The sequence below is a fragment of the Protopterus annectens genome, chromosome 13.part0 (assembly GCF_019279795.1).
Source record: "Protopterus annectens isolate FY-2018-M chromosome 13.part0, PAN1.0, whole genome shotgun sequence".
NCBI lineage: Eukaryota > Metazoa > Chordata > Ceratodontiformes > Protopteridae > Protopterus > Protopterus annectens.
In genome coordinates this window covers 1244107267-1244251445 of record NC_056747.1, presented here as the reverse complement: position 1 = coordinate 1244251445, position 144179 = coordinate 1244107267, and positions in this window count along the sequence as shown.

Here is a 144179-nt window from a genome sequence, read left to right as displayed (position 1 = left end):
CCATAATTGCCTTACTGCAGAAAACTAGAAGTTGTGGATCTAGAAATTCAGTCTGATTATGGGAGAAGTGTCCAAGAAGCCTGAAAAGGTATGATGTACCACATTTCTGCATATTACTGCGCAGGACATTTGGAAAGCATTTACTACTAGTGTTATTGAAGACTGCTTACATTTGTTAATTCTTGTAAGCCTATAAGGACTTTGCTGTTTTGTTTACTCTAAAAGGTCCTACAAAGCCTGTAAATGCTTGTTAAGCTAAAAACAGAGCAAAAGATGGTGAATTCAGCAGCTTGCATTTTTGAATAATGAAAGAATAGTTTGTGGTACAAGAAATTACTAAACAAGGGGCAGGTTTGTAAGAGGAACCAACCTGACCTTGGTAGAAGCTGGAGCTGTGTGCAGTGAAGCTACAAGTTCACCGTTAAAATAATTTCATTATAATTAACCAAGGAAGTGGACTTGTTCAAGATGAAATAAGTCTGATAAAAAAAGGCAAACACGAGAAAGACAGAATTTTGTCAGTAATGAAAACATGAGTTGCAATAACTAATGGAGACAAAAAAGAGCAATGAGGTACACAATATATTGAAAAGCTGAAATTCAAGCCTCTGGCACTGTGATTTGTAAGCATTTGAGAAAATACTGCCTTAGGTTTAATCAATTTTGTACAGTATGTACTAGAAGAATAGATGAACCTTTCCTCAAAGATACGCAAAAGGAGAAAAGGTATTTTCAAAAGTTGTTTCATTGAACTGAAATGTGCAAATCTGTTTTTTATGCTTTTGGAAGTGAGAAGAGTTGATAATGGTTAAGTGTGAAAATACATTTGATGCATATGAACCAAGAGTACAAGTTGGATTACTCATAATAAATACTGAGAATTAATAAGCAGAGTGTTGAAATATGCAGAGTGTATAGCTGAGCTATAAAAACCTTGGGTGTGGTATTCATAGTCGTCATATGAACACATTAAGCCAAATATTTGGTTCATATAGGCCGTTTATGCTAACATGCAATGGCTGCAAATAAGCTTAAGCAAATGAACAATGAGATGTAAATGAAAAATTAAGTAAATTGTCCAATGCTAGTAAATCCTAATCCCACCTGTTTACAATGCATATTCATTTGACACATTTCTGTCTGGTGTGCAGTTTTGATATAAAAGGCATAATTATGCCTTTTCTGTCCACTTTGCAATCAGAAAATATGCTTTCCCTTGCTTCCAGCCTTGCTGTTTCACAGTAGGAAGTATAGAGGACACTTGCATGTGCAACCTTGTTCAAGTAACTGTGTGCAGAAGTGGAGGATTCACCTCTTGATTGTTACCTGTAATAATTCAATTTCAGCATTCATTTTCTCAAATGTTACTGTTGTCAGAAGACCTTCTTGAGCAAATGTTTGTTAATGCTGCAGGTGTGGGAAATGACCAGTGTCCACACCACCTCTGATTTATGCTAGTACCATCATCGTCTGTGTCAGTCATTCCCATGAATGAAAAAGGAGATATTCCTTTAAGACAGTTGGATTCTGCCTTGCCTTTGCTCTGGCCCTCTTCTTACACATTGTTAATGTGCAGCTCCTTCAACTAACAGCATTTATATCCATAACCACTTGTTTCCTGGCATTTCCTCTGTCTGCTTGTTTGGGTTTCCTATTCCAAACAAAACATTTACCATATGTACTACGGATTGTCATGGGCTGCGGTGGTGGTGGTGTGGTAGCGTTGTCGCCTCACAGTTAGACGTTGCACGTTCGATTCTCAGAGCGTCTTTTGTGTGGCGACATGCGTGAATGGGTGTTCCTTCGGTGAAGGTTGTGCATTAGGCCCGGCAAGCAAGCACGTAAAAATCTACTGCCAATCATTAGCGGCCCGGAGTTCCGCTGTGGTGACCCCTAACCGGGAAAAGCTGAAAGACACAAACAAACTACGGATTTATCATGGGAATGTGGATCTCTACATGGTTACAATTGTCTGTCAGAATCCTCGCTGCTGCATCATTCATGTACATAAAACAACATGCCAGTTTCGTACACTGAAACTTTTGATCCACTCATCAGGCAAACAGCACCTCAATGAAAGTGTGCTTGTTTTCATCACAAATAAATCAAGATCTGAGTACAAAGCCAGTTTTGGTGGCACAACACTCATATACACGTGCAAAGTCCCAATCCAGCAAGTTGATGTTGCACAGATTACTACAACTTTAACACACTTATAGTACTATTGCAAGCACTCTGCTAACAGACTTGTTTGCTTCCCCTAACACTTTCTTGTAGTCATGCTTTCATTTTTCATTCCGGAGTGGCAGTCAGAAATCCCCCAGTAAAGCAGCATTTATACTGACACAATGCATTGTTGAGAATGCCGTACATATGTATGTAATGGGATCCTATCTCGCCTACATTCATGACAGATGGGTTCGGAGCCGATCCATCGGCTCCGACTCGGCAACTTATATACTAGCACGAAGTCTCTCATTGGCTGGGCTATACCCTCTCCCAGGATGCACTACACCTGCTTCCCCAGATCTCGTTTGCCGCTTTACTAGCTGGACGTGGTCTCGACTTGGCTGGAGCTAAGTGATTTATCTTTACCTTTATTGGTCTTTGACCTTGGGGTTTCTTGTCAGATATTAACCAAACAGCTGTTTTAACAGCTTCTTTATCCTATTTTTGAAAGTTTGAGTGCTAAGTGTTGTCTGGTACTTGTTCTTTTTGTTGTCGGGCAAGGCCCGTTTAAGTTAGAGGGCCCTTGCCCTATCCTAGTGTACTTTAGTTAAAAGGCTTTTTCTACTAGTAATTTAATTCCTTTGTGTTTTTTTTTTTTTGTACCTACGGGCCAAGCCCGTTTAAATTAGAGGGCTTTGGCCTTGGTATATTTGTCAGTTGTTTGTGAGAAATTCTACTGTGTCTCGCGCTTTTCAGTTGGCGCTATTTTTCTTATAGTGATTATTTTGTGGTGAACTCTATTTCTTTAGCTACCTGAATTATGTCTAAAGAACAGAAGTCAGGGTTTAAAAAATGCACTCGGTGCAGTTATAAAATGTCCATAACAGATAGCCATTCTATTTGTGTTTATTGTTTGGGGCCGAAACATTTACAAGAGACTTGTAGAGTATGTCATGCCTTTTTTGCTAGAGTTCTTCAAGAGCGTAAGAACAAGCTCATTTTAAAAGGGCTTATTAAACCCTCCTTTGAGGAAGCTTTGAATCCTCCTGTTGCTTCCAAAAAGAAAAGATCGTCGGCTCCGACAAGTCTGTCGGAGCCGACTTCTAAAAAGAAAAAGTTGACCTCTTCTTCCTCGGTCCACTGACTTCGGGGCCGAGTGTCGAAGAGTCTGCCTCGATACCTCCTACTTCGGTTCCATTGTCTTTGGGGCCGCAAGTTGGAGTATCGAGAGGTGAATCACCTCCATCGGCTCCAATGGCTTCGGAGCCGGTGGAAGTGTGCAGCTCAGACTCTTCCCCCTCGGCTCCGAAGAAAAAGGCTTCGCCGATAGTGATCCATGAGTTGGTGGGTCGCCGACAGTATTGAGCCGTTTGAGCCGGTCCCTTCTCCCTCGGAGCCGAGAGGAAAGTCTTCTCAGTGTCTACCTCCTCTAAATCCTCGACTATCGGATTCGGACCTGGATAGGGTTTTACAGAGGCTCTTCCAATCTCCAGTATTTGCTAAAATGGTCTCGGCTCCAGCACAGTTTGCTTCGGAGCCGATCCCCCCTCCTACACTCTTGATTCCTCCTCCAACCTCTTCTGACTTCTTGGAGCGGTGGTGGTGGAGCAATGTGGAGCCATACGGTCGGAGCAGAGACCCCTATCAGGCCTTTCGGCTCCGACTATGCTTCCTACCCTGTCCTCGGTTCAGGGTTTGGCACTTCGACCTCTACAGCCGGGCCCGAGGGAATACTTTGGGATTAGGTGCTTCGGTGCCTAGTCTTCCCCTCGGAGCATCGGCTGCTGGAATTCCCAGTGCCATCGTGGCCTCTAGACCAGTGACTTCCTTGGATTCTGGAGGTCCGGCCTTTGAGGCCATGAGGAGCGCGCTGGCCATGCCCTTGCCGGTTCAACTAGACTCTACCTCACCGTCCCTAGATTTGGAGACTGGTGCCTCTGTTGCGTTGCAGCCCCGGCAGCGGGCTCCAGGGCCTGAGGATACCCCAATTGGGGGTTCCTTCTTCCGGTGGTCCGTCCAAACCGCGGACGAACCTCCACGGAAGAAATTGTGCAAGAGGAAGCACGTAGACTCCCAAGATGAGTCTATCACATCGGATACTGACCTCGATGGCTGAAGGGTCCCCAAATCATCTTCGGATGATATCTCCTTCTCAGATATCTTGGAGATTCTGAGACAGAGAGGTGACTGGCAAGCCAAAACCCGTCAACTGAGGAGTCAGTCTTCCTCAAGGCCTTTGGAGCCCAGCCTCCGCCTCCTGGGTGTCTCCACCCTTTGATGAACTCCTTGATGTGGTTTCCGAAGGGTGTGGGAACACCCTGATTCCGTGGAACCGGTGCCTGCGAGGCCTAACAAATTCTTGTCAGCTCCCCCCCAGAAAGAATTTCTCACTAAGGGAGTACCGGTAGATGCTTTGGTGGTGGCTTCTGCCACACAGCAGGACGTGGCAGAGGCTTCGACGTCTATTCATCCTCCTAATAAGGATTCTAGGAGTATGGATAGGTGCGGAAGCGTACCCTGTCCTCAGCGGCCTTTACCTTATGGTCGCTGAATTATTTATGTCATTTTACGAGGCTCAAAGGGATCTTCTCAAAGAGCTAAATGACTCCCTTGTTGGTAATCTACCTGAAGCGCTGGCCTCGACTGTTGGCGCACAGATGATTACTCTTTCTTCTATTGTTAACTCGTCCATGAGGCTCATCTACATTATGCGGCCGAGGGCGAGTAGAGCAGCCGGAACAGGCGTTGCCCTTAGGAGACAAGCCTGGTTACGCTTGTGTTCGTTACGGAGGCCTTCAAGTCTTCCTTCGCCGACGCCCCCTTTGATGGGTCATCTTTGTTTGGACCCAAGGTGAAGGACACGCTAACTCGGTGCGAGCAGGAGGGCAAGACTTTGACTGTCGTTGGGGCCCGTTATTCCGCTCCTTCCAGGCCTTATCCCAAGGCTGGGAGAGGAGGGAAAATGTGGTTCAAAAAATCCCAAAAGTCTTTCTCTACTCCACCCAGTGATTCCCCCTCCAGAGGCAGGGAGGGGGGGGAATTTTGGAAGACGCCGCCCCAGAGGTGGCAGAGGCCCCCGTAACTCTGGAGACCGCGATTCCTTTCGTGGTTCTTCATACAACCAGCGTTCCTGAGTGGTTGCCCGACTGTGCAACTCCGAGCCAGTCGGGGGTCGCTTTGCGGCGCATCCACAAGCTTGGGAATCCATTACAAGCGATCAGTGGGTGCTTCGCATTATCACTGGAGGATATGTCATCCCTTTCAGCAAACCCCCCCTTTCTTTAAGGAAAATCCCGGACGTGCCACCCAGTCAGCGGGATCAGGCAGCATTAGAAATTTCAAAGCTGCTAGAAAAAAGAGCCATCCAGCCTGTCCCCACCGACCAGATCGGATCAGGAACTTACTCAAAATTATTTTGGTGCCAAAAACAGGGGACTTGAGGCCCATTTTGGACCTCAGTGCATTGAATCGTTTCGTCAAGAAGTCCAAATTCCGAATGGTCACTCTTCAATCTATTCTTCCCTTGCTGGAAAAAGATGCATGGATGTGCTCAGTAGATCTCCAGGACGCTTACTATCATATTCCCATAGCTCAAGAGTCCAGGAGACATTCGCTTCGCCTCGGAGCCAGTCATTTCAATTCGAGCACTGCCCTTTGGTCTCACCACAGCCCCCAGGGTGTTCACCAAGTGTCTGGCAGTGGTAACTGCTCACCTGAGAAGTCTGGGATTCCAGGTGTTTCCTTATTTAGACGACTGGCTCCTTACAGCCACCTCCGAGCATCTACTTCTTCAAGCGCTCAGAGCCACATTCACCTTGGGCCGTTTTTTGGGGATCACATTCAATTTGCAAAAATCTGTACTACAGCCTTCTCAGCATATTACTTTCATAGGCGCAGACTTAGACACAAAAGAATCGTGCCTTTTGCCGGCAGCAAGAATTCAGATCTTACAAGATCAAATCAAATCCTGCCTTCACTTACAAAGAGCCCCGGCCCATCGGATTCTACAACTGTTGGGTTCGATGGCGTCGACTATACTTCTAGTTCCCTTAGCCAGACTCCACATGCGAATTCTACAATGGCTACTGTCGGTTCAATGGTCTTATCAGGAACTGCCCTTGAACCACTTAATCATAATAACGGAAAGTTGCCGTCGAGATCTGCGTTGGTGGCTTCTACAGTCAAATCTCGACCAAGGGCGATCATTTATTCCTCAACGTTCCGTTGCCACTGTGACCACGGACGCCTCCCAGGTAGGGTGGGGGGGTCATTACCTGGACAGGTCGGTCCAAGGCACATGGCAGATCCAGGAAACACATTTGCATATCAATGTCCTGGAGATGAGAGCGGTACTATTGGTACTACAAGCTCTCCATCACGCTCTCCGGCAAGGACAAATTGCGATCGTATCCGACAACATGTGGGTAGTATGGTACATAAACAAGCAGGGGTACCAGGTCTTACCCACTATGCAGAGAAGCCATGAGACTTTGGCACTGGTAGCTACCAACCGCTTTCTAATGGCAACGCACATACCGGGGAAGTCGAATGTGATTGCGGACAGATTAAGCAGGACCATTCTCTTGCCTCACGAGTGGTCCTCAATCAGAGTATAGCTGCGAAAATCTTCGACAGATGGGGTCTTCCTTGCTGCGATCTGTTTGCCAGCCCCCACAATGCGAAATGCACAGAGTTCTTCACACTGTTCCTTCCCAGGGACAGATTCCCAGGGGCGCTCTGACCCACAGTTGGCCCTCGGTCTTCTCTCGCCTTCCCTCCGTTCCCCTCCTACTGAGGGTGATACAGAAGGCCATTTACATGGAGAGCGAGATGATTCTGATTGCCCCGCACTGGCCTCGTCAAGTTTGGTTCCCTTTCCTACAGAGGCATGCGATAGAAGGTCCACGGTTTCCGGATCGGTGCCAGACCTGTTGACTCATCAGTCAGGACGGCTTCATCCGTCTCTCAGGTCCCTGAAGTTGGCAGCATGGTTACTCCACTTCCATCCTTAGTCCGAGATAATGCTCTCGCCGGATGTGGTCCACATTCTGTCTTCTTCCCATAAACCTTCCACCATCAAACTTTATTCCAGTAAATGGAAAAGGTTTGCCTTCTGGGCTCAAGAACGAGGTATTGATCCTCTCACTGCTCCAGTATCGGAGGTTCTGAATTTTCTGGCCTTCCTGTTTCAGTCGGGGTCTTCAGTTTCTACCATTAAGGTTCAACTAGCGGCAATCTCTAATTTTCATGCTTCATTTGAACCTTCATTGATGTCGCACAAACTTTGTAAGGCGTTCCTTAAAGGGGCTTGGCTCCTTAGGCCCCCTTTATCTCATCCTGTTCCTCCTTGGGATTTGAATATGGTTCTTGCTGCCCTAACTGCCCGTCCTTTCGAGGCCAGCTGCTACTTCTGATTTAAAATTTCTGTCTTGGAAAACAGCCTTTTAGTAGCCATAACATCTGCTAGGCGAGTTTCAGAACTTCAAGCTCTCTGTTCTGATCCTCCCTATTTGATTTTTCACAAACATAGAGTTTCATTGAAATTGAACCCTGCATTTATTCCAAGGTGGCCTCTTCTTTCTGTCTGCAACAAACCATAGAACTCCCTGTGTTTTCCCAGAATTTTCTAATAGCAGAATATACTTTGCATCAATTGGACGTACATAGACAGTTACGTTTTATTTGGATAGAACCGCTCAAACGAAAATCAAATCAATTGTTTGTCTCTTTGCAGTGAACAAATTGGGTCAACCAGTATCAAAAGCCTCCATATCAAAATGGATTAAAGATTGTATCACTTTTGTTTATTCACAGGCCAAAAAGATCTCCCTTTCCAGTCAAGGCTCATTCTACCAGGGCAATGGCTACTTCGTAGCTTTTTACTCCAAGTTATCCTTTGATGATATTTGTGCTGCGGCAACCTGGACTTCTCCGCACACTTTTATTTCTCATTACAAATTGGATGTGGTTTCTCGAGGCAGAGCTTCCTTTGGTTCCACGGTTCTCAGGAGTGTGTTCCAATGAGCCACCCGGGATGTAGGTGCTAGGGACGCTGTCCCATCTGTCATGAATGTAGGCGAGATAGGATCCCATTACATCTTTTAGTTATGTACTTACCATAACTTTGGATGTATGGGATCCATCTCGCCTACATTCATAAGTACCCACCCTCCTTCCCCCTGCCTTTTGGATTTAGAGGAGCTGTAGTCACTTTTTTCTTGGCGTTCTTTCTTGAGGTGTATGAAAGCGAACAAACAAGATCTGGGGAAGCAGGTGTAGTGCATCCTGGGAGAGGGTATAGCCCAGCCACTGAGAGACTTCGTGCTAGTATATAAGTTGCCGAGTCGGAGCCGATGGATCGGCTCCGAACCCATCTGTCATGAATGTAGGCGAGATGGATCCCATACATCCAAAGTTATGGTAAGTACATAACTAAAAGATTTGTATTCTGTGCAACATAATCACTAAATATCTCTCAAATTGCCATTATGGCTACTTCCATGTGCATTCAGAGTTCTGCTGTCAGGAATTCCTATCAATAATGCTGCTCGTTTCATCAGTATTTACAGGAGTCATCTGTATCTAACTGTCAGATCACTAAAAGACAGTTCTCCTAGTAAACACTGTTTAACATCAATATGAACTGGTTCGTAATAATTTCTAACATTTTAACTGTTTGTTTTTATGCAAGTTTGCAGTTTCCTAAATCATTACCTGTCTCAAGTGATCACAAATAAATTCAAGGTCGTTTACACATGCTGTATGCAGATTGGTCTTAATTATGCTTCTCTCTATGAATCACAGTAATACGTGAGCATCTAAGTCACAACATCTGTGTAAACAGGCCTCTGGAGTTATGAATATGCTGCAGTGAGCTAGAGACTTCAACTGTGTGAACATCAGGAATTTTGTAGTGTCCCTAGGATTAGAAAATGGAGTCAGATACAGTGGAGTCTGCATAGTCATGAAGCATAATCCATGCCCATCCTGCATACTATGACAATGTTCAGGCTGGATTCACTAACTGCTACATTATAGCACTGTTTGGTGCTCATTAAATAGCTCTACACAACATGTAGACCCCCCCAAAGGGAAATGGCTGAATATGCTAATGAAGAGCAGAATTCCATGCTAAATAACCAATCCAGTATGGCAAAGTTATTCAGGAAGCTATAAAACAGCCCTGTATATTCAGTGTAGCCTTTTGCCCTGTACACCAAACAGCATGATTACACTGAGAGGAAAAAAAAAAAACATGTTGGGGATCACTGCTGCTATTATGACAGAAATTGCTAAGAGATGCAGGGAAACGCTGTAGGAACTATGCAATCTCTGCTTAACTTATTATAACTTGTTTCTGATGCTCTTTCAATGTGACTGATACAATGTCACATTTCCTCTTTATCATTTGCACACTGTTTGGTATTGTGCTCTGTTGACTGGCAGTGGTTAGTAGTAGTGAATGGTGGTTCACTAACCAATGTAAAAATGACAAATTTTATTTGGATTGACATTAATAGTGCAATTAATACTTGCATTACTGCACTTTCCTCAGCAGTCTGGCCAGCACTAATTAAAGAAATTCAAGCTGTCACACACTATCTCAGAAGAATAATGCATAAATGCATTGAGCTTAGAGAATCAGTGCAGGTGATCCAGGGTTCGAAACTGGTTCCCAGATAATTTTACTGATCATTTTATCATAATAAATCCTGACTTGTGTTGATGTGGCAAACTCAAATAAGGTCAATATTCCTTGAAAGTGACAAACATTTAAGTCATTTGAAATGATGTCAATATTAATTGTGTATGCTGAGTGAAAAATGAAAGCATTGTTAGTCTTTTCTCTGTGCCCTTCTCCATTCCCATGACATTAACTAAAGTCCTGATATTGAGACATACATGGTAGTACTGATGTGGTAAGGAGATGTGAGAAGACTATATAGTATAATACAGTAATAGCTCTGCTTATTGCTAGATATACACTTTGATTCATTTCATGTTCCTTTAAATTATCCCCCCAAATTTTTTTTTGTGCATGATTTTTGATAAATATTGCCTTCAGCACTTACTCACCACTTGGCAGCACAAAATACACTTTCGTGGCTTAAGGAAACAAGTGAAAAAAGTTTTGGCTGCCTTATGTAGTGCAAACCAGGTTGGAGGCATTGCACTCTGGGTGGTAGTGGAGAAAAAGAGCCACTTTTTAGGTAACTTTCTCTATGACACAAGGTGTAACTGCATAGAGCTTAGAGAAAAAGGACAGCTGATACATGGTTTGAATCCACTTAAATGATAATTTTACAGAGGCTGGTCTGAATATACATTCAATCACATTTTGTGATACCATTGTGTTTAAAATCAAGTATTGTCAATATTGCTAACGTGAGCTGTTGTGTGCCCACTTTCCCATCATTTTATCATAATAAATCCTGACTTGTGTTGATGTGGCAAACTCAAATAAGGTCAATATTCCTTGAAAGTGACAAACATTTAAGTCATTTGAAATGATGTCAATATTAATTGTGTATGCTGAGTGAAAAATGAAAGCATTGTTAGTCTTTTCTCTGTGCCCTTCTCCATTCCCATGACATTAACTAAAGTCCTGATATTGAGACATACATGGTAGTACTGATGTGGTAAGGAGATGTGAGAAGACTGAATATATCAGTATAATGCAGTAATAGCTCTGCTTATTGCTAGATATACACTTTGATTCATTTCATGTTCCTTTAAATTATCCCCCCAAATTTTTTTTTGTGCATGATTTTTGATAAATATTGCCTTCAGCACTTACTCACCACTTGGCAGCACAAAATACACTTTCATGGCTTAAGGAAACAAGTGAAAAAAGTTTTGGCTGCCTTATGTAGTGCAAACCAGGTTGGAGGCATTGCACTCTGGGTGGTAGTGGAGAAAAAGAGCCACTTTTTAGGTAACTTTCTCTATGACACAAGGTGTAACTGCATAGAGCTTAGAGAAAAAGGACAGCTGATACATGGTTTGAATCCACTTAAATGATAATTTTACAGAGGCTGGTCTGAATACACATTCAATCACATTTTGTGATACCATTGCGTTTAAAAATCAAGTATTGTCAATATTGCTAACGTGAGCTGTTGTGTGCCCACTTTCCCATCATTTGTCATTACCTACAAGTCTGATGATGTGTTCCACAAAGTACATTTCTGATGATGCAATCAGAAGTGAGAATGACAAACATGTCACTTGAATGCACTCCTTGGTCTGGTCATTGCTACATGTACCAATGTATTGCATTTATTTTACTGTCATCTTTTTTCTCTCATCTATTTTTTAATGCCTTTTCCATTTGCTATCTGCTCAGCAGTGCACAAACATGGTTCACTCCCTAAAAAAAAAAAATGAAAACTTTAGTTTAGGCTGCCTTATCAGACTCAAATATGCATAGCATTGATGTGCAGCTCTTAGCACCATGGATGTAATTACTGCAGAGAATGCACCGGACAGATATCCAAATCTGTGGCACAAGATGTAAATTAAATGGAGTGAAATAGTGTATATGATGCATTGCTCAAATTCTGTTTAGAGACTGCATGCAATTATTCACAATATGTATTTCTTTTTAATTTGCATTTGCAAACATGATTTACTACCTAAGGAAAAAAGTAAAAAAATAGTTTAGGATGTCATTCATATGTATTGCAAACACCTGCTGGTATTGCATGGTCAGCAGCATTCTGGATAGTAGCCAGTGAAGAAAATACACCTGTCATGTAACTTTCTGTGTCACAAGGTGTAAATGAAATTAAATTGAAGAAATAAGGCACATGATGCATTGTTCGAATCCTGTTTAGAGATCACATTTCAATTATTCACAATGCCATTTTTAAATTTTTTTAATATGCATTTGCTCTCCACTTGGCAGCGATCAAACGCAGTTCACTATCCAAGGAAAAAAGTGAAAAATTTAGGCTGCCTTATATAATGCAACCATGCTTAGCAATAGTGTTCTTTTCTCAGCACTCTGGACAGTACTGAGTGGAGAAATTCCACCTGTCCCAAACCTGTCTCTGTGGCACAAGGTGTAAGTGCAGTGAATTTAGATAAAAAAAACCCCAGCTGATTAAGGGTCTGAAACCAGCTAAAAGATACTTTTACAAAGGGTATAAGAATCCCATTTCTCACAACATTTTGATTAGGACTATAAAAGTAAAGAAAAATTATAGGTATGTGACAGGTTAAGCATGTTCATTGCAAGCAATGTATCAGTAATGTTTGCATAAGTAAACCTTTCTATTTAGCGGGTCTATATTGATCAATGAAACGGCATTACAACGAATGCTGTTTCACCGGCACATATAGATCGAAATCCCTAAACAGCGAAGGCTTATGTCAGTAATTTTTTTCCCAGGGAAAAAAATCGCTTGACCTGAGCCATGACATTGCTCTTTACCCCACTGTAGTGTGATCTCGGAGTTGGCATATATAGTTGGGGGGGGGCTGTGGGAGGCACAGCCCCCCACTTTGAAGTGATGTGTTTGTGTTTTGAGGGCAAGCGACTTCTTTCCCAGGGAAAGAAATTGCTGTTTTGACTGTTCATGATTTATTGAGGTCAATGATTCTGTGTCACTGAAGAGGCATCCAATGAACATCTCTTCGAACATTTAATATAGACTCCTATTTAGTATATGTCATTAATGATTCACATATAACCTCAAGCTAATGTATGTGTCCAATTTCTTAAACATGTCAAGGATTTTTATTTTAAAATTCATTTGCGTATTGCTCACTAGGCAGAAAAGGAATACATTTATTCCAGTAATCAGGGAATGTCGAGAAGCAGGCATGAGATTCAAGCTGCTGTATTCAGCTATTTTCAGAATATTCTTTCCTGGAGGGTCAAAATAAATTTTTGATGCAGAACATGCTAAGGAGTAAACACAAAAGTTTGTCCAACAAAATTTGAGCTATCAAACAGAAGGATATTCTGCTTCTTGTTCTGGTAATAAAGCCCATAGAGAGACCGTGGCAGTGAAACCTTTTCCAATGTTTGAATAGAAAATGCTTGAGAGACAATAAAAAGCACAAATGTTCACTAGAAGAATCATAAGTGTGTTAGAAATGAGGCAAAGACTGGATTTGGGCAATGGAGATCAACAGGAAGAAAACCAGCAACTTGGAAATTGACAAATGTGGAATTACAAATTATTAATTATATTTATGAAACAACAAGAAAACCTGGAAATGTTGGACTCTTTGACTTTGTTAAACTTGTAGGGGACTCCAAAGCATACACCCCACTTCATGTTATTAATGTTTGGAAGAACATTTAGAAGAGGGGAAGAGGAAAGAAAGAGTTAACTGTAAGTAAAACAAAATTTGTTCTTAACAGTAGTATTTTTATAATGCATGACATAACCTGCATGCTATAAAGTAAAATATTTTCAGTTATTTTTGTGTGTAATGGAGATACTAAAGTAAACAGGTGCCCTTTTTTTTTCCTTCTTCTTTCTCCTTGTTCAGTTTTAAGAAATGTAGGCACTGCAATGTAAAAAAGAGAAGTATGGACAAAAGAGCATGATACAAGAAAAATTATCTGTTTTTTTTCTTACTCTTGCAGAGGGGAATGACTGAATTAAGGCCCTTGGCTTGATCTAGTAACAAGTTTTAAGGAGAAGGAAATAAAAAAGAACGATGAATATAATAAAAGATTTCCTCTAGCAAATAAGTGAATTCTTATAGCAGAAGAAACTGTGCATCTGGTTATCATGTATCCATGGAAACAATCTGATAAGGGGTAATAAAAAAACAGAATACTGCTTTCTTTCAATGGGCTAAGAGATAATGTTTTCTGAAAGCATTCAATTGTTTTTTTTTATAATCTGGGAGAGGAATAAAGATAAGACAAAAATGGACAATACTTAGTGGACGTACAAGCACAGGCTGTACCACTCATCTTAGCATGGATAACCTTCCTTCTAGATTAATCCAAGTCTGTAAATGTGGTTGTCAATCTGGGACAATCTTCCTATGGGGGTGGGGGGGGAGTTAAACCTCAGTATGTGAAGATGTACATTGTTTTGTGTGTTAGTATTAAGTTGATAGGTTTTACAGGTGTTTTGGGGGGGGTGTTTTTCTTTTTGTTTGAAGGTTTTCAATAAAACAAAGTTTTGTAAGATGTTACATAGGCTCAAATGGATATGACAAGAAACAACTGTATAAAAGATTAAACTGTCAAACAGTAGTGTACACATGTAACACAAAAGCTGAAACTAGACATTTAAAAAAAAAAGGCTGTCACACATAAGCAGGAATAATAACTTCTTAACATAATGAAAACCCAAAATGTACCAGCATTGAACCAAAGCTAATAAAACAAAAAAATTGCCACTGGCCAATATGTTAAAACCTTGATTTAATACATAAAACAAAAAAGGACAACAGATTAAGCACTTTCATCTAAACTCATCAGTACTTCAGAAGAGCAACTCCTGTCCCAGCTACATCTGACCCACTCCATTCTCATCCAACCCAACTACCCTAATATCTCTCTATACTCCAAATTGTACTCTCCGTAGTTTTGACTAACCTCCGTGAAACTTAACAAGCCCAATAAAAACATTTGTAAACTTCTCTATAATGACTTTGTTGCCTAAACATGGAATAAATTGCCCCTACACATAGAATGATCACTAATACTGTTTCAAATACACTATTAAGCTCATAGACCTGCCCTTGCCATGATCCTACCTAATCTTCCTCCCCACTCTACTACTAACCCCTCCTTTTACTCCTTTTTCTCTTCCCCCTCTCAGATATCTAATAATTGATCAACAATTACAAAATCATACAGTCTCTCTTCTCTGAAATGATGTACTTTATGCCAAACTTACTTCACACCAATACATAAGTAACTGAACAATTGTACATCAAAGATGCATTGGATATTATCTGTGATGATTCCTATACCACCTTATCTCTTCCTACATATAATTATTTTTGTAAATATGTAATTATCATAAAAATATGTGTTTTGGTTTTGATTATAGTATGTAACTGCATGTTTGTGATCCAAATACTAAAATTCCTGTGTGATTTTACATCAATTATTATATCTTTTGGAGCTTTTCTCCTCAGGTCTCTGCTGAAAAAGGGCAACTGCCCAGTCAGACTAACCTGGTCAACAAATCTCAAAATAATAACAAAAAAAAAAAAGAAAAGAAAGAATGAAATACGCCAATGTTAGAGGTAGATAAGGCACGATTACTAACTGTTAGGACAGGAGGAGATTAGGTAAAAATGGTGATGTATAACTAATCTACAGGAAAGTCTCCAGGAATAGAAAGTATTCCTATGGAAGTTTGGAAGCTAGGAGAGAAGAAACTGGTAAGGATCTGGAAGGTTTTTGTTTAAAAGTATTTTAAACTGAGGAGAAGTACCAACATCCTGGAAGAAAGTGGTGGTGGCTGCAATACCTAAAGATGGTAAAGACCCATCAGATCCAGCTTCATATGGGGCCATTTCAATTCTAAACCATGATTATAAAGTGCTTATGTCTATAATGACTAAAAGAATGAAATAGGTGAAACAAAAATTGATATATGTGGATCAATGTGGTTTTGTGGAGGGAAGGCAAATATTTCACAACATTAATAAAACAATGATTATTCAGAGGGAAGCAGAATGTAAAAAAATACCAGTGGGTCTTGATTCTTGATGCAGTGAAAACATTCAACAGAGTAAGCTGTGATTTTATGAGTAGGGTAATGGAAATATTTGCATTCTCTGAGATGTCATGAGTAGGGCAATGGAAACATTTGCATTCTCTAGTAAAATCAAAGTAGATTTGGAGAATACTTGATGGATCGGAAGCAAATATTAAAGTGGATGGGTTCCTCTCTGGTAAGTTCTGTTTGAGAATAGAAACCAGGCAGGGGTGTTCTCTTTCCTCTTTTTTATTTGCATTATATTTAGGACTATTGGCAAAGAAAATAAGGGATTCAGAAATTCAAGGATATAATTGATATGGTAGTCAAGAAAAGATAGCTTTATTTGCAGATGCTATGATTTTATACCTGATAAAACCAGAAAATAATGTTTCAGTGTTGTGGAACATTTTGAGACAGTTTCAAGTCATTCTGGGATACAAAATTAATGAAGATAAAACAAAGGCAATAGCTATAAACTATATACCCAAACACAAATTGGTTCAGCAGCACCCATGTGATGTCCAGCCAATGTCTCACTGAACTGCCACCAATTAAATGTGATGTCCCTTACTATTCTGGGTCAGTAACTAACGATCTTCAATTCTCACTACTGACTCCACTGTGAGATTGTCACTTAAACAGGAGTAATATTTCACAATTTTCCCATAAGAGCACAACAGATTTCTAAAGTCCTAGAGAAATGCATCCACCTTCAACTCCTTTCCCATCTCTTGGACAACAACTTATTAACCCCTACCCAACACGGATTCAGACCCCATCATAGTACCATGACTGCCCTGTTATCCTTCCTCGAAACTGTGAATAAAGCTAGAGACTCTGGCTACACTGTATCTACCATTCTTCTCGATCTCTCTCAGGCCTTTGACACCATCTCTCATCACCTACTTCTTACTAAGCTATCTAACCTAAACCTCTCTCCCTTTTTCCTCAACTGGTTTTCCAGCTATCTCTCCAATAGGCAGCAAGCAGTCAAGTGGAAAAACGCCACCTCCTCCTTCCTCAACACCCCAACAGGTGTCCCACAAGGTTCAATATTGGGCCCCCTTCTCTTTAATATTTTCATTAATGACTTTTACCACTCTATCCCTCTTGCTAACATTATTCAATATGCAGATGATTCCACAATCATCTGTTCTGCCTCTTCCATCCCAACTCTTTTAAAACTGACTCAAGATGCCTTCTCCACCACTGAAAGGTGGATGAAAGACAACCATCTGGCACTCAATGCTGCTAAAACCAAACTTATGATATGTACCCCCTCTAAAACTAGTAACATCGATCATCATTTATTCTCCATCAACAGCCAAAATAACATACCTCTTGAGCTGGTAACAGAAACCAAACTACTAGGAGTCCAAATTGATGACAAGCTTAAATTCAACTCCCACCTACTACTAAACATAAAAAAAAACACCAAAAACTTGGCATGCTATACTGACACAATCAGTTCCTTACCCCAACTACTAAGCTTACTCTCTCTACTACATATCTCTTACCCTCCCTTCTCTATGGAGCACCTCTACTTACAAACCTACAATCTACTATCAAAACCAAGCTATCCTCTTGTTACAATAAAATTGCCAGATTCGCCACTAGTAATAAATCATCTACCCACCACTGTGAACCCCTCCACAAACTCAACTGGTTAGAACTACCCAACTACCTCTCCTACACTCAGCTCACCTATGCTCACAAACTGATTTTCCAGCCTTCCCTCTGTCCCGCACTCTCTACTACTTTTAAAATGCACCACACTCAAAGACATTTAAGATCAAACAGTCAAAACCTCATAGAAATTCACAGACCTCTCCACACTCCAGGACAAAACCTCCTATCCTTCTCACTAGCACGAATATGGAACTCCCTTCCTCCCTGCATCCGTACCATTACTAGCCTCCCATCCTTTAAAAAATCACTCCATTCTCATCTAACCTCCTCATGGGAATGCTCCTGCTCACACCCCTCATAAGCTACTCACCACTTTAACACTTTCTGTCTTCCTTCTGTCAAATCCCAGATAGCAAGCTCATGCTTGCTTCCAATATACAACACCCAGCAATCTGTTATCCTACTACAACTAACTACCTCTCCTCAATCCCACAAAAAAAAAGAATTTTATACATTATATTATTGTCATTATCAAGACAAAAAAGCGAAGGAATACAAGTCAAGCAAGGAAGAAAACCAGCTGCAGTTAGCTCGTTGACCAAACACGAGTTCAATATAATTTGAAACAACGCTGTTTGCAGATTAATAACGTTAGAACTTTAATTATATCCAAGCACTTTCGGAGGGAATTGTATCTCTCCTTCTTCAGACAAAACGCAAAATTCAAAACAGTCACGTTATAACCATTTCACCCTTAAATAGGGAACTAATTAATCAATTATTCAATAAATCGCCATTTTCTTTAAATTTGATACTGTGTTAAAACCATTTAAAAACATTTAAAAGCCAACTTCTAAATCAATTCCTGTACTTATAGTTGCAAGTAAACTATTGAAAACAAGTTTACATGTGGGCTATAACTTTCCCATTTAGTTATGATTATACATCTGTTTAAAAGGCAAAAAAATACTTCAAAAGCATACCCATACAGCAATAAATCATCATAAACAATGCATAGTCGCCAAATACTGTACTACAACAGATCGTGTGTGCTGTTATCCCACTCGTCCACTTTCAGTTAACATTTTGTTAGCCAAATCATATTTAATGCGTATATCTTTATTTTTATACTGCATTTCTATTTATGATTTGGTCTAACCTGTTTAAGCAATTCCTAAGAATTCTTTTTTATTTGCATAAATAAGCTAATTTCAGTTGCCATATGTATGCTCTTAACCATATTATGTTTACAGCCATATGGCTTATGTTTTATTATGTTTAGCCAATGCACTCGTTTTAATAAAATTATCCATGTTAAAAATAATATTAAAAGTAATATTTTACGTTAATCCTTCTTAACATTCTAAATAGAAAGCCTAAAAAGTGCTTCCATAAACACTTTACTGACCCCTAATAAATTTAAAGAGTCAGTCAGTAAAGAAGTCAGAAAATCAATAAAGAAGTCAGAAATTTACCAAAGCTAATTCACCCATCCCAAAGAACATTATTTTAAAAATAGTTAATCTGAAGACAAAAAGCACACTAAATGTACTACTACCTTAAGTATGTCTTCCATATGTAAAAGACCCAACTAGGAAATAAAAAGTTCCTACAAAAAATGTATATATATCTTTTTGTTATTAAAAAGCTACTTTAAGGTGTGTAAGATGTATTGTGAACAGCTTTTTGTTTCTTTAAAATACACACTCCAGGACAAAACCTCCTATCCTTCTCACTAGCACGAATATGGAACTCCCTTCCTCCCTGCATCCGTACCATTACTAGCCTCCCATCCTTTAAAAAATCACTCCATTCTCATCTAACCTCCTCATGGGAATGCTCCTGCTCACACCCCTCATAAGCTACTCACCACTTTAACACTTTCTCTCTTCCTTCTGTCAAATCCCAGATAGCAAGCTCATGCTTGCTTCCAATATACAACACCCAGCAATCTGTTATCCTACTACAACTAACTACCTCTCCTCAATCCCACAAAAAAAAAGAATTTTATACATTATATTATTGTCATTATCACCTTTGATTGTATCACTCTTGATCTGTCTAATTACAACAATTGTACAATGTTAACCTTACTAATTCTCATGTAATCTACATGTATATTGCAATTGATGTGTATATCCTAAACTTGTGTAATCTGTATGTGGAGCTTTTCTCCCCAGGACTCCATTGAAAATGGGTTCTTCTGGCCCAATGGACTATCCTGGTTAAACAAATGCAAATAAATAAATAAATAAATTAAAAAAATATAGCTGTTTGAAAAAGTTATTTTTCCTGTCAATCAGCTGTTCAAATAATCACCTAGCAACCAGGAATATTCTAATGATATCACCTACTGTTCAGCTGATTCTGCACAGTACTTTAGAAACTCCCTTTCAAATTGTGCAATTAGAAATGTATCAAGACACTGACAGATTCTTTAAACATTCTGTTTAAACAGGGAAATACTCAACATTTAAAAAAATATATTTGCATTTCACAATTAGACATGCTGGCATACAGTGCAAGTTAATCTGAAAATATACCCACATCTCCAGCCATACATGCTAACACAGATAGCAGAGTTTTCATTTTCTTAACAACCCATATTTATGGGTATATGATAAAATGAAGTGTTTAGGAGTATGGATTAAAAATATTCTATCATGGCAGCTAAGAATATATGGAAAGAGACTAAACAACACAAAAACTGAGAAATTGGAAGCTCTGTTTTATGGATAGAGATAACAAGATACAAGCAGTCAATATGTTTTTAATCCCCTTAGTCTTACACACGTCAGGCATATTTTTATTGACCAGAGGAGAAGTTGTGGATAGCAATTAATAAAGCATTGAAGGATTTTATCCTGAAGGGGAAGATGGCAAGAATTAAGTGAGATTAGCTGATCCTCCCAACATAACAAGGTGGTTTGGGATTACTTGATTAGAAGGGGTAATTCAGAGCAACACAGTTAAGGCTCCTACATATAGCACAAGTAGAAATATAGAATTTAAAGTGGAAAGGGATTATGATGAAACAGGGGGACACTCAAGAAACAAGTAGAGACTGAGATGTTGGATGCTGATCCTTGAGGAGAATACCAATAACTACACATAATACTATATTCATAAAGCAGCAGAAAGTATTCTAAGAACTAAGCCAACACGGGAATGGAGAAAGGAGATTCTGCTGATAGGGATGACTGCATTAGGGTTATAGACAATAGGCAAGAGGGGACTGGAATTTACTGGATAAAACTGGCAAATGAACCAAATTATTGGGAGCAAATAATTAGAGAGAGAAAGGTAATAGAATGGAAAAAGTCTAAGAATGTATTTGAACTGCAGGCTAGAGATTACCTTCACTATCAAAAATTGCTATGAGAGTATAGGCAAAGAGAAAGAAATAGGGGATCCTAAGCAAAAGGTCAGTACTGGTAGTTTTAGTAGAATCTAAAACAGAAGCTGATGTTAAAAAGGGGGTAATTAGTACAGCATATAAAATATTGTATGATAACTGTAAGAATCAATCAGAGGAGGTCATAAAGGATAGGGAAGAGAGATTGGATAAGCAATTCACAAAAAACAAAGAGAGACTGGATAAGCAATTCACAAAAAACAATGGGGGATATATTTATGACTCCCAGATATGCAACTAAGTCTAGAAGATTTAGGATCTTTGCTTGGAAGTGTTTACATAGGTATTTTTATACCCTAAGTAGACTCCAAAGAGTTTAACCTCAGGTAGATAGCAAATGTTAGAAGTGTAATGGAGAAGAAAGACATAATTGGCAACATATCATTTGAGAGTTTAATGATTTGACAGACTTTAAAAATTCTCTGAAGACTACTCAGCCAGAAATACTGGGTGAGCAAACTAGTATAACTAAGAAAATTATTTTTTGAGCTATGATATAGAATTGGAATTGCCTAAACATAGTAAGGTCTTGCTGAATGTATTTATGGTGAATGCCAAAAAAAGCAATTACTAGTAAATGGAAAACAATGTCTAAATCAATTGCACTAGAAGTAGTGAATATAGTAACATAGATAAAATAACTGGAAATGGGATCTTTAGAAAAGGGTAGGAGCAAATTACATAGAAAAAAAGAGAATTATGGGAGCAACATATGCAAAATAATGTTTTAGAGGAGGAATAAGGTTGAAAAGAAAGCAGGATTTGAATGACCTATGTAATGCTTGACTAACAATGACTGGATAGACTATAAGTGATGTATAATGTTTGCAGTGGAAAATATGTCAGTATGGTTTGTTTTCTTTTATATAAACATATGATTGCCTACTTTATAAGTGATAATTTAATAAAGATGTTTCTTGTTTAAAGAAAAATCACTTACATATGTATGATGGGAACAATACTTTTGTTGTAATCATCATGACTCATCACATATCCTATATGTTTAGGACAGTTATGGCTTGTGAAGTATGTATGTAACATATCCCAGACTATATTACTCAGTTAATTCAACTGCACCCTTCTGAAACAGATTTTCAGAAATACTGACTCTTACATAGGAATGATTTCCCAGTACTAATTAAAATCACACACACACACACATTGCTGAAGTGTATCTCCATTTATTCTGAAATTAGTATATTTCTAGTTACTGTGCTTAAAAGGTAGTTCTTCTGAGGCAGTCAATTAATAAGCTAAATCTCACTTTTTGCATGCTTTGTCTCATGAGTTGACTTCCCAGTGGGTACAACAATATTTTAACATTGTGTAAGCCCCACATCATAACAGATCACCATTCATCCTCTTTCTCCTTCCAAATTGCAAGGATTAAAAGCCATGCCATTAAACATTCCGTTGTTGAATATTGATACATGTCAATAGGTTGAGCATCACACATGGCAGAGCTCAATGCCATGTTTCACACCTTTACTTCTGTGTGATGTAAGTAGTGACAATGTATCTGACAAGGAATCCATCTGCTTTCGCTTGTGCAAATGCAGTTGGTAAGGCCATGTGTCTTTGTATACAACCAGTTACATGCAAGATCTAAACTAAGTGCCAATTCAGACATATTTTGTTAGCTTGACTTTTGTAGACATGACTGATGAGGGAGAGAATGGAGGTAAATTTAGACCACAAAGGTGGAGTTTTGAAGAGTCCAGGATATTTGTGGCACTCCTGATGAAGTGCTACAGCTGTAGGCTGCTGTGGGGGGTTATACTAGGTCTCTGTATAAGGCTGAGGCTTGGAATAGCTTAGGCAAAGCTGTCTCCAGTACAACTGGCATTCCACAGACTAGGAAGCGATGTTGTTACCACTACAATGACCTTAAGAAGCACAAGTAGGACCTCCTAAGCCAGTGGGATGACATGACAAATTAATGATTTAATAAGTAAGAGTAACACACCATACAGATGCTACTACGTCTCATGAAATATATTGTTGCCTACTCCTCTCCACATCTGACTCACTGTCTCTCTTCACTCCTTCTCCTTCAGTAAGATGTCACTGTGCTTCAGTTGTGTTATTTAAATGTTGTAAAGTAGTAATTCTTTAGTGTGGTGATGAGCTAATGCTTACATGTATATATAGATGTTTAACTAATTTCAGGAGTTTTAATCCAGCCATTAGCTAAGTGTTACTGCCTCTTTTTGGTATGGGTTCAGGTGCCTAGGCAGTGAAACAATTCCCTGTGATACATTTGATTGGAGACACATGGCTGAACACTTAGCTGCAGAAAAACATGGCTGTTGCAAATTCCCTGTGCAAAAACAGAAAAATGCAGTGCAATGCCCACAAATTTAATAACCAAATGCACAGGTGGAAAATAATGTCCATGGCCCCCAAAGCAAAATGAGACAACAGTCAATGTGGCAGGCATCAGCAGCAGGCTGGCTAGTGGGCATGTCAGTGGCAGTTAAAATGCAGTGCTTTATAATTGGTGTGTGTGTGGACCCCCACCCCCTTCACAGTGTCTAGGGAATGTTACCTAAAATGAATAGCATATAAGATTTCCTCCATGCTGCAGCACACTTCTACATGTTGTAGTTACATATGTAAGTAATGTACACCGAGTACAAAACTCATTACTTCATATGTCCCCATGCACTTGGTTATTAAATTTGTGGGCATGGGAGTGTGTGCTTATCTTTGTCCACAGGGAATTTTCAAACAGCCATATTTCTCTGCAACTGCGTGTCACTTCAGCCATGTGTCCCCAACCAAATGTATATCAGGGAAATGTTTTGCTGCCTAGGTGCCTGAACCCTTTTGGTACACTGTTTAATGTGTACTGGTTGGCTACACATTGTTATGAGCCACCATTATCTTTCCTCTGTTATAACCTACTTCCTCTCTGCCTCCATCTCACTCTGGATCTTCTCCCTTCTGTATCATTATTCTTCCATGCCTGCATTTGCGCAATATCTGGCACCAGGCAACAAATGCAACTAAGGCTAAAGGGAAGGACACAGCTTATGGTAATATGTTGTGACTGTATTGCCTTTGGCTGCATTACTGTGTTGCCCTTCACTCCACTGTGCTTAGCTATGATTTTTCAGTTTAATGTATTTTTCTTTTTTTTTTTTTTTACTCAATTGACTTTTATTTTGATGAAATAACACAATAATTTAATACATTCATAACATTCAATAACTATTTACAGTATTTACATTCAGCCTGACAAAAATAATTTAGATAAAAACATTTCTAGTTTAATAAGTTAATATATAAACTATGATAGTTAGGAAGAGTTTGGTTCCATCTGTAGGGTATCAGTCCAATTCAAAACTTTCCTCCACGGACAATTAATCAATGGCTTAGGAAAAGTTCTTAACTCTTTAGTTCTTTTCTCCATTAGTATGCATTTCTTCAGTGATGATAGGAATTCCTCTATTGTGGGTGCTACATTAGAGTTCCATCTTCTAGTTATACATTTTCTGGCTATTGCTAACATTGTCCACAACAAATATAGGTCATCTGTCTTCATATTATTACTATTAACAACATTCAATAAAATTAAAGACTGTCAAAACAAATATATCAGTATAGATAGCTTGAAGAAATTTGTTAATCTCATTCCAATATGGTTTAATATTAGTAGTCATAAAAAATATGAGACCAGTCAGCATTAGTGGACAGATGACATCTCCAACATAACTTGCTGTTTGAAGGGTTCATTTTTGAAAGTTTCTCAGGTGTCAAAAAGGATCTGTGTAGAAATTTCCAATGAAAAATCCTCCAGAATTGTAAGAAGTTAGTTTAACTGAAAATAAAATGTTTGTTTTATCTTCAATTTATAATGATACTTGAAACCCTTTAGTTAGGTATTGCCAGTAAGAATCTTTAGGATCTGTCTTATAGACAAAGTGTTCTATAGATATGATAATTCATTCTTAACACTGATATTATTATATAGAATTCCAAAAATCCAGTTTATAATTTTTGGTACGGTTTTGAAGAATGTGTTATGTATTATTCTACACAGATCCTTAGTGTATGCTGTGACACACTGAAGAACCAGCCAGTCATTAGAGGATAGGCCATAGGTTGACAATATACTTTGTATGCTCAAAGCGTGTTGGTTTTCAATACATTGCAACCAACAAAATAGGTTATTATTTTCCCATAAACCAAAACTGTGTGTGTTTTATCAGGGAAATCCCTTGTAGTAGTAAATGGTATTAAAAATCTATGCCACAGTTTTATATCTAAATTTGTGTTAATGAATTTTCTAAACACATTAGAAATATTGTGCTGCTACATTTTTATTTGTTAATTGATAGCTAATTGATTTCTGCTGATCATATATATATATGAGCACTATGGATCCAACCAAGGTACATCTTGTTAACATTAGAAATATTGTTTATTAGTGTTAGTTTAGTTAATTTTGTTGTACTATACTGTAAATTTAAACTTAAATAGTGCCATATCTTATCTTTGTCAGTTACCAAAGCATTCTTTGATAAATCATTTTCATTCATTAGTATAATGGAGTGTAACTGTTTCCAGTTGGAAGAGTATCTAGGATTTATCCAATTCATCACTATTTTAATTATAGATGCCTTTATATAAGTTTCAATCTCTGGGAATTTTAACCCCCCTTGTTCCCATTTTCTGATATGATGTGAATATGCCACTCTATTTTTTTTTTGGGGTACCACAGGAATTTCATCAGAGTTGAAGTGATTTATTTAAGGATTTTCTTTCCTGGTGGAAGTATAAGGGCTTGTGCTATATATAATGTTTTAGGTAGCAAGTTGTAACCTATCATCACATGTTATAAACAAAGTATTCCATTTGCTTATTAATGTCTTAAGTCTATGGCTTTAGCATAGTTAAGCTGTAAAGTTTCCTCTATATTCTTGCCTAGGACTATTCCTAAATAGTCTAGAGTTGAAATTTGGTTTCCAATAATATGATTAACTGGAACCTGTATGTTCTTTTTTATTTAATAATAAATATTTTGATTTAGATTTGTTGAAGGAGAGTCCTGAGATTTTTTGGAAATTTGTTGTTACTATATCCACCTAACACTTCCTTAGAGTTGGGTAAGGTAAGTAAGACATCATCAGCAAACATCATTTTATAAATACATTGTTTATATATATATATATATATATATATATATATATATATATATATATATATATATATATATAGTTTAATGTACCTTTCAATGAGCTGAAGAGTTGAATGCACAGATTACAGTGGTAAATACGGTAATGAAGATGAATACATACATGCACATTTGCTGAAATCTGCTGTCAAATGTTAACTATCAGAAGTATGACTCCTATGTAGTTTGTTTAGATAATACTCAGGTAAAAATGTTTTTCTTTGGAATGCTCTAAAAGTTCAAATCCACATGGATGCATCATTTTTCAGAATGTTTTGTCTGTCTCCTGTGTCTGTAAATGTTGGCTACATGTCTCCTTAACACATCGTACCCTGCAGCTGTATAAATGTGTCTGCTCTCTATAGTGAAGCCTATCTTCTACTGATCTTTGCGCAAAAGTTGGCACAGAGCAATATAAGAGTACTGTTAATTCCTATTTAAGTTCAACATATCAAGGTATGATTATGCATACACTAAGAGTTTGCAACAGCAATGCAGTTCAGCTTGGCAGAGCTGTGCTCAAATAAGAAAATAAAAAAAAAGAAAATTAAATTATTATTATTGTTTTAGTTTGCACAATGTTTGTTTTTCTGAATTAATTTTATCAACACTTATCTTAATTTCAGACTGATGTTGACTCAATGAATACAATGTATGTCTGCTCTACAATGTTTACAATTAAAACTGTTACAAATGTTGTTAACAAATTCTCACAAAATCCACCTGTTATTCTGCAGTGCACTCTCCAATGTATGACATGCACATATGTCTTGCCAATTCACATTGTACAAGTATGAGACAATAAGCGTAGGTTAAGAGATAGGGTATACAACCATCTCTACGATATTAGAAAGGGCAATGAACAGAACACTTATTAGAATATACAACACATAGATTCAGTTTTAAAGCCCTAGAATTGGTCACCATTAACCTAAGGGGAGGTGATAACATTAATCAATTGGCTTGTATTGAACTTAAATGGATATTCACTTTAAAAGCCCATATTAGTCCAGGTATTAATCAGTTTGTCTCTATAAAACCCATATTAAACCATAGGAAACTTTGAAGTTATTGTATAGGTTGTTTAGCATATTCTTTCTGTTTTTTGGTTACTGATGTCCCAACAGATTTAGAATAGGTGTTAGTCTGTTTAATTAGTACTTATCGTTTAGATGGCATGAAATACAGTTGACAGTTACTGCTATTCACAACACTTTGTATATTGTGATAGTTGTATGTCAACTTTACACTCATCATTATAATAATTTATTTATTACTTTTCATCTTAAATTCATTGTATTAAATTGTTTATTATTTATTATTTTCTCTACATATATATATTTATAATAAGTAATATCTCAGTTAACACTCATTTATATTACCACATTTAATAACATTTAACAAGAAAAAATTTTTTATTCTTTAATATTTTTAATATTTTTTTATTTCCTATTTTTAAGTACATTAAGAAAAGCAATTATGAATTTTTGCCATATATATTTTTTAACAAACCACATTGATTATATCTTTCCCATTAAGGGACACGATGGTACATATCTCTTATTTTCTTCCACCACTTTTTGCTGCTATTACAGAAACAGCTTGACTTCTATTTCCTTCCACCACTATTTGCTGCTTTTACAGAAACAGCTTGACTGTTATTCTGATAGTGACCCCTTTAATTGGTCATTCATATTAACCTACTAGGTTTTTTTGATTTTTTGATTTTTACACATCAGAACTTTTTCACTTGCTCGCACTATGGATTTCTTCATAAAACCCTCTTCATCATAATTTTAGCACACGTGTATTGTGATTCTAGTTGCACAATGCGTATTAACTGCACACCTTAATTAAATATTTAGAATGCTGATAAATAGAATGTTTCTTATATAAACCTCTTTATAGGCATTCTTTCGTTTTTAAACTGGTTTTAATGACATTAATCTTTTACAATAAATAGTAGCGCACGATACATTGTCCTCTCAGTTGTATGCGATGTTTTGTTATTGTACACTGCTATTAATTAACTATTAATACGCCACGGAAAGTTTCTACATATATATTTTTAACTTTTTATGGTTTACCTTTCAACTTTATTTCAACTTGAATCAACATGATTTTTAAAATTTAATTGTTTAACACAATATTTTACATTTCCATAATTCGTGCTTCACATGATGATATAGAAATTAAGATGCATTACTTAGTAATAAAGGGTTCAAACATCTTTAAATAATAATTTTTTTGCATAAAACAAACAAGTGCAGCAGTTGATGATTTGATCAGCAACATACCAAGCGGCAACATTGCATTTTGAGTAAACAAACTGGCATAACAAACTAACATTTATTTAATAGTAACCATTTTGCCAACAGAAGGTTATTGACATTTGTTAAAATAATGCGATATTATATGGACATGTTTTTATCGAACTTGGAATTTGATTTGTCTATGAAACATGTCTAAGAATTTGTAAGTTATTGGACAGGTGACACGTCCGGTGAACCTTTATAGGCTCCTACTTCTGCATTGTTATACCGTAGTCACTTTAAGAGCTTGGTTTTTGTATTAATTGATTTATTGTTCTGCTATTGTTACAAAAATTCATTTAAATAGATGTTATACTTTCTGTTGTAAATTGCATCTGATGAAGTGTAGTCAACCTCATTCCTTGTTTCTAATATAGAAGTTTTTGTACCTGAAGACAGAGTTTTTTCCTATGGCGATTCCTTCTTCTCTTTATGCAAAGTATGAGACAATACAAGTGTGCAATCATCCTGGCATGAAGTGGCAGGAAAGTTTCATTGATAACCCACTGGTTTACAATAGCGAATATCTATGGCATCTGATCATGTGAAATATGTCAGTGCCCTTCTCAGTAATGTAATGTACATGAAGAACAGTATCTAAATGTTAGTAGAGTAGTATGTAACTACATGGGACAATCAGAGTGATGTTACATTATCATATGCACACATATGCATTTCTTGCACAACCTGTGATTCATAGAACTATCTGTTCTAAACAGTGTTTTTTCAAGAAGTACAAATGTGCTTTCCACATCCTTAAAGTTAGTCTTCCCCTGTGGCTTTTGTAAATAAAACTGTGCTCTCTAAAGTGCATTGCTAGATAAGTAGGAGGTTTGATGCCCAACATAGTAAACTTGTCTGTTTGGTGTTATATCCACTTCCCATGAGGTGACTGCATTTAAATTTGCACACAGCACCCTTATCCCATGTTTTACAGAAACATCCTCTCTGAAACACAGTGATCCTGACAAAGGTGCACTCTCTCTCCCCTCAAGAGTCAGACTTCTCTTGTGGCGTTTGTAACTGATACTGTGCTTACTTATAGGTAGGAAGTTCAATGCATAGTGTGGGAAACTTGAGTCTGTGGGTGTAACTCTTGGTGCTATATCCACTTTCTGTGAGGAAAATACATTTAACTCTTCATAAAGCTCTCCTATCCCACTTTTTACAAAAAAAATATCCTCTCTGCAGTGCACTGATGAGGTCATCCTGACAAAACTGCACTCTCTGCTGTTAAAAATCAGCCTTTCCTGTGGTGCTTGCAACTAATACTGTGTTCTCTATATTGTGTAATTAAATAGGCAGGAGGCTTGATGCTCAACATGGGAGATATGTCTGTGTATGTGTGTATTTGTATGCTTGTTGTTCTATCCACTTTCCATGAGGTAAAGGCATTTAACTGTGACCACAGCTCTCTTATTCCACTTTTTACAGATACAGCCTCTCTGAAAAACACTGATGAGGTCATCCTGACAAAAGTGCATTCTTTCCTCTTAAAAGTCAGACTTCTCATATGGTACTTGCAACTAATACTGTGCTCTCTATATTTTTAACTAGATAGGTAGGAGGTTCAAAGCTGACTATGGGGAACCTGTGTGAGGAGGTGTTTACATTTAGTTGTGCATGTTCTTCAACACAGCTGTGCTTAGTCAACTTCTGCTCTGGAGAAACATTTTACACTGCTAGATGACTCCACCATCCCCTTATCGCACCTTTCACAACCACAACTTCTTTGCAACACAAGGGTCTAGCTAGGCATACTCTTTGTACTTTACTGAGTACAATTTTATATAAATACTTAGAAAAATCATGGCTTTTTAATTCATACTATGTCCACAACTGTCTAAATTAATGCCTCCAATAATAGTTTCATATTTTGAAAAAATATCTTTTGTTTTTAGAGGGAAAGTGATGCAAATATTTGTTAAGTGCTGGGGGTGAAATGTTTCAATTTTTTTTAAATTACATCTGGCTTGTGTCAGCAATAAGAAAACATGATTACACAATTATATTCTCTGGCTACACCCCTGGTGCAACACACTGATGAGGCCATTCTTTTTAATGTGAGTTGTTGCACTTTAATTGTCAGTCTTCTGTCTGTGACACTTGCATAGTTTACACTATTCTCTAGAATGTGTAAATAGGCAAGCATGAGGTTTGAATAAAACAATGCTTAACTTCTACAAGTGTGTGTGTGACTGCAAATGAATTCATGATTTGTTTACACACATTTTCAGTGTAAACTTTTACAACCCCGGATGGCTGTAAAAGTCATTTTACCAGACACCTCCTTGGCAGTTCACTGCTGATGCCATCCCTTCAAAGATGTTAGCCTCAGTTCTACTCAGAATTCTCTTGTGGTGCTGGCTGCCGATAATGTGCTATATAAATGGTGTAACTACATAAGTAGGTGGTTTAAGTCCATCCCTGCTTAAATAATGCAGCTGTGATTACTGTCATATACTGTTGACCACCTTTAAGTACACTTCCATTTATTAGATGGATTTACAGTGGCACACTGTTACACTAGGAAATCCTAGCATCCCAAGGGAAAATAACTTTTTGGCCACACAGAAGTTACATAATGCTACCATAACTGTAGTATCTCACAATTGTAGTGCAAATTCTCCTGTGTTGCATGACTTCGACACTGTGCTTTGTATATTGTGTAACTACATATGTAGGATGTTTGAGAACAGTTGTGAGTTTGTCTTTCACCCTCATGCTGTGTATACTACTCTTCTAATAGATACATGATGTGTAGCTGCACAGTGTTTTTGTGCTTTTCAACCACTTTTTAGCATAAACATCAGGCTAATAAACAGAGTATGTCATACATTGAAATATGCATTGTCACATGTATACCGCAACATGTTGTCTGGCACTTGAGATTCAAGTACTAATATGCACTTTATGATCTTAGGTACCTAGTTTAAATCCAGCATTACTGCTCAGACAATGTTGTGTCTGTCTTATTGTGATGATACATGTTGTTAACACTGTTGTCAAATACATGTGCTGTGTACACTTATAGGTGCAAATTCCTGTTACAAAAAAGTTATGACAATGTCTCGCACAGCAATGATTTTATTCAGAGTAATGATGACACAGGAGTACGTTTTCCTTACATAACATGGTAGAAAATGTTATCCTCTGGCAGGAGGGAATGAGAGGACATTCTATATGTTGTTGCCGTGAGAGGACATTGTATATGTTGTTGCTTTAGTACAGCAATTAGAGGCACACATATCCCTTATGTTATAACATGATGTAATGCCGTAACATAACCACATATGTCACAACTGCAGTGACATGTCTGCCATAGCACATTCATTCTGTATACTATCATGTATTTTCTGTATTCAAATGCTCAGATGTTTAACATCCACATTCACTGAGTCTTAGCATTGTTTAGCTGTATACTGTTGTGAAGACTGGTAGAGATGGGTGGAGGCTGCCAGCCTAGCCAGATAGAATTGTACAGATAATTCAATCATTTGTAAATATGAATGTTGAACTTAAAACAATGTGGCAACATTACCATCTGCTGTAAAGAAAGCTAAGTCAAGCATTTCTTGTTGGTCCTTTGAAATTAAAATTATTTCATCACTGCCTTTGATGTTTTACAAGTCGACTCCAATCCAGTTAGATGAAGGCGTCCTGCCTATTGTTTTAAGGCTAAAGTTAATGACCAGAATTTATATGTGGAATGCCCTTTATTGCTCTAAGTGTAAAAGAATGTAAATGCAGTTTCTGTCAGCCTGGGAACACCAGGAAAGTGTGAACTGATGTAATGTTTTATCAGAACTGCAGTTTCAATTTAAACAGTGAGAACCAGAAATTATTAAGCATTTTTGTCTGAACATCCAACTCACAGCACTGCCTTATGCTCTCTTTATGTTAGTAGTATGTTAGAACTGTGTTTTCTTCTAGAAGTAGCTTGGAATTAGAAAAGATTAGACTGTGTTTTTCTGTTGTCAAAACTGTACTACCAAATTATTTTAAGCATTTCTGTGTGATCTCTGAACTCTCTTGACTAGCACTAACTGTGTAGTAGAAAGTACTGTCTTGTGGTTTTAATTATTTATTATTAAATATTTTAAAACCTTTTAACTGTGGCTGATTTGTGTGGAGATAGTTTAAGCTCTAGAGTACATTGCATATTTATAGAGTTTACTGTCCAGGTCACTCCAAATAAGCTTTGACTGTTTAGTTACATCTACCAATTGGATAATAATATTGCACAGTAATAATTGAAAACCCTTTTAAGGGCCTTTGGGTAGCTGATAATATTAACTGGATAGTGGCAGTAATTGCTACCATATAATCTGAGTAAAAGGGGCACAGCTGAAGAACCTGTGCCAGCCTTCCCCAGAAGTGTCTGTGTGGTTGTATAAACTCTTATCTCAAAGTGTGTGCGTGTCAGCTACTTGGGCACTGGTTGGACAGAGAGGGTGCTGGAGATTTTAGCTTGCCCAGCTAGGCTGAGATCAGGACCCTATAGCTGTGCCAGTGGGGAGTCTTATTGGGGACCTGGGGAGCAAGGCAGCGACCAGCCCGTGACTGACTGATCTCTGTGTGCTCTTAAGGGAAATTGCACTTTACTGTGTGTATTTGTTATCCTTTCCTCAAATATGAGATGCCCTCTCTGGTGTTGGTAGTGAGGATTGAGGCTCCTTAATTGCTGGGCCAGGGCACGGGTGTCACAACTGTAATACATGAATGTCATCCACCACAGTTATAATGTATGAGTACATTTACAATATGAGAGGCTTCCACCCCTCCACCATACTTTTAATCTCAAAGAGATTGTTTACAATGCATACATATGATGTAATAGGTTAGCACAGGTGGACTTTCACACTTGTGTTAAGACTTCCACTGTAGTGCTTGAGGTTCATCCAGATTTCATTAGTCACGAGAGTCACATAGTTGCTGTTCAATTCCTGAAAGGGCAACATTATATGAATGTACTGATGTTACACAAACACCATTGTATATAGTTATTCTTATAAATGTTTATGTTGTACAGTGATATATCATCACAGTTCATGATTGCTTGGCAGTGAAATGGTTATTTGGGGCATATCATGTTATAAGTGCTCCAGTGGCATGTGCATTGCATACTGGCTGTATAGTATGCCTAAACAGACATACTGAGGTTCAGTTCTGTGACAGTGTTTGTACTACAAGATGGAAACATCTTCCTTGTCAAAGAAGCAACTGTACTGCTCACTGTTGTGTGGACAGTAACATGTAGCTCCTTTCCAGCATTCTGACTAAATCATATTGCTCTTATTATGTTTATAACTCCATTTGTACTGCACACATTAATTTCAGTTATTTGTGACAGCATCCATTGCTATCTCCTATGGCACATGTGGTCAATACAGAGGTCTGTAGAGGGACTAGTATATCAGGCAGGAGTTTGATTCTGGTAATATCTGTCTGCCAGGCAACTGTATCAGGCCAGGCAATAGGTATGGCACAGTTGCAGGGACACCTTTCCAGGCTACTGTCCTACAAGGTAGGGCATCCATACCCCTTGTGATAGGAAAGTGCTGTAAGCCCTTCAAGGGTGTTCTTCATGACAAAACTGATAGAGTATTTCTGTGGCTTCCATGATTGGCATGCATCTCTTTGATATCTGTCCTGGCATGTGTTCAAAAATGGCATAATGTAAATGTTTATTATGTCATTCTTTGCTCACAGGCATTGCCTATTTCCAAAATAATTATGCTCTATATTGCATGTTTTCATCCAGACATTTCTTTATTATTGCAATTGTTTTCATCACACTGTGCAGCTTAATGGTAGATGAGGGCTTCCATAAATGTTTCTTGCTGGACTATTAGAAACTGTGATTGGCCCTCTCTTACAACACTTTCTTGTGTGCTGGCACTGTTGAATTGCTATTGTGTTACTGTTCCCTATAATTCCATATAAGCATGCCCAATATAATATTATCTGAGATGCTTGCAAATTAACAAGCCATAGTCGAGTCCCCAAATGATGTGGACATCCTACAGAAAGGTCTCACTGAGACAGATGCCTGGTGTCAGATGTATGGCTTCAAGCTCAGTGCCAAAAAGTGCATTGTCATCCCCTTTGGTAAAAACTCTGTACCCATTAATTACCACATAAACGTCAGTCTACTTAAGGCAAAATGTGTGATAAGAGACCTAGGGACCCAGGTGGACAGAAGTCTCTCCTTTGATAATCACATCGCCACAGTAGTCAGGAAATCCTTCTGTGTGGCATACCTTATCACAAAATGGTTCTCATCCAGGAAAAAAGAGGTCATTGTTCCCCTCTATGTGGCACTCAGACCCATTATAGATTACAACCCCCCTTTTGGAATGTACCTCACAAGACATCTGCAACAGCTGGAAAGGCCACAGAAGTACCTCATAAAGAGGATTACTGGCCTCAAACAGATGCCCTACACTGACCATCTCAAAAAACTCCAGCCTTACTCTGTAGCATATCGCCTACTCCGAGGAGATCTCTGCCTAACATATAAAGCTATGTTAAACTCAGAGCTATTGGACATGCTACACCTAAAGAAATCCCAATCCCTCCAAGCTACACCCTCTAGGGACCTAAACCTTGCCACCACAATAAACACAACATGCTGGAGGAATAGATTCCTGTCCAAGGGACTTTCTATACTCTGGAACAAGCTACCCATCTATGTCAAGCAAAGTTCCTCATTAGCACTCTTCAAGAAAAATCTTGATGAGTGGATGGGAAATAGGAAATACACCCAGGGGATCACTTCTGTGGCACTGCTCAACAGGGGCACAGGAAATTAATTTTCTTGGGTGGCGTAAGCCAGGGAACCTTGTTGGCTAGGCTTACGTAGGCCCTTGGGCCAATAGCCTAGTACCAACCTATGAACAATGGAAAACTTGAAATCATAATATGTTATCTGATCTATGTTGTCAGTTATGTATGTTGAGTGTTATTATATTACATTTAGCATTTATATGACTGTACAACATTTGCTTATCTACTACTTGTTTATAGTTGATAAACCCCTTTCTTATGGGTACCATTAACATTTATTTGTAAAAGCATGTCCATTTGTGATATACATGACATTAAAGCGATAAGGTCACATGTCCTTGTGTATACATGCATGCTAAGGTGGAGAATACAGCAGTGGTGTTAGCTTGCATGCATAAATTTCTGTATATACATCTCATATGCAATAACTATGCTTTCATCCCATAACATATCTTCTGTCCTTGCAACTCAGAATTTTGTTAACATGTATATCACATTTTAACTCCCCTTTGTTACAGTGCAGCTTTATATCCCTATCGCATCCTTTGTTAGCATGTCTGTTTTTATTTATGTGCATAACTCTGGTATTGTTATTGACACAAAGTATTATTACATCAATATCTCATGATTTATGTTAGAAATGTTTCTTTGACACTTTTTGCCTGCAGTATATGGGTACACTTTACCCATTTCCCATTCCCTATTAATTAATTATGCAGTACAAACCATTATTATTTGTGTACAATTCCTCCACTTCACTTCCCCTCCTTCAGAATCCTTTCACATTACTTGCCCTTAATATTTCAGGGCTGCATGCTCATATCTTAGCTTTGCATAGCCAAGCCATTTTGTTTACATTCTGTGCTTGTGCTTCCAAATACCTTTCCATGGCTGTGAACACTATTGCTGGCCATAAAAAGGTGCTTGCAAACGTGTAGGCATGATGGGCAGCATGAATATTCGATTAGCGCTGCTGTTCATTGTATTGACATGCTTAAATCGTGTAGGCTTAGAGAGAAGCATTCACAGTTGTTAATGAATCCTAGGGTCATCACCTCAACTCATTCAATAGGTAATATGAGCTCATAATTACATGCAAGAATATTTATGTATACAGAAAAAAAATATTAAAAAAATCTCTACTGATGCAGTACTGCAAAAGATATGCTTAAAGAAATAATTAATGTATGACATTTATGTTTATTGTCCAAATAAATATAGCAGTAAAACACAAAAGCAAAAAAAGATCTAAGCAACTAGAAAAGTAAAGATTTCATAACTGCAGTTTATTCACCATGTAAATGAAATGTGAATGTATTCCTTCAAAAAAAATCATACGTGACAAAGCAGTTTGGTAAATCCAAACTTGCCAATAATAGCAGTTCCTTGCCTAATGCCCCTTCATGGCTGCTGAGTTTGCTTATGGTGATGTCACACTCCAGAGGGTGTGGTTCAAACCATGTGAACTACAGCCCTACACATATTCTTTATTTGATACTGGCACTTCTACCCTCTCACATTAAAAAAATAATAATTTGAAAAAGGGTGTCTATCCTCCACCAAAAACATTGTGCATTCCTTTCCCACCTCATCCAGTACAACCCTCGTGTATTCCTTGTATGTTGTCCTCTGTTATGTCTCCCCTTTATCAATCTTTCCTATCTTCCCCTTGCAACTCTTTCAAAAAAAAAAACAGAATGTTCACATAAGAATGCCCCTATATAAAACATATAAACCCTGTTTATATTTTTTTAAAGTTAATAATAAAAGTTGCACTGCATGCCGCTTGCCTTAAATAATTCAATCATGCTTGCTCATAATGGCATTTGTTCACAAAATCTGAAAACATATTAAATGATATAAGCAATTACACTTCCACATAGTACTTTGCATACACTTAAGGATCAGCTTCAACTACTTTACATTTTTGCTGCAAGTGGGCATTTTTTTTAAAACATCTTTTGTGAATAACCATTACACAAGTACAGACCTCAGGACTATGAATACAATCCATTGTGTGAAAACTGAAGAGAGGTCCAAGAACATTTTATGAAAATTATCATATTCAGGTTACAGGTTTGAGCCATTTGTCAGTATTAATACAGGAAAACAAACATCAAAGGTAAATAAGCCTTTTTAACAACATGGAGATCAAGTAAATTGCCGTAATGTTTTGGGTCATACTCTGGCATTGTATAGAATCCCAGTGCAGAGCGTCATAGCAGTTGTGTGGATTCCAGAGCCAGAAGACAAATGCACATGATACATGTTTCTGAGAATGCAGCAGTATGGTTTTCAAAGACTGTACCCAACATGTCTGAAGTCACTGTACATCCCAGAAAACAATTATCTATACCTTGGGAATGGAGACAAGAACAGCAAGTTTTGAGATGTTTGAAGGACATGTCCATCTTCTCGTACAGTTTAATTCAACCTTTAGAATGCTGTTCTCCCTACACTGTGGTTCCATTATTGTTTAGAAACTAGAAATCTGCTTTTACTTCATGAAACTTTCATTTCCTTGCCATGGAATCAAAGGAAGGGAAAGCTCACCCACTTTTTTTTTTTTTTTGCTTAACTTGTCTTATACTTTGGCAGTGGAATTTGTCTCTGTCCACATGACATGGTATAGACACAGGGAAATATGTAATTCTTCCTATCAGGTACTGCCCACAATCTTGCTAGGCAATTAGTCCCACTGATGTCATGAATTAAAAAAGGTGTTATGAAATGGTTTTCCATTGCCTTTATTGCAGAGAGGAAGCGAAACAGTATCAGCACATTTAGTTGATAGAGTTACCATTTGTCTTTTTTTCTGCAGAGCAATAATGATTTATTGTGGTGACAAGGTTTAGGTCCCTAGAGCATGTAGCTCGGAGGGATTGGGATTTCTTTAAGAGGAGCATGTCCAACAGCTCTGGGTTTGACATAGCTTTGTATATTAGGCAGAGATTGCCCCTGAGTAGGCGATATGCAATGGAGTAAAGCTGAGTTTTTTGAGACGGTCTGCATAGGGCATCTGTTTGAGGCCAGTTATCCTCTTTGTGAGGTATTTCTGTGGTCTTTCCAGTTGTTGTAGATGTCTTGTGAGGTACATACCAAAAGGGGCATTGTACTCTATAATGGGTCTAATGAGTGATGAGTAGAGGGATAGTTAGGAGGGTGTGAGGGGCACAGCCCCCCACATTGGGGGTGTGGGGGTGAAGCCCCTCATCTACTTTCGATTAAAATCTGTACTTTTTGTGTTATTTTCTTCTTTTAAAGGAAACTAGGTGGGGGGATTCGCCCCCCCCACATCCCCACCCCCCCCTAACTATATATATACCAACTCCAGGGTCGTACAACTTTGGGGTGGGGGACAAATCCCTGTTATTTGCTTTGAATACTGATTTTTGATCAAATGAAATTTCGATCAAATGAGTTTGGGTCAAATGAAATTTCGATCAAATGAAGTATACCCATATATATATATATATATATATATATATATATATATATATATATATATATATATATATGTAAAACAGATTTAGTCATCCAAGAAAAGAAGACAAAAGTAGCATTGATCATTGAAATCACCACAGCCAGTGACTACAGTGTCCTGCATACAGACAGACATAAAGTTATAAAATAGGATTTGCAAGCAGAAATGAGAGCAATGTGGAAGAAAGATACCCAAATAGTTCCAATAGTAGTAGGAGCAACATGTCTTATAAAAAAAAAGAGTCTACAATCATATTTAGATATGCTACCAATACATGTAACTCCATATGAATTGCAGAAGGAGTCATTACTGGGCACATTGCGGGCGCTGGGAAGAGCACTTTTGGTTGACATCAGAGTAAAACAATGGGCCAGATTCACGAAGGCTTGCACGGAGTCTAAGAGTAAAGTAAGACTCCATGCAGCCAACATGTCCACCAAGCGATCCAGGAACAGCTGGTAGGGGCGTGCAACAGAGCTCTCAAAACTAGTCTTACACGGACAGGACTTGGATATGCAAATTACCTCCATTGCAGGTGAAAGCTATGCAAAAGAGGTAAATTTGCGATCCAGGAAACCCGAACCTGTCCGAGTAGGAGTAGTGTTATTTGCAGAAATGTACTCAGTTGACAACTGAGTACGGTTCCGCAAATAGCAAAACGGAGCCGTGACAGCTCCAAAAAAAGGATGTATTTATAGGAGAAAGCATGCCAATGGCCAAAAATATGGCCATTAGCAATGTGAAGTGATGCAAAATAAAAATAAAATAACTTTTTTTTTTCATTCCGATCTCCGGGGTTTAAGCGTAGCGCAGCGCCACGCAAATGCGCTGCACCCTAAAAACCAGAAAATCAATAATTAAGATCCACAAATGTGGATTTTATTGCTGATATGAATTTACAATGCAAGTGAATGGCAGGCTGAAGACAACATGGCCACCGAGTAGAGGTTGCTAAGGGGGGAAGCTCAGTCTAAGAGATGTAACCAAGCATTAGTAGGCAATCCTATGCAAATGAGGGTTAGGATAGTGAATTGCAAGTTTACATAGCAAATGAGCACAGTCAGTGGAGTGTAGGAGTAGGATAAGGGGAGTAACAGAGTAGAAGATAGGTGACATCATGAGGGGGGCATGTATGAAAGAAGTGAAGCTCATTAGAGCAGAGTGGCATGTATCAGGTGACATTTACATATCATTGAAAAAGGTGTGTCAACAGGTAGGCCAGGTAAAGTAAAGAAATTGAAGGTGTATGCCATGGATAACACCAAAGTTTCTTGCTGAGCATGTATTCGCGCATGTGCGCGCCAGTAAACCTGAGTAAGACAGTGTGCACACGTGTTAGCATGTGTGCGCGCGTGGAAGCCAGAGTAAGCATATGTAAGGCTGTGTAAACAGTTGTAAGCGCGTTTGTGCTGGTGTGCATGCATTTTAACAAGAATAAGCAAGTTTTAGGCCGTGTAAGCATGTATGCGCGTGTGTTAGCTGCTGTGCGCATGTTTGCGCTTGTGTGTGCGGCACTGCCCCCTGAGGAAACAGAAAGGGAAAAGGAAGCATTTTTACAGTGAGCTGATCGAAGGAAGGACACTCAGCAAACTCGGAGCTACAATATATAACATTAAGTATCCTGTTTTTTGTTTATTTTGTTCTTTATTTCTTTGTTGTTTATAGCACTTTGTGTACTGTGTATTTTTTCTAGCTAGTTTCACTGTGTGTGAGGTATTAACTGGAAATTGTCCACTCTTATTAAGCATCTGTTGGGTTGTTTGTTTATGATAACTTGTTGCAGTTAAACTCTTTTTCTAGTGGCTCCTTTAGCTGTTTAAAACTTTCATTTAAAGGCTCACTGCTGCTTTTCAGCTGTGAGTAACATTTCTGCAGTTTGTTCTAAGTAGTGGGGATATTTGTAGCATTTCCATATTCAGGCTTGTATTTGGGCCTAGTGTTTGTGGAGGCTGTGTGTCTGAGCACATAATTCAGGGACATCTTGTTTTAGCCAAAGCCATCAGGCATTTCAGTGAGAGAGAATTGTTTGAGGTCATTGGCTGACTGAGGTCTCCTGGACTACAGCTTAGACTAAGCACCTCATTGGTTCTTTTGAGATTTCTTTCTTAAAAGCTGTCTCAGGTTTCAACTTTCTGTTACCTAAGAAGCTCAGTTGTGAGTGTTCAGCCATTTTACAGTGAGCTGATCGAAGGAAGGACACTCAGCAAACTCGGAGCTACAATATATAACATTAAGTATCCTGTTTTTGTTTATTTTGTTCTTTATTTCTTTGTTGTTTATAGCACTTTGTGTACTGTGTATTTTTCTAGCTAGTTTCACTGTGTGTGAGGTATTAACTGGAAATTGTCCACTCTTATTAAGCATCTGTTGGGTTGTTTGTTTATGATAACTTGTTGCAGTTAAACTCTTTTTTCTAGTGGCTCCTTTAGCTGTTTAAAACTTTCATTTAAAGGCTCACTGCTGCTTTTCAGCTGTGAGTAACATTTCTGCTGTTTGTTTCCCACCATCCCTACCTGTTGGTATAGTGTTTTTATAGTTGGTGGCTTTGCAGTTGCCCGCCCCTAGTGTAAATTTGATCTGGGACCCTCCTCCCAGTCTAGTGTCATTACCTCATTCTACCCAGTACAGGGAGAGCATTTGAGAAGGCCAATCAGATTAGTTTCTGCTACTCCTTTCTCTCTTTCCTTTCTCTTTCCAAAAAAAAAAATATATATATATTTATCTGCTTTTACTGTATTTGTGTTTTTTCCTACTTTATTTTGCTTTTGCGTCATCTTAAAAGTACTCAATTGTATTTATTACTGCTTGGTGTAACTCATTGTAAGCCTTTTAGTTTAAGCACCTGGGCTTCAGACCAGTTTTACATTAGGAAGGTTTGTGGTCTGCACTGTAGTGGCAGAACAGGTAGCTTACATCCTTCTAAGTTGGGAACTGCTGATTGAGGGCACAGTGTCTGTTATTCTAAAAGTGTATTAATTCTGGTTTAAGCACTTGGGCTTGAGGCCAGTTATTTTACATTAAGAGGGTTCGTGTTCTGCACTCTTGTGGGAGGAGAGGCTGGACTCTGTCCTTCTGAGCTGGGAATTTCTGGTTAAAGCTTATAGTGCCTGCATATTTGAACTGCTTCTTACTGAAATTGGTACACCTCGTTTGCTGTAGCATAGACTAGATCCAGGCCTGCTGAATCTTGCTTTGTTTGTATAACTTGAGCACTAATCCAGGCATTCTTTAAAGTATTCAGTTGTATTTATTACTGCTGGTAGTAACTTGATTAAAGTGTAGCTATCATTTCTAAGTCTTTTGGATTAAGCACTTGGGCTTCAGACCAGTTGTTTTACATTAGGAAGGTTTGTGGCCTGCACTGTGGTGGCAGGACAGGTAGCTTACATCCTTCTAAGTTGGGAACTGCTGATTGAGAGCTCAGTGTCTGTTATTCTAAAAGTGTATTAGTTCTGGTTTAAGCACTTGGGCTTCAGGCCAGTTATTTTACATTAAGAAGGATTGCGGTCTGCACTCTTGTGGGAGGAGAGGATGGACTCTGCCCTTCTGAGCAGGGAATTTCTGGTTAGAGGCTTATAGTGCCTGCATATTCTAACTGTTTCTTACTGAAATTGGTACACCTTGTTTGCTGTAGCATAGACTAGATCCAGACCTGCTGAATCTAGCTTTATTTGTATGCTTGTTGTTTGTTTATTTCCCTGAAATGCTAATTCCACCTAAAACGTGGCCTTTTAGCACTTCTGTGGATCCCTAGTGATATCTGCATTGCTTACTGTACTTATTTCCTTGTTTCACTTGAAAGAAAGTTACTGTTTGTCGTTTTTGCATTTAAGTTACCTGTAACACATTGCATTTAAGTTACCTGGCACTTGCTCACTAAAGCAATTATATAAGTCGGCACTAAAAAATTAAAAGCACTACACCCTCACAAACTCCCCTTGAGTACCTTGTTCCCCATTGGCCCTTTTTTTTCAATTATAAAGGAATTCCCAATACTATTCTAGCATGTCCAAAGGTCAGTTGTCAATCTCCTCTCGGTCCAGCTGGTGAATCTGGGAATCTTGAGGCAATGTTACAACTGCTTCATGTACACAGACAACCTTCTCCTCCTCCCAACAAATTCCAACACATGTGAGAGATGCAACCATATAGCCAAACTGGAGGCTAAGCTCTCTCAACTCAGTACTGGCATAACCAGTCAGGAGGAGAAGGAAACCACACTCACTACAATTCCAGTCTCACATAGACCTACCACGACAACAAACCAAACACATAAACACACAAATACATACTCGGAGGCTCTAAATAAAAATCTGCCTAAGCAGCAGAGACCTCCAAAGCAGATACCCAAGCAACCGCTACCCCAAAACAAAACACGTGCAACACATAGCTCACAAAGCCAGTGTGCCAGTCACAGCCCTTAAGGCTAAGCAACACACCTGATACACTTGTAATAGGTGACTCTATCGTCAGGCACACTGATGTCCCGCTCACCAGACTGAACAAGGAGAAGGTCACGGTGAGCTGCCTGTCAGGCGCTAGGATCCGCCACATAACACAAGCACTCAGGTCACTCCAAGGCAAGTACAAATATGACTCAGTCATTGTCCATGCTGGTGTGAATGACCTGAGGCACCTCCCTGGACTACATGAAAAGAGACATAGAGGAGCTCTCTGAGCATGTAGCCCAGGCCGGTATGACCCTGACCTTGAGTAGCATCTTACCCTCACCAAGAATGATGCCACAATATGAAGACAAGATGATCAATTTCAACAATTGGCTTAAGTGTTGGTGTCATTCAAAGGGGATCCAATGCCTGTCAGCCTGGGATGACATGCTCGACAAGCCACGATGCTTTGCTAGGGACGGATTGCACCTGTCACCCCTGGGCTTTTGGATATTGGCAAAGGCTCTTGCTACCCCATAGTGCCTTTTTTAGGCAAGGCTCAAAAGACAAACCCACCTCCATAGGTATCACAAGGGATAAGAAACTAAGAGTAATGCTACTCAACGCCAGAAGTCTAAACCTCAAGATGCACGCACTCGAAACTCTCCTTAGCATGGAGAACATCGATATCTGTGCAGTAACAGAAACCTGGTTCAAGGCTCCCGAGAGCACCCCAGCACTACCAGGTTATACCTCATACCATGCTTTTCGGCCCCAAAACTTGGACCGAACCACAAAAGGAGGGAGTATCAATATTCGTCAAAGATACTCACACCTCCAGGTTGGTGGCACAGCACGAAGCATCAGAGACTATCCATGTGCAACTAACTGTGGGTAAAACTGCCTTCCAGTTTATAGCCTGCTACAGACCACCCTCCCAAACACAGGAACCCCACTTGGCCTTCCTGAGAATACTGGAAAATATGAAGGTCTCTCCAAACACCATTATATTGGGCGACTTCAACTACCCAAACATAGACTGGGAGCATTACTCTAGCTCCAACACCCTAGCCCAAAGGTTCCTAGAATTTATAAACTCAAATGCTATGGAACAACTTGTTACCACTCCCACAAGAGGGGAAAACATACTGGACCTGATCATCACCAACATGGGGACACTATGCTCCAGACCAGAAGTGTATCCCTCACTGGTAAGATCAGACCATAAACTAATCTCACTGGATATTCACATCCCGACCCCACGCCCTGCACAGAAAACCACAGTGAAAAACTTCTCTAAAGCAAATTTCACACACCTCAAAACCGAGGCGAAATCCTTCAAAGGCCCCGGGCCTGTGGAAAATACGTCCCAGACCGCAGAATCCTTTATAAATGCATTCTATGAACACCTTCAGGAATGCATGGATCATGCAATCCCAAATAAAACCAAGACCCAATCCTCCAAAGGCAGGCGTCCTGTCTGGTGGACCTCAGCCATAAACAAACTATACAATAGAAGGAGGAAGCTACTACATGATAGAGCAAAATCCCAAAAAGGGAAGGCATCTCTGATCAGTATTAGCAAAAACTACGGGCACTCATAAAATCGTCCAAGGCCAACTTTGAGAGAAAAATTGCACAGGACACTAAGGATAATCACAAGTCTTTCTTTAGTTATGTTATGAACCTGGGTGGGAATTCCCAGATATGCTCAGAATTAGTCCAAAATGACAACAAATACACCGAGCCTACAGACATTGTCAACATCCTAGCTGACAGGTTCAGTGCAAACTTCTCCCCCTCTCCCCACCAAAGGGCAAATATCTATCCCAACAGAGTGCTGCCCCCCTGACATCTCAGATGCTCAGGTAAGAGCCGCCGTCTCCAAAGCAAAAAGCACAGCATCAATGGGACCAGATGGTGTCCCGGGCTGCATCCTACATGAACTCCAAGAAGAGCTAAACCCAAACATAAAACTACTGTTCAATCTTAGCCTTACTACAGGATATGTACCCAAAGAGTGGCGTACAGCAACAGTGGTCCCTCTCCACAAAGGTGGTGCCTCAACGGATCCTGGAAACTATCGCCCCATAAGCCTGACTAGCTTGGTCTGCAAAGCTATGGAAAGGATCATCATGGACCTCATAAATAAAGATATTGGGGACCTACAGACATTGGATCCTACCCAGTTTGGCTTCGTTAAGGGCAGATCCTGCCTCTTAAACCTGGTCGATTTCTTTGAAACAGTCACCAAGGCCATTGACGAGGGGAAGGTGGTCCACACAGCCTACCTGGACCTCGCAAAAGCCTTTGATACAATACCCCACTCGGGCATTATAGATAAGCTCACCAGCTTAAATATAAACCCCTATGTCACTAGATGGGTTGCAAACTGGCTCAAGGACAGAACCCACATGGTTAGAATTGCTGGAGCCATGTCAGACTCCAAACCAGTTACAAGTGGCGTCCCACAAGGCTCAGTCCTGAGACCTCTCTTTTTCGGTATATATTTCTCGGCGGTACAGGCCAACACGGAAGGACTGTGGCTGACCAAGTTTGCAGATGACTGTAAACTGGGCGCCATAATCAACTCTCCAGCCGACACAAGCATCCTCCAAAAGGGCCTCATAGAAACAGACAACTGGTGCCAGAGCCATGGCCTCAAGCTAAATGCCAAAAAGTGTATAGTCATCCCCACAAATTACCACATAGGTGGTAATCCATTAAGTACAGAAGAAGTCATTAGGGACCTGGGGACCCAAGTTGATAGCAATCTCTCATTTGACAACCACGTGGCCAAAGTGGTTAGAAAAACATTTTATATAGCCCACCTAATCATGAAGGGATTCACATCTAGATCAGGGGAGGTCATCGTGCCTCTTTACTCATCCCTCATCAGGCCCATAATTGAGTACAATGCCCCTTTTGGGATGTACCTTACCAGACACCTGCAGCAACTGGAAAGACCCCAAAAGTATCTCACCAAGAGGATCAAAGGGCTCAAACAGATGCCATATGCTGCCCGGTTAAAGAAACTCCAGCTCTACTCAGTGGCATACCACCTGCTCAGAGGCGATCTGTGCCTGACGATAAAGCCATGTCCAACCCGGAATTAATGGACATGCTGCACCTCAGAAAATCCAAATCCCATCGAGCTACGCTCGAGACTTAAACCTCAGCACTGAAATAAATAGGACATGCTGGAGGGACAGATTCATAACCCAGAGGCTCCCTTCACTCTGGAATAAAATCCCAGTCCAGGTTAGGCAGAGTCCCACATTGACTCTCTTCAAGAGGAATCTTGATGCGTGGATGGGAGATCGTAGGTTTACCCCGGCTATCACTTCTGTGTCACTGTTAGACAGAGGCACAGCATACTAACCTCAAAAAAAGGCATAGCAAAATTAATTTAAAATGGGTGGCGAAAGCCAAACACACTCTGGCTAGGCTTATAAATGCCCTAGGGCAGATAGCCTAGTATGAACCTATGAACCTATGAACCTAAGCACACCAAATAGTAGGACGTTACCAGGGAGTACTAGCAGAGCTAGCAGATGAAAACAATCTGAATCAGGCAATTACACAGGCAGTACACTAGCCCAGCCCAGCCCAGCACTTAAAACTCTGCAAACAACAGTCCATTATGTTTCTCTCAAGAGGCACTGCAACACTGCAGTAAGCTAATAGAAGTGAAAACTGAAAAAGCTGTACTGAGACAAAAAAATGTTAAGGGCTGCCATTGCTGTTATAAGGCGACATATGCAACATGCTGAGGATGGCGATAATGCAAATGCTGCTGGACAACCCACAGTGAGGAGACGGAGAAGAGTGTACAGGCCCAGGGTAACCTACCAGGGGCTATATGAGCTGGAGATAGTGGAACGCTATAGGGTGGACAGAGACCTCTTGCAGTAAATTGTTGAGCTGTGCAGGCCACGCCTCACACACAGAACCAACAGATGGGAACCCATTCCAGTGGCCTAAGAATATTAGCAACAGGTACCTTCCAGAGACCAACTGGTGATATGATGGGGATATCACAGGCATCAGCATCCAGGGTACTGCACCAGTTCCTGGATGCCATGTCAGCACATGTCGGTGATCATGTATATTTCCCCATTTCCCATGAGGAATTGGCCAGCAATATGCGTCTCTTCCAGCAAATAGTGGAATACCCTGAGGTAGTGGGTGCAATAGACTGCATGCACATATGCATCAAAGCACCAGCCGGTGAGCGGGGTAGGGTCTATGTCAACCGCAAAGGCTTCCCCTCCATCAACTGTCAGGTCATGTGTGATGCCCAGGGCATAATACTGAATGTGTGTGCTGGCTGCCCTGGAAGCTACCATGATTCCTATATCTGGCATCTGATGCAGCTGTACCAGACATTTGCCAACGGGGACATCCCACATGGTCACCTAGTGGGGGATGCTGGCTATGCACTGGAGCCGTGGCTGATGACACCCATCAGAAATGCACACACACCTGAACAGGAACGCCATAATGAGGTACACGCACAAACACGAAATGAAATCGAGCTTGTGTTTGGACTGCTCAAGTCACAGTTCCGGTGCCTGGACATATCTGGTGAAGCCTTGCAGTACTCACCAACTACATGTACCCAAATTGTCATGGTATGTGCTATGCTACATAATATGATCCTGAGAAAACAGCTGCAGCAGGACCAGCATAGGCCTGGGCCAGACAGCCCCCCACCATTGCCAAGGCCATCACAGGCAGAGCGTGACTCGGGGGAGGAACAACCTGAGCCTTCCCCAGTAGGCAGAAGGAGGTGTGCCCAGTATGCTTTGGCCTTGGTAAAGAGGCAACGCATAGCACATACACTGGCTCAGTAGGAACTCTGGAAATGATACCTCTCTCTGACTCGCACATATAGTAAAAGGGATACCTAAGTTGACACTATCTGCTTCCAAACATGTATATGGAGTGTAGTATGTGCATTCGACATAGCCAGCCCTGCAGCACCACCTGAGGCATGATTGCCATGTGTTAAGCAATATAAAGCAGTGCTAAACAGCATTTACCACAATGTAGTATATGTAAAGAAAATCGCACACACCAACTAGCGCAACTGTGGTCAATGTTGGGTAATATTTGCCAACGTCCAGCAATGTTGGTTAATATTGAGCAATGTTGGACAAGCTGGGTCTAAGTATATGAAGGTCTCTCCAAACACCATTATACTGGGTGACTTCAACTACCCAAACATTGACTGGGAGCATTACTCAAGCCCCAACACCCTAGCCCAAAGGTTCCTAGAATTTATAAACTCAAATGCTATGGAACAACTAGTCACCACCCCCACAAGAGGGGATAACATACTGGACCTGGTCATCACCAACATGGGGACTCTATGCTCCATACCAGAGGTATTCCTCTCATTGGTAAGATTGGACCATAAATCAATCTCCCTGGATATCCACATCCCGATCCCACCCACAGCCCAGAAAACCACAGTGAAAAACTTCTCAAAAGCTAACGTCACACTTCTCAATACCGAGGTGGAATCCTTCAAGGCCCCCGGGCCAGTGGAAACTACGGCTCAAACTGCAGAATCCTTTATAAACGCATTCTATGGACACCTTCAGGAATGCATGGATCATGCTATCCCAAACAAAACCAGGACCCAGTCATCCAAAGGCAGGAGTCCTGCCTGGTGGACCCCAGCCATAAATAAGCTGTACAACAGAAGGAGGATGGTACTACATGATAGGGCAAAATCTCTAAAAGGGAATGCATCCCTGATCAGTACTAGCAAAAAACTATGATCCCTCATAAAATCATCCAAAGCCAGCTTCGAGAGAAAAATTGCACAAGACACTAAAAATAATCACAAGGCCTTCTTTAGTTATGTTAGGAACCTGGGTGGCAACCCCTAGATATGCTCAGAGTTGGTCCAAAATGACAAAAAAATACACTGAACCCACAGACATTGCCAACATCCTGGCAGACAGGTTCAGTGCAAACTTCTCCCCCTTCCCCCCTAAAGAGCAAATATCTATCCCAGCAGAGTGCTGCCTCCCTGACATCTCAGATGCTCAGGTGAGAGCCGCCCTCTCCAAAGCAAAAAACACAGCATCAGTGGGACCAGATGGTGTCCCGGGCTGCGTCCTACATGAACTCCAAGAAGAGCTAAACCCCCACATAAAGCTGCTGTTCAGTCTCAGCCTTACTACAGGATATGTACCCAAAGAATGGCGTACAGCAACAGTGGTCCCACTCCACAAAGGTGGTGCCTCTATGGACCCTGGAAACTATCGCCCCATAAGCCTGGCTAGCCTGGTCTGCAAAGCTATGGAGAGGATCATCATGGAACTCATAAACAAAGACATTGGGGACCTACAGACACTGGATCCTACCCAATTTGGCTTTGTTAAGGCAGATCCTGCCTCTTAAACCTGGTCGATTTCTTTGAAACAGTCACCAAGGCCATTGATGAGGGGAAGGTGGTCCACACAGCCTACCTGGACCTCACAAAAGCCTTCGACACAATACCCCACTCGGACATCATAGATAAGCTCTTCATCTTAAATATAAACCCCATGTCATAAAATGGGTTGCAAACTGGCTCAAGGACAGAACCCACATAGACAGAATTGCTGGAGCCATGTCAAACTCTAAACCAGTTACAAGTGGCATCCCACAAGTCTCAGTCCTGGGACCTCTCGTGTTCGGCATATATTTTTCGGAGGTTCAGGCTAACACGGGAGGACTGTGGCTGACCAGGTTTGCAGATGACTGCAAACTGGGCACCATAATTGACTCTCCAGCTGACACAAGCATCCTCCAAAAGGGTCTCATAGAGATGGATAACTGGTGCCAGAACCATGGCCTAAAGCTAAACGCTAAAAAGTGTATAGCCATACCCTTTAGCAAAAACAAAGTGCCCACAAATTACCACATAGGCGGGAATCCATTAAGTATGGAAGAAGTAATTAGGGACCTGGGGACCCAAGTTGACAGTAATTTCCCCTTTGACAACCACATTGCCAAAGTGGTTAGAAAGACCTTCTATATAGCCCACCTTATCATGAAAGGATTCACATCTACATCGAGGGAGGTCATTGTGCCCCTTTATTCATCCCTCATTAGGTCCATAATTGAATACAATGCCCCATCCATTTGGGATGTACCTTACCCGACATCTGCAGCAACTAGAAAGACCCCAAAAGTACATCACAAAGAGGATCATGGGAATCAAACAGATGCCATATGCTGCTCGGTTAAAGAAACTCCAGCTCTCCTCAGTTGCATACCGCCTACTTAGAGGCGATCTATGCCTGACGTATAAAACCATATCCAACCCAGAATAAATGAGCATGCTCCACCTCAGAAAATCCAAATCCCTTAGAGCTACATGCTCGAGGGACTTGAACCTGAGCACAGAAATAAATTGGACATGCTGGAGGGACAGATTCATAACCCAGAGGCTCCCTTGGCTCTGAATAGAATCCCAGTCCATGTTAGGCAGAGCCCCTCACTGACTCTTTTCAAGAGGAATCTTGACAAGTGGATGGGAGATCGTAGGTTACCATGGGGATTACTTCGGTGTCACTACTAGACAGAGGCACAGTAAACTAACCTTAAAAAGGACACAGTAAAATCAGTTCAGAGGGTGGCGAAAGCCAAACACACTCTGGCTAGGCTTGTAAATGCCTTAGGGCAGATAGCCTAGTATGAACCTATGAACCTAAGTAGGGCATAGCTGAACAAAAGCCAACATGTTCATATTTGCTCTACTGGCCCTTAAGCAGTCTGGTCTGCTCAGTATGAAAATATAAAGCAGTGATGGGCCTTGAACCTAGGATACTGTGCACTATAGTCATAGTACTGAACCACTAAACCATGACAGTATTGCAGTGGTTGGCCTGTATGAAGAACTGTTGATAAGTCTATGCAAAGTATTCCTTGGAAACCCTGCAGGCACAGCATAATCTCTCTCGAGTTATGACACAAAGGTGAGTCCTGCAGTAAGAATAGAACCTGACTTTCAACACACACAATAGAAATGTTAATACTGGACATATACACATACATCAACAAATGTAGTGGATCTCAGACAGCAACATACTGAAAGGTCACACTGGGCATGCTCACATGCTCACACACGAATAAATGAGACAAATGTCAGGCAACAGAACACTGACAGTCTGAACCAGGCATGCTCACACACTTAGGCTATGTCAGAGTACAGCAGTGGGCCACACATATCAGGCAGTTGCATGTGTTAACCCAGGAACCTGTCACTATCCATCAGTCTGCCCTGTGCACACAGTTATATGACAACAGACACATATATAATATAGTGGAACCCTGTCATAATCAAATATGTTCTGCAGATACCTAAGTTGTTCATAGAATGTGGGAAAGCAAAGACGATAAAACCTGCAAACAGTATTAGCAATAAACATTGTGCATCCTGAACATTAGCATAGGTTCAGAGGTTGATACTAGCCTATCTGCCATAGGGCATTTACAAGCCTAGCCAGAGTGTGTTTGGCTTTTGCAACCCTGTCAAAGTAGAACACTGTGTCTGTGAATAGTAGGTCACATAAGATAACCCATTTATGTTTAGTGTATTGTGCCTCTGTCTAGCAGGAACCCAGAAGATATCCCATGGGTAAACATACGATCATCCATCCATTTGTCAAGATGTCTCCTGTAGGTGGTCAGTGGGTGGCTCTGCCCATGCAAAACCGGGATTACAATCCGGAGGGAGTGGAGCCTCTGGGATAAGAATCTGTCCCTCAAGCATGTCCTATTAACATCTGTGCTGAGGCATATATCCCTGGAGTGTGTAGCTCCAAGGCAGTTGGATATCCTGAGGTGGAGCATGTCCATTAAATCTGGGTCGGATATTTCCTTAAACTACAGGCACACAACACATCCGAGTAGGTGGTAAGCGACTGAGTAGAGCTGGAGTTACTGTATCTGAACTGTGCAGGGCATCCGTGTAAGTCCCTACATCTGCTTGTTGAGGAACATTTGTGGCCATTACAGTTGCTGCAGGTGTCGGGTAAGGAACATCCCAAATGTGGCATTGTAACCAAGCATGGTCGTGATGATTATAGGGGCACAATGACCTCACTTGATCAACATGTGAAACCATATGGGATAAGGTGCTATATAGAAGTTCTGTCTAACCACTTTGGCAACGTGATTGTCAAAGGCGAGAGTACAAACAAGTCATGTCCCCAAACCCCTAACAACTACTACCGTATGTAATGGATTACTACCTATGTGGTAATGTGTGGGCATGTTGTTATTCCCAAAGGGGATGACTATGCAACTAATGGCATTTAGCTGTAGGCCATGGCTCAGGCATCAGTCATCCTATCTCTGTGAGACCCCGTTTGAGTATGCATGTGCCAGCTGGAGAGTTGATTATGGCACCCAGTTTGCAGTCATCTGTGAACATGGTCAGCCATATTCCTCCTGTGCTAGCCTGTACATCACACAAATATATACTGAACAAGAGAGGTCCCAGAACTGAGCCTTGTGTGATGCCATTTGTAACTGGTGTATAGTCAGACATGGCACCTGCAATACTGAGCATGCGGGTGCTATCCCTGATCCAGGTAGCAATCCATTGTGTGAGATATGTGTCGATATCGACACCGGTGAGCCTATGCATAATGGCCAAGTGGGGTATTGTGTCCACGAGTTGTGCAAGGTCCAGGCAGGTTGTGTGGACAACCGTCCCTATACTGATGGACCTGGTAACTGTTTAAAGAATACGAACAGGTCCAAGAGGCAGGATCTGCCCACAACAACACTGAAATATGTAGGACCCAGTGTCTGTAGGTTCCCGATGTCCATGTGCATGAGTCCCATTACAATACGCTCCATAGCTTTGCAGAACAGGCTAGCTAGCCTTATAGGACGATATTGTCTGTGGTCCATTGTGGCAGCAACTCTGTGAAGTGGGACCACTATCGCTATATGCCATTCCGTGGGTACATATCCTGCAGTAACTCTGATATTGAACAGTGACGTAATGTGAGGGTTATGTCTGTCATGAAGCCCGTGTAAGACGCAGGCCGGGACACCGTCTGGTCCCATTGATGCTGTGTTGTCCGCTGTGGAGAGGGCAGCACTCACCTGTTTATTTGTGATGTCAGGGAGGTTACACTCTGTTGGGATGGACAGTAGCTCCTTAGGGGGGATGGGGGAAGACATCTGCACTGAACCTGTTTGCCAGGATGTTGGCAATGTCTGTGGGTTCAGGGTATGTTTAGTCAGTATGCAGTAACTCACAGCATATCAGTGAGTGTCCACCCAGGTACCTGAATTAACTGAAGAAGGCCTTGTGAGTGTCCTACATGTCTGGTGCAATTGTCCATTAGAAGCGGGCCTGACATAAATACATGAGTGATTGTAGCTGTCTGCTAATACAGATCACAAATGCCTTCCTTGTCTGGGATTGTGCTCTATCATGTAGTAGCGTCCTCCTTTCGTTGTATAGCTTATTAATGGCCGGGGTCTACCACACAGGTCCCCTGCCATTGGAGGAGTGAGTCCAGTTGTTACTTGGGATAGCACAATCCATGCATTCCACTAGGTGTCCATAGAATGTGTATGTAAAGGATTCAGCAGTCTGAGCCATACTTACCACTGTCCCAGAGTCTCTGAAGGATACCACCTTGGTTTGGAGAAGTGTGACATTTGCTTTTGAGAAGTTCACCAAGATTACCCAGGATGGGTGTGGGGACGGGATATGGATGTCCAGTGAGATAAATGTGTGTTCTGACCTTACCAATGAGGGGTATATCTCAGGTGTGGAACATAGAGTCCCCATGTTGGTGATGATCATGTCCAATATGTTGTCCCCTCTTGTGGGTGTGGTGACCGGTTGTGCCATAGCATATGAGTTTACAAATAGTAGCAACTGTTGGGTGAGGGTGTTGGGGCCTGAGTACTATCCCCAGTCAATGTGTGGGTATTTGAAGTCACCCAATATAATGGTGTTTGGGGAGACCTGCATATTGTCCAGTGTTCCCAGGAAAGCTGAGTGGGGTTCCTGAGTTTGGGAGGGTGGTCTGTAGCAGGCAACAAACCAAAAGGCAGATTTGCACAATGTTAGGTGCATATGTATGGTCTGCGATGCTTTTTGCAGTGCTACCAACCCGGAGGTATGTGTATCTGTGATGTATATGGATACGCCCCCTATTTGTGTTGGTCATTCCGAGTTATGTGGTCAGAAAGCATGGTACGAAATATAACCTGGTAGTGCTGGTGTGCATTTGGGAGCCTGAACCAGGTGTCTGTTAGTGCACAGATATCGCTGTTGTCCATACTGAGGAGATTCCTGAGTGATCGCAATTTGAGGGTAACACATCCAGTGTTGAGCAGCATTACCCTCAGTGTCATGTACTCTGTAATGTCTATGGAGGTGGGTTTGTCTATTGAGCCCTGCTTAAAAAAGGCAGTATGGTGGTAGCAAGTGCCTAAGCCAGTATTCGAAAATCCAAGGGTGACAGGTGCAAGCTGTCCATAGGGAAGCTACGTGGCATGTCGAGCATGTCACCCCAGGCTGACAGACACTGTATCCCCTGTGAATGACACCAATATGTTAGCCAACTGTTAAACGTGATCAGTTTGTTGGTATACTGTGACATCATACTTGGTGAGTGTAAGATGCTAGACAAGGTCAGGGTCATACTGACCTGGCCTACATGATCAGAGAGTTCCTCTATGTATCATGTCATGTGGTCCAGGGAGGAACGTCTGAGGGTGTACGCACCAGCATGGACAATGATGGAGCCAGTCCTGTACTTGCTTTGGAGTGACCTGAGTGCATGTGTTATGTTGTGGATCCTGGCACCCGAGAGACAGCTCAAAGTGACTATTCCCTTGTTTGGCCTGGTGAGTGGGACGTCAGTGTGTCTGACAATAAGTGTCACCTATTACAAGTGTATTAGGTGTGTTGTTTAGCATGAAGGGCAGTGACTGTGTGGCACACTGACATTGTGAACTATGTGATATGTGGGTATTGTAGTGGGGTAGCAGTTGTTTGTGTGTCTGCTTTGGAGGTCTCTGCTGCTTAGGCAGAGTTTATGTAGAGCCTCCAAGTATGTTTATGTGAGATAATGTAGTTTGATTGCTGTTGCTATAGGTTTTTGTGAGACTGATATGTGGTGTGTGTGGTTACCTTCACCACCTGATAGACTATGCCAGTCATGGGTCGAGAGAGCTCAGCCTCCTGAATGTCAGTATTGTTGCATCTCTCACATATATCTGAGTTTGTTGGGAGGAGAGGGTTGTCTGTGTACATGAGGCAGATATGACATTGTGTGAAAACCACAATATTCACTAGCTGGACTGGAGAGTACACACGAAACCAACCCCTGGACATGCCAGGATATTATGATGACATACTCCGTAGCCTGATCGCAAAGGATCAGTAGGGTGTTGTGTGTGTAAAAGAGTATAACAGGGATTAGTGCTCAGGTTTGTTGGTGTTTTGTAAAGAGTAGCTGAGAAGGATTCCAAACTGAATCATGACACCTCCTTCAGCTATGTCATAAATAGCAATGTACACTCACATATGTCCTGAGTCAGGGCCAACTGTACCTGACTGACAATGCCGACATCCTGTCAGACAGGCCCATATAGACATACCCACCTCCCACTGACGATAGTCCCAGCCATCATACCAGGAGATATCACATGTAGAATGGCTGCCCCCAAAGCCAAAAGCATGGCAGCAATTGGATTACATTGTTTCCCAATATGTGTCATGCATGAACTACAGAACAAGCAGACCCTGCACCTGAACAGTCTGTTGAGCCTCACCCTCTCCACAGGATCTGGAACTGTTGAATGTGTTACAGCAACATATGGCACTCCCCACAAGTGTTGGTGCACAACACACCATGGAAAGTATAGTCCAGTAAGCCTATGAAGTCTGATCTGCAAGGCCATGGAGTCCATCATGGTTGAAGTCATAAACAGAGCTATTGGAAGCTGACAAACACACAACCCTACCAACTGTGGTATGTTCATGAGCAGATCATGGTTTCCAAACATGCTAGACTGTTTGCAAGGTAGACACCCAGGACATACATCACTGAACAGAGCTACACATGTCCCACATAGACTTTGAATAGCCCTTTATCAACATCCCTGACACATGTCATACCCACAAAACCAACAATCTGTGCATAAATATGTGTTGACATACGAAGGAACGTCAATGTGCCCACAGATAGATCACACAAGGAAAGAATTATGGGGTCCTGTTCAAGCTGTTGACACCTGCCGACCCACATGGCTCATTCCTGGGATTGCATAAAACAAAGGGTGCACACACTACCATGTCCAGTCTGATGATGTCAGCATCCTACATATATAGCAGGAGAATAGAAACCACCCTGTAAAGCATATAGCGTTCTGTGTTAATGTGTTCCTCTCTAGTATCATAACATAGTTAGATAGGGGTTTGAATCCTGCAAACACTGACAGTGTGTGTTTGGGTGTGTGGGGAGTGGTGTATGTGTGTGATTTCATCTGAGAGGAGTGCTCTTTTTGGAGACTGGGAAAACACATTAAAAGAGGTACATTCCTCTTTGGAAAGTCTGATGATGTCAGCATCCTACAAATATAGCAGGAGAAGAGAAACCACCCAGCAAAGCATATAGCACGCTGTAGTAATGCGTATCTCTCTAGTATAATAACATAATTAGGTAGGGGTTTGAATCCTGCAAATGCTGACAGTATGTGTATGATTTCCTTTGAAAGGAGTTCCCTTTTTGGAGACTGGGAAAACACATTAAAAGAGGTACACTCCTCTTTGAAAAGTCTGATGATGTCAGCATCCTACAAATATAGCAGGAGAAGAGAAACCACCCACCAAAGCATATAGCGCGCTGTGTTAATGTGTATCTCTCTAGTGTCATAACATAGGTAGGGGTTTGAATCCTGCAAATGCTGACAGTATGTGTGTGATTTCCTTTGAGAGGAGTTCCCTTTTTGGAGACTGGGAAAACACATTAAAAGAGGTACACTCCTCTTTGAAAAGTCTGATGATGTCAGCATCCTACAAATATAGCAGGAGAAGAGAAACCACCCACCAAAGCATATAGCGCGCTGTGTTAATGTGTATCTCTCTAGTATCATAACATAGGTAGGGGTTTGAATCCTGCTGAGATTATGTGTATGAGGGTGATTTCCTTTGAGAGGAGTGCCCTTTTTGGAGACTGGGAAAACACATTAAAAGAGGTACATTCCTCTTTTGAAAGTCTGATGATGTCAGCATCCTACAAATATAGCAGGAGCAACCACCCACCAAAGCATATAGCGCGCCGTGTTAATGCATGTCTCTCTAGTATCATAACATAGTTAGATAGGGGTTTGAATCCTGCAAATGCTGACAGTGTGGGGTGGGGGGTGGTGATTTCCTTTGAGAGGAGTGCCCTTTTTGGAGACTGGGAAAACACATTAAGAGAGGTACATTCCTCTTTGGAAAGTCTGATGATGTCAGCATCCTACAAATATAGCAGGAGAAGAAAAACCACCCAAAAAAAGTATATAGAGCGCCGTGTTAATGTGTATCTTTCTAATATCATAACATAGTTAGGTAGGGATTTGAATCCTGCAATTGCTGTGTGTGTGTGACACAGTTGGTCAATGCAGTGTGGATTTTGCTTTTACTATGGTATGACATATCATGATTAAAACAGTATGTGCATTGCACACATCAAGTATCTGCGTGGCAAATAAATATGTGTACATGTGACCTCAATCAGTACATAGGTGTGAAGCCTGCATACTACATGAATACATTTGTTTCCTTTGACAGATTGTGCCGCTGCTTCTCAGATCGTAGGTCACGTATGTATGTATGTGACAAGCCCGGCCACTGTACTGATCTGTGTCCTAGGTCATCTGTGCCACACACACCCATGACAGTTACTATAGAGTACTGTGAGTGAGGGTACATGCCTGGGGTATATGTCAGACATGTTCATACACAATGACTGGCAATAATGGACAGTCATTATAGGTGTACAACAACCCTGTGGATATGCATTCAGGCCCCTAATGTCTTATGTGACACACCGAGGGACTCCACAATACCTATGGATATGTGGATACCAAAGGACAGATGACATAACACGTGGCTGTATGTACACACTGGTACCCAACATACATGTTGAGGGCTACCACCTACGTGGTACTATCAGGATAGTATGTATAGTAAATGTGGATGACTATGCCATAGTCGGCTTACTGCTATACAGCATGTATTGGGCAACAGGTATTTGTCTGTATGATACCCTTGTGTAGGATATGCGTCCCATCCAGGGAATGCATTGTAGGCCAATGCATGCATTTCCAGATGTGGATGGACATATCCCTAGTGTGTTTGCATGTAACTAAGAGGGCTATATGCCAAACAGGTGTGGTCCCAGGAACGGGTGGCGGTCAGTACCACTGGTTACTGTTATAGTATAGTACCGGAAGGATCCAACTGTTACTGAGTTCCCTACAACTGTGTGTCATTTGTCAGGACATCATCTAATGATTGGTTATAGTCCTGCTGTTGAGGTTGTGTATACTACCAGACTGCAAATCATTGACAGGTATTAACAGTATCACTCACAGCATAGTGTCAACCCATGTCATACACACATGTGTGCCCATGTTAGTACATATCTGTAGTAGAATGCATACTGGCCATCGAAAGATACTATGAGATGTTAACAATGTGTACAACAGGGTATGTCACATGTCCCATGTGTCCACTATGCACGTACATGCAGACAGTGCGCGTCCACCATGTTCACAGATGTACACCTGCTAATCTGTAATGCACACACCACACACATACTGTTCACTCACTAACACATGCTGGCAACACTGTACACTTCAGCCAAGTGGCACATGGGTGGACAATACATACTCAGACCTAACACTGGTGTAAACAATGCTACATTGACAATCAGAGCTGTGATGCATAATGCCTGCTCAGATATACCTACAAGGATATCATTACACTTTCCTGTTGACAACTTGCTAATATTGCTACACTGCTATAATGTCACCCTGTGCATCAGAACCATGTTAGCCTGTTCCTACATCAATGTTACAGATGACAGGAGGTGACACAGGTGTCATCATATGCACAGGGTGTGTTGTTGGTTTGCCAGCCCGACATTGACCCATCCAATCGATGTGTGTGTGTGTGTGTGTGTGTGTGTGTGTGTGTGTGTGTGTGTGTGTGTGTGTGTGTGTGTGTGTGTGTGTGTGAGGGACAACAGTATAGCATGGGCCAATGTTGATGTAATGAGTGTGTGTATGTGTGAGCCCTAATTGTTTGGTTAATGTGTGTGTGTCTGCATGCACACAGCTCCACCATGTGGCTGCCATATACGGGAGGTTGTGGGACAGCCACAGACTGTACCTGCTAGGCTGTACAGATAACTGTCTCTGGGCACGGACATGGTACCTGTGCCTGGCAGGGGTGCTATGGGCAGTATCGGGTACCAACCCTGACTGGGTACTATCATCAGAGGCAGAGGTATGATGACTGGACCCATGTCCCTGCTGGGACTGGCCAGAGCCATGTGCATGTGGTCTACTAGGACGGTCAATAGGCAGGCCAGCCCCAGAATTCCTGGGGCTGGTACTGCCACTACGGGAGCGGCTGTGATCTGTGTGCCATCCGCGATGACTGACAGCTGTTGCTGTTGCTGGCATGCGTCTGCGCCGATGTCTCACCCATCCCACATGGTCCTGGCTCATGGAAGACACATTGTGGAAGGCATCTATTGTCTCCTCCCAACGTCTATCAATGAACTCGGTGTAATTCCGGACGGCACCGGCAAGGTCACGGATGCTGTCATTGATAGCGGTGTAATGGGCCCTCTGCACCCTTAGTCCCTGTCTGGTGTTCCATTCCATATGTGCCTGTGCCTGCATTTCAGCCCGGAACGTACTGGAGGTTGTAATATCTCTGGGAGCACATCTGCCAGGGGCAATACGACCAGTGGTGCTCCCCCGAGAACCCCTGGACATCCGCCTATGTGGTACTGTTCCAGGAATCTGGCTATGGCTGCTGTGAGGGGATGCAAGTGCCATGGGTACCACACTCTCCTGGTCAATGCCAACTGTATGCTGTCCCGCGGCTAATGCCATTGGTGATGAGGGATGTATCGGCAGTATGAATGTGCGCATAGATGGGGTTGAACACTGTGTACTGTTGATTGGTGGACCAATGACAGACCCTGTCAAACCTTCCTGTGCCAGAATACATGTCTCATCATCTCCACTATTAGTGGCAGTGACTTCAGGTTCCCTGCTGCTTTCAGCCACCCCAAAATCAGCACCTGTGAGAGGAAGACAGGAAACACACTTTACAATCTGTACATGATGTTAGCACACATGCACACATGAGCACATGCACACATGCACACATGAACACATGAACACATGCACACATGCACACCCTCAACACGGGTATATATCATTGCCAATGCACGAACAGAGATGTCATCCATTGCAATGAATGTAAAGTACAGTTACAGTAGTACCAGTCAACCACCCTATTCATTGATGCCATAGCCCTGCCTAACATATGTGTACAGTTGTTACTATAGGTGGCATACTGCTGTAACAGAGTATAAATGTTGCTGGATACACACGTATACCCTGTAACACACATATGATTGCAGCCATGGTAAAGGCATAATTCCACACACATCAGACAAACATACAATGCACCTCTGTATGCCAACACAGATGAGCATTACCTGTGTACCATACAGTACTGTGTGCCACTACTTACAAACCCTTATGCCTGAGTTTTGTCCTCTGTGCAGACTACAAGAAACACACAAGACAGTGTTTCCAAGCAATGTGAACACACACCATACTGTGCTGTTTAGGCTTACAGCTTCAGGTAGTACTACAGTTTATATGGGAGATGGATTCACCAACAGTACCACTCACTAAGCATACATGTATTGCTTTAGCCTACAATGAGACACCACGGTCGTCAACAAGAAACTACGTCACATCGTATGCCATGCTACTATGTCTGCCTAACAGTACAATACACATCTTTTGCTGGCGTCACAGCTAAGATAGACACTACCATGTCAGATACAACTTTACACTAACCTATCACACCTTTACAGACCTTGCACACATTCAGCGTTACACTTATTCAACCTCACATAGCAGGTATTGCATTGAGTACATGTGTGAGTGCATAGTGTCATAGGTAGGTAATATGCTATTGGCCCTAGGGCCTACAGCAGCCTAGCCATATGCTACCCTGGCCTTTGACACACATGTACTTTGATTTCACTTGCTCCTGCCAGCCAGAACCACAGAGGGGGTTCCTGGGGTGTATTACCAATCTCCCAAACAATCATCTGGGGTATTTATGACAACTGCTAATGAGGAGCCTTGTTTGCTATTGCTAGGTGGTCTTTTCCAGTGTATGGCATATCTCTGAGATAGGAACATATCCCTCCAGCATGTGCTGTTTAGCGAGCTGACGAGGTTTAGGGCCCTAGACCATGTATCCCGGAGGGATTGTGATATGTTGCCATGGTGGTTGTCACCCAGCTATGGGTGTGACATACCTCTGTATGTCCGGCAGAGGTTACCTCTGTGTGGCCGGTATGCAATACAGTCTAGATGTGGTTTTGTGAGTCAGTCTGCATAGGGCATCTGTTTGCGGCCAGTATTACCCTTTGTGAGGTATGTCTGTGGCCTTTCCACCTGCTGTAGTTGTCATGTGAGGTACATACCACACAGGGCATTGTGATGAGTAGAGGGGAACACTGACCTATATTTCCCTAGATGACACACCTGTTGTCATGACACATACCACACAGACAGATTACAGGTCTAGTGTGGCACTGTCTTTATCAAAGAGGTGGCTACTGTCCACCTGTGTCCCATGTTCCCTTTTCACACCTTCAGTGTTGGGTAGATCTCTACCTATGTGGTAGTTAATGGGTACAGTGTTTTGGAAAGGAGGAATGGCACTGCAGTATCAACACTTGTCTACAGTCTATGCCTTGGTCACCACACACCTGTTGCAGTACATATGGCCCCATGTCTCTCTCTCTCTATGTATATATATATATATATATATATATATATATATATATATATATATATATATATATATATATATATATATATATATATATATATATATATATATATATATATATACACATACATATCTATATACATATCTATACACATACATGTACACATCCATTGCTGTGCACATAGATGTACATATAGGCACATGTACAGTCCACCTTTCATGGTGGGGATATTAGTTATGTGACAGTTGTGGGATGTACAGTTATGTGATTATATTGCACAGTGTTGTGCAGAATGCATGTGGGTGTCCTCAGCCCATGTAGCTTTAGCAGGCCTCACTGGCTGTAACACAGCAGATCTGACAAATCAGCCCCACAGCGTTTAACCAGCACATGACATATATCAGCACTGCATGCTGTTTTCTATGCCACACACTATGACCTACATAGATATATGCACATAACAACCTTCAACGACAGATATCTGTCCACCCTTCACTAACAGTTGCAGTATGTCCCTTGCCCTATGCACATATGCAGATACAGATAGATACATACTGCTGCCACACATGGATGATTTGCAGTGTGTAGAGTACTCTTCAGGAACATCTACTATATGCCAACACATACATATGGGTTACATACCTTACCTTTGTATTTCCCTGCTCCGTCTGTTACAGTTTTGTAGGTTTTTTTTTTGGTTGTTTGTTTTGGGTTTTCTCCCTCTGTTTCTGTTTCTGTCTCTGTTTCTCTCTCTGTTGTCTGTGTCTCTGTCTGTGTCTCTCTCTCATTCTCTATCTCCCTGTACCTGCAATGATATTATTGCATGTGTGGACAGCAGGTACAGCCTGCTTTTCTAGGTATCTGCACTTGTGCATGTGACAGCCTCTGCACCAATTGCTGCCCACCATTCAGTAATTGCATGCAGCCTGCTGTGTGCTGATTGCATTACTCACTGTGATTGCAGCCCACTGCTATAAAATGCTAGGTTAGGTAGGCGTAGCCCTTGCAGGTTTCCAAGGTGGGGCCCATGCTTGTTTGCTCTTGACAGCGTTGTGTCAATCAGAAGGTTGGTATATGTCTCTTATCTGAAGCTAGGGTTGTAGCCAGTGATATGCATGTTGTACTCAAACCTGAATGTTGCTGCTTCCAGTACACACTTCTCAGTGTAGACATGTATTCACCCCTCCAAATGCTAACACAGGATACATGGGAGTATGTACTTTCTTTCTGAATTAGACATTTAACTGCCATACAAATATGGTTAGTGCACTGTATTCCTGTGGCACATGCAGTGTTTGTGAACTGCTATACTGTAATTATTACGTTACTCACCTCTGAACAGTTTGTGGTTTGTTTGTGTTGACATTATCACAGGCTGCTCAACACAACTGGACATATTTCTGTACTGAGTATGCCTACCTACACCCTGGTTTTTGCCTGAATACACAGGTGTGTTGTACCTTTGGGTAGGGGTGCAGAACTGCAAAGAGCATTTTTTATTATCATGTGAGGTTTATCTTGCTGAACATACAGGATTGCTGTGTACCTGTTAGTCTATCAAGGCAAGTTGTCTGTCTGTGTAGCTCCCACCTGTGGACATATCCAGATGGTAGCTAGAAGTTAGCCTGTTCTACTTTGTCTGTGCACCACATCAGTCTTTTCAGCACTGGCACATTGGCATTGTCACAGTTGGTTGCTAGCAGTACATGGCTACATCCTGTGCTATTTCTGTGTTGTACTCCTACATAAGGGCATGCTTGTGGAACTCCTTCCAAAGCTATTTGCAGAGTGTATAACAGCAGTAATGCTGATATGCCTGTGTGTTTCTGCCTCTGCTAGGCCTCAGATACTCTCAGGTATATATCTGAATGGCCTCAGTGAAAGGTACATATACATTAGATACACCTGCAATATATTACAGACATATTGCAGTTGAGACTTTCTTGGGAATCAGAGCATATGTATACCTACACCTTTTCTGATGTGCAAGCAGTGTCTACTCTCACCTATTGACATTATTCATTACATGTGATTCCACACTTGTCTGCCTAAAGTTAGTACTTTCCAGAGTGATTCAGTGGGGCACAGCTAACATTTGTTTACAAATCAGGGACATCCCTGTAAAGCAGTCACAGTTGGGGTGTCTGGCCTCTGCCCTATTCAACTTTGCCAGTATTTATCCTGGTCTGATACTGTGTGGTGTTTGTAAGGTGCTACTGTAACATTATTCCCTGCTTGGATGGCTGGTTCTCTTTTAACTGTCATGTCATGCAATTCCACAACAACTGCTGGTAAAGACCCACAGAACAGGATTTGTGTTATACCATTCCTAATTTCCATTTACATTCCCTCATTGTAATGCATGATATATTTATGTCAGCACCAAGCTATTTGTATATCTGCTGTGGCTTAGTGGTAATTCATGCAGTCTATTGTGTCAATGGTCTGGGGTTCGAGACTGGCAGAGGTCTTTCTTTTGCTGCTGAGCAGAACAAGGGCCCTTCCATAGAGTGACTAAGGCACTTTTAAGCAGTTGTAAGCAGGTTTGCGTGACGCTTAGCAATGCTTAGCTAAGCACACACATGCGCACACTCGCTTAAACCCGCTTACTACCACTTAAAAGTGCTTACTCCCACTAACCCCCGCGCTAATTTCTTTTAAAGAAAAGAAAATGGGAGATAGGAAAGTGGTGAAAAAGGGGGCACAAAGAGGGACAGACAGTAGGTAAACAAGCTTGGGATGTGCAGGATGGGTGTAGGGAAGGTCCATAGCTGCCCATTTCTTTACCAGCAACAGCTGTGAATATGCAACAAATTTGGAGTGAAATTTGAAACCTTCCACCCCTGGGAGAGGGGTGAGGACAACAAAGTATGTTGTACTGCCAATTATAATTATCAGTTTACATGTCCAGTGGACATGTGTGCGAAATGGGCAGCTATGTATGGGGCATACATTTTTTGTGGGTACAGATTGCCCTTTTTTTTTTTTTTTCAGGTGAGAGTGGAAAGTGAGGTAGAGGAAGTAGGTATGTTCGGGGAGGTAGGTTAGGGAGGTAAACAGACAAGACGCATACAGGGGTGGTGTATGACACATGGGGTGGGTGAACACAATTGACGGGGATGGATGTTTGGAAATCACAAGCCCATGAGCCCACAGATGGTAACAGTGGAACTGAGATCCCCACCCATGGGCAGTCACCACTGCACCTTCACAGCCCCGAGGGTGGCTGTGCTGGGGGCTGCGTAGGATGGGCAGGCTCACCCGCGAGATGCGCCACTCTCGTCTCAAGCTGGTGTAGGGGATAAGCGACTGAACACTGGATCTCCCTACGCACCACAGCCCGGACCCTTTGAAGGGTGACAGGTGGCCCTTCTCCGCCTATGCTTGCACGGGGGGGATGAGCCCCATCCCCTGCAGCGCTTCCACCCAAAGGTGGCACAGGACCAACGGAGGAGGGGAGCCCGGGCTGGGCACCGGACCTGCTGGTGCCAGGTGCACTCGCCAGCTGAGGAGGGACAGGTGGGTCTGCTGGGACCGGCCTTCCTATACGTTCTGTGATTAGGTGTGTTTAATTACAACATAAACAACAGCATTCCAGATTAGTTGTAACAGCATGCAGTAATATTCCCATTAACCCAACACACCAAGGTTCCAACAGTTGAACAGCAAGCATAACACATGCATATATTGAACAACAGTGGATATTCCAACAGCATGCAGGGATGTTTGGTAGCAACAGGCCACCATGATTGTGGTGTTTGAACAGGACACATGCATCAACGTGAATGCAAATATTTATAGAACAATAGGACATATGTCCCAACAAATATTTAAACTGAGGTGTTGAATTGCATGGTTTATGCACATACAGTAGGGTGAAGAAAAAAACCTTGATTAACATCTTATAATTACTTTTAGTCTACACTACATTCCTAGTGACTGCAAGTGTATATCCCCTACATGTATTATTACACTTGCCACCATGCATTAGGTTGTGTAATGGGTTTGGCTAGTTCAATATATGCCTGACCTATATCTGACATACTAACTGTCCAAGATGCATATGTTACTGCTACATATTCCTTGATTGCATTATATTTCTTTATCTACATATCTGGATGTTTTCACATGGCATTTTCACTTCTATTTGTACAGAACCATGCATTTCTTGACCTACACTCACATTTCTGGGGAACAAATTAACATGCTACTCGTGTGCCAGATTTACTTATGCATGCCATCCAGTAACTGACTGTTGAGGACTGTGTATATGCTTCACGGCTACTAGCACTTCCATCACACACTTTATATGGGACTGCACAAAAACAGTACTATTTGTATAATGCAAGGGTACAACAACATTTCAAACTAAGTGATACAGACACACTCTGGGTTTTAGACCTTTATTAATGACATTACACACTTTTCCACAGGCTCACTCCTTTATTTGCTATAATGGTGCATATGGAAGACATATTCAAGACATATTATACCTTTATTAATATGTTAGAACACTCTTTTTCTACATTTGCTAAATGGGATGATGGATGTTGTTGCATCTATGGTCTCTAACACCGAAGTGAGAAATTCAGAATTGTGTGCGAGTAGGAATTAAGCATTCAATGTATGGAAAATAAAATTAATAATCAAATAGAAATTTAGGGTTATATTCTCCCCATCTTTCTTGAGTAAAATTTTGAGCAGCTGCTCCATTATCAAAATGGATTACTGTTCTAAGTGTCCTAGTAGGAAGAAAATTCCTTCTCATGACCATCGTTTGACAAATGTATTATTTTTCTTGGGTAAAAGTCATAATACATTTTCTGTTGGTAAACAGTTTTTCTTCAGCAGTTAGGGATGGGGAAGACCAGCTAAGGTCGCATTTGCAAAAGGTCCTTTCTGATCAGTGTGCTTTTCCATCAAGATAGTTTTCCATATCTAGGCCATAATCTTTCCATCATCCAGGAAAAAGCATCACTTTCACAAGAACTCAGTATTTCTCTTCCTCCATGTCTCAATGTCAGACCAAAGAAAATGGAACCTACTCTTAAAAAGGTTGCTGTCCAATCTCTGAAGGCAAATTTATTGTCCCTTATCTGAAACCTCAAGGGCTTAGAGTTTGTCAAATATATCTGATCCAGGTCCAGATAAGGGTGTTTCTATAATTTTCCATCTGGAGCATTCAGCCCAGAAGACTTGCTGAGACAAGCCTAGCCTCTTCTTTACAGAGTTTGGCAAGGAGAGATTTTCAATGGCTGTTCTTCAGGTTAGAGCAAGGTTTTCTAGTGCCTCTTCCCTTACTTTTTCTGTTGGGGGCAAGGAGTTCACTTAGACAGTCTTCCCATAAATAGAATAATGAAGATATACTCACTAGCCCCACATATAGTCTCAGACCTGAGGATGCTGGTCTCAATCCTTACAGGACAGTTAATGCTGAATCCTATTTATGTGGTTGAGACTTTGACCACTAGCCTGGGCATCAATTTTATTGACCTCATCTTTGCAGTCTGTGTTGATACTTCCCAACATCTTAATGTCTCTGGTATGACAGTGTCTATTGGCATGATATTTGAGCTCAAGGCATCAGCAACAGTGTTAGCCATTACCTTTCTGGCTATGGTGGCTATTTTGCAGCCATGGGTAAATCTGAATGCAGTACTTGGAGTTTAAAAAAAGTAGATTAGCATATATGAGGGCATAGAATATAGAGTTTCTGGTCAAAGAATGCCAAACCAGATGTCTTTGACAAGGCAGGTACTATTAAGCTGGCTCCAACACCACAGAACCCAATTGTCAACCCACCAGCTAAAGAATCCAGAGAAGTAGATCACTGTGGGAAGCGAGTATATGAGTCCTCCACTCTTCCACTAGGATGTTTAACTACTTGGCCCATGCAGTATATTTCTAGAGAGATATCTTAGACAAAATAGACTAAGCAGTTGCTCAGTTACCAAATGAACCTTTGAAGGACAAATTTTGCAGGCTTTTTATCCACTCCCCACTGTGTGTTGATCATCATCCCCCTAGGTCAATTGGCCCATTTATTCCCCTTCATCAGGGTAAGAGTTGACTGGAAAGTGTCATTGTTTTAAACAACTACCAGGGGTGATTTACATTTTTTTTTTCATTTTCTCCTCAATCCTGTGTTCACTTGGCTAGGTGTGCAATGGGCCAGCAACTAACTTCTGCAAGGGGTATATTGTCAATTAAGCCCTTCCCCTACCTTCAGAGCATGAGTAGTAGTCTGTCCAGTCTAGAACAGGGAGATCACAATGCATAGTGTGTATGGGTTCATGTAAGCCCCTCCAATCTCAGGAGGGGTGAGCAGGCCACAGCCCTTCAAACCTTCCCCTCAATGCCTGGCTACTCTAGTACTGGGGCTGCTGATTGAAACAAGGTCACCTGGGTTGCAGTAGGGCATCCATCCTTCTGCACCATGGAGTCAGACAAATTAACTTTCTAAGGGTAAGTTGATGTCCATCTCAGCAACAGTTTAAGCCTTGGCCATCCTCAAGTTGTAAACTTCTTGTAATCCAGCTAAGGGTTTGGCCAAGGCCACAAGATCCTGCATAGTCATTCACTAGCATGTGAGGCTCCATTTAACCATATTTTCAGGATAGCAGTGCAGCCTTTTTTAATTTCCCATTCCAATTTCCCTTTTTGTTTGGGACCAAAGTCAATGCATCCCTTGAGAATGTAGCGAAGGAAGAAGGGCAAAACATTATGGCTGTAGACCATCAGTTTCAGCCACATCCACACACTTTTTTAGAGATGCAAAGAAATCAGCATATGTTTAGGAGGAACACAGCAAGAAAAAAAGAGTCTAGAAAGAACAAATTTTGATAATGCCTAGAAAGGACTCAGACTTAGAGAAGGGTCACTGAGAAGGACCATTTAAGTTTCCCTTACCCATAGATGGTCAACAGTAGTGTTGAGGCCTTTTCCAACTATCCCCTGATGGTAGTCAGAGACCATATGTACCTCAATTTGTCCACTTGAAAAATGATCAATGAGAAGAGCTGGATCATGACACAGTAGCAAAACCCAGGGGGAGACATAATTCCTTTTTCTACAAGCCTTAACCCACTGTCCTGCCTATGGTACAAACATTCCACCCCCTCCGAAGCCAGTGATAAGGAAGAAGGCCCTTAAACCTTATTTTTCAAAACAGATATCCAAGTAGACCCATCAGATCAAAAGAGGTCAAGATTTTACTCACAAGTTCTTTTGTGTTCTAAGTGCTTATATCCCCAAACATTTTTCCTGGTCTTGCTACAGTCAGTCCTTCCTTGCCTAGCAGAAGACAGGATGAGCTCTATAGCCTCCAGGACACTTGCCTCCATATCACAACAGCCAATGAATTGCTGAGTCAGCACTAGTCATTATTAGTCCCAGACTCTTTCATTTGATCTTATCTCAGCCTCCAGGATGTTCCCAAAATGCATGTCTGTGGCAGAAGCTCATCAAATGCTTCAGAGAGCTAAGCTGTTTCCTCATCCGTATGACTGGCTTCTAGCTGTTCCCTCCACCCAAAGTCTGGTGACATTGCAGGAGTCTCTGACATTACTGAGGCCGTCACTTGGGATAAATGAAAATTCTGCAGTCACAAGTGATGCCTTCATAGTCATTCACATTTGTGAAAAGCAGTCTGGGTGTTGTGGCATGCAGGACACACAATCCCACATTGATGGAATCATCAGTACTTTATTTTGCATATGCTGATCCACATATTGCTGGAGTCTATTTCGCAAAGCACATTGCTCATTCTTCCATACGTGTCATACTCCCTTTGTCTGTCTGCTTTCTAATAACTGTTCTATGACTTCTGTGGTTTCTGCAGCTAGTGCATAGACCTGGAGAATGTTGAATTAGGTAGGCACTATGCAAAGGTTTGAATTTGCCAGTATGTACAAATCAACTGATAACAGACAGGATGTACTTGGTCAACAGAAGTGATGTGTACAGTTCTGCTTGCACAGGTGGAGGGTTTTGATCTCTGAGGTGCTGTACTCCCTTTTAAAGGAGAGCATTTGCATTCAAACACAAAGCTAAACTTGGCCTTCCAACGGTGTACTTTCTGACAGCTGTGATATGACTTTTTGTGTGGCATCAGCAGCTTGTGAGAGGTTTAGACAATGCTGAATTCGGTAGGCAGGGGTTTGAATCCAACAGTTTTTTTTTGCCCCCTATAAGTATTTAACAAAAATAAATTGGTGACATGCAGGAATGGCTTACTCAACAGGTGTGATGTAAGATATTTTATTGTGTTTTCATGCGTGGGGGATATTGACTCCCTAAGTGTTGTACTTTCTTGTAAGATGTGTATCTTTCGTTGCTTGCACAAGTATTAGCAAAAAGCATCATTGTTAGTCAACGTCAGTAAAGAGTAATTCTCATTTCTTGTTCTAAGTCAAAAACTGCTGAGGATTTCACTTCAGCCACGTAGTTCTGCTCACTGTCACACAATGGATGTTAGAGTTGATGAGTGGAGTAAAGCAATAGTGATACATGCCTGTGTCAACATTTATTATGTCAACTATTACACATTACACCTTCCACAGTTCACAGTAACCCTGATATGATGTTCAAATTGTCTGTAAAGTATGTTGAGGGCTGTGATCCACCAATTATTGTTGTTTGTCACACAAAGATCATTTCCTCTATCAGTCTTTCAAAATGTCATACTCCCTTCAAATATGAAATTTCTCACAAATATTGTGCAAATATCTCTGTGGTGTCAGTAGATAATACACATCATGTGACTGAGTTAATTAGGCAGGGTTTTGAATGCCACCTGGTATATACTGCAGCAGTGTATAGCACAATTTGTTATAGACAATAACTTACAGCACTTGATGTGTTGATCATATTCATTCACACGCAAACTGCTGATGACCTTCAACCATATCTGTGATTTATGACAAGGGTTGTATAACTTATTGTATTTGTTTATGCTTTTTCTTTAAATTGGTGCTAACTTGGGTGAGAAATCCAAGTTCATATTTAAAACTGCTAAGAATTGTAAATATTTACTTGAACACCCTACTAACTTTAGTATAACTACCAGCACTGGCACTCATAGATGTGGAGCTTGCAAACGATGCCCCTACATTTTAGAAAAGCAGGTTATAACCTTCAATAGGTCCCCCCACAAGGTATTTTTAACTAGTGGAAATTGTGGCACAAAAGGGGTAGTGTACAAATGAATTTGACAGATTTGTTCAAAATTTTATATTGGGAAGACAGAGAGACAGTTTAAGAAAAGAGTTTGCGAGCATATGTATATGATTTCAAGAAACAACATTAATAATGCTTTATAAAAACACGCTACTGTCTGTATATCTTCAAAATTTAGTTTGGACTCCTGGAGGTAGTGTTTTGAGGCTTCAGAGTTGGTGCCTGGCAGACTACATTCAAACAAAGGGAGCTTACCTGGCAACTAAAACTAGGTGCAACTTATGGTCTGGGATTGAACAACCAAGTTTGTATAGCTCCAATTTTAAAGCTGTGAGCTACTGATGTTTGAAAGTTTCTTAAGAGTTCAGTTTTTATGCAAAAGTATTTATATTTATATCACACATTCAAATTAGATTTAGTTTTATGAGAGAGTATCTTGAATTCATTAATTTTATCTCAATTGTTTTTTAATTAAATGTGTGCTGTGATAGGGTGAATTTATACATGTGGTTCTGTTTAAATAGATATTTAAATGTAAATCTTTTCAAGTGACAAGGTTCTCATGTAAGTCCAGTATTTCAATGGATGAAAACACTTAACCTATGCTTTCTCATGTTTTATTATTTTTGATCTCTTATGGTCCAAGCTGGTAAATTTTTTTCAGTATTATTACTTTTGGACAGAGCTGAGTGTGTTATTTGGGAACACTACATGAGCCTATTTTTGTTGCATTTATCAGTTGATTATTTCCATAGGCTGCACAAACACACGCTGTTTTTCTTTGGTTTGACACTGCAATGTAGAATAAGAGGAATACTGCACTCCTGTGTGTGCCATACTTTGGATGAGATGTTAAAACAAGACCCCATCTGCTTGAGTTGATAGCAGCTCGGGTGGATGTAAACGATCCAATGGCATCTATAGAAAAGAGTAGGGCTTCTGTATTTAAAAAGCATTCATTACAATACTGTTTACATACTTGCATATTTACAACTTATACAGTGTTTAATTTTCCATTCCCTTCCATTATAGGTTCATAGGTGTTTACTAGGCTAATGACCACAAGGGCCTTTTTAAGCCTAGCCATGCATCCCAAATCTCTGACAAGCACTGGTACCCTTGATAAGTGTAAGCAAGGGCTCAGGAAATTAAAAATTTACAAGCAGGGACCTGGGAGATGAGCCATTTACAGGCTGCCTGAGTCTATTAGAGACATACAGTGGATATAAAAAGTTTACACACCCCTGTTAAAGTGCCAGGTTTTTGTGATATACAAAAATGAGACCACAATAAATTATTTCAAAACTTTTCCCATCTTTACTGTGACCTATAATCAATTGAAAGACAAACAACTCTGTTAGGGGGAAATATATAAAAAATAAAATACGTACAATACGCTGGTTGCATGTGTGCACACCCTTAAACTAATATTTTGTTGTGTGTGCACACCCTTAAACTAATACTTTGTTAAAGCACCTTTTGATTTAATTACAGCATTCAGTCTTCTTGGGTACACACCTGCCATCAATTAAAGAGACTGATTAACACCAAATAAAGTTCAGCTGTCCTAGTAGGATTTTCCTGACATTTACTCAGTTGCCTGCTACAGCAAAAGCCATGGTTCTCAGAGAGCTTGCAAAACACAAAAGGGATCTCATTGTTGAAAGGTATCAGTCAGGAGAAGGGTACAAAAAATTTCCATAACATTGGATATACCGTGGAACACAGTGAAGACAGTCATCAAAAAGTGGAGAAAATATGGGGCAACAGTGATGTTGCAAAGAACTGGACATCCCTCCAAAATTGATAAAAAGTCAAGATGAAAACTGGTCAGGGAGGCTACCAAGAGACCCCCAGCAACACTGAAGGAGATGCAGGAATTTTTGGCAAGTATTGGTTGTGTACTACATGTGACAACAATCTCCTGTATTCTCCATATGTCTGGACTATGGGGTAGGGTTGCAAGACAGAAGCCTTTTCTTAAACAGGAAAAACATCCAGGCCCAGCTAAAATTTGCAAAACAATACATCAAGTCTCCCAAAAGCATGTGGGAAAATGTGTTCTGGTCTGATGAGACCAAGGTTGAACATTTAGGCCACAATTCCAAAGGTACGTTTGTCACATAAACAACACTTCGCATCACCAAAAGAACACCATCCCCATGATGAAGAATGGTGGTGGCAGTATCATGCTTTGAGGTTGCTTTTCTTCAGCTGGAACTGGGGCTTTAGTCAAGGTGGAGGGAATTATGAACAGTTCCAAATACCAGTCACATTTGGCCCAAAACCTTCAGGTGTCTGATAGAAAGCTGAAGATAAAAAGAAATTTCACCTTTCAATATGACAATAAACCTAAGCATACATCCAATCAACAAAAGAATGGCTTCACTAGAAGAATATTAAAGTTTTGGAATGGCCCATCCAGAGCCCAGACCTAAATCCAATAGAAAATCAGTGGGGTGACCTGAAGAGGGCTGTGCACAAGAGATGCCCTCACACTCAGACAGATTTGGAGTGCTTTTGCAAAGAACAGTGGGCAAATATTGCCAAGTCAAGATGTGCCATGCTGACAGACTCCTATCCAAGAAGACTGAATGGTGTAATTCAATCAAAAGGTGCTTCAACAAAGTATTAGTTTAAGGGTGTGCACACTTATGCAACCAGCACATTGTATGTTTTTTTATTTTTTTATATTTTTTCCCAAACAGATTTTTTGTTTTTCAATTGAATTGTACAGGTTATAGGTCACATTAAAGGTGGGAAAAGTTTTGAAATGATTTATTGTGGTCTCATTTTTTATATCACAAAAAACTGGCATTTTAACAGGGGTGGGTAAACTTTTTATATCCACTGTAGGTGCCAGACCAGGGATGAATTTCCTGCTCCTCATCCAATTGTACAAGTTACTGTTAAATTAGGTTAGGGAGGAACTCTGCTTCACATGGATGGTGAGCCTGATCCAGAAAAGAGGAAGTCTCTGGGATATATACCTGTCTGTCCAGTAATTCCTATTTAAATCACAGATAAGGTTTAAGTTTTTAGATCGGGTAATTCTGGTCTGTTTGTTTTGTGGTTATGCAGGAGGTCCACCAGAGTGGGGTCTGACAATGCCTTGTATGCCAGGCAAAATCTCCTCTCAACATATCTCTCAACCTCTTAGAGCAAAAAATCTGGACAAGGCCATGAATAATGGGGGGACAAAGGCTCAGAAATAGGGACAAGTTTTAAATACTGCTCTTACAAACCTAGAAATTTGATAGAATAACAAATTTTGCATTAGCATTAATTTTCTGAAGTGTATGAAGTCTGAATCTCAAATGGCTGTCATTATTTTCTGACTTCAGTCTTTTTATTTATTTGCCAATGATTTGCCAGAAAACCACATTTTTTTGAAAAACGGACCAAAAATATGAGGCAAAAATCTGAACATTCTGTGAAAATCTGTACAGTTGAGAGGTATGCCCCTCAACAGCCTGTTAGAGAAAGAATACTGGGATAGGGCCTTAAGACAGTCTGCAGAGGACATTTTATTTATGTCCTGTATTCTTTTAATGAGGAATGTCTGTGGAAGTACCACTTGTTGGATATGCCTGGTTAGATACATACTAAAGGGGGCATTGTACTCAATGACAAGTCTGAAGAATGTTGAATACAGTGGAACAATGACTTCCTTGGACTTAGATACCATACCTTTGTTTATAAGTTGCACAACATAGAATAATTTCCTTACTGCTGTAGACATGTGATGGTCAAAGGCTAGATTACTGTTTATGTGTGTCCTCAAGTCCCTGACTATTGGGTCAACTCTTAGGAGTGTGTTGTCAATATGATAGTTACTAGGGGTTGATGACTTCCCAAAGGATACTATTATTCATTTCTTGGTATTTAGTTTTAGTCTATGGCTCTGACACCAGTTGTTTGTCTGTGTCAGCCCTTCCTGGGGATCATTTGTGTTGATGGGTGATTCAATGATAGCTCCTAAGTTGCAATCATCTGCAAATTTAGTCAGCCAAAGGGCACTGACACTGGTTTTGACTTCAGAGAAGTAAATGCCAAAAAGAAGTAAACCCAGGACCGATCCCTGAGGGACTCCACTTGTGACTGGGTTCTTTGTAGAGGTGGACTCCCCAAATCTAACTTCCTGGGTCCTGTCTGTGAGCCAGTTGCCAATGCAGCAGGTGACATGTGGGTTTGTACCTAACCTCTTAAGTTTGTCAACAATGTTCAAGTGGGGTATTGTGTCAAATGCCTTGGCCAGGTCAAGGTAGGCAGTGTGAACGAGATTGCCCTCATCCATTGCTTTGGTGACCTTCTCAAAGAAGTCCATCAGGTTGAGTAGACATGACCTGCCCTTGATGACACCAAACTGGGTTGGGTCCATGTCTGGAGGTTTACTATATCATTATTGATTATTTCCATGATAATTTTTTCCATAGCTTTGCATTTGAGACTAACGAGACTTGTGGGTCTGTAAATGGCCCACCTTTTTGCAGAGGGATGACTGTTGCTGTTCTCCATTCATGAGACATAAAACCTGTCTGGAGGCTATAGTTAAATAGCAGTTCCAGATGGCCTAATAGGTCATGTTTCATCTATTTAGAAGGCATCCTGGGATACTGTCTGGGACCATTGATGCAGTGTTCTTAGCCTTAGACAGAGCATTAAGGTCCTGTTCCCTAGTGATAGCAGGGGTGAGTTATATTTGATGGTATTTCCTGAGGGAAGGTTGAGGGAGACAGAGGGGTAAAGGTCTAAATTTGTCAGCCAGTAGGTTTGCTATACCTTCTGGCTTAGTATAAGTGGTTCCATTTACAATGAGCTCTGCACACAATTGCGTATTGCCTTTGAGGTTGTAGACAATAGCTAAAGAATGCCTTCTGATTCTCCTTGGACTGGGAGGCCACATTTACATCAGATTTTGCTTTGGTAGACCTTATTTGTCCTCTGAATTGTTTGTTTAGTTTGATGAGAATGCTTTTATCCCACTAGGTGCTGTACCTCCTAATTTTTGCCATAATTTCTTCCCTTCCGTTATACTGCCTATCAATGTTGTAACACCACCAGGGTGGCTTGTTTTTTTGAGTAAGTTCTTTATTTCTTCTTGGTGGGTACAGCTGCTTCCTGCAGCTATTAACATGCTTGTATATGGTTTCTGTGAACAGTTCTGCATAGGCAGCAGTGTTCTCAGGGTTTATGGGTGCTTGAAATTTTGCCAGGTTATCACTTAAAAGTAGGAAGTTAGCTTTAGAGTAGTTCCTGAATATTCCAGGGTTAGCTGGGCTATCAGGTTTTATTTTTACTTCAAAGTAGAGCATTTTGTGGTCTAACCTTATTAAAGAAGACATTACACTAGGGGGTGTGCAGCACTCACCCATATTAGCAACAACCAGATCCAGTATGGTTACACCCCTCTTTTTTGTATTGACAATCTGATCCAGGGAGTTTGTGTTTACAAAAATCCAGGAATATTTGTGCCTGTATATTTGGTGCCATATATGATTCCCAGTTAAAAGTGAGGTAATTGAAGTCGCCCATGAATATAGTATTGGATTGGATGGTGAGTGTTTCCAATAAGTTTAAATACATGGCATGGATTTCCTGGGTCATAGAAGAGGACTTGTAGCTTGCAAGGAAGTCATACTGGATTTTGCCTATGGTGATTTGAACATGGAAAAGCTCAAGTGCATTGTACTGTCTGACAAGCCTTGCAGTATATTTATTTTTGATGTAAATTAAGAGACCTCCACCTTTAGTCCCTGTTTGTGTAGTAGTTGCTTTAAATGTGTAGAAGGCATTATAACCTTGTCAGTGTGCTGTCTGTGGTTTGAAACCATGACTGAATGACTACACAGACATCTGCATTCTCTATGGTGAGAAATATATTACTTTTCATAATTACATCAAACTTCTATCTTAGTTATCTTTATTTGAACCCCCACTCCTTTTTCCAAAACCACCATCTAATTTTTCTTAAAATCACTGCAAGTCTCCAATTACCATTAAACATGATTTTATTTATTATTTCCTTCCAAATGGTCCACACAACATAAAATTATTTTTTATCTCTTTTACTAACATATTCCTTATTTTTATGGCTATAATATCCATGTGTAATCATATCCATATTTGTTTCATTTATACCTCCTTTATATTTTGAAAGAATGTTTCTTTACATAATTTTTCCCACAGTTTTGCAACCTCTATACATTATACGAAAACATGTTCTGTAGTTTCTTCTTCACCATAATATATATACAAACTCTTTCACTATTTTTTTTTCTTTTTCATGGCTTATTTCTTTTTTGCGGTGGTGGTGCTGCGGTAGCGTTGTCGCTTCACAGTTAGACGTTGCCCGTTTGAGTCTCAGTTAGAGTGTCTTCTGTGTAGCGACATGCGTGAATGGGTGTTCCTTCATTGAAGGTTGTGCATTAGGCCTGGCAAGCCAGTATGTAAAAATCTACTGCCAATCATTAGCGGACCGGAGTTCCGCTGTGGCGACCCCTAACCGGGAAAAGCCGAAAGACGCAAACATTTCTTTTTTTCTGGTAATTTTTTAATTGTTAATCTCCATAAAAAGTCTTGACATTATAATTGCTTACTACACCATTCTTTTCAGTTTTGTAGCTTTAACGTTTTTGTGTCATGTATTAGCTCAGTCCAAGGATTGACATGATAATATTGTATCAAGATATTTTTATACCACACTTTCCTCTCATTTTGTATTTCATCAATTTGTTTTTATTTTTTTATCAAAGACTTTTTTCTTGATAACATCTCATTTCTTCATTTAAACAATAATTTTCTTTTGAAATTGTTAACATATCCCAATGCCACTTGTATTTGTACTTTCATAAATGTACTACTAACTTCATTTTTTTCATTTATCCAAAATAAAACTTTGTACAAATTCAAAGAAGTAGTATAAACAATTAGGTTTATTAATCCTGTAACTCCATTTTCCTTGTCCATATATGACTCAACTCTTCAGTTGATTCAGTCTTGAACATCATATAAAAGAAAATATTACTTGTAATATTTCATTTTCATAAATTAGTGGCAACATATAGATACTGCTGCAGATTCAATAAAGCCTACATGAGCCGCTAAAACCCTGTGCTCATCATGGTGTGATGTACACACTCTCTAACGCACTGTTTTGTGTTCAGTAAGCAGCTCTACATGGTGTGTAGATCTGCGCAATCATGGTAAACACTGTGGTATGCTAATTACAGCATAAGCAGCTGAATCATATGCTAATCAGCCAAACCAATGTGGACGAGCTATTCAACAAGCTATAAAGCAACTGTGTAGACTCAGTGCTGGTTTTCCCTGCAAATTCCAAAATCTATTGGAATAGAGTCACGGAAAGGAGTCTACACAGAAAGAATGTTAGGGGCTGCTGTTGCTTTAATTCATGTGTATGTGCAACAGGCTGAGGTCTATGCTACTGTGGCTGCTGATAGACCACAGCCGAGAAGGAGAAAGGTTTTCAGACCCTGTTTAACTTATCACAAGCTACATGAGGTGGAAATTGTAGAATGCTACAGGGTGGATAGAGGCACACTACAGGAACTCTGCAATGTCTGTCATCCTCAACTCAGATGAAGGGCAGACAGAGGGGAACCAATACTAGTGGAGACAAAAGTATGTGTGGCACTTGAATTTTACAGGAACAGGGGGCATAATGAGGTTGTCACAGGCATCAGCATCCAGGATATTCCATCAATCCATGAATGCTATGCTCCAACATGCCAGTGACCACATATATTTTCCCCATACACCTGAGGACAGGGCCACAAATATGCAGGAGTTCTACCCTGTAGTGCACTACCCTGAAGTACTGGGTGCCATAGATTGTGCACATACAGAAATAAAAGCACCATCCAGGGGAAAGGGAAGGGTCTATATAAATAGAAAGGGCTTCCACTCCATTAACTGCCAAGTCATGTGTAACTCTAAGGGAATAATCTTGAATGTGTATGCTGGCAACCCAAACAGTTACCATGACTCACATATATGGCACAACGTCCAGCTGTATCAGATGTTCACTAGGGGTGATATTCCACAAGTTCATTTACTGGGGGATGCAGGCTATGCAATGGAGCCATGGCTGATGATGCCCATCAGAAATGTACACCCACGCACTGAAGAATGCCATGATGAGGCACACACTCAAACCAGAAATATCATAGAGCATGTGTTTGGGCTGCTGAAGTCATGGTTCTGGTGCCTAGATTCATCTGGGGGAGTCCTACAGTACAATCCACGTACATGTACTGAAATCGTCACCATCTGTGCCATGCTTCACAACATCATCCTGAGAAAAAAGCTTCATCAGGATAAACAAGGAAAAGGGACACACATCCCATCACCACTAACAAGGTCACCACAGCCATATGCAGGTCAGGAGTCAGAAGGGGTGCTAGCAGCTGCTGTGGGTGTAGGCAGACAAAGGCATGCTCAATATGCCTTCACACTGGCTAAGAGGCAATGCATAGCACACTCATTCACCACCTAAGAAGCTAAAACCTTCATCCTATCCACATACATATAGTAACACTGATGCCAGGCAAGGCTCATAACCTTTACCTACCCATGTAATGGCTGTGTACTTCTAACATCAGACAGAGTCAGCCCTGAACTAAAACTTTAGCAACTGCCAGATTTACAAGGTAAGTTTTGAACCTGGAATAGAAAATAAAATGTGTAATAATACAAATGAATGGCATAGCCTTGAATACTCTTACTTGGTAATGTAAGTAAGTAAGTAAAAGGTGATTGATGTTTACAGCAATGACTTCAAGATGTGACAGCAGTGACTTCTGTGAATACCTGCATCCTCTATCAAATAATAGGCCTCAGGCATTAAAGATTCACACATTCATACCTCTCATAAGTATTGATGGCCACTGAATGTCCTCAGTTTGGTCTCATATTTTTGTACTGGCAAATTATTAAGGATAGAAGTTAGAAATTAATTACATACATTTCAGTTTCAGACTTCATATCTCTCAGAAAAATCCTAAAAATACCAATGCAAAAACTATTTCATTCTATCAACTGTCTCTAACTTTATTAGACCTTAATATTTAAAACGTCTCCCTGTTGTTCAGCTTTTGTCCCACTTTGTTTATGGCTAGGTTCACTTTTTTTGCTGTAAGAGTGTGGGAGACATGTATACATTACAAAAACCTGTAAGAAAGCAATAACATTAGCAAAACAGCACCACAAACACAGATATTCTCGGCAACATGGTGGATGTAGTCCTGTGCCTCTGTTTGCTGTTGTTAACTGTATCAGTCTACAACTAGTTCCCCCCCCAAAAAATATATATATTAAACAAAAGAAGATTAATGCATAAAGTATCACATTATAAAAAGTCCTGCTTATATAACACAACATAAGATAGTTTTTTTTATTACACCCCACTGGAGAAAAAAAAATAGTGATGATCTTTCAAATAAAAAAGCACCACAAAACAACAGGCAAATGACACATTTTGATAATAAATAAAAAGGAATAAAACATCAGTGAAATGCTAAATGGGCTATCAAATAAACTGTCCCAAAAACACGTGTATACATCTACAACAGAACATTCAATTTTATGCAATTGCCAGTCACTTCTACCCGTGGCCAGCATTCCCCTAGAGGTGCTGATGAGCCATCCTAGAAAGCTAACACCTCTATGTCATTGACAATATAGGACATTTACATTTCACTGAAATAAAAATAGAAGTGTGTAAAGAGAAAAACAGTTGCAACATTAGCACTTGTGACGAAAGTTAATAAGGTTGTGCATCTGAGAAAGTAAAATGCCCTGACCAAAATGTGTATGCCATAAGTAAAATATCTAAGAAGTGCATGCAGATAATAGTAGCATTTGCTAAGATATATATATATATATATATATATATATATATATATATATATATATATATATATATATATTTTTTTTTATTGATTTAAGCATATCTAGTAAATAGGGATACTGGAAGTGAAACAACCACCAAACAAATAAAATAAAATATATATTTTTATTGTTTATTGTGATCGTCGACTTGTATATCCCTTTTTTGTTTCATTGTTTTTCTGGAAGACCTTTGGGCTACAGTGACTGTGTGTTTTCAGATATCTAGTAAATAACTGAAAATTTCAATCATACCATATCAAGATCAGTAGTCTTCTTTGCAAATAAATCCAAAGTAATAGCAATCTTCTTCTGTGTTATCCATATTCACAACTCTCCTCACCTTCAGGTTCCCTAGCTACACAGATAGATTTAGGCCTGTGAGCACTGTGAAGAAGTAAATGAGGTGTTAACTCATTAGAATCACTGCATCCCAAAATCTTGGCTCTGTAGCATGTGTAAACATAGTACTGGCACTCCCTCAGTGTTTGTTGCTAATGGATTGCAACTGCAAATGATTACTGGCTGGGAGAAGGAAAGCAACAGCAATTCAAACTCCCTTACCAACAGTGGGTGTGTCAGCCAGGTTAGGTTTACACAGTGTAGAAGTAATTGTATCAAGGTTTGAAATGTAAGTAAGCAGCACACATTTCAGAGTTTCTGTTCAGTAACATCCAACCTCCCCTGCATTTGTTAACAACTGTATATTATTGCCATTTAATATCCTCACACATTTTAAAGACAATGATATGGAATGACTTACAGACTGCCTATCTCAGATTACTGGTCAGATAAGAGAAGAATGAGCAGCAAACAGAGAGAGATAAGACAGAGCTACATTTCTTCAATCAATAGTCATAAATGGTTGTGTGATCACTCAGTGCACTACTTCTGAAATAAATACATGTATGAACAACTCAGAAGTGTACAACTGTCATATGTTTCATTAATACAGTGGATGATGTTGCAGTTGCTTGTATGCATAATGATATTCATGCTCTGCAACAAAGCTGTTTCCATGGCAAAGAGGGCTAAGACAACCTTACTTTGTTTTGAAGGTTCATTGAAGTAAGAGTTCAAATCCAGACCTGCATAAAAATATATCATCTGTACCAACATATATTTTGTAATGTTGTTTATTTAATAGATTTCTTTTCTTCATTTCTCTTAAATTTCTTTTTATTTTTGATGGTACGGATTTGCACAGTGCATGGCTTAGCGCAAACAGTGAAAATGGAGAACCAAAATAAATGTCATGTAAAGCACTTGTTGGAAGACCAATACAACAACTACACCTGTGAGTTGCTTGTGTGTGTAGCCCATCTGCTAAACACATTGATCCAAACAGCATATACTATCTGTACGTAAGGGTTCAAGTCCCACCTTTGTCTTTTAAGGATGCCATTTAATAAACCATCATCACAAGGCTAAAACAAGTTTAGCTGTGCTTATCTTGTTTGTGCAATGCTTAGGAGTGCACAAACCTGGACTACTGGCCCACACAGGAAGCAGAAAGAACAGCTGCAGAGAGGACATAGACATTAAATATCAAAAAGGATACATTGTTGCACTTTTTGCTTCCCATTGCACAACACCTTTAAGTTATGTTGTGTGGCACTTAGCAAGCTTCCCCAACACCTGCAGCCATAGAACACCTGCAGAGAGTCAACAATTTCAAAACGGATACATTGTATCATTTCTGTTGGGCACTGTGCAAACATGGTAAGTGGTGCTGCACAGCAGCTAACACATAGAAGTTAATAATGAATAAGGAAATATCCAAGTGTTAATTAACAATTCCTGTAGCACCAGGTGTAAGTGTAGGGCTGTAATACAGATGGTCATGGGATCTAATACAGGAAGTGAAACATATTTTTACTGTTGTGACAGTTTAGTTTATAGTAATGAACAGGAAAATATACAAGTGTTATTACAATATTCCTGTGGCAACATATGTAAGTGTAGGGCTGCTATACACATGGTCCTGGGTTCTAATACAGGAAACTCCAATCATTTTTACTGTTGTTCCATTTCACATTGTAGTAAATATCCCTTATAAAAATGTATACATAATTACAAATAACAATAACTCAGTATAGCAGTGTAGCTCATATGAATTATATGTATGAGGGATAAAACACCCTTACTGTGTTTTGAAGGTTCAGATGTATGACTCAGGGTATATTGTCTATTATGTTTCTGTACATATTATTCTGCTATATAGACTTGGATGGCATTCACACTTCACTAAGACACATACACAAATGTATAAACAAAAAGGACTTTGTCACACACATACATGGTTAACACCTTAATCTATCATGTGTATTTATAAATAATTCATGACTATGTCTGAGAAGCACTTCTTCTGTGGCAAAGCTGGAAAATCACCACTGTGGAAGAAAATGTTTTGTACCTTATGCATAAATTTGAATCCCACACTTTAAAAATCAATTTTTATCAGTGTATAAAGCCAAACCAAACATGGTTTAGGTCATAAACTTGATGTGCCAAGTGCATGTCTGCAAAGTTAAATCATCTAACAGTTGTAGCAGCACACACCCTACACCCCACAAACTAATGTCAACTACCAGATTAGCTTTCCAATTTCCAAAACTGCATTCCTCTCTGTTTGGCACTGTTCCTCTCCACTTAGCATCATGCAAATGTGGTTGACATCATTGGTCAAGTTTACACACTACCAGTAAACACAATAACATGCATTGGGTGGGAAATTATTATTTGCTATTGCAGTGTTTTTAGGTTAGACATGTGTGGTATTAGAGGGGAGGGTGCCCAATTTAGGGGCAGAGGTGGGGTGTTCAAGAGTCCCAGAATCTTTACTGGACTCCTGATAAAGCACCACAGCCAGATACTTTTGCAGGGGGACTATACCACTTCCAGTACAAGTATGAAGCTTGGAATAGTCTGGCCAAGGCTGTATCCAGTGTGACTGGCATCCCACACACTGAAGAACAGTGTAGGCACATTTCAATGACCTAAAAAGGCACAAGAGGGATACTGTCAATTAGTGGCTGGATGAGCTCCAAACTAACAACATCACACAGTTGTGTAAGTATGCTAATAAAAAGAATTTATAATACATAGAAAGCTACATATAGGCAAGCCTGGCGTGCTTAATGTTCTTCTGTTCTCTTCTTTTCTTTTCACAGCTAATTCTGAAATCAGTACTAATAGGCAGGTCCATGCTGAGCATCTAGAGAGACTGAGGGAAACAAGTGGTATGCATGAAGCTCAAGAGAAGTATTATTGTAGCTGTTAAATTAAAAAAAAATCTTTTCTATACAGTAGTAGCAAAGTAAGCATGCATATCCTAACTGTAAAAGCAAATATGCATGTGTCAGTCTGTAGCACAAACCAGCTTTAGGAGTCAACCGTAAGACTGTAGTCAGATCTTGTGGGTTGTATTGACAATATTTTGACAGTTGCACATGCCTACACATCCATTTCATGCAGGCCTCCCAACATCTTTTCTGAAACATCCACTGCTGATGTCATCCACTATAAGTTGTCCTGCAGCCTTGTAAAAGTCAGACTTGTGCTGTGGAGCTTGTGTTAAAAACATGGACATGAAAGGTGTATGCACTGTACTGATTCCAGTACAACTTCTTTGGAAGAGGGGGTATTACTAGGACCCTGAAGAAGCACGGCCAGATACAGCACTAGGCAACCTGACAGGGGGCCCCTGCTAGCTGGGAGGGGGCTGTAGGAAACATACATTTTTTTAAATATACATGTATTTGAGGGCATTCTTTGATGACTTCTGCATCTGGTCACACACACCTGTAGCATCTGTACGTGCATCGTCACAAAGACATGTTCTTCCTACAGCACAGAATTTACTATTCTGTTCATTGCTGCATCCACTTGTCTTCATTTACAATAACTAATTTAACATTCTATTCATTGCTGCTTCCACTTGTCTTCATCTACAACAGGTGTGTGTGTGTGTGTGTGTGTGTGTGTGTGTGTGTGTGTGTGTGTGTGTGTGTGTGTGTGTGTGTGTGTAAGTGTGTGTGTGTGTGTGTGTGTGTGTGTGTGTGTGTGTGTGTGTGTGTGTGTGTGTGTGTGTGTGTAAATTGCCCCAGTTAGGGATAACTGGTGGTAGTCTTAGTTTGCTTAGGCTCAAACCCTGTACCTTAGGTACAAAAAAAAGAGCCTGGATTTTCTACCCCTACCACCACTTGTGTTTCAAGGAGTTGAGTGCATAGTTCTCAATTGTTCATATTTTCACAGAATGTCTGGATTTTTGGCTTATACGTTTGGGCTGTTCCTCCTAAAGTTTTTGGTTTTCTGGCAAATCAGTGAAGACTGAATTCACTAAAAAATGACAGCCATTTAAGGTTTGGTCTTTGTATCCTTCAGGACATGCCTGGTAACACAAAAACTTTTAATTTAGCAACTTTCTAAGATTATACAAACAATATTTAAAATGTGTCCCTGGTTTTCGTCCTTTGTCACCCCCCTCCATACATTTTGGCTTTTTCAAAATTTCTTGTGCTACAAAGTTGAGAGATATGGTTGAGTGTCAAGTGCATTTTGAAAGGAATTAAGTCTCAATTGTATTTTATAAGGAGCTGAGAACTTCGGGGGAAAAGAAGTTTAGTGCTGCTTATGCCAAGTCTGTTTACAATGTGCAACTGTTGTTTAGCAAATGATATCACTATTGTGCTAATGTATTTAAAAGCATTGTTAGTAGCACCACAGGTAAGTATACTTGCTCTTGATGCAGAAGGCTGTGGATTCTACTCCCACAGTATGTAGATGGATTGCTGGTATTGTGTTTTATTTTAAAGAAGGTAGCTACTGCAGTCCTGAGTATGTCCTCCTTTGGAGAAGATACCTAGTAGCTATGAACCTGTTATAAGTTTGCCATTCATTTCTTATTGCAATATTACCAGCATAACATTTTATTAATGTTAGCATAACATTTTATTAATGTAACATAAGCAATTTATTCTTCAAGGGCAGCAGACACTGAATTTGTAGATGAAACACTGGAATATAAAGTTGTTTGCTAGCAGCAACCTCTTCATTAATTACAGATCTCTTTAATGTGGAATTATTCAGATGACTTTTACCTCTGTAGAGATTGTGCATATTGACTGATATTGGTAGGTTGTAATAACAGAAGTTTGAGTAGATTTGTATTGTTGAAATGTTCTGAATTAGGCAGTTTTGTCATTAATGGTTCATATATTTTGTTTCATTGCTTACTGGAAAAATGTTCAAAACTACAATTTTAAAACACACTCTAACAAGTGGTGCTGTATTGTACAAGGAATATAATTGAATACATTCAGAAAGGTGTATTCATGTATGCATAGTGCTAAAAAAGTGTGCAAGGGGCCTATGATTTGAAAACAGCCCAAAGGTAACTTTATTTGCCATTGGCCAGATGCATTTTTTTGAATCTGAGTTTCAGTGCTGTTCCAATGACAGAGAAGTTTTAATGCTGAGTCTGTTTTCATTGTGAGACTGTATTGCTTTATTTAGCAAATGTCTATCAGTGTTTGTGCTATACAATTTGAAATACGTTTTAAATTAAATCTAAACAGGTTTATAGATTAGTACTTGGCTAACTGCCATTGTAGGCCATTTTAAGCCTAGCCAATTACTCCAGGTGAGAGTAAAACCCTGCACCCTGTGTCGGTAAGGTAAACACCTTAACCATTATGCCAACAATATTGTAGAAGTACAGCAGAAAGCAATATGCAGAATGAGACTTTTGAACAGTGTTTATGGTAACTTGGGAGAAACAGCCAAGCAATGGGACTCTGGAATGGCTGGGGGGAGGGGATCCAGTACCCTGCCTAGGGCCCCATTTGACTATGATCTTGCTTTGTGAAGAAGTCCCATGGTTTAGTTTAAAAAGTTCTAAAACAAGGATTTGAGACTGCACTGGCATTTCCATCTAAATGAGATTTTAACAAAGGGTGCATTTTTTTCACACCTACCACTTAATTGTTCCTTAAGGTAGGTGATAATGAGGTGTAAATTACATTAGAGAATGAGCAACCTGTATATCATACCCTGATGGAGAACAAACGTTCTCCAGCAGAGTGTTAATCTATAGGTAATGCCCGCTGAAAAATGAGTCCGCTGCTTCACAGTAGCATATTAAGGTGCCATGGAGCTTGGACTGAAAGTAACATAATGGCCGCCATTATTTTATGCTTGCGAAGCAGTGCTTTTGCTATTTAGCGAGTGTGAAATAAAAAAAAAAGAAAATTACGGGGGTGTGTGAGTGCATGTGTGCATGAGAGTGAGAGCGAGATCAATAGAGCTATTATTTCACACTCGCTAAGCAGAACTTTCCATGTTTATTAAGTGTAAAAATAAATAAAAGAGAAAAAAGTGTGTGTGCGTATGTGTGTTTATGTTTCTGTCTGCATGTGTGAGCGTGTGCATGCTTGCGTGCATGAATGCAAAGGTGTGTGTGTGTGTGTGTGTGTGTGTGTGTGTGTGTGTGTGTGTGTGTGTGTGTGTGTGTGTGTGTGTGTGTGTGTGTGTGTGTGTGTGTGTGTGTGTGTGTGTGTGTGTGTGTGTGTGTGTGTGTGTATAGAGAGACTGGAATTCCTCCTCCCTCTTACATATGCATTAGACATAAATTTACCTGGAATGCTCCTAGTTAGAAGGCAGATGTGATTTGTACAGTAACTGAAAGGATGAGATTTATTTTCAACTTATAAATCTCCTTGTATAACTGCAGATGTCTTCAGATTTCTCTTCTTCTACAGTTACCCATTACAGACAGATACTAATCTGAATCTGGTACATTAGAGAAAAGTGTAAACCTCTGTGCACTGTCATTTCCAGTGTGAAAAATAGGGACTGAGTTGGCTGTCAGCTATTAATGAATTAAACATGTCAGTGATGGGAAGTTGCATTTTTTCTAAGGTGTTTTGTTTTATTTATCACTGTCTTCAATGAGAAAATTCCAGGGTGTCATATCAGATATGCCAGTCCTTGGATTTTGTTTCTTCTTCTTCTTTTGGCTGCTCCCATTAGGGGTCGCCTCAGTGGATCAACTGTTTCCATTTCTTCCTGTCCTCTGCATTTGCTCTGTCACACCAACCACCTGCATGTCCTCTCTCACCACATCCACAAACCTTATCTTAGGCCTTCCTCTTTTCCTGTTACCTGGCAACTTCATCCATAGCATCTTTTTCCTAATATACTCTGCATCCCTCCTTAGCACATGTCCAAGCCAGTGTAATCTTGCCTCTCTGGCTTTGTCTCCAAACCTTCCAACCTGGGCTGACCTTCTAATATACTTATTCCTAATCCTGTCCATCCTCGTCACACCCAGTGCAAATCTTAACATCTTCATCTCTGCCATGTCAAGCTCTGACTCCTGCCTTTTTGTCAGTGCCACTGTCTCCAACCCATATAACATAGCTGGTCTCACTACCCTCTTGTAGACCTTCCCTTTCACTCTTACTGGTACTCGTCACAAATCATTCCTGGCACTGTTCTCCACCCACTCCATCCTGCCTGTACTCATATTCACCTCTCTTCCACACTCACTATTACTCTGAACTGTTGATCCCAAGTACTTAAACTCATCCACCTTCACCACCTCTACTCCCTACATCCTCACCATTCCTCTATCCTCCCTTTCATTCACACATATATATTCTGTCTTAGTCCTGCTGACCTTCATTCCTCTTCTCTCTAGAGCATATCTCCAGCTCTCCAGGGTCTCCTCCACCTGTTCCCTACTCTCACTACAGATCAAAATGTCATCTGCAAACATCATAGTCCATGGGGACTCCTGTCTGATCTTGTCTGTCAACTTGTCCATCACCATTGCAAATAAGAAAGGGCTCAGAGCTGATCCTTGATGTAATCCCACCTCCAATTTAAACGCATCCATCACTCCCACTGCAGACCTCACCGCTGTCACACTACCCTCTTACATATCCTGTACCACTCTTACATACTTCTCTGACACTCCTGACTTCCTCATACAATACCACAACTCCTCTCTAGGCACCCTGTCATATGCTTTCTCTAAGTCCACAAATACACAATGCAACTCCTTCTGACCTTCTCTGTACTTCTCTATCAACACTCTCAGAGCAAACATGCTTCACAATGCATTAATTTGGTTAACAAATATATGTATAATAATTAGGAATTTTCACACTGGTGCTAGGCATAAAACTGAAGTTAAACAAAATCATACACACATATATTTTACATACATATTAATATGAGGGTGGCTTGACAGCTAGTGGGTGACAACTGAAAAAAAGAGAAAATAATGTATATGAAACTGTAGCTTGGTGGGTGGGGGATGGGAAGCAGTATGAGAGCTGTGAATACACATTTGAAAATCTTAGCTACACCCCTGGTGTTAAATGCAGAGTTCTGTAGTCTGTGCACTTAGGTAGGGGTTCTAATTTCACTTCAGTCAGCTGGGAATTGTGTGTGTGTGTGTGTGTGTGTGTGTGTGTGTGTGTGTGTGTGTGTGTGTGTGTGTGTGTGTGTGTGTGTGTGTGTGTGTGTGTGTGTGTATGTGTGTGTGTGTGTGTGTGTGTGTGTGTGTGTGTGTGTGTGTGTGTGTGTGTGCGTGTGCGCATGCGCGCGTGCACATGCTTGACATTAGAGAAAGAATTTTACACCAGCTTGTCAGACACTGCAATTACCATCTTCTCCTCACCAGACACTGCTGGTGTCATCGCCTATAAAGTGTTGTCTGACACTCTCCACATTAGATTGGTACTGTGGTGCTTGCATTAAATACACAGTTTTCTAGTTGGTGTACTTATATAGTTAGGGGTTCTGGTCTCACTGCAGCCAACTGGTGTGTGTGTGTGTGTGTGTGTGTGTGTGTGTGTGTGTGTGTGTGTGTGTGTGTGTGTGTGTGTGTGTGTGTGTGTGTGTGTGTGTTTGTGCACTTGCTTGACATTAAAGAGAGCATTCTACACCAGCATGTGGGACACTGTTATTACCATCTTCTTCTCACCAGACTCTGCTATCATCAGCTACAGCTGATTTGCGGATGTGCATTATTTCCATCAGGACAGGGTCAGAGACTAGCCTGTATGCAAGGCACAAGTCACCTCATCCTATGCAATACAGATACAGTGACAGGGCTTTCAGTCTATCCACATACTTCATGGCATGGTTTGTATTCCTTGTATTTTCTTGGTGGGAAACCATGTGGTCTTTCCAGCCACTGCAGGTGTCTGGTGAGGTATATGCAAAAGGGAGCATTGCACTCTATTAGTGTTCTGATGAGGGTCGAGCACTGTGCTTTTATAACATCCTGAGATCTGAATACGATGGCCTGAGTTATGCAATGTAGCCTTTCTATACCACTGCACCACTGGGTTTGAGCACAGGGAGGTGTTGTCAATGCTGTAATTATCAGAGAATTCCACAGTGGAGAAGGCAAAATAATGATGCATTTTTGCATTTATTTGTAAACCATGTGGCTTTGGCATCAATCGTTTGTTTGTGTTAGCCCCTCCTGTTTTTTGTTTGTTTGTGTCTTTCGGCTTTTCCCGGTTAGGAGCCCCTCCTGTAATATGTTAATATCTTTATTGGACTCAATGATTGCACCCAATATGCAATATTCAGTAAACGTGGCAAGCCAAAGGCCATACACTTTAGCCTGGACTGCTGAGAAATAGATTCCAAACAGTAAAAGGCCCAGCACAGACCCTTGTGGTACGCCACTGGTGACAGCTCTACCAGTAGAAGTTGATTCACCAACTTTCACAGTATGTGTTTTGATGGTGAGCAAATTGAATAACCATGTAGTGACATAAGGGTTGATCCCCAGCTGGGAGAGTTTCTCAATGATACCTGAGTGGGTAATTGTGTCAAAACCCTAGGCCAGATCAAGATAGGCAGTATGCACTGTCTTACCATCATCCACACCTATCACAAAGAATCAATGGGCTGTGACAACATCACACTTCAACACCCTCTCCAGATGGAAAATGTTTCCGTAGAAGGGTGTACATCAGCATGCATCCACCTGAATGGGGGCAACAGCACCTGATGCATGCATGTATAGACACATCCTGACTCTCCTCATCCGTGAGGTAGACCAACATGTAATTGTGTACCTTTTCTAAATGGACACTGGTAACATCCCAGCTGTGTGTAAAAGACATGGGTGAATTGTTAATGCTACATTCATGTTTGTTACATCTGTTAGATGTCCTCTAGATGGTAATTGAGGGCATGCATGATGATCAATTCCATGGAACTTGACCAGGCCAAGACATTTGACAGAAATCCACATTGAGGTATTAGCTCATCACTGTCACAAGTAGCCATATACATCTATATCACCAAGTGGGTAGGCCACTGGATCACCTACATGGCATCTAAATATGTTGGAATGTGTGAAGTGACCTATATCTAGAATCCAGCAATCAGGTCCGTACTTCAGGGTTGTCTGCTAGGCCCTTTCCTGCCCATTAGTTAAGTCACAGACATGAAGAATTACATACACATCTTGTGTTCAAACAGCTGTCTGTAAGACTGCAAACTATGGACAATCTTTGACTCCAGCTGTGATAATAATATAATACAGACAGTATTAATACACACCAAAGATTACTGCCACAGCCATAACAACACATGAGATAAAACAAAAACATGGGTGGATGTGTTACGTTCTGAAAACAAATGCATAACCCAATGACAACATAGACATCACACCCCTATGAGCAGACTAAGTGGTGTGTGACCTATGTACTGGAGTACATGGTAAGTGGAACATCCACCAGCATGTGCCCACAGCGGTGACTACTCCCTTGTATCTAACACAATTCCTGAGTATGTGCAGGACATCCACATGAAAGTCCATAATACCGCCATAATTCACAGCCTTCATCACACCAATAACTGAGTACAAGGCACTCTTCTTCATGTACCTCCCTACACATCTTCCAGTGATGTGTAAATGAAGTATACCGCTTTTTCCACAGTGAGCTCCCACACATCTTATTGGCCATACCTAGGTATTATTTTTGTTCATAAACATTACTGTCTGATGATGTGAAACCCCCATCAAGGTGTTACACCAGATGCATGTGTGATAACCTGTTCCAGTGATGCACACAGTACATAGCTGTCTGACAACAGAGATGGCATGAGTTACATTTGTGACTGTGTGAATTGTGCCATATATGTGCCATGCAGACCAGTCACCTAGCTTGGATTTCTCATGATGTCACATACAGGTATACCAGTGGCCCTCCTGACACCTCCAGAAGTTACAGTATTAGGGCAGTGTGCTTGATTTCCCTGATAGATTGCTGACACCTCATAATAGTTGTAAAAGTGGGTTAGTGCAGAACTATCTATGATCATTCACAATCACATATGCTATGTCAGAGACAGGGATATTCTGATATTGTCCATGATTGTACGTGCTTTTATTTACTGTTGTCAATGAGCCTATAACTGTGTCCCACTTGTTGGAGACCTCTGCTGACATTACAGTCATATTCAGGCAAATCAGTTTCACAATATGCACCTAACCCCAATTGTATGTAACATCACTGATATATGTCCTTTCCATTGTTCATGACAGGATGCTTATATCACAAAGACATCTTCTCCATTGTTATGTCACCTTGTGTGACAGTCACATAATATACATTTTCACTGTGCGGTCTGCACTGTACTATGTGGATATGTGATTAGTGTTCCCACTTCAACTGTCTTCCATTTACATGCCCTCATCTGCTGTACATTACAATATTTCACCTGTCCTCCTTCTCTGTGTTAATTCCTACAATTTATCTGTGTGTCTCTATTCAGTATATACACTTCCCCTGACTATTTATTTTAAATGGCAGTCCATGTATTGTTATGGATCATTTACACAGCTTTTGTCCAGAATGCCTAAAATGGGATTCCACAATACTCTGCACTACATACAGTGTCCTGTAGTGCATTTGGACAAGTAGGAGGTCCACTGCAGTGGCACTGAAGCCCAGGGTGAGGGTCCGGGAGAAGCCACTGCGGGTGCAGATCATGGTGGTAGTAGCAAATATTCAAACGAGAGCTTTGAAGGCCAAAGTGGAGAAGGGTTCCATGTGAACAGCAGTTGAATATGGGTCAGTCGGTCCTGAGAGATAGGCGAGCACCATTTGTAAGGGATGGGCAATAGCCTGCATCGCCCTCAGCTGATTGAAAGGGAGTTGGTTTCAGACCCCTGAATCTGGAGCAGTGGAGACAGGTGAATTGAAGAGTCCAGTGCAGTGACGCAATGATCCTGGAGAAGCTGGCAAGGCACCCTGAGAGAGTTCTCTTTTCTTTGTAAAGGGCAGGATACCCTTGAATGGGTTCACCCTGAAAGAGTAGCCCATGCCCTGGAAAGCATTGTGGTTCAAGCGGCGTCAGGTGAGCTCTTGCCGGCCCTTGAAATCTGGGGGAGAGGGTGTTAGTCTCACTCCAGGCCGTACCCATATCCTTAGCAGGTCTCCAAGGTGAACAGCCTCTGGCTGGCATGTTAGAACAATGTAGAAAAGGGAAATCAGCAAGCCGGATCTGTAACTTCAGGATAAGGAGTGGCTCTAAGGACTGGGTCGGTTGGGCTCAGGAGTGAAGCGGGGGTGGGTGCACACCACAGCTAGATGAGGCATTGCCCCCTCACCACAACCCCCTCTAGGGTGGGCTGGGGAGACAGTGACAGTGACTCTGGATGTGCACCAGACCCTTCCTGTGGATCACCTTGGCTGTGGTGGGCAACAGTCTCAACTAGCATCCCGCATGGTCTGGCAGCTAGCAGCTGACTTAGAACTGGTGCTGACCAGGGTAATCTGACTGTTTAATTAAAACAAAGTATCATGAAGGCCTGAGATGGGTGTTGACACAATGTGATTTCTGCCCAGTACTCTGAATGCCAAAGTGAAGAAATTCAATGAAGTGCGGGTAAACGGCGGGAGTAACTATGACTCTCTTAAGGTAGCCAAATGCCTCGTCATCTAATTAGTGATGTGCATGAATGGATGAACAAGCGTCCCACTGTCCCTACCTACTATCTAGCAAAACTACAGCCAAGGGAACGGGCTTGACAGAATCAGCAGGGAAAGATGACCATGTTGAGCTTGACTCTAGTCTGGCACTTGCTATATTATTAACCCTGGTAATCTCTGTGGCATTCCATGCAATCCCACAAACTGTTAGCCATGAAACCAAACTTGTTTATGTTTAAATGCGGTGCAAGACATGAATATGTAATTAGTACTTCTGCTCACCAGTCCATGTAGGCTTCACGCAAAGCCTATATGGAGTTTATTGAATCCCCAAGACTAGCTAAATATGCAATCTATCCAGTTTAGCTAAATTAATCAAATAAACCTTTTTATTAAATGATAGCTTGTATGTTTTTTCTTTTTTAAAAACAACAAAGTTCCTGTAGTTCACCTATTATCCGATTCCATTGTTCCTCACTTACACTTTTACCCCCAAATCTTATTCCTAACACAAGAGATTTCTTTCAAAAAGATATTCCTCCTATCTTTACTGTATAACCAGTTCTTTACTGTTTTCTTTATTTACAATTATGTCTATTATAGTAAAACATTGATGTATATAATACAAGAAAAAGAAAAATAATATGGTTCCACACAGCAGTGAAAATCAATATGTCCTTTATTGTAGTAGGTAAGTGCTTTCTCGGAATAACATCCGCTTCATCAGACCAACAAAGATAGAATAGCAGTTACATTTTTACACACTAAAACATCTAATCAAAAATCAGATAAAATGTGCATCGTAGCTAAAAGCCATGTGATAAAATACATCTGTAGAATATATAGATCGTTAAAAAATTGAATAAAACAGACTAAATGAACAATATGTACTTAAAACTGGTAACAAATGCAATAGTAAAAAATAATAAAAGATGGACTATTGAAACATATATGATAAAATATTAAAAGAGACATCAATGCTTTAATGGCTGTGCTTTAAGGAAGGGTTTCAGGGAAACTCTGTTGTTTAAACCAGGAGGTTTATTAGCTTGAAAGCACAAAATACATTTCTGTTCACTAGATTCTGTTCTATTATTTATGTCACCTCCTCTCTTGGTACTATGCAGAATCTCTAGTACCATAAAGCTAAATTTATGTTCTTTACCCTCTTTAGCTACATGTAGTGATAGTGCGCTGGTTTCTTTAACATTCCTGATATCCCTAAGGTGTTCAAGTATTCTATCCTTAAACACCCTGTTCGTTTTCCCTATGTAAAATGAGAAGCAGGTAGTGCAATAGCAAAAATAGACAACATTTTTTGTTCGACAATCTGCATAAAAAGCAGTATCTATCTTAAAACCCAAAGTGGGATGTGTGAAATGATTACCAATATGTATATGTGTACAGGCCATACAATTCCTACACATATATGTACCAAGTCTATCAGATATTATAGTTGATTTAGTATTAAAGGATCGATAACAGAGCTGACTCTTAAGTGATCTATTATTTCTAAAAGCAAAATCTGGCTGTGTGCCAATGACCCCATTCAACTCATGTACAGTAGACAGAATATCCCAGTTCTTTTTAATAATATCACATGCTACATGCACATTACTGGCAAAAGTCAATGGCATCCTTAGTTTATTCCTAGAGGTATCAGTGGAAGCATCACTTGAGAAAGTACTGTAAATATTATCCCTGCTGTTAATACTAGTGGGGGGGGGGGGGAGTATGGCTGGCACTTACCTGATCTATGCCGCCATCCTTCTGCTATTTGATAAAGGATACCAAGAGTTTTTTAAATGAGCTATCTAAACAAAATGAAATTATCTTAGGACAATGTTTATTTGTAACTCTGGATATTGAATCATTGTTCACTGTTATACCCAATGAATGGGGAATTAAAAATGTCAGAGAATTACTGTGTTAGAGAAACATCCCTGATATTAAGGTGACACTTATTTGCGCACTTTTGGAAATCATCCTAGAAAACAATGTGTTTATTTTTAATGATGTTTATTATGCACAAAAAGTTGGCGTAGCTATGGGCACAGCTTGTGCTAATAGCTATGCCAACCTATCCCTAGCTAATTTGGAAGCTAAACATGTACTTTCGAATAATGAATACCAGGTTAACATCAAATGGTATAAACGTTTTGTGGATGATATTTTTTTGTTGTGGCATGGCCCAGAGCAGCAGCTACAAGAGTTTCTTTTATACTTAAATCAGTTGAATACTTTTTTGAGTTTTACCTATGAATATTCTGATAAAGAAGTAGAGTTTTTGGATGTTAAAGTTACAAAAATAATTTATCCACTGTGTCTACTACTTTGTATAAGAAAACTGTTAGAAAGAACAATGTTCTACACTATGGCAGTATGCATCCGAATCATACGAAATTCAATGCGTTGAAAGGACAGATATTTTGAACTATGAGACTTTTTAATGATGATGATAGTCTCACTGTTGCATTACAAACACTTAAACAAGATTTTTTAGAAAGAGGCTATAGTAGTAAACTTATTGATTCTCAAATAGCAGAAGGATGGCGGCATAGATCAGGTAAGTGCCAGCCATACTGTTGCCCCCTCCCCACTAATATTAACAACAGGGATAATATTGACAATACTTTCTCAAGTGATGCTTCCACTGATACCTCTAGGAATAAACTAAGGATGCCATTGACTTTTGCCAGTAATGTGCATGTAGCATATGATATTATTAAAAAGAAGGATATTCTGTCTACTGTACATGAGTTGAATGGGGTCACTGGCACACAGCCAGATTTTGCTTTTAGAAATAATAGATCACTTAAGAGTCAGCTCTGTTATCGATCCTTTAATACTAAATCAACTGTAATATCTGATAGACTTGGTACATATATGTGGAGGAATTGTATGGCCTGTACACATATGCATATTGCTAATCATTTCACACATCCCACTTCGGGTTTTAAGATAGATACTGCTTTTTATGCAGATTGTCGAACAAAAAATGTTGTCTATATTTGCTATTGTACTACCTGCTTCTCATTTTCCATAGGGAAAATGAACAGGGTGTTTAAGGATAGAATACTTGAACACCTTAGGGATATCAGGAATGTTAAAGAAACCAGTGCACTACATGTAGCTAAAGAGGGTAAAGAACATAAATGTAGTTTTATGGTACTAGAGATTCTGCATAGTACCAAGAGAGGAGGTGACGTAAATAATAGAACAGAATCTAGTGAACAGAAATAGATTTTGTGCTTTCAAGCTGATAAACCTCCTGGTTTAAACAACAGAGTTTCTCTGAACCCCTTCCTTAAAGCACAGCCATTAAAGCATTGATGTCTCTTTTAATATTTTATCATATATGTTTCAATAGTCCATCTTTTATTATTTTTTACTATTTTTTACTATTGTATTTGTTACCAGTTTTAAGTACATATTGTTCATTTAGTCTGTTTTATTCAATTTTTTAACGATCTATATATTCTACAGATGTATTTTATCACATGGCTTTTAGCTATGATGCACATTTTATCTGATTTTTGATTGGATGTTTTAGTGTTTAAAAATGTAACTACTATTCTTTGTTGGTCTGATGAAGCGGATGTTATTCCGAGAAAGCGCTTACCTACTACAATAAAGGACATATTGATTTTCACTGCTTTGTGGAACCAAATTATCTTTCTTTTTCTTGTATTCTCTGGTTTTTGCATCTGATTCCTCATTTGGTTCAAGGACTGTTTTCGATTGACGTATATAACTTTGTTTCTCATAATCAATATAATATCTATATAAGTAAACATAACTGGAATATCTGATGTTGTCCTTTTCATTCATTCCTCAACTAATGGGCTGAAATCCTAGACTCAGATCCGACTCAGCCTCTTCTACCAGATCATCATATCTAAGACATCATGAGCTACTCCCTTTGCCCATAATACCCCACCAACCTAACAATCCTCCAGATCTCACCATTACCTTCAGATGTGGATCCCACTCCTCTGAAGTTTTTTTTTTTTTGAGTTATTATAGCTTGTTTGTCATGAGTTAGCTTTTAGTTCTTGCTTTTATATTCTGTTGTATTCTTACCTCCCATAGTCTTTGAGCTGATTTTAGCTAATTTCTGCTCCCTTTACAGCTACCATTTTCAGTACTCACTAAAAGAGCCGTTGCTGGTATTCCTCCTGCCTCATTACTTGCTTGAGTATTTCTTCCTGCCATTGTTGGTAGTCTTTCTATTTCTTTCTTTCTTTCCTTCTTTCTAGTTCTCTTAAAAAATCCTTTTCCATCCTTAGAGATTGTTAAGTATATTTTTTTCTAACTACTGTATTGTTGTTGCTTGTGGTATATCATGGCTGACAAGCCTACGGAGTTCAATAAGAGTGTTACCTGTGGGCATAAGCTTCCCATCTCAGATGCCCACAGGTAATGCGTGTACTGTCTAGGGCCTGCTCATGTAGAAGTGGAATATTCAATATGCTATTGTTTTAATTCCAGAGCTTTAACCATTCCGAGGAACACATTAGTTTTAAGAGGCCTTCCTCCATCTTCCTCTACATGTCCAGTTGCTACTTCCTCAGTTGCTGGGGCTCAAACCCCTGCCAAAAAAACCTGACAAGAGTAAGTCAGAGTCAAAGTCTAAGGAAAAAGAGTCCCATAAGATGTCTCCTGCCCATTCTTCAATGTCAGATCCTTCATGGGAGCCCCCTTCAACAGTATATAAGAAGTCAGATACATCTGTCTTGGATGTAACCATTTTCAAATTTAGGTCTCCACAGATCTGTACCCCTCCACTTCTGTTGGATTCAGTTTTGTCTCGGCTCCCTTCTCATTTCCAGGATGGACCTCCACAAAGACAATCCAGACCTCCATCTACCACTTCATCTCTTAGATCTTCCAAAAGCCTTTCAAAAGCTGATGTGGATAGGATGATGAGGAAGTTTCTCAGAGTGCAGATTCAGATGGGGGTTCACCCAGCTCCACCTCCCATTAGATCCATGATCCATCCCTTGTCCACCTCTCCCTTGCTATCTCCTTCTCTGATCCAACCCACTGTTTCAGATCCCTTGGATCCAAGATCTCTGGGTTTTTTTTTTCCATCGGACTCAAAGATGAAGTGTTCTTCTACTGTGATGGTTCCCCTGAGCCAATCGGCTCCTAGCCTTTCCATGCTGGAAGACTCTCAGAAATGAAGCATTGGTGCCGGGACTGGGGGGTTGAAGTTGACTCCAGATCTTTTCGAGCAGTCTCTTCCCCTCGAGTAATCTGTGCTTAATAGCTCGGGTCTGACTCCCTTCTCAGATGGTGTGCTGGCAGGGTTGCAGGAGATGGCAGTTTGAGAAATACCGCCTCCTCTGTTGTTAACTTCTGTGTCCCCAAGGCATTCTACCTTTGGGATTGTGGAGAGGGCTTTTTCTTTAACTAGAGAAGAGACATCCCTGCCCCTGAAGATCAGATAACCCTGCCTCATCCAGTTCTGTGTTCTGAGACTTGTGCATCCTTTCCACTGGGACAGCCAGCCTGAACTAGTCTCCAGCTGAGCAGGGCATTCTACTGAGGAAGTCCCTCGGAAGACAACATGTAAGAGGAGGCACTTAAATTCCCCCCAGCAATCTCTCAAGGAGGACACTAATTTTGTTGAGGGAAAGTAGTGCCCCAGATCACCACCTGAAGACATCTACTTTGGAGACATCCTGGAGCTCCAGAAGGAATTGGTGTTCCTGGAGGCATTTGGATCTGGCCCATCTGCTTCTTGTGTGACCCTCCCCCCCAGCCAATGAGCTCATTAACCTTATTTCTTGCTAGGCATGGAAGGAGCCAGATAATGTAAAGCCAATACTGAGAAGATCAGAGAAGATTTTAGCTCCCACTAAGAACCACATACACTGGAGCAAGGGAGTCCCAGTCAATGCCATGGCTGTGGCTACAGCTACAAGGATAGAACTGGCAGAGCAGAGTTCTTCGGTCCATCCCTGTAACAGAGAGTCTAGGGCTTTGGACAGATTTGGGAAGCACATGTATGCTTCAGTGACCTTTGCCCTCAGGTTGCTGAATTACCTGGCACATTTTATGAGGTTACAAAGAGATCTGACCAAAGAGCTTGACAAATCTTTTTCTGGGTCCTCCCCCAGTGCATGGGGTTAATCTTCCATGCAATGGAAGGTACTTCATGGGCTACAGGTTTAGTCATAGCCATCAGGAGATATGCCTGAATGTGATTATGTGATTTTTGTGGAGCCCTTTAAGTCTTCATTCATCAATGCACCTTTTGATAGATCTTCCCTGTTTGGTCCCAAAATTAAAGACATACTCCCCAGATGTGAATAAGATGGAAAGACCTTATCTGCTGTGGGTGTACATTTTTCAACCCCTCAAAGACTTTTCTCTAGGAATCAGTGAGGAGATAGAAAAATGTGGTTTAAAAAATCCCAGAGTCCTTTTCAAGGTTCAAGTGGAGATAGTCCCCCTAGGGGCAGAGGGGAAAACTCAAATGGAAGATGCTGTCTTCATGCCAGAGGTGGCCTGTAGAACCAGGGCTTCAGGGATTCATTCTCAGATAAGCCCTATCAGCACTCATGAAAGGATGCTGAAATGTTCCCCTCTCGAGGCAGTTGGGGACGTTTGTCTCTGCACCAGAGAGCCTGGCTGTCTATTACAAGAGATTCCTGGGTACAGAGAATCATATCCAGAGGTTATACTATACCATTTTCTCGAACCCCTTCCACCAAAGTGAGTAAAATCACCAGTGTTCCACCCAGTCAGAGGGAAACAGTGTCTCTAGAAATAAAAAAGCTGCTAGAAAGAAGAGTCATCCAAGAGGTCCCCCCAGACCAGAGAGGATCCAGAACTTACTCAAAATTCTTCCTGGTGCCAAAAAAGACAGGGGATTTGAGACCAGTTCTGGATCTCAACAAATTAAATCAGTTCATACAGTATTCCGAGTTTCAGATGGTCACAACTCAGTCCATTTTGCTCCTGCTGCAAAAGGATGATTGGATGTGCTTGATATTGAACTATCACATCAAAATGAACAGGCGCTTTAGAAGGCACCTACACTTCCAGCTAGGAGCCAGTCATTACCAGTTCAGAGCACTTTCCTTTGGTCTCACCAAAGCCTCCAGACTGTTCTCCAAATGTATGGCAGTGGTAGCAGCTCACTTTATACTGCTGGGATTCTGAATGTTTCCATATATAGACAACTGACTCCAAACTGCCCGAACTAGGCATTGACTTCTGCAGGCAAGAGATTATTTGCTCCAGCTGTGTATTCATCTGCGAATTGGTGTCAATTACAACAAATCTCAGCTCACATTTATGCAGAGCCTTGAGTTCATAGGTGCTCATCTGGACAAAGTCAGTCAGATAACCGCTCTTCCCTCTACTCGAATATAAACACTGAGGTCCCAAGTCAAGAAAGTGATTCAAAGTTCTTTTCTTCTGGCCCATTTAATTTTGCAAGCTGTGGGATCAATGGCAGCAGCTATCACCATCATTCCTCTTCCCAGATTCCACATGCAAATTCTTCAATGGACACTTTCAGTCCTGCAGTCCATTCTTCAACATCTGTTGACTGCTCTAATCAAGATTACACAAGCGTGCAAGAGATATCTTTTTTGGGGATTCATTCAAACCAGATTGGTGAAAGCCATCCATTTGTTCTTCCCCTGCCCACAGCCACAGTGACCATGGATGCTTCCCAACTGGGGTGGGAGAGCACTACTTGGGAAGGACAATCCAAAGTACATGGTCCTATGAATAGACCAAGTTGCATATCAATGTTCTGGAGAAGACACTAGTCCTCCTATTGTTGCAGACCTTTCAAGACGTTCTCCCATATGGACCAATTGCCAATCAGACAGAAAATGTGTCAGTGGTCTGGTACATCAACAGACAGGGAGGAACTAAATCTTACCATCTTTGTTGAGAAGCAATGAGAGTATGTCAATGGGTGATCTCTTCCATTCACTTTCTAATAGCAATGCACATTCTGGGGAAATCAAGCATGTTTCAGGACAAACTAAGCTGTTCCATTCTGATGCCTCATGAGTGGTCTCTCAATGTTAAAGTGGTGGAGAGGATTTTCTGTTGATGGGGCTGTGATCTATTTGTTTCTAGCCTCAACCACAAATGCAGCAGGTTCTTTGCCCTGATCCTTCCAATGGTGGAGTCACCGAGAGGTGCTTTATTCCACTATTGGCCCTAGGTCTTCTTTATGCTTATCCAACATTACTTTTCTTTCCCAAATTTCTACAGAAAGCATTCCAGTAGAGCATCACAGTTATCCTCATTACACCCTTCTGGCCTCATCAGATCTGGTTGCCCTTCCTCTGGTCTCACCTTTTATATCTGCCCTGGCTACTGGATCCCACTCCAGACCTTCTGTCTGACCCAACAGGTATGATTCATCCAAACATAACAGGCCTCAAACTGACTGCATGGTTTCTCCAATTCCATTTATTGCTAGATAGTCCAGGCTTTCCTCCTTGGTACATCATATCTTGTTATCTTCTGAAAAAGCTTCTACTAGAAGGATTTACAAAAGCAAATGGAAGGATCTGGATCCTTTTACAGCACCTGTGCTTTCTATCCTTGAATTTTTAGCTTTAATTTTCAATGAAGGTGCTAGTTTTTCAACTATTAAATTGCAATTGGCTGACATTTCTAATTTCCACCTGGGCAAAAATAACTCTACCTTAACTTCTTCTAAACTGTGATACCTTTCTCAAGGGAGCCTTTTTACTTACAGCCCTGTTAAAGGATACTAGTCCTCCTTGGGATTTAACTGTCATGCATTAGGCCTTGACACAAGCTCCCTTCAAACCTTCACCCAAAGCAGAACTAAAATTCTTATCCTGGAAAAAACATTTTTTTTCTGGTCGCTATCACCTCAGCTAGATGAGTGCCTGAACTCCAAGTTTTATTTTCTACGCCTCCATATCTGTTTTTTCACAAAGATAGGGTATCCTTGTGAACAAATCCATCTTTTTTTTGCCTAAGGTAGCTTCTGAGTCCAACATAAACCAGGTCATTAATATGCCAGTGTTTTTTCCTAACTTTTCAAATAAGGGAGAGTATATGCTCCACTATTTGGATGTGCATAGGCAACTTCACATTTATCTTCACAGATCCAAAGATGTCAGGAAATCTCACCAGCTATTTGCTTCATTTTCTCCTAACAGATTGGGCAAACCAGTATCCAAAGTTACATTGGCCAAATAATTAACTGAATGTATTTCCTTTGTTTATAGTAAAAGAGGTCTATCCTTACTTAACCAAGCCCCCTAGATCTCATGCCACAAGGTCTATGCCAGTTTCTCCAGCTTTTTGGTCAAGGGCTTCCCTAGAGGACATATGCACAGCTCCAACTTGGACTAATTCTCATACCTTTCTTTCTCGTTACAAATTAGATTTGATTTCCAGGAACAGAGCAGTCTTTGGCTCTTCAGTTCTTTAGAATATCTTTCCATGAGGACCTCCCAAGGCTACAGTAGCTTGGGATGATGTCACATCAGTCGAGGAATGAATAAAAAAGACATCAGATAAAAAAGTTGTGTACTCACCATATTGTTCCATGTTGTCCATTTTCATTCTTCCTCAACCTCCTGCCCACCTGCCCACTTCCTCTACTTCTGGAAAGATCTAAGAGTTGTACAGAAACCCCTAATTACTGTTTGAGCTCCAGTTTTATTTTTCCTTTCTACTTTTGGTAATTTATATAATAGGTTGTCCCTTTATATACAGGGGCAGCAAACTCAATCTGAGGTATGTTAGGTTGGTGTGGCATTATGGGTAAAGGGAGGAGCTTGATAGTTCTTGGATCTGATGATCTGGTAGAAGAGGTCAAGTCAGATCCAAGTTTCTGATCTGAACCTATCAACTGAGTAAGAATGAAAATGGACAACACAGATGAACCATTATAGTGAGTGCACAGCTTTGTTATCCCTTCATTAGATAAGTAGCACCTTTCATATGAAAATGTACATCTCCAGCTAATACAAGTACAACTAATGCAAATGACATGCTACTCACACCCATCCATTCACTAAAATTCTTACTTTATTTTTATTATATGGAGAATAACATGCATTCTCAATTTACTTACTAATGTTATACTCTTCCACAATTGTCCACAAAACTTCATGTACTGTAACAAATGCTTTATTTAAATCTCCTGTCATGATCTTGGTCTCATCAGTCCTGTTTATAATATCATCCACAATTTTCCTTACTATGAATAATAATTCCTGACATCCTTTTCCCTTTAAAGTATATATACTATCTTTCATATACTTTTAATTTTACTTTCCATTATCTTCCAAATTATTTTCATAAAAATCTTATAATCTGCATTGTTCAATACTATACATCTCCAATATTCAGTTTTATCTTTATCTTTCTTTTTAAATACACATTCAACTATACCACTACATAAAATCTTTATACATAAAACCTTCATTTAACCACACATTCATAACTTTTAAGAATGTTTTTCCTGCCAATCCAGAAAACTCATAAAATTGGTATCCTATTATATTTGGTTCTGAAACAAACTATAAGTTAATTTGTCCAAGAACCTTATCTAATTCATATAAGGAAATTTCATTTTCCAGTTCTTTATTTTCTTGTTTTGTTAATTTTTTTTAACATTTCATTCTTTTTTGTACTTTCTTTCTATCTTGAAAAATTTTCTTTACATAATTTATTATGGCATTCATAATTTATTCCTAAGATCTTCTTATCTCTCCTCTATCATCCTTCATTTCTCTTATTATACTATTCTCTTTACTATTCTACTTAAATAAGCTGATACTTCCTCTCTTTTATCTTATAAGTAATATCATTGCTTAAACAATAATTATTTAATTTTTTTCATAAATTCTCTAGTCTGTCACATATTTCTTTTCCCAATCCTTTAAAGCATCTGTACACATTGTTTTATAATTTCCTTTTTCCATTTATTTTTATATATGACTGCCATTCTAAAAAACATTTTTTATATTTTTCTTTAAAATTTAGCCACCAGTCAAATCCGTTTTTATAACACACACTGGTGGAAATGTCATATTTCCATAATTGCATACTTATTTTTTTTTTCCATTTTCTTCCCATAATTTCTAATTTAATCTTCTTATTCCTTTTCTCAGTCTGATATAGTCTTTATTTCCTTGTATTTCTATCCATATGGCTGAATGATCTGAAAAGCTTGCTAAAAGTGTTTCTCCCTTAGCTATATTTAAACTTTGTGATATAATAAAATAATCTATTTCCATCTTTTATACACCTTGACTATATGTCCACAAATTATTATTTTAAATATTTATATTACCATATTTTATAACTTCAAAACTTTTCTTAACATCAGTTCCTGTCTTTTTATTTTTCTTTACAAATCACAGTTGCAATCTCCCATTAATATTATATTCATATTAATGACTACATAATCCAGAATTTTATTAAATACATTTTCCCTTTCTTTACTTGTAACATAGGTATACAGTGCTATAATTCTATATACCTGATTATGCCATCTGAGATCTACAATAATTAATCTTACCATCATTACCAATGTTACATTCAAAATGTTCACTAACTTTCTACAAAGTACAACTATGCCTGAATGTAGTTGTTTTCCTAGATTCCATATTGTATCTCCTTCCCAAAGTTTCTTTGTAATCTATCTTCTTGTGTCAAAAATCTTGTATCTTCAAATATTATTACAATATCACACTTTATACACAAATTTTGGATGCCAATTTTTCTACTTATATATTTGATACTGTTGACATTTGCTGAAAGAACCCTAAAATTATTATGTCTATTTTGTAGCGTACCAGAAATGATGTAAATTTGAAGTATTTATTTCATTGCCATTATTCATTTCTTTACTTTTTTTTCTTTTACACTTATTCCTTTAAATGTTCTTTTTCTGTCTCTTACTCTTTTGCCAAGAGAATTCTTTTTTACCATTCACTATTTCCATTTAGGATCAGCCACTCACTAATCTCAAAGCTTGAGGAATCTTCCCAAGCATCATTACTGCAATAGTGACCATATGATGGAAATAATAGTGATGTAGGAACTTACTGTCATCATAGATGTTTAAGTATGCTCACTGCTGCAATCCATGTGAACATCTATGTGTTTGGGTTGGTAGCCTGATTACTCTTCTCCCCTAACTAATCTCTCTCTGGTACTCTAATCAGGCACCTGCCTTTCTCACTGTTAACCTGTATCCTAAAGAGACAGCTTGCAGAACTTCTGGTTAGGCTTATCGGTAAGGATTCTTATTACCAGGCCAGTCTGTACTATGGCTCTCGACCTCACCTTTGGAGGGGGGACCAGGACAGGAAATAATTAAAGATGATGTGGGTGGGCATCACTCTTGCACTACTGGCATCCTGAAATCCAGGGGAAGGACAGCCTGATGTACGAAGAGTGCTAAGCTTTGGAAGCCAGGCTAGTAGTTGATATTTCAGCAACTGAAGTCCCAAGTGTCATTAATGCAACAATGAACATATTTGACCATCTTCAGTTATAGTAAGTTCCTACATAACTGTACTATATTTGACCAATTTCTTGTTGGGTTTTTGTGTTGTTTTCTTATTTTGTTGGATAAGGCATTAGTTGCTTGGCACGTGAGTGAGAGATGATAACTTTATCCTGTTGGTTCTTTTGTTTGTGAGAGAGGAGAATGAGATAGTCTGCGAAGGTGCAAGGGTGGCACTTTTGAGCAGGATAGGGTCACAACAGTGAAATGCTCCACCAGACCCTTGTGTAATTTAAATTGAAAGGGGAACTCTCATGAAAAGAATAGTTGAGATGGGCAAATTCTGTTGGGTCATTATAGTAGAGATTATGCTACCTGACAGACTTTATTTTAATTTGTGGACCAGAAAAGATGGACCTCATACTTATCCTGAAGGAAATTGCAGGCTTATATCTGGAAAGTCCTTGGATTCAGACATTAAGGATAGTCCCTACCTGTTCCATGGATTTTCTTTTGGCTTCTTTCATGTGATCTAAGCAAGTGGGCTTGCATAAAGTGATTTTTATACTGTTTTGAGATTTTTGAAGCAAGTGCTTTGTGACATAGGAGATAATATCCTGATGTAATGTTTCTGATGAGACAAGAAATGGGTGAAATCTCAACTGTTATGGGAAGTTCTTCACACAGGTGTAATATTCGTTGTTTGCTGGCTGTTCCGTAGATGCACACAAATTAAAATGTATGTCCTTAGAATGTGCTTTTTTGTGGTAAAAATCATACACATTCTGCAGCTACCCATACCAGCATGGATTCCTGCCTCAGAACAGTTGTATCATAATTAAACATGATTTAGCTAGTAAAATATTGTAATACATGGAACACACTGATTATGCTACAAAACTGGGGCAGTAATCTTGTTATAGCCAGGTATTGACATATATAGCTATAAAAAGCTTGACATAGTGAGTTTCATACATCAGAACCTTGCTATAATTGAGATGCAAGCTACATCTCAGACAACAGCTACCACAGCTGCCAGTCCCTTTGCACTCTTACACTTCCTTTGGCTGTTAATACTGTACATCAGCTAAAAATCCCCATTTATTACAAAGAATTATGATTAGTTTACTGATCACAATGGGGGGTATGTTTTTGCCCCCATGCCTGCCTACCATCAGGTCTTCCTAAACTGAGCTTGGCCCATTTGTTTCCCTGTATTGGTATCCATAGGAAAGGAACAAGAGGTTTTCAGAGATATTATTATTCAAGCAGATATTGAGGGTGCTTGTGCTCTAGCCACCATCCTTTTAGGGCTATAGCATTGGACAAGGGATGTGTGAATCACATCACCAGGAAAGCAAATATCCCTCCTCACTCGTGTGTGCTTCCATATACTTGAAGGCTATTACAGTTACAGGTTGGTGAGCAGAATGCATGACCAGGACCTCCATTAAACACCATCTCCCCTGTTTTGACTGACTTTGGAATATGACAGTCCTTGTCTTCCCTCCCCCACCTGAGAATAGGCACGTTTGCCCTCTCCAGACTAGCTACATCAGATGCCCATGACTCTAATCAAATGTGAGTCATCTGGTTTGTAGTCATGATTGCATCCCTTTATGCCAGTGAAGCCAGCTGACTATAATTATTTGTTAATTTCTGCTTAATATGGATTGAGGAACTTCACCTCTTAAGAGATTTATTTCATTCACTCCTGATATGAAGTTCTTAAATCCATTCTTCAAACACATTAATTAGTTATAATTCTTTGTGTTAGACTGGAATCATTTCTCTAATGGCCCAATTACTGACACAGATTCCTTTCTCTTGTTATGCAGCACCACAAATTGCACCGCTCTCATTATGAACCTCCGTGAAGCTGTAAAATACTAGCATAATAAATAAAAAATGATCACCGATGTAGGATCTAGTCATATAACCAAATGTAAATGGCACTGTATCCAGCATGGCCATAAAATAGCACAGTACAATATCACAAAATTGTGGCTAGATGCTGTTTACACATATGTACAGGATTCAGTGGGGTGTGATTGGTAAGTGAGCAACAAACATAATCCCAGTTGTAGGACTGATTGCTTGTGAGGTGACACAGGCAGTCTACATGCCTTTTAGATGAATGCCTTACAGGAGATAAGTAAGGAAATTAAGGCTATGGGAGTGGGTCCAAATCTGTGACATAGAAAACAAACTGGCTGCCATAAGAAAGTTAAATTATGTTAGTTAAAGGAGAAGCAAGCAAAAGATCAGGAATCAGCGGGAGCACTGGACTTTAATAGTTGTTCTGCTCGTGCTTAGTATGCTTTTGTCTGACCTCGCACTATGCTGATGACACTAAAATTGGGGCAGTAGCCCCTGATAGGGGTGTAAGTGCTCAGAAAAGCCTCATACATTACAGGTGGTGGCCATTTAGGTAGCACATAGGACTTTATGCTAAGAAAAACAAGAGAGACTGGTGTTGTGTAGTTTGGTGAGGACAACAATGGTGAACATACATGCTAAAAGTTGGTCACACCATAGAAAACAGTTGTTGCATGTGTCTGGACACATGCATGCCAAATGAGGTATTATTTTCAATGACCAGCCTAATGAAAGTTAAGTAAAGGGGAGAATGGCATTCCTAGATCTAGTTACAATCCTTTGTTTATAAGCTGAGCAATATAGAAGGACTTTCTTGCAACAATGGACATGGACACATGTTGGTCAAAAGTTAGGTCATTGTCCACATAAGTTCCAAAACACCAAATGACTGTCACCTCTTATGGGTGTATTGTCAGATTGGTAGATCCCTGGGGTAGATGACTTCCCAAAGAATACAATAATGCATTTTTTTGGCATTTGGTTTCAGTCCATGATTTTGGAACCAGTTATTTATTTTGGACAAATGCAACAACTGGTATGTCCACAAACATACTTTACCAAAAGGATACAAGGCCTACTAAACATGCCCTACGTGGACTCAAAGTCCTGTTGCTATACTTGGTATCCTACAGACTGCTACGAGGTGACCTATGTCTGGCATACAAGGCATCCTCTGACCCATTACTGGTGAATTTTCTGTACATCAGCAAGTCAAATGGCATCAGAAATACTTGGTCTAGGGATCTAAACCTCTTCTGCAACATCAACAGAATGGTTTGTAGGGACAGGTATATTTCATTGAATATACTGCTGCCATGGAACAGACTCCCCATCCACATAAACAAAATTTATCTTTGTCAATTTTCAAGCACAACTTATATCTATGGATGGGAAACAAGAAAATTTACTCCAGTACTTCCCCCTGTACTACTATTAGACATATGCAGCTCATAAATGCTTTATGCCATGCATGGGTCCCCTCAAAAATTATCTATGGTATTTTCTCAGTTATTCTCATTAGGGGTAATATATAATTACTGACTATGGTATGGATTATGCCAATCTGTAACCAAATGGGTCAGTTATTCAGTTATTCTGAGCACAAAGAGGGATATTGGCTAGGCTTAAAATGGCCATCAAGGGCTGCTAGCCTAGTACTAACCTACAAACCTATGACAAACCTCCCTGCAGGATGGCTAAGTCATCTGGGGATTCAATGACAGCTCCTAGCTTACAGTCATCTGCAAACTTACTTAGCCAGAGCCCTTTGGTATTTGCTTTTACTTCCTAAAAGTACATGTTAAACAGGAGAGGTCCCAGCACAGAACCCAGGGGGACTCTACTGGTGGTTGGTCTCTTTGTAGAGGTAACTTTACTTATGAGCCAACTGGTAATCTAGCGGGTGACATAGGGATTTATTCCCAGTTTATTTAGCTTTTCTACTATACCTGAATGGGGAATTTTGTCAAAAGCTTTGACCAGGTCAAGATATGTGGTGTGTACCATTTTGCCTTCATCTATTGCTTTGGTGCCTTTCCAAAGAAATCCTCTAGGTTGAGAAGGCATTGGCTGTCCTTGATGAATCCAAAACTGGGACAGATCCAGTGTATGGAGATTCCCTATTTTCTGACTGATTAGTTCCATTATAAGTCTTTCTGTGGCTTTGCATGTGAGGCTGGGCAAACTTATGGGTGTGTAATTGCCTAGGTCTGTGGAAGGTCCTCCCTTATGCAGGGGAATGACTGTAGTTGTTCTCCATTTGCTTGGTACAAAACTTGTAGACAGGCTGAGGCTGAACAGTGTTGTTATGGGTGTGTTTAAATCATGCTTCATGGTATTTAGGATACATCCAGAGATATTGTCAGGACCCATCAATGTAATATTTTTAGCTTTTTATAGCACTTTTAGGACTTGGTCTTCTGTGATAGCTGAAAGTGAGCCAGTTTCAGGTACATCTTGATGGACAGATGGAGGGGAGAGAGGGGTAAAGTTAGAGTTAAATTTAGATTTGGATTTGTGCCTGGGGTTTGCCCTGCACTTGCTCCTATGGGGTACAGCTGCAACTATGCAGAAATGTACCAGTGGTAAGCTCATACCTGCATTGGACACATATTTTTAGAGTTCCATTATATGTCTCTTCATATAGTCCAAGGAGGTGCGCCAGAAGTCATTGATGCCGGCATGAACTATGAAAGTGTTATACTTGTTATCTTCCCCGACTTTTTTTGTAAGCGCTATGCGATCTTTTACATATACCTGTGCTACCACCAACTCATGTAGTGGGATCGTTTGCATTCATCTGAGCTACCACCAACTCATACAAATGGATCCTTGGTTTAACATCTCATCCAAACAATGGCACACTCAGGTGTGCACCACCATTCCCTCTTATGCTGCACTGAAGTTTTGGTACTGTAAAATTAATCCAAGTACCTGGGGTGAAAATAGAACTCACAGCCTTCTGATCTTCTGGCACTAAAGATGGCTTTACTACCAGTTGTGTCACTAACACTGCATTAGGAGCAATTAAAACATTGTCCACCTGATTTGATTGTTTTCCTGAGTCCCTTCTATACCAGGGAATTTAAAAAGTTATTGCACTTGATTTAGATTAGCAATTTGAAACTACTGTAACTGTTTTTTGAACATTTAAACTGAAACTGCATATTTCATAAAGAACAAATTGTTTAGCCAGTTGTTGAGGCCATCCTGGAAACTGCAGTAGTTTATTCTTGTGATAGAAGGTTAATTACTGGTATTTTCTGAGCATCTGAGCACCATTGGCTCTCCCAGAGTTGTTTTCTGGTTGGTTCTTTGACTTCTTCCGCTTTGCTTAATTGCTATTTATTCCACAGCTCTCTGCTGAGCTGTGATTCACTAAACACGTCTGTAGTTGTAGCTAAATAGTTAGTTGTGAGTGCATTTTCATTTTTCCCCTCAGTCAGTTCTCCAAAACCATCATTTGTTCCCCTAGCTAACAGGTGGACTGACTATGCCCAAGGCAGCATTAGATTGAACTTATCCTTACTAGGCTGCTCTGATTTGCTTCTAGCTGCTCTGGGAGAATCGACATGCCATGTGTCCCTCCAATGGCACCACTGATATTATTCTGGTAGTACTCCCTCAGCCTTCCTTTAGCTTCTCTGTGCAGTTTGCCAGCAAAACTATGCACAATATGGACAGCCAGCAAACTTGTCTGCCTTCTGTCACCACGTATCCTAAGGCAGTATAGTAATTGCCTTATGCTCAGTGATAATGAACTTCTACTACTTAAAGCAGAAATTGCTGTCTGTGAGAGGTGCAGATACTTTGGTAATATGGAGGCATCCCTCCCAAAATTAACAAGATGCAGTGAACATTACATAATCACACCCTCATCTCAACTACTATCAAATTCTCAAACAAAAGGCACAAAAATGTAATATGCTGAAGCCATGAAAAAATCCTTGCCAAAACTTCCTAGAACAGGCCTCAACCTCATCTTGCTGAGTCTGACCTTAAATTGTTTAATCTGCCTATAGCTAACAAAGTAGCTAAAAACAGGTAAAGGCTGAGCTCAGGCATAAGTCATCAATGTAACAAATAACTCATGCCTCAAGGCCACCACAAACAAGAAGTTTATTCAGTAAATATAGGCTTTTGCATAACATTGCTTCCTCAGATATTTTAAAAAGTTTGAGTGCAAGAGCAGCAATTTTGAAATACAGTTTCTGTAGTTATCACATGACCAGAATCAACCAATGGCAACAACAATTACATAACACATATAGAAATCTTAGATAGTAATAAAAAACTTTTAAAAATATAGTTTGAACAATAAAACATATGTTTAATGGATCTAGATTTTAAAACAGGTTTCAAACTACACATTCCATGCACTCCCAGAGGACAATCAGCTCAAAATCTGAAAATCCAATTATATTCTTTTCTCTCTATCCACATAAATTCATCCCCACCCCTTTTACTAACAGATAGTAGTTCTAAAACACTAAACTTAAAAATACATGTGCTGTCAACTGGTAATATATGCTTATATAATGCATTAGTTTCAACATGTCTGTGCATATCAAACAAGTGCTCACATATACGATCCTTCAGTTTTCTGTTGCCTTTACCAATATAGAAAGAGGTACATTTTACACATCTCACTATATACACGATATTCTTTGTTTCACACATCGTCAATAAATTTAAATTAAATATTTTCCCACTATATGGATGTATAAGTGACTTATCACTACTAATATATTCACAAAATGAACAACTAAAGCATGGTCTAGTACCTTTATTACCTGACATAATTTTTTTTCTTTACAGCATAACACATTACTTAAATTAACATAATTCTTCTATATAAATTTAGGGAATGAAGGGGTTTTGTCCAATAAACCTTCATAAATCTTAAAATATTCCAGTGTTTTATATAATTATTATAAACATGTTTAGTATGTGCATGATATGTAATTGGAATTGACAGATCAAAATTCCCATTATTCGGACTAACAAAACCAATAGCGGAATTCATATCCCCTATACTGTTTCAGCTGCAGAAGTCCTTATCCCATCTATTTGATTTTTTTATATTTTCTAAGCTATTAATACTGTAGTCCATTCCTCTAAAATCCTTTACAAGGCTATGAATGACCTCATCATTTACATCTTTCTCATTAGTTCCTCTAGATGACCTAATCATCTGGCCACATACTATGTTGGAAAAAATATGTCCAGGATGCATGCTAGTTCTATGAAGGTACGTAGTCTTTCTAATATCTTTTCTATAAATAAAAGTTTTAAAGTCGCAACCATTAAATGTCAACAGAATATGTATATAAAAAAAAATACATATCTCATGCTTAGACATAGTCAGTTTAAACCTAAAAAAAAAGATGTAGTGGAGTTTAAATAGTTGCCAAATTCCTCCAACTGCCCATGGGTGCCATCCCACAGCAAAATACATCATCCACAAAACACTTGTAATGCAGCACATTGGTGTGGTACAATTCACAATTTTAATAGAGAAACTCACTTTCCCAAACAGATAGTAAATTTCCATATGTATTAGCCATTAAAACAATGCAAAAAAGGTTGGCATATACATCATTACCCCATATTGTTGCAAATAAAAATTATCATCGAATGTAAACACATTATTTTCTAATATCAAAGCAGGCATTTCACTTATAGTATTTATAGTAGCAGAAGTCAAATCTGAATACATATTCAGTATACGCCTAATGGCCTCAACACCATAATCATTAGGTATCTTCTTGAAGCGATTCTATAACCAATGTTATCATTGTTACTTGCCTATCCAGAGTCTCTTTAAGATTTCTAGATGTGTTATGTAATTGTTGTCATTTGTTGATTCTGGTCATTTGTGCCTAGAGTGAATGTATTTAAAAGTTGCTGCTCTTACACTCAAACTTTTTACAATATCTGATGAAGCACTGTTGTGTGAACGTTTATATTTACTGAGTAAACTTCTAGTTCATGGTGTCTTTGAACCTTGAGGTATTTATAACCTACCCATATCCACGGGGAATGTTCTCAAATCTCTGCACACTCAGCTCACATTCTCCATGCAAGCCTACATCAACAAGTCACCAAGAGCCAATTAGCTCCCAGTCAAGTACTTATAAACTAGCTTCAGACAAAAATGTTTCAGGGATTGGTGACCCAATTATTAGTCATATAGATTCCCCACTAACTAGGCTGTATATGGACAGGGTACTCTCCTCTGCCTTTTGGGTGTCAGGATCATAGATATAGCAAGGGCTCTCAGGGCCCTTCTCTGAGACAAGTATGACTGTGACATGATAATGGTCCAGCCATGTGGAAATGAATGATCTGGGGAGCAAAACCATGAGGGACATGTATGTAACAGATACAAGTAAAACTCTAGTCCTAAGTGAAATTCTTTCTTCACCAAAAATGAGTCCTAGGTGTAAAGAGAAGATAATTGTCTTTAACAATTGGCTTAATAGCTGCTGACATTTCATGGGGTTCCAGTATGCATTGGGCTGGGATAATATATCAGTAGTCCTACATGTTTTGCAAGGGATGGCCTGCATCTCTTGTTCAAGGGTTTTTTCATACTGGCAAAAGCCTTTGCTGCCCCCATAATGCCTTTTTTGACATTTCCAACTAAGACATTTCAACTTACCTTAAAATGGACCTCATTGAGGTGGCTTTTTTAATGCCAAGAGTCTCAATAACAAATTGCCTAATTTTGGAGATGTTTCTGCAGCTAGATCACATCCAGTTATGTGTAGTTACAGAGACTTGATTTAAATGTAAGGAAAGCACTCTCTCCGTACCTGGGTTTTGTGCCTGCAATGTCTTCAACATCCTTATTTGTCAGGAACCAGATCCCATCTTAACTGATACACAGAGCATAGCTGGCCTTAGGCATAGGCCAACTAGGTGGCTGCCTAGGGTCCCAGTCTAGCAGCGGCACATTTCCAATAATCTGGATGGTATAGGTAGACCAGGATGGGGCCAACAGATTTTGGGGGGGTGCTGTGGAGACCTAGACCTTTTCCCTAGGGCACCAGTAGACCAAAGGCCGGTCCTGACACAGCGACACACAAATTAAGCTCCTAGAACTTCAGTTTACCATGAACAAGAGAAGCTGCCAACTTGCAGCATACTGCAGAAACTGCTGTGTGTTCCCAGATGATCATGTTAAATTCCTGGATGCTTTTAGAAGAAATTCCTATAAGCAACAACACCATAATCCTGGGTGACTTCAATTACCCCACAACTGACTGGAGCACCTATACCTCCAACACAGGGTATGTCCAAAGATTTTTGGATAAGATAAACAGGAATTATTGGGACCAAATAATTATCAAACCAACTAAGGGCCAACATATTCTTGATCTGGTCCTCAAAAATACTGTCTGTACCTACTGCCCTTCCCTAATTTCTTCTTTACCAGGTAATTTAGACCATAAACTCATGATGTTTACTCTCAGAGCTACTATACCACCTATAACCAATATATCCATATTCAAAGACATCAAAAGGGCAAACGTTATACAACTGTATGATAACATATTTAAGCCTAACCATGACATCACCACTGTTGATCCCTACACAGCAACCAACTTAAAAAAGGAGTTTAGATTTAGCAGTCCAACTTGCAGCCAAATGCAATGGAAATTTAAAAACAACCTCAGGTAGTCAACCAACACAATAAGCCATATAACAAAGAGAAAGACCCTCCTTAAACTATAAAGTAAGACTAGAACTCCTCAGACTGAGGACAGTATAAAAATATAAACCGAAAAGCACTATAAGCACCAATAAAAACCCATGAAAGGAGATTAATTTCTGAATTGAAGGATAACTACACATCCTTCATTAGTTATGTTAGAAAACTAAGAAATAACACTCAACATTCCTTTGAGCTTTTCCTTAATAGAGTTCCCCACTCTGACTCCAATGACATTCCAAATATACTAGCAAAGAAGATCACTAGAAACTTTACTGCCAAAACCCCTATTCAAGCACCACTCATCCCAAATCTGTTACATCCTCCCATCATCACTAAGAAACATGTTCTTAAGGTGTTATCAAACACCAAAAATACTCCCTCTATGAGTCCTGATAACACACTTATGTGCTTAATAAACAGCTTCTGACATGTTCTTGCTGAACGTCTCCTTAAAATGTTTAACTTAAGCTTAGCCACAGGTTATGTACCCAAATTCTGGTGCACTACAGTGCTGAGGCCATCCACAAGAATGGTTACAATAAACTCTATAAATTTTGTACCAATCAGACTTATGAATGTGATTTGTAATGTTATGGAGCACATCATAACCAATCTCATTAATTATGATATCAAGAATCTCATAACAACAATTTGGCTTCATCAAGGTGAGGTCACGCCTGTTAAACATTGTTAGTTTTGAGGGGGTGATGCAAGCTGTTGACAGTGGTTATGCTATTTGTCCAGCTTGTCTCAGTCTGGTGGAAGCATTTGATGCCCTACCTCATGGCAGAATTTTAAGGGAACCATCTGCCTAAAACATTTATCCTTATGTGGCAAGATGGGTAACCAGTTGGCTGAAAGACAGAGCCCGCATAGTTCATGTGGCAAGTGCCTCTTCAAATAAAGCTAAGGTAACAAGTGGAGTCCCCCAGGGGTCTGTACTGGTTCCTCTCCTGTTTGGAATCTGCTTCTCTAATCTCAAATCTGATAATCAGGACCTCTGGTTGACCAAATTTGCAGACAGCTGCAAACTGTGTTTTTGTCAAAAGCCTGTCAGATATATGTACCATATTTCTCAACTGTACATATTTCCCCAGAATGTCCAGATTTTGGCCTCATACTTTCTGGTCTGTTTTTTATAAAATTGTGGTTTTCTGGAAAATTAGTGGTCAATCGTTAAAGACTAAAGCAAGAAAATAATGATAGACATTTACGTTTCAGCCTTCATATCCTTCAGAAAATTCATTCCAATGCAAAACCTGATATTCTGTCAACTTTCTAATTTTGTAAGAGCAATATTTAAAAAGTATCCCTATTCTTGGGCCTTTGTCCCACTTTTATTTATGACTTTGTCCAGATTTCTTGCGCTAAGAGGTAGAGAGGTATGATATGTACCCTTCGTAAAGATCTTACCCTAGTTAATATCTGGTGTATGGATAATGGACTTAAACTGAACACTAAAAAGTGGAGTAATGTTTATTTTGGAAACCAGCAATTACCTGCAACATACAGTATAAATATCTATCCCTTACTAAACGAAAAAGTAACCAAGGACCTGGACACTTAGGTTGATAGTTCACTCTCTTTTAACCATCTAGAGTCAGGGAATTCTTCTACTTAGCTCAAATAATAACCAAAGGCATATCCAAAGATGTTATTGTTCCTTATATTCCTCACTAATTATGCCTATTATGCATATTATGCATATTGAATGTAGAACATTCAATATGGGATAGACCACAACTGACATAACAAACTCAAAATAAAAACAGAAGTTCCCAACTAAAAAGATCTGTGGTCTAAAGAACCTTAGTTATAAAGAGAGGCTGGAAGACCTGCCTCAGTTTCTGTACCATTAGAGATCCAGTAATTCTTAACCCCCTATATCTCACTTAATCAAACAGCACAGCAACTACTAGAACCAGATACCTAAGCCTCCGTCAGTGAATAAAAAGAATGTGATGGAAAGATAAATTATCACCCAGTATCTCCCCCTTATTTGAAATAAACTACCTCTGTAGGCTAAGCAAATAAATTATTTATTCAAACTAAACCTAGATGACTAGATGGATACTTACAAATTTTTCTCTGCACTAAATGACCTCTCCTTCCTTGAGAAAGGAGGTAAAATGTGAGGTTGGGGACTGGCAAGTTGTACACAGTCATTTGACTACATGGACAAATGCAGTGAATGTCAGTGGTCTGTTGCCTGCAGCCCATCATGTATTTGTCACTTGACAAAATAGTATTACATTTTATTATGGTACAAGCCCAACATCATGTCACCCTGTCCAGGGACAAAATATGACTGGCACAGGTAAAGAAACCTGCTACATTACCACCCCTAATATGTCCATGTCACCAGGAGTCACCACCTCAAGAAGCCTGTCAGCTTGCCTGACTACTGCAGGATAATGTGACTACACATGGGTCAATGTCAATGGCTGTGCCCCATTGAATGTACACTGTTGAGTTTTCAGAAACAATACAAGATGCGGCGTGCTGCAAATACATCTGTGCATACACATGTTATACACATGTGACAGTCCATTTCAATGTTATAAGCTGTGAAGGTCTTCATATCCTATGTGCATGTCTCTGCACAGTAAAATTTTGCATAGAAAGGTGTATGCCTTTCCCATTTACAGATTGATGAGATAGCTCAGTGGTTAGAGTTCTGGCTTTGCATGCAGTAGGTGTATGGTTTGAATACCAAGACAGGCAATTCAGTTTTTACAGCTCATATGGTGAAGTGGTACACACTGAGGATGCACAAGCCAGTGCATTTCTTTGTGCCGTTTCAAAGCCCGGATAAATGGGCAGGGTTGCGTCAGGAAGGGCATCCGGCATAAAACTTCGCCAAATCATTTCATGCAATCACCAGTAAATATTTCCATACCGGATCAGTCGAGGCCCGGGTTAACAATGACTGCCACCAGTACTGTTAGCCAACAGGGTGCTGGTGGAAATTGGGCTACTGTTGGCCGAAGGAGGAGAAGAGGCGGAAGGCATGGCCAAAGGCAGGAAGAGAGGAGAAAGGCTAGGACTGTGGTAGTGAGGGTCGGAACTTTGAATGTTGGCAGTATGACTGGTATAGGGAGAGAGCTAATTTATATGATGGACAGTAGAAGGTGGAAATATTGTGTGTGCAAGAAACCAGATGGAAGGGGAGTAAGGCTAGGTGTATCGGAGGTGGGTTCAAATTGTTTTATCATGGTGTGGATGGGAGGAGAAATGGCGTAGGAGTTATTCTGAAGGAACAGTATGCAAAGAGTGTTTTGGAGGTGAAAAGAGTGTCAGATAGAGTGATGTTTATGAAGCTGCAAATTGATGGTGTAATGACGAATGTTATTAGTGCATATGCTCCACAAGTTGGGTGTGCAATGGATGAGAAAGAACAATTTTGGAGTGAATTGGATGAAGTGCTGATGACTGTACCTAAGTGTGAGAGAGTGGTGATTTGGAGTGAATTGGATGAAGTGCTGATGACTGTACCTAAGTGTGAGAGAGTGGTGATTGGAGCAGATTTCAATGGGCATGTTGGTGAAGGGAACAGAGGGAATGAGGAAGTGATGGGTAGGTATGGTGTTAAACAAAGGAATGCAGAAGGTCAGATGGTAGTGGATTTTGCTAAAAGGATGGACATGGCTGTGGTGAATACATATTTTAACAAGAGGGAGGAGCATAAGGTGACATACAAGAGTGGAGGAAAATGCACACAGGTGGATTATATCTTATGTTGGAGGGCCAATTTGAAGGAGATTGGAGACTGTAAAGTGGTGACCGGAGAAAGTGTAGTTAGGCAGCATAGGATGGTGGTTTTTAGGATGACGTCGGTGATCAAGAAGAGAAGGAAGAGTGTGAGGGCAGCACCAAGGATCAAATGGTGGAAATTGAAAAAGGGTAATTGTGAGATGGAGTTCAGGGATGAGTTAAGACAGGCACTGGGTGGCAGTGAAGAGTTACCAAATAGCTGGGTAACTACAGCAGAGCTAGTAAGGGAGACGGCTAGAAAGGTGATTAGTATCACACTGGGACAGAGGAAGGATGACAAGGAAGCATGGTGGTGGAATGAGGAAGTACAGAAGAGTATACAGGCAAAGAGGTTGGCAAAGAAGAAGTGGGATTGTCAGAGAGATGAAGAAAGTAGACAGGAGTATAAGGAGATGAGGTGCATGGCAAAGAGAGAGGTGGAGAAGGCTAAGGATAAGGCATATGAAGAGTTGTATGAAAGGTTGGACACTAAGGAGGGAGAAAAGGACCTGCACCAATTGGCTAGGCAGAGGGACCGAGCTAGGAAAGATGTGCAGCAGTTAAAGGTGATAAAGGATAATGAGGGAAACATACTCACAAGCGAGGAGAGTGCGTTGAGGAGATGGAAAGAGTACTTTGAGGGGCTGATGAATGAAGATAATGAGTGGGAAAGAAGGTTGGATGATGTAGGGATAGTGAATCATGAAGTGCAATGGATTATTAAGGAGGAAGTAAGGATAGCTATGAAGAGAATGAAGAATGGAAAGGCTGTTGGCCCAGATGACATACCTGTGGAAGCATGGAGGTGTTTAGGTGAAATGGCAGTGGAGTTTTTAACCAGATTGTTTAATGAAATCTTAGAAAGTGAGAGGATGCCTGAGGAATGGAGAAAAGGTGTTTTGGCGCCAATTTGTAAGAATAAGGGTGATGTGCAGAGCTGTAGTAACTACAGAGGGATTAAATTGATCAGTCACAGTATGAAGTTATGGGAAAGAGTAGTGGAAGCTAGGTTAAGAAGGGACGTGATGATTAGTGAACAGCAGTATGGTTTCATGCCGGGAAAGAGCACTACAGATGTGATGTTTGCTCTGAGAGTGTTGATGGAGAAGTACAGAGAATGCCAGAAGGAGTTGCATTGTGTTTTTGTAGACTTAGAGAAAGCATATGACACAGTGCCTAGAGAGGAGTTATGGTATTGTATGAGGAAGTCAGGAGTGTCAGAGAAGTATGTAAGAGTGGTACAGGATATGTACAAGGGTAGTGTGACAGCGGTGAGGTCTGCGGTGGGAATGACAGATGTGTTTAAGGTGGAGGTGGGGTTACATCAAGGATCAGCTCTGAGCCCTTTCTTATTTGCAATGGTGATGGACAGGTTGACAGACGAGATCAGACAGGAGTCCCCATGGACTATGATGTTTGCAGATGACATTGTGATCTGTAGTGACAGTAGGAAACAGGTGGAGGACACCCTGGAGAGATGGAGATATGCTCTAGAAAGAAGAGGAATGAAGGTCAGCAGGACTAAGACAGAATATATGTGTGTGAATGAGAGGGAGTATAGAGGAATGGTGAGGATGCAAGGAGTAGAGGTGGCGAAGGTGGATGAGTTTAAATACTAGGGGTCAGTAGTTCAGAGTAACGGTGAGTGTGGAAGAGAGGTGAAGAAGAGAGTACAGGCAGGATGTAGTGGGTGGAGAAGAGTGTCAGGAGTGATTTGTGACAGACGGGTACCTGTAAGAGTGAAAGGGAAGGTCTACAAGAGGGTAGTGAAACCAGCTATGTTATATGGGTTGGAGACAGTGGCACTGACAAAAAGGCAGGAGTTTGAGCTGGATGTGGCAGAGTTAAAGATGTTAATATTTGCACTGAGTGTGACGAGGGTGGACAGGATTAGGAATAAGTATATTAGAGGGTCAGCCCAGGTTGGAAGGTTTGGAAACAAAGCCAGAGAGGCAAGATTACGTTGGTTTGGACATGTGCTGAGGAGGGATGCTGAGTATACTGGGAAAAAGATGTTAAGGATGAAGCTACCAGGTAACAGGAAAAGAGGAAGGCCTAAGATAAGATTTATCGATGTGGTGAGAGAGGACATGCAGATGGTTGGTGTGACGGAGCAAGATGCAGAGGACAGGAAGAAATGGAAACAGGTGATCCACTGTGGCGACCCCTAACGGGAACAGCCGAAAGATGATGATGATATGGTGAAGTGGTACATTGCTGTGACTGTAGTGTACAGAGCCCTGGGCTCAAGACTTGGCAGTGGTTGTGGGATTCACAAAGGACTCTACATTTTAATCATGATGGATTAATTCCTGATGCATGAAGTCTACACTATGTGGACATTTACAGTCATATTGTTTCTGCTTTAATTTCTCCAAATTTTTTAGTCTCTAATACCATGATGGGAATAGACCAAATTCCTAACTCGGGCTATGATTAAAGTTCAGAAAATTACTATTATTTCATTTTTGACATTAGTCAGACGTGCTCTTCACAGCACCTGCAATATGCCCAAAATTCACTCTAGCAGTATAACAATTACCATGTCCTTGGAGCCTATGCTTTCCAGTGGCAGAGGATCTTACACTGTGCTACTCCAACAAGCAGAATAGTCCTGGCTCCAGGGGATGTGGCATATCCACATTGAGTCAGTTGGGCATGCCATCTTACATGCACATCTGTCACTTTTACAGTGTTTTGCCAAGATGATAGAGCATGAGTCTGTTGGGTGCATCTTTACGACCTGAATATTTTGATCTGTACCATTGACAAACTGGTATGACTGACATGTGTCTAATATGTATCTGGAGGGCATTTGCCATTCACATGATTTTCTGTGTAGAGCTGTGCAGTGCTTCACATTTGGCACTTGCATATGTGTCCAGCATTGCTCAGACATATCCAGACATTACTCTGTGGACTGTAACTCTGCTTGAAGATGTTCCACTGAATCTGAATTCCCTGTTGCATAAGCATTTATGTCATCATCCTCATTATTTTTTATATCTCCTTGTCCAATATTCAATATACAGCACACCTCAGATTACACCATCTTTTTAGCAGGGATGCATTCTAGTCATGTCCTGGCACAAGTAACACATTCTGAAATGTGAAAGTGCGCTCAGTTGTAACATGCATGCCATATGCACTTCTTTCTTTATTATTTTATTGTTGCACTTTTTGCCCCTGCTCCTTCCATCCATCAGTCCCTCTCCCATCTAACTGACCCATTCATTCCCCTTACACCAGGACAACAGCCAAGTGAGTGAGGGCGTCATTTAGACAGCCATTAGTTTTCTTGTTTTTTTTTTTTTTGTCCTAATCCCATGGCATATGCTTTATAACACATCCAGGAGTCAGAATGCAATGGACTTCAATGAGTGATGCAGCCCTCAGACCTGCCATGACCCTTCAGAAGCCAGCACACTCATGTGGTCAATGGTCTCCACCAGGGACTCTACAGCAGAACCAGGCATTCTGGTGTGCACCTCCACATCCTACCTTGGAAGAGGAGTGACCCACCAGTGCTGTATTACTTCTCACACCCAAGCCACTACCACTAGCTCCAACAGATGCCAAAGCTGGTGCTCAGGATCAGATTGCCTGGGTGTTAGTCAAGGTCTCTTCCTCCACGGTAACTGAGCTGGCTTATCTGCACTCCTCTTCTGGTTCATCCTGTGTCTTGCACATGGATGTGACTAGCAATGGCCGCTGTGTGCAGACTGCATTTCTGACAAGAGGGTCACATGTCTCACCTTTTCCCAGCATGCACTGCACAACACACCATTCTAGCTTATCTGTTCATCATATGTGTTAAGTCCCATGCAAACACATTCAATATGCTGATACACAAAAATAGAAGATGTATGAGTGGGAATTTTCATGACTGACTGATTTATGCCATGCTATCTGACTTGTGCTGTACATGGCAATACTGCATCCAGGAATCTGGTTCATGTCCAGCTGGCTGAAGAGTAGAAGGTGTCAGCAGTATCCTGTATATGACCATAGTACGTCCCTTTAGCTAGGATGCACAGCAGTTTTATACATACTACAACAAAGCAAAACTGCTAAATGTTGACATTGCTAACATTTGCATGTACCTCACCAGACACCTACAACAACTGGAGAGACCACAGAGGTTTTTCACCAAGAAATTACAGAGCTCACAAAACAAATCTTACATGGAAAGACTGAAAGCCCTATCACTGTATTCTGTCTCCTACAGGTTGCTGGGGGGTGAACTGTGCCTGGCTTACAGGACAGTCTCTGACCCAGCCCTGATGGAAATGCTATACATTCGTAAATCAAACTGCAGGAGGGTCACTGACTCCAAGGATATTAACCTAGTCTCTGACATGAACATGTCATGCTGGAGAGATAGATACATTTCCCAGAGACTGCCATTTCTCCAGAGCAAGCTTCCAATTTATGTGAAACAGAACCCCTCATTGGCCTTTTTCAAATGCAACATAAATCAATGGATGGTTGACAGCAAATTCACTCCTGGGGCGGTGCCCATATCCCTCCTGGACAGAGGAAGTTGTTATTAAGTACCATAGAACCTTACCTCTGCAAACTTCACTCACCTAACCACTGACAGTTGGGGCAACTTGGGATAAATATGGCTAGGCTCTATGGCTGTTAGCCTAATGCCTTCCTATGAACCTATGAACTTATAACACGGACAAGAAAATGTTTACAAAAACAGTTTCAACACATCACCATGCATACACTAAGAAACAGTTGAAAACATTGTTTTTTCAAGGGTCAACTCTCCCTGCTCCCCATACACCCCCTTGCAAATTTTATATTCTACCTCTGAGACTGCACAGTGTCAAAGAAAGAGCATATTCGTCAACCCCGATAATGCAGCAATCTTACACACCTGTTTCCCATCTGTTTAGTCAACTAAATTGTGTTCTACATAGATTCCCTTTAGGGGTATGGTCTTCCCCAGCCTATCAGAAAATTTATTACATCTTGGTTCTTCCATGTGAGACCCTCCAGAATGGCATTATTCTATCAGTTATATAGCTTGCCTGTCACAGCACTGAGCAGCTAATAGATCAAGTCTGCCTTTTGTCTATGTGATCAGGGGCTGCTGCTATCTTTTGTATGTGCCTTTTGCTACTGTAATCCCTACCACAATGCATGTAGGAATACCAGTGATCAGATATGAGACACCCATTCTGCTATGTAATAACTCTGTTCTCATTCAAGCCCCACGTTTCTCATCCATGTTTAACAGTGATGCCTAAGTAAGTCACACTCAGATGTTCATGCTTAATTTTCTGCATACATTTGGCCCTTAGTCATATGCAATTAGAATCGTGACACTTAAATGACAAACACAATGCTTTCCAAATATCACTTCCACAGTTATCTATATATTTATTTCTTTGTGCAATGCATGCAGACTCTGAATTTTAATAAGTATATTGTAATATAGTTTATGAATAGAACACAATAAAATTCCACTCTAATCCACCCAGGTAAGGCTCTGGACACAGTTTGTATTTTTAAGTGCTTTCATTCATTAATTATGTACCAAGAACTTCTTCAGAAAATACAAAATGGACTGTAAAAACAGCTTAAAAAGGTTACCTAAAAAACATGAGACAAACTACACCCTATCACAGTAGAAAAAAGTAGGTGTTGTCACCTAAGTGTGTGTCTGTACTTAAAATTTAAAGAAACCACTAAATATTAAAACATATATATATATATATATATATATATATATATATATATATATATATATATACATACACACACACAATAATAACATATGTGTAAAAAAGTTTCTCCACTTGCAGAAAACATTTAATATTAATTGTCTCGTTGAGTCTATGAAAGCAATCGTCTCTTAACTTAATTTGCCAGGTTGACTTGTAACAATCGAGCCTTGTCCTATAGTCTCCATTAAAAATATCAGTGCTAACAGATTTTAAAACAAAAAACATACATTTCTTAAAATCAGGGAAGACTGCAGCATGCTTGGCAAGGGCATTATTAAAGTCTTTTTTTTTCTGATGGCTAATGTATGTTCATAAATTCGTCTTAGTAAATACTTGACAGTTTTCCCTATGTAAAAAACTAGGACAGGACTCACAAGAGGCAAGATACACCATGCTCATAGAACAACAATCAAATCTATCTCTTTCCCAAACATCTATGCCTAAGTGTTCAATCTTGACTGAAGAAGAATTACTGATGTATCTACACTGCTTCCACTTGCCTCATTGGAAAGTGCCAGGTGTGTGGCAGCTGATAGAGTAAAAGTGTTCTGTTCAAGAATAGACTTTAAATTGTAAGATTTTTGTAGGTGAACAGTAGTCTGTTCCCTACAAGTTTGGCCAGTTCTGGATTGCCTAATATTATCTTCCATAATGATAATGTTCCTAATCAATGACATCACCGTTGAAACTAAGATAAGAAAAGCTCATCTAGAGTCAATACTGTTGACCTTTGTGGACACATAGTTCTCTTTTGTGACCAGTCCTAATGAAGTTGAGTCTTTAGACAGGATTGTTCAAGCCTTATTCTCCCTGAGAAATAAGATCTCTCTTTCAATGTTAATCTACCAATCACTAGTGTACCCTTGATCGATGAAAAATCTTCTAAGCTTTGAAAATTCATTCTGAAAAATGCTGTTGTCCATGGTCAACCTGCTTAACCTGATAAGTTGTCTCTTTACTATACCTCACTTCATATGTAGATGGTATAAACTATTCTTGTGAAAATATTGGTTTACGAACATTTTTTTCTGTAAATTCTGGTGAAACTTTTTTGTGCTATGTCAAAAGACAAAGTGATGCTAAGTAGTTAATATTTTTGCAAATCTACTGATTGTAAGCCTTAAAAAATCACTAATAGTGTTGAGGTAGCTGACAAATGTAGAAAAAATCTTCAAAACTCCCTTTCCATAACATAAATAAATCATCTATATACCTATGGTAAAAATAATGTTGTTAGACAAATGGTGGGACTTCAAAAACAACTTATTCTCCCAACTTGCCATAACTAAATTGGCAAAAACGGGGGCTACCCTTGCCCCCATGGCAACATCAGATGTCTGCTTATAGTGTTTGCTGAGAAAACTAAAAAAGTTGTTGTCCATCACCAAATCCAATAGCATGTAAATAGTATTCTTCTTCTTCTTCTTTCGGCTTTTCACGGTTAGGGGTCACCACAGAGGATCACCTGTCTGCTCATGATTGGCAGTGGAGTTTTACGGTGTTGAATTGCCAGCCCAACACACGACCTTCCACAGAAGGCACACACATGCACGCAATCACACCTAGGGACAATTTAGAGTGTCCAATCCACCTCTTGGGATGTGGGAGGAAACCGGAGCACCCGGAGGAAACCCACGCGACCACAGGGAGAACATGTAAATAGTATTGATTTTATCATTTCTGTAAGAAGTGAACTGACTTACATATTCTTTCACAGGTTCTACCCCAACATCTTGTCTGATGCAAGTATAAAGAGATACAGCATCCAAGGAAACAAACTGAAAAGGTTCATTAACACTTGAAAAATTATTTAATAATTCCAGCAAGTGCCATGAGTCATGGAGGTAATGTTCTGCTTCCTGGATTATTGGGTTTAGGATGTAGTCTAAAAAGATTGAAATCCATTTAGTCTTGGAAAAACTAGTGACAACAATAGGCCAAAAAGGTGGTGTGTTTCGAAGCTTATGCCCTTTGGATATACCAAAGAATCTTGCCATCCTCAGAAATTCTACTTGTAAAAGTGAATAAGTGTTGTAATCCAGGTTACCCTGACTGAACATGTCAAAAAAAGCACTATCGATGGCAGAAAAAACTTCTACTGATAGTGTCCACTGTAACTTCTACATAACTATGTTTGTCCGCAAGCAGTTCTAAAATCACTTTTTATTTGTAGTCACTGTCACCCATAATGACTATCTTCCCACCTTTGTCTTTCCTTGTAACTCATAAATTTGTGTCTGAAGATAGCTCTTTAGGGGGAGACTTCTCAAATGTGGAAAGACTGTGATGTTTAGGTTTGGAACCCAATCTTTTTCTGACATCTTCCTCACATAAATTGTTGAACACTTGCAACATACTGTTCAAAGTAGGGGTGTATGTACTTCTGTTGTGAGGCATGCCTTGTGGGCACTGAAAATCCAGTATGTCACTCAAAATAAACTGTAAATTGAGCTTATGGACATATAGTTGAAAGTCTGTTTGTAATTTTGTAACATTGGCTGAATATGTAGGGATAAATGAAAAGCCTTTAGAAAGCACAAACAAATGGTGTTCATTCAAAGTAAAATCACTTAGGTTTAACACTTCAGTTTTAAAATCTAAGTCTTCTTCCTGTTTTTTTCCCTTCCCTTCCCTTTCTTCTTATTGTTCAGTGTCCATTGGGGTGTCCTGACCTTCCCCGAAGATTGGATTAAAAAAGGACCTGGGGAGAGGATGGGTGGTAGAAGAGAAATATTGTCCGTGTTATTCGTAGTGCTAGCTTGGGCTGCTGCAACATTAGTAGCTCCAGTCATCTGTTTATATTAGGTGCTTGAACTCTTGTTAGTTGTGCTCACAGGAACTGGGAACATTTTTTTCTTAAATGTCTCTTGTGTCTTAAATGGGTAGGTAGTACCGCCTCATAGGCTGCTAAGTCTCTCTTTAATTTACCTTGTTTTCCTGTTCACAATGGAAGCTCTCAGTCTGTCAGCCTTAGCAGTAAGAACAGAATATAAAGTAATTAAACTGGGAAAGGTACTGTGACCCTAAACCTGTTAGTCTAATTTCTCTAATTCATCTTTAATAGCCAAAATGTCTTTCTTGTATATGATATCCCATGTCTTCATTAGTGAAACCCCGATGCTGCTAAACAAAGCAACCATCTCTTGGTATAACTGGTCTCCCTGTTTCACACGATTAGGAATTTATAAACACAGAATCCCAATGGCACACAGTCGAGTCTAATGCATTCATTGAGATACAGTATGTTGTATTGCAACAAAATGCATTGTATATGCTTGCCTTTTGCTACGGTAATCCCTACCACAATGCATGCAGGCAAACCAATGATCAGATATGAGACACACACTCTGCTATGTAATAACTCTGTTTTGATTGAAGCCCTTTCCTGACACTTAAACGACAAACACAGTGCTTTCTAAATATCACTTCCACAGTTATCTATGTATTCAATTTAGGCAGTGCATACAGACTCTGAATTTTAATAAGTATATTGTTTATCCTGTAATATAATTTATGGATAGCAGCGAGGAATCTTTCACAAAAGTGTTGAAATATAGTCCCAGACTTTGATACCTAGTAACTGTTTACGAAAACAATGACAAGCTTTTCTGTAGTCCCATTATATATTGTAGGACCATCTGTAAATTCACAGCTATTCAGTTTAAGTTCAGTTTTTTGTTTGTTAATCGCTAGTGAACACTGTCCTATGATGTTTCCCAAGCATTTATGTGATATTTTAGAAACAAACAGCTCTTAAGCTCCTAGAATCCACTGATTCACTCTACTTGCAAATATGCAGTAAATGGGTCTATATCAGATCGTCGAACGCTGAAAACAGCAAACGATGACTGATCGACCCTATTTCACTGAAAGCTGAAAATATCGACAGCTCAGAACAGCGATTTCTTTCCTAGGGAAAGAAATCGCTGTTCCAACAAAAAAAAAAAAAGTAAACAGTTAAAACACATACACACCTACCTTAACCCTACTTCTAACCCAAAATAAAAAAGTAAACAGTTTAAAACATATATCCACCTAACATAACCCTACTTCTAACCCCCCCCAAAAAAGTAAACATATATACAAGTAACTAAACCCTACTTCTAACCCTAAGGTGCATGCTAAATGTATTACTATATATGTACTTACCTTAACCCGCGCCCTAACCCTAAGGTCAGTAACTATTGCACATTTATGTTCGGGAGCCATACCGGATAAGGGAATCTCTGAGACTGCACTCCGAGACCGCACTACAGTGCAAAACAAGGCAAACTAATGAAGCGGCAAAGCGACTTCTTTCCCAGGGAAAGAATTCGCTGAAAAGCCGCTTTGCTATTTTGCCTGTTCGCTATTTTCAGGTCAGTGAAAACGCATTCAATAGAATGCATTTTCGATGACGTGATAGGGACCCGCAGTAAATAGGTTGCTTTGATGTGCAGTATAGTTTTCCTCTATAAGCTATCTAGATATGAATACTTGTAAGAAACACTCATGTTAAATCAAGTCATCTGGTTCATGGTACAGAAACAGTACTCTGGCTGATTACTTTACTAATCACAGTTTGCAAAATCAATATCTGTTAGCTAATGGAATTTTGCCTTATTTCTGGGCCCATAATAATCTATCCCAAGCTTTGGATTCACCATTAAGCTATAAAGCAAAGAAAGGGATGGGGTCCTTTAGCAAATCACATTATTTAGTTTAATATCATCCTTGTTCTTTTTTATCACCTCAAATGGCACTGTGCCAGCTAGAACATGCTCCATTTAACTGCTTGCTGCTTTCTGAAGAAAAAGTTTAAAAAAATCCTTGTGTCATTTCAGTTTATATCACTTTGATTTTTTTTTTTAGTTCACAACATATTCACTGAGGCAGTAAAGTCCTTTCATTGTCAGCAGCACCTTGTATCCTTGTGAGAACGCAGGGATTCTGTCTGTATGGAGATAAGGCACTTAGTGTCCGTCTGTTCAGTAAGGGCACACACACACACACACACACACACACACACACACACACACACACACACACACACACACACACACACGGACTTATAACAAAGATAGATGAATCATAATGAATGACAGAGATGTATCAGAATCATAACAGAAAAGAAGGAAATCTGTCTGGATCCTGAGTCAAGAAATCCTTGCCAGAACCATGGGCTGTATGGTTAATTATTAATAGCCTCACAGGTTACAAAGATATCCTTTGTTAAAAGACACTCTGCTGAACTTGATGTCTGAAGTGCCTAAAATTATTTTCCTGGGTCAATGTGGAAGATCTCATAGCGGGGATACTAGAGATTAACTTGAGTCAATAAGAGATCAAGTGTTCCACTCCAAAGGATCATTGAGCCAAGGCAGTTGTCTCTGAAGTAGGGATTTATCTGTGACGGTGCTTTCACAGAAGCTGAGACATCACAATTAGAAGGGGGGGGGGGGTCAACATTGCAAGAAGGGGGTCCTGACTAGCTTGCAGAATAAAATATAAGAAGTGATGAGTCTTGTAGTACAGAATAACAGATGAACAGCTCTAATTATGTCTTGAAAATTGGGAGGAAGAACAAATAGTAAGGTAAAATGCTCAGAAAAGAGATGTTACTGGAATAAAATGTTCATTTGTTTTGAGGTGGCTTGAATAATGAAGGAGTAGGTTTGGAAGAAAGAAGAAGAAGACTGGACTAGAAGGAAAAGGCAGTCAAAATGTAAGCTTAATGACTAAGTATTTGTCATTTGTTACTGGACAGGGGATTACAGAACATAAGGCATTACATCAGTACTGCAGAAAAAAGGGCGCACACGATCTAGCCAGAACTGTCACAAAATGTTTGGAGAATCGAATAGATTTCAATGGAAATTAATTCTGGATTACAGAATGAAGAAATGTCACTGGCTACATTTGTGACTGAGGGTTATTCTCAAATATATTGAGCATTCCATGGACGGAGGGTTAAGAGTTTTATAGTACTTAGTGAGACCTCATCCCTGTGTTCCAGTTTGGACAGAAGTAAATGTATATCAAGGTAAATTCTGTTAAAGAGGCTTGTAAAAGACTTATGGTGAACTTCCAAGTGTCAAAGCAGAATGTTGCAGTCATTATTCATAATTACTCTGATATCAGAAAATAGAATTTTAAATTCAGTAGTTGGCAGCAAACCTATGGGTGATCACTTTCTAGCCCTAAATGTTTGTCAAACTTTTGATCTACATCATGTGATATAAATCATGAAGAAAGTAGAACATAACTGTAGTGAGAACTGCTAGAGAGATAGAGAGAAGTTAATCATGCCTCAGTCTCTGTCTGGGGTGAGGCAATAACTCATAGAGTATATGATATTCTAGAAGCTTTACATTAGGAAGAACTTGGATTTGAAAGAGATTAACAGAGGATAGCAAAGATTGTGTGGAACTTGCAAACAGACACATTCAGTAAATGAAATATATTCTCTCAAGGTTAGAAGGAGAGCAGGGAACACTGGTAAAGCAGACCAGATCTCACACTCTGAAATGGGATAAGGGGAATGCAAGTGAGAACACAAGGGTTTTCCCTTCATATAAGTAGGAGGAGTAGTGGTAACTTTACCTTCATAGAAGAGTTACCAACTACTAAAGACATTTTTGTAGTTTTTATGTAAGTGTGTGATTAAGCAGGTATAGGCCTACTACTATTCTGGCATTGAGACAAAGAAAAAATATGAAAACAGATGACTGAACAAAGGTTCCAGATAATGTCAGCAGGTAAACCCAGCAAATATCACTGCAAAATTTTTAATTTTAGACTTATGAGAACAGATTTCACTAGTTAGTGCTTTAAGGTTTGTGGCACAGTACCATAAGATCAAAAAAACATGCAAAGGGAGCTACTTTAGATTGGTGTGCTACTGGATTTAAGGCAAAGAAGTATCTTCCATAAGTCTTTATTTTCAGTATCAGCCTAAAAAATGCAGAGCAATAAAGCATCAGAGAACAAACACGGTATAGATAATATTCTTTACAGATGGTAAGTATGTTCTGATCACTAAACTGCGGTATTAAGAGTTTTGGTTAAATGTTTTAATCGCTAGATGGGCTTGCATTTCATGCTGAAAGAAATTTTTATGACATGGGTTGTGGAGTGTAGGAGATCATCTCCATGTCGTATAAAATAAAGCTGTAAAATGAAAAAAAATTCTTTATAGTAAGAGATCACAGTGTGCGTTATGCAAAATCAGCTCCCATGTTAAATTGTACATGTTCTGCAGTGTGACAGTACCTAGTCATCTCACAAGGTGGCAGTGTGGATACAGGCAGGGTTGTAGATTTCAAAGTTACTGCATTTGGGCTATAGAAAACTGCATACAGTTTCTAAGTATTGTGTTATGAGATAGGAAAGAAAGCATTATAGTTGCTTATGTAGGTTTCACAAACACACAAAATCCCTACATCTCCTAACTGGGCTTTTAAATTCCTTCTCATCACCCTGTGCAACCATCTAAAAAAAGTTTTTTGTCATTGTTATATTAAGTGACATAATAACTGCTTGGTCAGATTGTTTCATTACCTGAACGTATATGATATCATATTTTGTGCCACATGATTTTTGGAACACCTATTCTTCTTTATGATGAAGCTGTAATGTAAATGTGCTATGTTTCTTTAGGTTCATAGGTTCATAGGTGTGTACTAGGCTAATGGCCTTGGAACCTTTACAAGCCTATTCCATAGGATTACCCTGGCATCATGCTACCCTACCTTAGTTCCCAGTGCCTCTGTCGAGTAAAGCCACTGGAGCGATCCCTGGGGTGAATTTTCTATTTCCCATCCACTCATCAAGATTTCTCTTGAAGAGGGCCAGTGAGGTGCACTGCTTGACATGTATGGGAAGTCTATTACATAGTATGGGCAGTCTCTGGGTTATGAACCTGTCCCTCCAGCATGTTTTGTTGATTGTGGTAATGAGGTTGATGTCTCTGGAGCATGTGGTGTGGAGGATTGGGATTTCTTTAGATGTAGCATTTCTAACAGAGCTGGGTCGGACATGGCTTTGTAAGTCAAGCAGAGATCGCCTCTAAGTAGGCGATATGAGACACAGAATAGTTGGAGTTTTTAAGTCTGTCCATATAGGACAAATGTTTAAGGCCTAGGATCCTCTTTGTGAGGTACTTTTGTGGCCTTTCCAGTTGTTGCAGGTGTTTAGTGAGGTACATGCCAAATGGGGCATTGTACTCAGTGATTGGCCTAATGAGGGAAGAGTAAAGGGAGACAATGACCTCTTTCTTCCTGGATACAAAACCCTTAGTAATGAGATGTGCTACATAGAAGGACTTTCTGAATACAGTAGCAATGTGGTGGTCAAAAGAGAGGTTGCTGTCAACCTGTGTTCCCAGATCTCTTATAACGCCTTCGGTGTTCAGCAGACTACCATCGATGTGGTAATTCATGGAAACCGAGTTTTTCCCAAAGGGGATGATGACACATTTTTTGGCATTGAGCTTAAGGCCATGGTTCTAACACCAGTTGTTGGTCTCAGTGAGGCCTTTCTGTAGGATGTCAACATAACTTGGGGAGTTAATAATAGCCCCCAACTTGCAATCGTCTGCAAACTTTGTCACCCAGAGTCCCTTCATGTTGGCCTGGACTTCAGAGAAGTAGATACCAAACAGGAGAGGACCCAGGACCGAACTCTGTGGGACTCCACTAGTGACTGGTCAGCAGTCTGACTTGGAGTCAGCTACTTTCACACTGTGGGTTCTACCTGTGAGCCAGTTTGCAACCCACCTAGTGATATAGGGGTTGATGTCTAGCTTAGTGAGTTTTTTTATGATTTCTGAGTGAGAATGGTATCAAAGGCCTTGGCCAGATCAAGGTTGGCTATATGAACCACATTGCCTTCATCCACAGCTCTGGTGACTGACTCAAAGAAGTTGACCAAGTTGAGCAGGCATGATCTACCCTTCACAAAACCAAACTGTGTGGGATCCAGAGTTTGGAGATTCCCTATATCCTTGTTTATAAGGTCCATGATGATGCATTCCATAGCTTTGCATATCAGACTTGTCAGGCTAATGGGGCGATAGTTCCCAGGTCTGTAGTCGCTCCTCCTTTGTGGAGAGGGATGACTGTAGCAGTGCACCATTTGGTAGGGACAAAGCCTGAGGTGAGGCTGTGATTGAACAGGGCACACAGGTGAGGTGCCAGTTCACTCTGTAGTGCATGCAGAACACAGCCAGGGATATTGTCAGGTCCCATAGAAGCTGTATTCTTGGCTTTGTATAGATATCTTTATCTGGAGCTTTTCTCCCCAAGCCTGCACTGAAAACGGGTTTGGTTGACACAGTTGGATTATCCTGGTAAACAAATATCAAATAAATAAATAAATTTCACTGAGTGCCATACTCTAAATAACATATTTTTTCTTTATCATCTTGTCAGCATACAACGTTTCATTATACCTCTCAACGGTCCAAATTTTTACAGAATGCCCAGATTTTTGTTTCACAGTTTTGCTTTGTCTCTCGTAATACTTGTGTTTTTTTTTTTCCTGGCAAATCACTGAATATTGAAGTTACTAAATAATTGCCGACATTTTAATTTCAGACTTCATATGCTTAATAAAATGCATGCTAACACAAATCCTGTTATTCTAACAAATTTCTAAGTTTATAAGGGCAATATTTAAAATCTGTTCCTATTTCTGGGCCTTTGTCCCCCGCCCCCCAGAAATTTAGACTTTCTCCAGATTTCTTGTACTGAGAAGTTGAAAAGTATGTTCTTTATCAAATTGATGCATAGTAATCTCTTCTTTCTCTCAAAGTGGTTCACCACTCCCTATTTTGTGAGTAGATTGAAGAGCTATGTAGTCAGATAACCATTATTTTATGTAAGTGAGCTTATGTAGTGGTTAAAAATGTATCCAAAGAATTCATTCTGTAAAAAAAAACACAAGTTTTGTAGAACAGAGTGTGTGTGTGTGTGCTGTATCTATAAGAAGCATTTCAAGGACTGAACGTGCGTATAAATAGCAAACAAGTGGTAGTTTCATTGCCATTTTGAGAGTGCAGCCAGAGAGTGAGCATGTATGAATGTAATAGCTAGTTTGTATATACATTTATCTGAGTTTAAAGTCATTAAGCCTCAGTCCTGATGTGCTTGTACATAATAAAGCTGCTTGAACAGAACCCACAAAGACTCGTCTATTACATCCTGACTAGATGAGTGACATGGAGTCAGAACCAGGATTCCAGAGACTGATATTCAGAGCTACAAGGTACAGAGTTAACAGTGAAGGTAAACTAAGAGAAACGAGCATGAAAAAGGGCTAGAAAAGAACCAAAGGTAAAGAAAACTTCCACAAACAGTTTATTTTATAAAAAAGATAAAATGGAGCATTACAAGAGCACGAACCACATTATTAAACAAGTGAGAGGCACAAAAGGTTTATTAATTAAACAAAATGTTTAAAGTTAAGATATCTGATGAAACGATTATCAGAAAAGCACATAAGGGGTTTGGAATCACCTCGGAATTGCAAAACAAGCATGTTTAAGGAAAAATGACCATGTTTAAAGTGAAGCAGGCATGTTTAGAGTAAAACGAGCACAGGAAAAGTACAATGGGCATGAAAAGAGATTAAATGAGCAAAATGAATATTATAAGAGCAAAAAGGGCACATTAAAGGAGTACAACAGATTTCTCTAATGTATTCCTCAACTTCACAGCCCTTTTCCTCCCTATTTACATTGTCCTCTGTAAAGCAACAACAATAAAGCATTTACAATTTTTATAATTCCCCTTACTTCTGTAACAGAAAAACCAAATGGTACCAGTGGAAGAAACACGGCTCCTTCTCTTTTTTAAAACAGCTTTATTGGAAACACAGCAGCAGCAAAATCCAGCAAACAGCTCCAAACACATTAACGCTATGTCTCCACACTTGAATACACTTCCTCAGATGTACAAGAATAATGCAAACTCTTCCCCTTCTGCTTAAATACTGTTACTAATTACATAATTGAACCTCATAATACAATAAAATACTTAATTACACTGATCATCATAGTTACATTAAAATCCACCTTTACAAAGTGCCTTCATATATTTCTTTAAAATCATGTTACAATTTATTACCTTACTAATCGCAACATTTTGTCCCTATAATTAATTCATAAATTTTATTCATAAAATTCAATAAATTAAGACATATATTTTATACAAAAAAGTTCATACGTAAAAAATATATACATAAACATACAACCAAGCAAACCATTCAATACTCCCTCTGGTGTATGGATTAACACATTACACCCAACATTTTTATAAAGGTGCTTAAAATACTGCCCTTCAAAGTTTTTTGTTACCAAAAAGCCCAAATTCATTTCCTGGAGACACCATGTTCACTTAAAAAAATCATTTCTTACACATCATACCCTTATATATTTCAAAAATAGAGCATGATATATTTTGTATTTGTCAATCTTTAATTTAATTTCTTAATACTTTAACCCCCAGTGTAAACATTCCCCACATCAGAGCTTCGCTGCTCTTATTTTCAATACTGGGGCCAATGATACATAATTATTCAGCCCTGGAGGGTTATAAGCTTCCAAATGAAGTTGCCAAAGTAACTCTTTGTACTCAGTGGTCTCCTCCCATAGTCCACCATGAATATCTTTATTTACAACCTCCAACACGAAAAAAGTATATTCAGCTTCTTCACATTTTGTTTTATGCTTGTACAGAGCATTACACATACATTTTGTCTTTATTTCATAGTTATGCTCGTAAATTCTATCTCTTAGTCTTCTTTCAGACTTCCAAATGCCTCACATTTCTTACATGTACTTAAATAAATTATACCTTTGGTCTGACAATTAACATATTGCTTGCTCTGCACTAATATATCCCTACTTTTCACATATATTGTGTCTTTATTGCAAACATATGGGCACTGGGAGCACCTCCCACATTTAAATGTACCCTTTCTCTCCCTAGAAGTGGTATTTTCCTTTCTTTTCCTTTCAAAGAAATTTTTCAAATTTTTACCTTTTCTGGATGTACATTTCAAGGGTTGTGTAAACAGACTTCCTAAGTCAGAAAATTCACCAAACTTTACCCACTCTTCTTCCACTATTCTTCGGATGACCTTAGCCTCCCCACTGTAATCTAATATAAAGTTGTTTCTTACATCAAAAATATCCTTTTCAGTATTGGTCACCTCCTTGGGGCCATCGTCCTGCCCTAAAATAGGCTGATATTTACCCGATCTTCCTTTCCTCACCTCCTTTTCAATTTCAACAATTAAATTCCTTGGGTACCCTCTATCCATAAACATCCCACTTAGCTTCATACATTCTTCATCAAAGTCACTGTCCCTAGAGGACATCCGACTACCTCGAACATACTGCCCTTTGATTATTCCCTTTTTATGATGATGGGGGTGTGCACTCTCATATGCCAAGAAGGAGTTGGAATAATTATCCTTTCTAAACACTTTAGAGTAAAATACCCCTTCTCCTTTCCCTACAAAAATATCCAGATATTTCAGAGATTCCACACTCTTAGAATAAGTAAATGACAAAAAGGAGGTTGTTTGAGAAATATACTGAAAAAAGGAATCAAATTCAGCTTCCGACCCCACCCATAATATACAAATGTTGTCCAGAAACCTTTTATACATTTTCCAGCAGCTTCTAAACTGTGAATTCAACACATACTTTTGCTCCCAAGCTGCCAGAATAATGTTCGCATATATGGGTGCACAATTTATAGCAATTCCTTTTGTCTGCCTAAAAAATTCACCTTCAAAGTGTAGAAAATTACTTTTCAACACAAGGTCCATTAATGTTAAAATTAGACAAAATTCATTGTGCGTAAACTTTCCATAGTTGATCAATGCCTCCTCAAACCAATCCATTCCCTCTTTATATGGAATGGATGAAAAAAGGTCCACTATGTCCAGGGTTATAAAGACTAGTTCATCATCAAAAAACTCCTTCTTAAGATTCCGGAGTAAATCCCATGAATCTTTAACTACACCTCCACCTTCCTCAACTATTCCCTTTAACTTGCAATCAAGCCATTTGGCTATAGGGGCAGTAACGGAACCCTCTGAAGAGACTATAGGTCTCATAGGGGGGTTTTCCTCATCCTTATGGACCTTGGGTATTCCAAATATGTTAGGAACCTTCGGTTTCTCCACATTTAGAAATCTAAATGTGCTTAAATCAATTACTCCTTCTAATAATAAATCATATAATTTCAAATAGACATTCCTATTAGCAATATTTATTTCATTTATAGAAGATCTCACATATCTTTCTTCATTGCCTAAAAGTTCCAACATTTTGGCCTCATAAATCATTTGGTCCATAATTATTGTGCCCCCTCCTTTGTCTGGTTTCAATATTCTTAAAGTAGGGTCATTGGATAGTTGCACCAGTAACTCATTCTCCTCCTTCGTTAAATTATATCCTATCCTACTGTCCATCAAAACTTTCCTTAACTTCCTTTCAGTAACAGAAGCCTACCTTCTCATACTGTGATGGTTTCACTTACAAAATGATTCTCTCATGTTTGAATAAAGCTTGCTGGAGTCGCCCAATTACTGACATCACAGAGGCCAGGCAGTGCAGGTACTTTTTTTTTTTTTAAATCAGTTCCCTCCCCCAAAGTGACATCACCACAGCCATAATCTGATTCTAACTAAAATAATAAGACCCACCCATTCTGTGATGTCATGGCTCCCTTGTCCTTCCCCCAGCCTAAGTGCTGTTCATTTTATTCAGTAGTAGTGTAGTAACACTGATGTTTGGAAACACAGAAATTTGGTATGCATACTTGTTCATTCTGCACGGCAAATGATGCTTAGGTGGTGTATCGTTTGCATACTTCTCTGTTGTATTTGCACCAGATACTGCTAGTGTGCAGTGCGGGAATATAAAGATTAAAACATTACCCTGGTATCAGAGGTGACAGTGCAACATATTCATAATGGCTTAACATGAGAGTAGCTCTAAGCAAGAACCATGTGAAACCTAAACAAGCACCTAGAATTATTCAGCGCAGCTTCCACACCTTAAGTCTGAAAATGAATTCACATACTCACATGAACAGGAGTAGCTGCATATTGATGGCTAAAGGTGTATGGACATGTCAGGTGGTTACTACACTGCAAAACTGGTATGTAATGGTGGAGATATTTGGAAGGCATGAGCAAACACACCAGTATATTAAAGCCAAAGCACCAATTGAACTGGAGGCTGCCAAATAGATTTAGTAAGGGATTTTGTCCATGCACAAATATTTCAACAGTGATTCTTTGCAGCGGCATCCATTATCTGATTCAAGGTAAGTTAACCTTGATGTCCTTTATTTAAAAAAAAAATCAATAAAAAATTTACTTTGTTATAAGTGACTTCTGAACACAAGAAAATATAGCAATGTGGTTTGTATGTACAAAGACAAATCCAGGGACACTGCAAAAGGTTTTTTTGCAAACCAACCAGTGGAGTAAAACATATGAAGGCAAACACTGCATACCAACACACTTTGCACATGTAAATCTCAATTTTTAACAAGGTGGAAGCATGAAGTGATACCTTAACACTTAAATTAATAAAGATCTAAACTGGTTAATAGTATAAATGTTTTATTTTTTAGCTCCTTGGTGCAAGACCTTACTGGATGTGATTGCAGTCAAGTAAGGCCATGGTTATAGTGCAGCAAAAAAAATGTCCCCTCTAACAAAGGAAATGCTAGAGCAAAGATTAAATTACATGAGTCAAGCACCCTGCTGAGATCTGCCAATCAATGGAATTGTTGTGTCTTTCGGCTTTTCCCGGTTAGGGGTCGCCACAGCGGAACTCCGGTTCGCTAATGATTGGCAGTTGATTTTTATGTGCTGAGTTGCCAGCCCTAACACACAACCTTCAATGAAGGCCCACCCATTCACGCATGTCTCCATGCAGAAGACGCTCTAGCTGAGAGTCGAACCGGTCAGCATCTTACTGTGAGGCGACAACGCTACCGCAGCACCACCACCGCAGAATTGGAATTACCAGGTCAAATTACCCTCAGGACTTTGACAGCTAGGGAAGCTAAGTGTTATTGGGGACGGGTGAAGTAAATGGACTGGAATTCATTGTCTCACAAATTAGTGCCATTTAAACTAAATTAGAAAAAAGGCAGCAGTAAACAGCACTTTGAGTGTGTTTTGTGGCATTTGCACTGTTTCTGTTTTAAGAAGTCATCCAGCAGCAGGGAATGTTACTTACACTGTTCTGTTTTACTCAGTACTTTGTACACATGCAACATCTATGAAATGACAGGAACTTTAGGCAAACGGAGGCCTGCATGATGTAACATTTTTGAACCAAACAATGATTTCTGGGATACTGGATGGCAACCTGATTTATCCGAACCACGTCAATATGCCAGCCTCCAGGTGGTCAGAGTCTGGAATTACATATAAAAATATTTAAAATCCTGTAAATAATCCCAGAGTGCTGTTAAAGTGTAGGAAACATCATGCCATGATGTTTTAAACATGTTTTTTGAGTCTGTGGGTGTGGTACTCCTTTAAGTGTAAATAAAGCAAGGAGACTGCATGTTTTTTGGCAAAGTAGTGTGTTTTGGCGTAACAACTACTACATATTTTATCAAGGGCATAACTAGAGTTATTCAAAGTATTGTATCAAGGGCATAACGAGTTATTCGAAGTATCTCAAAGTGTGTAGAAGTGCTTACAGTGTGCTTATTACTGTGCATGTATTCCAAAGAGTTTGTGTGCAAAGTGCAATTATTTTGTGAAGTACAATCAAAATACAGCCATTTCGAAAAGTTTCTTGTGCTGGGTGTCTCTATTCACAATGGGTCACCATTAAAGAGTGTTTTTGCACTGTGAAGAATTATCTAGCAAGGTACTGCCATTCTGGGGAAGTTTCAGTGTGCCATGTACTGTTATTCGTAAAGTGCAGTTACTTCAAAATATTTCTTACTCTGAGCTTTTTCTGCCCACTTCATTTGCATAGTGTATTTATTTTGAAATGTTTCTTACGCAGTCAGGAGATGATTTCTTACAGTACAGTAATTTCAAGAGTATTACAGTGCCCAAGAGACTTATTTTGCAAAGTTCATTTTTTCAGAGGCTTGTTGTTCTATTGGGCATAGTTACAAATACTGGCATAAATTTCTGGCATAAGTATATGTGTGTGTGTTCATGCATACTTGCAAAACCCTTCAATGATATGTGTTAATATGGCAGATGGATTTCGAAAACCTTCACTGCTTGTATTTGATCAGAATATTGCAGAGAATTGGAGAATATTTGAGCAAGAGTATGATATTTTTATACAAGCAGCTTATTCTGACAAAGATGCACACACCAGGGCACTCACTTTACTAAACCTAGTTGGGTCTGAGGCCATTGAAAGAGAGCATTCATTTGTGTATGCACCAGCAGTATACAAGGGAGAAGGTGAAAATCATCATACTGTTGTACAGGCTGAATCAAGGGAAGACCCCAAGTGTTTGAAGTGCAAATTCAGGGAAATGTGCAAACCCCAGACAAATATTACATTAGAGAGGCATTTGTTTTAGACAAGAGATCAGAAACCAGGGGAAACTTTTGCAAAACTTTTTATATTACTGACCTGAGAAACAAAGCTAAAATGTGTTGGTTTGGTGACTTAAAAGATGAGTTAATAAAGGACAGGCTTGTGTGTGGTATTAAAGTGTTGCTGTGAGAAAGATTTTGCTTCATGACAGTGATTTAACGTTGAGTAAAGGAAGCTATTGAGATTTGTCAAATCCATGAAGTTACAGAAAGGCACACAAGTATGCTTGCAGGTGATAAGAGCATGGTTTCAGCAGGCTCCAGATCAAATGTAGACAGCATGCAACATGTGGCAAACAAAAGCAGGCCTAAGCACATAGCGGTTAGAGCCCCTGCTAGTTTTCATGGGAAACCAGGTAGTTTTCCAGCAAGTTCTGAGAAAGGAGCATGCTGATTACAGTACAAGCATGAATCAGCAAAACCCAAATCCAGCTTTATTAACTGTTGCAACTGTGGTGCCAATCATGAGTCTAAAAGAGAGAAATGCTTAGCATTTGGTCAGTAATGCCACAAGTGTAAAAAACTGAATCATTTTCAAAAGTTTTGCAAATGAGATAAACCTCACACAGTTATAAAAAAGGGTCACTCGAAAAAGCAAGTTGCTCATATAGAGAGCTACAACTCTGCTTTCTACATAGATGTTGTGTCAGTAATTGGTGAAGGGAATTTGCTGGCAAAGAACAAAGTGTTCTGTACTGTCCAGATCAATGGTAAAACCACCGAGCTCAAAGCAGACACTGCTTCAAAGTGTAATGTTATGTCAGCAGACACATTTGCTAAGGTGAGAACTACTGAGCAACAATGTGGTTAGTAGTGTGAAACTTGTTGCTTACAGAGGTGAAGAAATTCAAACTGAAGGCTCAATAGTGCTTTCATATTATTTGGTTAGGAGCTGTTATAGCTTATTATTCTATGAAGTTTGAAGACCTGTGCAGTCATTGGTGGGTCTCAGAGACAGTTTGAGAATTAATTTGCTTTCTTTACCAAAGAAGTTCATCATATAAGCACATATCCAAGTTCCAATTTTACTGAAGCCATTTTCTCAGAGTATGCTGATATTTTCAATGACAAGTTGGGCGAACTTCCAGTTGTGTATTCTATGAAGTCAGACCTAGAGGTCAGTCCAGTATTCAGACCAGCAAGAAAAGTTCCAATAGCTATGCAGGATAAAGTCAAAGTTTAGTTGGATAAAATCGTGCAGCAAAGTGTAATTTGTCCAGTTACAGAACCAACTGAATGAGTGTCGTTCATGGTAGCAGCCCACAAAAAAGGCTCAGACGAAATCAGAATATGTATTGACCCAAGAGATTTGAACAAAGCATCGAAGAGACCGCATCATCCAATGCATACAATTGAAGAAGTCATAGCCCTAGAACCGAATGCCGCTGTTTTTTCTGTCTTGGATGGAAAATGTTCAGTTTGGCAAGTGATACTTGATTGCAAATCCTCATTACTGACTACTTTCAGTACCCTATTTGGCAGATATAGATTCCTAAGGATGCCATTTGGAATAAATTCTGCAAGTGAAGTCTTCCAGCATGCAATGGAGCAAATTTTTTCAGGTTACCCTTGTGCCATAATAGTAGATGATTTATTGGTTGGAGACAACGGTGAAGCAGGGCATGACAGAAACCTTAAGAGAGTTCTAGACAGAGCACGTGAAATGAACTTAAAGCTCAATCTTCTAAAGTGCAAATTCAGACTACAAGAAGTTACATATGTAAGTAATTTATTTACCAGCACTGGCTTGAGACCAGACCCACCCATTCTTGAGATGCCAGCACCAGATAATGTTCAAACGTTACA